Source organism: Haliotis rubra, unplaced genomic scaffold (assembly GCF_003918875.1).
Source record: "Haliotis rubra isolate DU_JTF1 unplaced genomic scaffold, ASM391887v1 Scf734, whole genome shotgun sequence".
Classification (NCBI taxonomy): domain Eukaryota; kingdom Metazoa; phylum Mollusca; class Gastropoda; order Lepetellida; family Haliotidae; genus Haliotis; species Haliotis rubra.
The window spans coordinates 105,279-225,739 of record NW_025767451.1 but is presented as its reverse complement, the minus strand read 5'-3'; the positions used below and the strand labels follow the sequence as shown (position 1 = coordinate 225,739).

Sequence of the window (120,461 nt, the reverse complement as noted above, 5' to 3'; positions counted from 1 at the left end):
ACTGTAAATATTGGTGCAAATAAAAATGGTATTGTCATTTTCACTGAGTAGAATATCACTTTTGCCTGGAACTACGAAAAGCGAACTACGAAATCGATGTCTCGATCATTTATAAACAATGATCAAAATATAATAAATAGAATATTTTGTTAATTTTGTCAATGGTTACCAAACTCGTGAACATATCAACTTTTTCAGACCACTCGATGACATATACATGTTATTTGACAACATTAACAAAATATTCTCCATGTCTTCTTTTTGGAGGTTACGGAAAGGGTCGAGTGGTGACGAATGACATTAAACATGATCGCCATCTTGGTTCGCTTGGCGAGGCAGCTGTGAGAATGGTTCGCGGGCGCTCGAGCAGGCACAGGCGTTCAGGATCGAGCGCTCGCTAGCGTTCGCGGGCACTCGTGGTTCTGAACACGCCTCTGGTTCTTAACCAGCGTTAGAATCACCAGGCTACCACATGGAACCACTTCATGCTATTTTATTTCTACTCTTGACTGTTATTGTTGTGTTGGGTTAAATGCGCCTTTGCTAAGTATTTCAGTTTTACAAGGGTATGTCTGTTTAAACATAGGAACCCATGTGGTGGTTGCTGGGCATGTTGGTGAAACCCACGTGCAGACCAACGATCAGACCAAGGATCGCAATCAGTACAAGTCTGGACTGTATATCACACTGAGCCACCGCAGAATGACCCCAGCCCCCTTATATATCAGACACATAAACAAACAACACCAAACATCAAGCGATCGTCACATTTTATATGTAGCAGTGAAGGCTTCCCAACAACATTTGAAGTCTCATACATTTTCAAATACACAAATAGTTTACAGTAACAAAAATACATATCACTTACAATAAGGATCAGACTTTAACAGTGAACACAGTTCTCTCTGCTCAAATGCAATACTTTATATGAACAGGTTGTACTAAAACCTTACAGTGTGTAAAAGCACCTGTTGCACTTAAGTAATACATGCAGCATACAGCTGGTGATTGTACAGGCAAATAAAACAATGCATGGCGTTAAAGCATGGCCCCATATACACAGTATTGATCACAGGAAGACATTGGGCTGATTTAGTGATAAATATCATAACACCTGGCACCTCAATACAACTTACAACCTATGGGCTGGGCAATTCACTGACTAAAATACACAAATGTGACACATGGATGGAATAATGCCATGGTTTCTATATGACAGCACCATCAACAGGACATGGAAGGAAATATGAACAGAGCATGATCAACAGTACAGCATCAACAAGTGGGTGCTTGATTCAAACTAACTGTCGATATACTCTCACTCACACACTTTCTCAGCTGATCACAAATGAGATACACATTACCATGACAAATTTCCTGCCATAGGATTAACCCATATTGCACTTAATGTACACAACCAAGTAAATCATGGTGGACATATGTATAATTAAGAAGCATTATGTAGACGATATACCTTGTACATAAACATATAACGGTGAAAGGAGATACAATTTCCTTATCTCATTTAGACATACACAATACAAACGTACCTAGATACATGTAGGTGGCGGTGTGTGTCTATATAATTAATGCAGTATTGCTGTGGCTTTCATTTTTCATTCAGTTCGTATTCAAACTCATATGTCCAGACCGATATCAGCCCCTGGAGATATTTATAGGGTTTATAGCCCACCATAATAAAGCCTAGTCTCGAGTATAGATTCCTCGCTGGCTGATGCACCTCCGTCGTAATCAGTTCTATCTTGTCGTAGTGACGTTGTTTACAAAAGGAGATCACCGTGGAAACCAACTTCTTGGCAATTCCTAAACGTCTGAAATTCCGTTTCACCGCCATTCGTCTCAGCCATGCTACTTTACGTTCTGTGTCACCAGCTGTTTTCTTCACAATCCCGACTGTTCCTGCAATCTCGCCGTTAACCTCGGCAATCCAAAAATTGTCGTCTTCGTCGCGGAAATAATTTTGTCGTGCATTTTTCATGTCACAATGAGTAGGGCCATACAAGTAGTACAATGTGCCAAAGAAGCTGAACCCATACACAGCGCACACATAGAAAACAAGGGATACTGTAACCGCTAGAAATGACTGTAAAACAATTCCTGCAGCAAGGGCAACGACAGAAGCGAGTTTGATTGACGCGGGTCTAGAAATAGCGATCTTAAAAGAAGGGTACAGATTACTGAAGCTTGCCTCTTTTAACACCTCCCAAGTGCCTGAAGCGTCTTTTTCTGTCCATTGACGAATGTGCACACCTGATGACATTGGTTAGGATAATACAGAATAAATAACAACACGGGTGTTATTCATGTCCTTCCTATTGAGAAATCTAAACAGATGTGTCGGGCATTCAGTTCACATCCAGCAAGCACATGCCGGAAGTATACCTTAGTTACCCAAGAATCGTACTGCGCATGTATGACACTGTAGACTGGTTTCCATGTTATCTGTCGCGGCTGGTCGTTTGGGGCTCGAAGAGAAGGTTGAATATGAGTAAATCTCTAATGAGTCATTAGGCGTTATACGTGGACACTTACACTAACATACACTATACATATGGACCAAAATTTGTAGGTAAGGTCTCTGAACAAATTTGTACGGTATTTCTTTCATAGATTTTGTGTTTCATTGGATGAAGAGGCAATCACAACCCTGTAGAAAAAATTCTATCATATTAGCAACACTTGGATCCTGTCTACTGATTTCTGTAAGAGCGCATAGATGACAGTGCGTAGAAAGGCATAACTGGTCAAACCAATTACATGACGAAATTCAATGCTGATTGGCTATATTTCTATCCGTGACCGGCGTCTCTGACTGAAGAGCTATTTCCGTGTCAAGGAACCAGCCCAGTCACATTTTTTCACAACTTCACCGGTCGGCGACGAACATTCGAGTGTGCATTTTGAATAACTTGACTTACAACCCTATTACCGTATAATACGATGGATGACCAGAGAATAAAGCAAATCAAGATCAGGACTGGAGTTGTGAAAAGGCGAGTTTTAACGTTCTTTTTATGCATGCAGTATAATGCAAATGTGGAATGTCGTGCGTTGATTCAACATGACATCAGCTTGTGTAAACAAGAGGTCAGTTACCACGGGTGTTTGGTCGTATATATTTGTGATTTCTGCTTTCATAGCGTCAGTTGTCTTACCGATGTGTCCTGAGCTCGTTGGCAGACAATATCTACGACAGTATTAGCACGGTATAGCAATCGTTAAAATAATTGATATTATCAAAAGTCGTTTTTGACAGTTTGATAGAGCTCTTCCCTTTCTTAGAGTTAGAGTGTTATGACAACCATTTTCTTGCAATTTACAGCCAGCGTATGCTCTTTTTGTCACTCAATTTCAGTATCTCTACAATAAGATGCTGAAAGAAGGGTTGACATGGTGACTTGTCTCTCGATAAAACCTGTGACTCATCCATCTAGAATCAAAATGATGCACGTCTAAATATAAATAAGGTTCATACTGTTTATCTTTGACTTTCTTTTCCAACTTTTTTTTTTCTTTTTTTTTTCTTATTTTATTTAGTCAAATATTACAGAAAACGCATTTCACGAGTATATACAGTATACATTTTCCGGATTCAAACATTTTTTTAAATTTATGGTGGAAGCCTGTATTCTGCTGTTTTCTTTTCCTTTTTTTACCTCGCGTTACATACACAAAATATGTAAAAAATTTTTATAAAGATGGGAAAGAAAGAAAGGAGAGATAAGGAAAGAGAGATAAGAAAAGATGAAAGAGTGCGGCCTAGAAAACCTCACTATGTCAATTTGTTAGTTTAATCATTTTGAAAGAGACATAAACATTTTCTTTTGAAATCTGAGTGATCTTCACCAAAGATATATTTTTCCAAATGGTAGTGATGTTTTATAAAATAAAAAAGTTGATCGAAATTTAATTCCGCTGAGGTATATCTTGTTTTATTGATATATTGCTTGATAATGATAAAAATGTGATTCACTAATACACTTGCCTCAGGGTCCCCCAGTAAAAACTTTGTGCTATCAATATTGAGGCGAGTACCAGTCTTCAATTTGTACCAGTTTGCTTAGTTTTCTCACATAAAAAGAATAAGTGCTCGAGTGTTTCTATTTCTCTGCCACATAAAGTACAAATGTCACCCTGATTATACCTATTTTACAAAGAAATGACTTCGTTGAGACTATTCTGTGCATTATTTTAAATTGAAAGTTCCTAGCCTTATTTTCTATGGTAACAACGTTAATCATTGTAAAACAGTCAGCAAGATAAGTATCGGATAAAACAGTATCAAGCTTAGATTCCCACTTGAGTTGAAGATTATCCAATGATATTGTGTGATTATCACATAAATGTGAGTAGACAAATTTACAGTCAGCTGAGTTACATACTTGTTTAAGAATAGTAGAGTCAGTATCGGCTAATTCATCATAATGAGGCGTTGCCTTAGCAAGATTAAGGTATTGTTTATTGTTTCTCAAAAATCTGAAATATATGAGATATGTTTCATGAAGATTAAATTCTTCTTTTAGTATTAGAAAAGGTTTCACTTCACCAGCGTCTGTTATAATATCTCGCATATTGTTCATTCCTTTTTTATACCATGAAACGAACAGACCTATATCAGTATATGGTACAAAATTCAAAATTGGTAGACATATAAAGTCACTAATGCATTCAGTATGTGTTTTATTGATACAACTGTAGCATACTACAACATCTTTCCAAAACAGATTGTTAATATTTTTGGAGTAGGATAAAAAAAATTCTCCTTGAAAGTTAAAGAGATCAATGTCCCCAAAAGGCGATAGTGTTTGAAATACTAAGTGCTGCCATAATCCCTTTGCTTTGAATAATCTGCTGATCCATTTAATCTTCATATAGTTGCAAAAAGATATGATATCTATCATTTTCAAACCCCCCTTTTCATAGTCATTTATCAACATATTTCTTTTAATTTTATCACGTTTGTCGCCCCAGATAAACCTGAAAAGGATAGTATTCAAACGTTTAAAGAAGCTCTTAGATGGGTTAGGAAGCGCCATGAAAAGATGTGTAAAAGGGGATAATCTGCGATTTGATAATCATAATTCTGCCTCTCAAAGTTAAAGATCTGTTTGACCATGAAAATAGTATTTTTCTAATTTTTGAAAATTGTTGTTCAAAGTTTAGTGAAATCATTTCATGTAAGTTAGTTGAAAAAATAATACCCAGAATTTTGAATGGTTCTTTCGACCAACGAAGAGGTATATGCGGACAGAGTTGCTCATTAGAATTTCGCTTGGAACCAAACCATATTGCTATGGTTTTATCACAGTTGAGGTTTAAACCAGACACGGCAGCAAATATTTTAATATCATAGCTAAGTTCAGATAATCCCTTTTCAGATCCTTCAAGTGTAAAATTGGTATCATCTGCGTACTGAAAAATGAGGTTTTCCATACCCTGGCCTTTATTTTAATTCCTTTTATGTTCTTATTTGTTCTAATTTCAATAGCTAGTAATTCGACACAAGCAGCGAAGATGTACGGGGCAACCGGGTCGCCTTGACGACAACCACGCCCTAAAGTGAAAAAGTCTGATAATGTACCAGAATTGACAATAGAGCTACAGCTATTCCTTTGAAAAAGTTTAACCCAATTTTTAAGTACAGGGCCAAAGTTAAAGGCTTCCAACGTTTTGTCAATGAAGTCCCACTCAACTGTATCGAATGCTTTCTCAAAATCAATTGCAACCAAAAGACCTGGTACTTCATGTTATTCACAATAATGCATTAAATCATACAGTATTCTAGTATTTTCCCCAATAAATCTATTTTTTTTAAACCCTGTTTGCGTTCCACTTATTATATCAGGAAGGACTTCTTTAAATAAATCGTGAAGCAGTTGCAGCGGATGCAACTTTATAGTCTACGTTTAAAAGACTAATTGGTCACCAATGTTTCAAATAGCGTCTGTCACGAAAGTCTTTTGGTATACATGTAATTATACCTTGTCTTTGGAAATCCGACAAAATTCCCGTTTTGTATGAATATGTGATAGATTGCCAGAGAATTACGCCTATGTCATTCCAGAAAAATTTATAAAATTCTGCACTGAAAACCGTCCAAACCAGGACTTTTTCTGTTCTTCATATTTTTAATGTTCGTGCACATTCATCAAGCGTGAGTTCAGTTTCACAAAATCCGCGTTTATCATTTGAAAGTTTAACATCGATATTCTTGAAAAAATCTATGTCATTTTGGCAGTCACTTGCATGTTTACTTCTGTACAAATTATTATAAAAGTTGGAAGATTCTCTTAATATGTCTTGTCAGAACTGTGCTTGGTGTTATAAGTTCACCCATATTTTTATTGATATAATTTCTCTTTTCTAAATTCATAAAGTATTCGGTTTTTTTTCTCCCTCTTCGTACCATCTAGCCTTACTCCGAAATATAAGCCCTTTTACTTTAGCAATTCTAATATTTCAAGTTTTTCCTTTTTGAAGCATAAATCTATATTTTCATCACTACTTAATGTTGAAAATCTGGCTTCCATTTCATATATTTCACGTTCCAGCGTTTTCTCTTCTTTTTCATTTTGTTTTTTTCGCTTAATTGAATACCCTACAGTTTTAGTTCTTATATTCATTTTAAGTATATCAAAAAATAATTGATCGTTCGCTGATAATTCAATACTTTTTAAGTTATCCAAATCTCCAGAGACATAGTATTCAGAGACAGTGTCACGTATGGTTTCTTTAACAAGATTGACATAGTCACGGTCATAGAGTAGGGACGAATTGAATTTCCAGTAACCCGGTCCACGCTAACATGGGACCCAGCGCAAGCTCAAGTGAAATGATAGAATGATCGGACCTGTAACTCACATCTATGGACGCGCGCTTGACAAGGGACATAACTTCTTCAGAGACAAGGAAATAGTCCAGTCTGCTTTGTTTAATGTCGGTGCCTTGTCGCCATGTATATTGTTGTTTATCTGGGTTAAAAATTCTCCACGGATCAACCAACCATAGCTTAGTTTTCTCAAATGCCCCAGTATTATTTCTGTGCTTTATATTATAGGTATCTAAGTAATAATCTTGAGCTACGTTCCAATCCCCACCCCAAATAATAGCCCCGGGTAATTGTTCTAATTCCGAGAAGAGATCTTGGAAGAAATCTGGCGAATCTTTATCTGGTCCGTATATATTTGTTACCGAAAATCAAATATTTTCTATTGTAATGTCAAGTATAACAAAGCGACCATTGTCATCTGAAATTGTTTCATGAACTTCATATTCAAAATTATCTTTAATCAAAATTAATATTCCCCCACTATTACTTGTTCCATGTGAGAAAAAACATCTATAGCCCCATTCAGCTGCCCATTGCTGTTCATTTTCTAAAGTACTATGTGTCTCTTGAAGAAATATAATAGACGATTTTCTCTTTCTTAGGAAACTGAAAATATCCCTTCGCTTTACCGAATCAGACTGGAGGCCCCTAGCATTCATAGATAAAATACACAAATTACTCATTGTTTATAGATTGTATGTATGCAAACGTGAGTGTGCAAGAGAGAGAGAGAGAGGGTAAAAATAAAATATGAATGATTGATATGCCTTGGATAGTGGCCCTTTCCACAAAATAAAAAGTAATAGTGGAGTATCTTCCATTTAGAAGAAATAAAAACAACAGTTTTTAGTATTCTGAAGTTTTGCAAAGTTTAATGATTTCCTTGGTTACCAAGTATTCAGACATTAAACACCACTTCTGAAAGAGAGACAAATAAAATAAGTATAACTATTTTATGTCATAAGAGTGTTGGGTTGGTACGCTATCCAACCATATCAGTCAAACCCCACTTCTCCCCAATTGAACCAAAATTTCAGACTTAGGCAAAGGCATTTGACAGGTATAACACCAGTAACATTCTCTAGAAACAATGAACAAACCACAACATTGTTCATTAAAGTGCTATCAACAGAATGGCTTAGAAAGGCATACTTAATAAAGATATATAGTCTGTCATATTGTTTCAATCCAGCAAGCCCAAGTTTACTGGTAAAGCCGGGGCTTCTTTCTAATTCTAAAGTAAATGCAGTTCTTTATTTCCATCACAATCGTATATTTTCAGAGACTAAGTGTTTGCCTAATACATACAGAACATGGCAAACACATCGTCCTGCTAGAAACAGCAACAGCCAACAAAAACATTGTCACGAATGCAAATGTCACACTGTGTTGTGTGAGTTGTTGTATATAACACTTTAATGCTGTGGTTTCTGTGGCAGACTGACAAAAGAGAAGTCGATGTATGAGAAGGAGGTGGAGACGCTGGAGGCACGGGTCAACAAGCTGAAGGATGACGGAGCTGATGAGCATGATATCCGGAAACAGGTGAAGTATCGCAGGGCGGTTGGCTTGCCCCTAACATTTCAAATAGTTAGTTACCTGCCTCACATTAGTGTATTATCCCCTAATTATTTTACGTATGAACAGACAAATATATTTGATGCGTGTGTTCCTTTTTCACTTTGCTTCTTGGTGGATAGCCTACCAATCAGTAATGTTTTTTGGGTTATATTAGACAGAATGCTTGAATAACTTGTTGAAAAAGTGTGGTATAAAAATCTGACCCTCCTCATACTTTACCAGTTTGGAAGAACAGCGTACAGTCTATGTGATAAGGATTGTTTGGCAGTGTTGGCCATGTTTATTAGTCAACAAAAGACATCAGGAGAGTTTCTGGGTATGATAGTGTTCCACAGAAATACATTTACAATTGATGTATCTTTAAGAAATTGAAAACTATGGACACATGGAAGTGATTTTTCTCAGGTTATCTCCCCTGTCTGTAAATTACTTACAGCCCTGATAGAGTTTTTTCTATTACATTGCTCGGCTATGTTGACTTTGCTCTGTCATATTTTTTACGATCCATTGCCCTGTGGGAGTAAAAAATATTGTTTGAACGATGGTGGACCATCATTTGACGTCTGTAAAATTATACGTGAAAAATGTATTAGAGCTAGGATATTGTTAGAAGTATAACGAAAATGAACAAGCAAGATAAATTGAGATACCAGGATTTAGTGATGGATACGCTTGGAAGAGCGGATTCTTTTCTGCAAAGGAGGCGTACAGAAAAAAAACCCGTCGTAGCAGGAAAAACGGCAAAGATTATAGGTTGGAGTAAGTGGGAAGGAGAAAGATCTAGCAGAGTCGTGCTCGAAAACGGAACCGTTGTTTGGGCAAACCAGAAATTTGAGCTTACGTTATAGGAGCCTTAAATCTGTAGGGCAACATGAGTTTCTGCAACCCAAATACAATGGAACCAAAAAAGCCCAACGTTTCGAGATTTTCCATTTAGACATTTGCAACCTATCTGTATTTCCATACACCAGGAATGGGCTTCACACATTGTGCCCATGTGGGGAATCAAACTCAGGTCTTCGATGTGATGAGCCAACGCTTTAACCATTAGGCTACCCCACCGCCCCATGAACAAGCAAGAGAAATTGAGATACCAGGATTTAGAGATGGATTCGCTTGGAAGAGTGGATTAAAGAAGCCTTAAAATCTGTAGGGCACCATGAGTTTCTGCAACCCAAATGCAATGGAACCAAAAAGCCCAACGTTTTGAGATTTTCCATTTAGACATTTGGTGCCCAAGCAGGTATACAGCAACCTATCTGTATTTCCAGAAAAATGGCAGTCGAAGCAACTTATCAAAATATGGGCTTTGCGAGACAAAAAAAGCGGTGGCATACCACTCCTACTGGAAAATATTGTGGGAAGCAATCTTCTACCGGACATTGCCCGTGTAGACTATCTCGATGGCAATCTCGTCAAAACAAATCTCCAGCCACTGGAAGGTCTACCTACATTTGTGGACGATATCTATGTATTTGGCTATCTTCGACGGAAAAGACTGTGTCTATAGAAAAGGAGATGTGTATTGCACCATCGGAGAAAAAGGAAAGGCATCCGTTTTAGTTGCCAACATAGCGAGTGCAGTACGTGAATCTTTCGAGCTAGAGGAGGGCTACGTGCAAACGAAAATCTTGCATACACTACAATATGCCATAGATGCCCCCTCTGCAATACGGTACACTGTACGAAGAATCGAGAAAGAAACCAATTCTGCGGCTAAGACACAATGGGAATCTCTACCTGGATGACCTGATATTCGGAATAGTCGTGGCAAAAGTGGATGTCTCGGAAATACCCATGGAGCAAATACAAGCCAGTGTTTTCAAATTCGAACGATTCCTATTGGCACATGGCCATGGACTGTATTCTATCGACTATACGAGGGATTTCTCCAGCACCCTAGATAGAAAGAGTCTCATGGAATACCTCCAAAAGAGACACAACCTTCGAAAACAAAGAGATCTTGCAACAGCCATGGACTGCGAGGGCCTACCATTCTAGACAATACGGGTAGTGTAGGCAACCAAGTATGTACTTGGGTTTGGAACCTGGAATGGCTATACCATGCCAACAAAAATCTACATCAAAGTAGTTTCTAAATTCGAAGCCGGAAAACTACGAGAACACATCGGTGGCCATTTAGCCGACTATGCGGACTGTTCCAACGAACATCTCAGAAACCCTTTCTCCATCCAGATGTCCAGAGTAGAGGTTGTACTCGCATAGAGGTTTCTTTGTACACGCACAGGACCAACACAGCACTGGCCGACAATTTGCTAGACGAAGCACTAGAGCTATTCTTGGGAGAAAACCTATTCGTCGTACAACCACCGGCAAAGAGGTGGGAGAATCTATCGAAATGTCTAGACCGTTGCATGGTGCTTGCGGACAGACCCCAGGGGACTATCTTTGTGTGTTGGTATGCGCACATGCAGCACATGTGCACGGGAAGAGTATCCGGAATCCAAGTACAACCCACCAAAGCCAATGTAGAAGACGATGCTCGATGGAACTGTGCCGTAGAATGGGCTACAGCCGATTTTGGATTCCGGGCATGTCCTCTATTTCGAGTTGACATTTTAGCCGCTACACCTACAGGAGTAGAAATAGGACCACTACGATGCTACACAAAAGCTCCCCATACGAGAACTATACTATCTCAAAGTCGTAGGCTGATGCAGCTACATTCCCAAGGTCCAAATCCAGATACGATGCTACCCCCGAACAAACGAGTTGCTTTCAAATGGCGAGAAAGAAAGGCCATAAACGCCATCGGCATAGAAAAATCATTTTTCTAGCAAACGTCTGACAATTCTGGCAAACGTCTGGCAAATCTAGGAAACGTCTGGCAAGTCTAGCAAATTCCCAGTTCTGTGCGGTATTTTCCTGGGTTTGTAGGGAGGATGGGAGAGGATTGGGATTCCCAAATAGACATGTAGGGTGGATGGGATTTCCATATAGACATATAGAAAAGTATGGGATATATATACCCAGGGAAAAAACACCATGCCACCAAAAAGAGATTTGTCCTTCGACAAGATCAACGAAATTCGCGCCCTTTGCGGTGTGCTCCCAGCAGCCAAGGTGAAAAAGAGCTTCGGTATCGGGTCCAAAAGGCTCTACGAGCTATGACAAAAGCCCCCTTGAAAGATTCGCGTACTGCACTCGCTATGTTGGAAACTACAATACAAGGATACAATACACATCTCCTTTTCTATAGACACAGTCTTTTCGTCGAAGATAGCCAAATACATAGATATCGTCCACAAATGAAGGTAGACCTTCCAGTGGTTGGAGATTTGTTTTGACGAGATTGCCATCGAGATAGTCTACACGGGCAATGTCGGGTAGAAGATTGCTTCCCACAATATTTTCCAGTAGGAGTGGTATGCCACCCCTTTTTTTGTCTCGCAATGCCCATATTTATGTTGCTTCGACTGCCATTTTTCTGGAAATACAGATAGGTTGCTGTATACCTGCTTGGGCACCAAATGTCTAAATGGAAAATCTCAAAACGTTGGGCTTTTTGGTTCCATTGCATTTGGGTTGCAGAAACTCATGGTGCCCTACAGATTTTAAGGCTTCTTTATTCCACTCTTCCAAGCGAATCCATCTCTAAATCCTGGTATCTCAATTTCTCTTGCTTGTTCATGGGGCAGTGGGGCAGCCTAATGGTTAAAGCGTTGGCTCGTCACATCGAAGACCTGAGTTTGATTCCCCACATGGGCACAATGTGTGAAGCCCATTCCTGGTGTACCCCGCCGTGATATATTGCTGGAACATTGCTAAAAGCGGCGTGAAACCATATTCACTCACTTCTTGGTGCACAATCATTCAAACAATATGTTTTACTCCCACAGGGGCAATGGATCGTAAAAATTATGACTTATAGGGACCTGGTCCGAAACTATCATTCCCTATACTACTCCTGTATTACTGCTCTTGTTGTCTCTGTCACTGAACCATGCAGTACTGTGAGAATTCAGTTACAGGACATGATTTTGGATTCACACAGTGCAGGGTCATACATAACACATGAATTTCCAGCGTATTTGACTCAACAATTTTGTGAAATGCTAGCCTTTTCATACGGGGTCTTAGTTGATGCAATATTTTTCAAGTAAGTGAATCCAAATAACTCCACTAATTAAAATAACATTGCACCCAATCAGATTACTTAGAACAGTACAGTATATCAAAATGCGCTTTCACAGCCCCTGAATTGTTCATTTCAGTCTTCCTGAAGTTGCACAATTCTGTTTTTGCCTGATTCCTGCTTATTGTATAAAGCAACCAAATGGTCCGACTCGAATGGTCATTGTACCCAGTGTGTGTATCATCGTACTGAGTATCAGTCTCTGTGTAGCCTGGTCCAGACATGATCATGCTCAGGCTGCTGTCCTGTCGGGGGGTTATTGATAAGTGTGAGGGTGAGGAATAGTAATAGCCCATACCTTCTCTAACTTGACACATGTGACTGTTGGACGTATGTGACTTGGATTGTTACCATGGTTACAGACTGAGGTTCTGCAGGAGTCCCGTATGATGATCCCGGACACGAAGAAGAGGCTGAAGACAGCGTACGAAGAGCTGGAGCAGATACTTGTGAGTTCATCCATAACACAGTCATTAAAATTAACATAGAGCTTCTTTATCATGATTATGACTGAGATAGTTATGACATAAGTGGCCCAGTAGCACTAAAATGATGGACCTGGTGTTGAAAATATTTAGCCACAGATTATATATTGATATTATAAACTACAGCATCATGGATCGTACATTGTTGACAAATATAGGGTCATGGCACAGTATTAGTCAGCTACATAGCATTATGGAGCCTTATATAGTTCAGAAATAGCTCCAAGTATTTATTGATGAGAAATATAGTATGATGGAACAGTATTGGTCAGACACAAAGTGTTATGAAGTTCATATTTCGTCAGATGTATACAGTTGCTGTGAGGTTTATTGCAGTAGGTTTATTGCTCATATTGGTCGGATATATTGCATTATGAAGCTCATTTTGTTCAGAAATATAGGGTCATGGACCGCTGTTACTTAGGCCATGGATACATTTTATCCAGAAAGGGAGGGACATGTGTGTTTGAAGGGGTCAATGACCCTGCCCAGATGTATGTAATGCCATTGGCCTCTGCTAACTTTTACCCTCTGGCCACAGTTCTAATGCCAGGTGTTTCCCTGATAGTGATAATTGGTGTAGCAATTAATCATGTGAATTACAGTGTTGCTCACACCTTCAACAACTTGTTTGCCAGATTTAACTATGTGAGTGACTTTAGTTTTAGACCTCTTTTAACAATATCATGGCAGGGGACACCAGAATTGGGGAATCGAACCCTGCTCTTTGCCGTGATGAGCAAACATTTTAACACATGGCTACTTCAGTGATTCAACTATGTTCATTCCATGGGGCAACATTGAAAGATTGAAAATTGGGTTATAATGAGATTCCACGTGAAAAGAATTGCAAAATGAGATTTTGTTTTGTCCAGCTTAGATCTAACTCCAACTTTTCAGATTCTTGATTATCATGTTTAACAAGGAGACTTTTTGTTTTTCTTTGCAGCAAAAAGAGAGTGATTTATCAGAAAGAGAGGAATTTGGACAAGCCAAGGAGATTTTGGAAGCAGCAAAGACAGCTCTTGCATAGTGTTGTCCTTCAAATGTCTCTTATTCAGAAGTTTCACTCTATGAATGCATGCTGTTATTTGTATGAACAGATGATAAAACCTGTTACAAATTGGCATTGTTACTGTCTTACACATCTAATGTCTCAATATTGTTAAGGGTCAAGGACATTGTATTTACATATGACATTTGGTGTGTATCAAAACTCATTATCAGGTTCTGAAGAGCAAGTAATTATATAATTATCCATGGGAGAGAACTCTTCAGAGGCTTGACTTTAATACTGTTTCCGTTCAGTGATGGAATGATTGAAACACTGTGGTCCCTCTACCAGAGAGAAATTATTATTTAACCAAGGGATTTTTCAGATTGAGGCAGATTAAGGACTGAAAAAGAAATCACAAATTTCAAATCAACAAAATTAGAAAAGTTTTAAAATATGTTTTGCAGATTGTTTTCCTGCCAGACAATCATTACAACACAGAGGAAAACTCAAAGATAAAACTGTAACAGAACCTGTTTTGAGTAATTCTGTTGGCCTAAGAACTAATCTTTCAAGATATATGTGGCTAAAAAATCGATTGTTTTCATTTGTTTTGTCATAATTCCAGCTGTTTCAGTATATTCTGAAACTGCTATGAATGCCAACCTGATGGGTTATATGTTTGACACTGAGGGCTAAACCACATTCATGGAGGATAATAACTGTATCCTCTGTATGCTTGTGTACTTGTTCTTATGGAAAATGGGGGTCTGAAAGTATCAAATCAAAATCTCTGCCCAAGTGATACAGCACTTAATCCCCCTGCTGCCTTTAATCTACCCTGTGATGCTATAACAAGAACACATGTTGTGTCAGATAACATGTTTACATCATCTCATGTTGGAGTCTCAAACAGAACAGATTTCCTCTATACATGGCATTTACACTGGGTTGCTGGGAGGTTATTCACACGTCAGAGTTGACACCACAACTTAAATTCTTAAAACAAGACAAGAATAAAGAGGTTCTTTGTAAGAAAAGTTATTTTAAGGTTATTTTCATCTGTTAGAGAAATTGTTACTTGAGTCAGTTGAACATGTGAAAGGTTATATTGGTTGGGAGGTGGTGTTTAAATCCACCATGCTCAAGTGTGTTCTGAATGATTCTGTTCCTCATACTTGAAGCACCCACTGCCCTGTGGTGGATCATTACTACTGACTCCTGGTTTGCCTGGTCAAAACTTGTATTGCTGCATAATGCCAGCTGACTTTGGGCATTATAACAGGAACAGTCACGAGGCAGTAGTACCATACTCAGTCTTAGAGAGATAGGAGTCAGGAGTAGAGAGGGAGTAATCCATCTGCCTGATTAAGAACGACAGGTACCTTTTATTTGTCTGATGTTGGGACCCCAGAACCAACTAGATTCCTAGAACCCCCATTCCCAGTTGTGACCTTAAATGATTTAGCTGTGGTACAGAGGTACAGGACCTAAATGAGCTGTTATACTGTCTTTGGTTTCGACAGTAACAAGTTAGAGTAATAAATAATTTGTGTATGCTCTCTGAAAATAAAGTCCACAGAATGTTTTTTGTCATTAATCTTACCCTTTCAGACTTGTGTCCCTCAATCATTGTGTGCAATTTGACTTATTTCTGTCTATGTCATTTTGAACCTGCTTCATGGCCTTATTATTGAGAATGTCTTAATTTCCAATCTGTAGGTGTTCTCTCGTAATGGCAATATTTAGCATGTGGGTGATGCAGGAGAAGAAGTTTCATATCGCCAACATTTAAGCTATTACTCATTGAACTTTGGGGGACAGACAATTAGGCAAGTCAGATATTGATCATCATCATTGTTTGGCCTCTAGGTAGCCACATTGTGTGGAAGTTCTCTCAACTCAGTGAGATGTGTCTGCTAAAGTGCCCTTGATGCTGATTCCGAGTCCCTATGATAACAACCCACCTTCCGGTGAGCATCATGATGTCAATGTCAACCCAGGTATGATCATGTCAGTATGTGTTCCTTTTTGCTTAAAATGTATGACAAATTTCATGAATAAACTTTTATTTAAGTGAATGTGTTTTGTGCTCACATTTTACACATCACAGCCTCTGAATTGACTGTATGTAGACAGTGTGAAACGTTTTACATGTCACACCTCTGATTTTACTGTATGTACCGTAGACAGTGTGAAACATTTTACACATCACAGCCTCTGGTTTTACTGTATGTAGACAGTGTGAAACGTTTTACATGTCACACCTCTGATTTTACTGTATGTACCGTAGACAGTGTGAAACATTTTACACATCACAGCCTCTGGTTTTACTGTATGTAGACAGTGTGAACCATTTTGCATATCACAGCCTCTGGTTTTACTGTATGTAGACAGTGTGAACCATTTTACATATCACAGCCTCTGGTTTTACTGTATGTAGACAGTGTGAACCATTTTGCATATCACAGCCTCTGGTTTTACTGTATGTAGACAGTGTGAACCATTTTGCATATCACAGCCTCTGGGTTTACTGTATGTAGACAGTGTGAAATTTTGCATATCATTTGGGTTTACTGTATGTAGATGTGAAACATTTTACATATGAGCCTCTGATTTTACTGTATGTAGACAGTGTGAAATGTTTGTCTGAAAAGCATTTTGTTTTTCACAATATGTCATGACATATGATTTGCTTGCAAATGTGTCCAACTATGGTGAATCCTTTGTCAGTCTCTTTTTCTTGAATCTCTGGTCCGTGGCTACACTCTGATGGGGACATTCATGCTCCTGAGTTAGACTCCTTAAAGTTTGACTAGGATTATCATAATATGTGCTGTGTATATTTGAATATATTTGACTCATCTGAACATCCGTGTGGAAAGTTCAGTAGTATATTCTAATCCAGATGGTTTCGTTAGGTATTGTTTGTATTAACAGGAGTTTGCTGCTTCATTAAGATTGATAGATACCTGAAATGATGTCACTATAACTGTTAAAACGGAACACTCCTGAAAGAACTGAATTGATGAACCTCCAGCTTTAAGGATTTCCATCTGTATGACCCAGGTGTTTGTATTACAATCAGCGTTTTGGGCTCTTCTCATGGGTAGTCGGGGCGGTGGGATAGCCTAGGGGTTAAAGCGTTGGCTCGTCATGCCGAAGACCCTAGTTCGAATCCGCACATGGGTACAATGTGTGAAGCCCATTTCTGGTGTCCCCCGCCGTGATGTTGCTGGAATATTGCTAAAAGCGGCGTAAAACCAAACTCAGTCAGTCAGCAATGGGTAGTCTTGTGAAGTTTTGTTTTGGCCTCTTTGCCAAAGCAAAAGTTTTCCCCATTAAGTTGCAAGCTCGATAGAGCTGAGTTTTGTGCTACTTTCTTGATGATATCATACTTTTTTGTCCAGACTCTTCTTGTTTTGGAAAAGAGATGCTATTTTAAACCTTCCTACCCAGATCGTATCCAGTCAAACTATACAATAGCTGGAAACAGTCATAAGTAATCGCCAACATTACACAGTACGGCAGACCAGGGCTCTGTTTTCTCAGATCGTATGAATCTGTGTCAATTAGAGGCCCATGTATATTGGATGCATCCCTTCCAGTGGAGGAGTAGGGTAGGTATAGCCAGACTTCCAGGAACTATCAAACTTCTCCGACAATCAGACTGAAATATGTAAATGAGACACTCTTCCTGTTAACACTACAGCCCACGATATTTTACGAGCGTTTCAGTTATACTGCTACCACTTGCAATCAATTTCTATGACAGATAACAATATTTATATCTGACGACCTAAACCATTAGACTATCATCAGTTTGGCCTTATGGTTGAACTTTTGACATCCTAACATATGGACAGTCCCAAACGTTACACCAGGCAGTATTCGGTGAATATCTTTTTCCAGCGATTCGTCGTCCGAGTTTTAAAGATGACGTAATACCGATTATATCTCATGTGGCACCCAGAGAATCTGCTTTTCCAAGTGTTTATGGAAAAACCTGTGGTTTAGTTAGTCGGGATATGAGGACCTACATAATCTGAAATCGATCATGTGTGATATATATGCAAAGTCTCACAAGCAATGGTTAAAACCTTTTTGCACAGTTCAACAATCATTTGATTGTATTTCGGAACTGTTGCCATGGAAAAGCAAAAATTGGTTTGTTTTAACTATTTCTGTAAAACAACGGTCATCAGTTGTTTTCATGCATAGTATTGCATAATTTCGAACGGTTTAAGTATTTTGCCGTTGAACCCAACATTCAGTTCCACATGAATCGGCTTCCTTTCGTCCCTGTCTTTTCTGTCTGGTATCTTGGAAGAGACATGGAGACAGCAAAGTGTAGAAAGGTGTATGTAACAGAAACACAGTAAAAGTAGATCAAATGGATAGAAGAAATGGGTGAACGTATGTGGCTTCTATATCGTCGTTTGTCCATCAGAACGGTTCGATCGCCTGAACCGGCATGGCATAGAACCAGACGACCAAACACATCGTTGTCCACAAAGCAGTGGAGCAAGTACCGTTTGACGTGGGTTCCTTGATGGTGTAGCAGTGCCTCCCACATGCCTGTAAACCTGGCCTTGTGACGATCAGACAAAATCTAAATGGACAACGGTACATCACTGACATCCTAGAAACGGTTGTTGTGCCACATTTCGATGGCATGCCCTGATCACAAGGCCAGTCTTCATGGGCGACAATAGTTGTCTGCAGCAAGTACGCACCGTTGATGATCTCTTACGTCAAGAGGCGGTAGCAACTCCACTTAAGCCCACCGTCAGCCCAGATCTTAACCCCATAGAGCTATGGCATGCTTCGGACATTATGTGTCGCATAATACGCCAGAGAGAGCCTTCAGCACAAAATCTTGATGTATCGGAAGAAGCCCTGCAAAATAACGCAATACCTCAACGTCTGATACAGCCAATGAGGAGGGTCAGGGATGTTATTGCAGTTGTTGAAGTTTACAATTGATATTGACATTGCGCGCGCTTATTGATACCAGGGAGACTATATATTATCCCTGTTGATACTTATGTGATTTCTTAAGCACTGGTTTATAAACCTAAATGTTTTAAATGACCACTTGTTAACTTCATACGACCACGTGTATCAACACAACAAAATGAGATTTACATGTTTACATTTTTTGCGTTTAGATTCTCCCCAAGGGTCGGTTTATCCAGATAGTAAGTTAAATTGAGGTTTTGATACGTTCTTTTACAGTGCTTAATAGTAATAAATTTATCCTATGGAAAAACATTATGGGGTGTAGCGATACATTTTTTCATGTATATAGATTATGGACTGAATATTCAATTAATCGGATTATATTATTCCGGACATTTCGGTCATTGTTATTCCAAGACAAGACTATAGTTTATCTGTGTATCTGGCTGTCTACTGCATTCATTGACAAACAAAATAAATTCTAACCAAACTGAATTATTCAAAATATGTCATGGACTATGTTTTTGGAAATACATTTCTAGTTATAAAGTGCCAGCTTATTCAGTTCCAAAACCGAAAGCGCCGGATCTCCCTGTCCTTTGTTTTAATGACCACAAAAGGTCACATAGGAAACTCATCATACAATCTAAATGCCGCTGTGTCAAGTACCGTAGTTCCATGTCCTTCCTTAAATTTAATCTACACAAGGAAACTGTTTGTGAGATGGCGGTTTCCTTGTCAATATATTTTCGTAACCTTACGATGTCATTTTCATGCATTAAAACACAACGGGTCGGACATTTTAGGGTGAATCTCAGCTGAAGTGAACCTTATTAAACCGAATGAGCCACGCAATCGCCTGAGTACTTCCTTTTTAACAGCTAGCCATTTTTAATAAAACGAGAAAATATGTGTTCATGATAAAATAAAGAATTTGAAGAGATAAAGTTACAATTTGGTGGGTCTAGCCATTTTTAATAAAACGAGAAAATATGTGTTCATGATAAAATAAAGAATTTGAAGAGATGAAGTTACAATTTGGTGGGTCGTTGTAGAAGGTGAATCAAATGAAAATACATTATGTAACATTTAGTCATTGTAAAGTCTCTGGTCACGCACGACACTGAGACAAATATATCATTGAATTGACACGTCTCATTGATTCACTCATTCATGTTCCGTTAACAGTTACAAGTACCACTTGAATTTATCAGTTGTATAAGGAAATAACTTTGGCACAGAGAAACGTTTCCTTATTCAGCACTGTTGTCAACCCAGAGGGCCTCGATGCTGTCTCTGTTGGTCGGTACTGTCAGCGGCCTTGTGTAAGACAGACCAGTAACTGTTGTTAACCCAGAGGGCCACGATGCTGTCTCTGCTGGTCGGACCTGTCAGCGTCCTTGCTGTCCTTGTCTCCAGAACCGACGCAAGCAAGGGTACGTTGATATCGATATTGGATTGTATTTACTTTCCTGGAGCTGTGAGGGATATGGCATTGAATGCCGTCGTGTTCTGTTTTGTCTAGAGACAGAAATACGCTGGCATCATATGTAGATATAATACGTTATAATTATGCCCGTGTAGACATTCGTATTATATATTGAGTATTACAGATAAAATTAATCAGTCTATCAACCACTACAACCTTCATGTTGGAACATAGAAGGTCTTAAAGGAAAACTACAGTTACCCTCATTTAAATAGTTTGTGTCTAAGTATGGTATTTTAGGATTTGTAGAAACATGGGCATGTGAAAGTGATGTGTTTTCAGGATATATACTAATTTGAATCCAGAATAAGAACTCTATTAGAAATTCGGGTGGCTTGCTGTTTCTGCTCAAGACGATATTTCAAATATGTTTAGTTCGCTTTATTCTGACTCTGAAAATAGTTTGTGGCTGAAAACAAACAATCCCGAAATTGACAATAATGTGTTGATAATTGGTCTGGTATACTTCTCTCCACCACATTTTAGTATCCACTCATCAGAAGCACTGTTTGACATTCTAGAAAACGAGATAATAAACTTCAAATCTGATTATCCTGATTGCCATATCATCATTATGGGTGATCTCAATGCTCGTACAAACTCTTCTCCTGACTACATAGTCAACGATGACGTCAAACACCTGCCTATCGACGACGACATGGACTACACTCAAGATGACGCTGTGTTACCCTCTCCTCCAGAGACCCTGTCATTAACAAAAGAAGTAATGAATTACTGGACTTTTGTAACCTGTCAGGCCTCAGGATCTGTAACGGAAGAATCGGAGCAGACGCTGGAATTGGTAAAATTACTTGCCTTGCAAATGACGGACAAAGCGTCGTAGACCATGTGTTAGCTTCACAACATACATTCTTTCTATTCAAGGAATTTGCCATTGCCGACCAAATAGAATCTACTCACTTGCCAATATCATTTTCGTTATCAATACCATGCCATAACTCCTCAGAAGAAACTGCTACATTATTACCTAAATGCAGACTGTACTGGAAAGATGAAATCAAGGAAGATTTACAAGCAGAGATGGTACGTTGAATCACAAGAAAACAGGCAAGAGTTCGATGATATTCTATCATCTCGAAATGTAAACACTGATGTCTCTGTGTTAACAAACATCATGAAAACATGTGCGCTTGGCTGTGGCAAGTCTCCTCCTGTCGCTGCTAACAGTCGGGATAAGAAGGGAGGTAACTGGTACGACGCTGAATGTGAGAGAGCACGTGCAACAGCGCGAGGGAGGCTGCGCGTGTTTCACGCCTCGAACAGTAGTGCTGACAGACAGGTGTACATTGCAGCCTGGAGACACTATAAACTGTTATGTAAACGGAAAGCCCAAGCTTTCTCAAACTCTTTCATGGAAACACTCTGTGAATCGTTAAAGCAACATGACAGTAGAACATTCTGGTCTCTTGTATCAAGAAAATCAATGACTTTTTCCAAAAATATAAGCTTAAATGACTGGATTAACCACTTTAAAGGTGTGTTTCATGAAAGCAAAAACTGTGTAAACTTTATTGAATTTTATAAATTCGTCGATGGCTTTGTTGATTCAATTGACGAGGATTTTATCAACATGACAGCTGATGGCGATGATGAACTTGATAGGACTATCACTTTAGATGAAGTGTTGTCTGCCATTGACTCAATGAAGTCTTGTAAAGCACCAGGATTTAATGGTATTCCCATAGAATGTTTTAAACATGCCCCATTAGAATGTACTGTCATGTTACTAAAGTTATATAATGTAATATTATCCACCGGTATTTACCCTGAACAATGGACTTCTGGGGTTATTCTTCCTGTTTACTAGAAGGGCAGTGTAAATGAAGCTAGTAACTACAGGCCTATTACTCTTTTTTGATGTGGCGGGTAAAATTTTCGCATAAATAATATGCAATAGGCTCTTAGTGTGGTCTACGGAGGAGAATGTTATTGTCAAAGAACAGGCAGGTTTCCGTAAAGGCTTTCAAACAACTGATAATATGTTCATTATTGATACTCTCATTCAGAAATATTTGTCGCAGAAGCGTGGTAGATTTTATTGTGCCTTTATTGATTTATGAGCTGCCTTTGATTCAGTCTATCGTAAAGGTTTATTATTTAAGCTCTGGAATTGTGGTGTTAAAGGAAAGGTATTTAGAATTATTAGAAATATTGATCAAAGTGTCCAGTCATGTATATCTCTTCCTTGTGGTTACTCCAGCTTTTTCCAGTGTAGTAGGGAGTAAGACAGGGCTGTCAGATGTCCCCGATGCTGTTTCCTCTTTTCATCAATGATCTTGTCGAGCATATGTCTTATGAGGGACAACATGGTGTAACTTTGGCATTCTGGGAAATATTTATTCTTCTGTTTGCTGACGAGATTGCAGTTATGGATATAAGTGTTGTTGGTTTGCAGAAAAGATTAAATTTACTATCAGAATATTGTGATAAATGGAAACTAGCAATCAATACTGCTAAAAGTAAAGTTATGGTCTTCCGTAACGGCGGTAGATTACGCTCATGTGAAAAGTTTTGGTTGAGTGGCTCCAAAATGGAAGTGGTTGGATGTTATAAATATTTAGGTGTCCAGTTGTCATCGTCAGGGTCTTGGTTTTTAACCCAGAAAACTCTGGCCCAACAGGCTTGGAAGGTATTGCAGTTGCTAATGTCAAAATTAGGTAAATTCTCTTTCTTCCGCATGACGTTGCTGAGCATATTTTCGATACTAAAGTTCTTCCTAGTCTTACTTATGGTTCCGAAGTTTGGGGATTTCACTCATCGCCTGATATTGAAGGTATTCATGATAAATTAATGTTATCGTTAAATAGAGGTACTCCAATGTTGTAAGCTCGTGGTATTTTAGGTAGACCTAATGTTAAAGGTTTTCACTATGTCAAAATAATCAAATTTTGGTATCTCGTTATTGTCGCAAGCCGACAATGTGATTTTGAAGCACTCCTATAATTTTCAGTATCGAAAAGCTGAAAACGGCAAGTCTTGTTGGGCATTAAACGTTAAATCATTATTATTCAGTTATGGTTTTGGTGAAGTTTGGCTACAACAAGGTGTAGGAAATAGTGTTTTATTTATCTCTCAGTTTAAGGAAAGGTGTATTGATATAGCAGAAATGGTTTCGCGAAGTTCGATTTCTACAGAACTCTTAATAATCAGTTTAGCTACTCAAATATACTCGAAACTGTAACAGTTAAAGTTTACATTGCAAATTTCATCAGATTTATTTGTTCAAATCATGAGTTCGAGGTGGAATATTCCCAGATCAGAAAGATTATGTCCATTCTGTATTGTCCCAAACATTGAATCCGAGTACCATTTTTGTTTAAAGTGCCCCTTTTATCATAATCTAAGATATACACTTCTTCCAAAATACTATTGGGAATATCCAACTTCGGATAAGATGCCAGCAGTATTTCTCTCAAAAGGTGTGATCTTGAGAAATCTCTGTAAATTTCTTTTTTCAGCAGCCAAGAAAAGACGAATGTTCTTTGAAGATGTCCCTCTTAGATAAACAATTTCAATGCATTTATTTTGTAAAAGCTGTTACTCATGTATAAATACATCTATTATAATTGCGAGCCATCATTTCAAGCTCTCTGTATACAACAAATATATGTACCACAATATCTGTATCATGGGCCTAAATAAACACACACTGGCACTGACTACAAGCATAGGGTACTGGGATGACAAACATAAGGGCTAGAGAAGACAAGCAAAAGGTACTGGGGAAAGACATGGGGTACTAGGGACCACAAGTATGGGGAACTGGAGACGACAAGCAAGCACGGGGTACTGTTCATCATTTCCGGAATAAGGAAATAAAGAAAAGAGTGAAGTTTATCTGAATTCCCATGCGTTTGTCAATGCTGAGTACAGGTAATGAAAGCAGGTAAATCAGGTAAAATACGAACCTCACTTAGTTGTTGATGTCTGTTAAGATAAAACAAGTTGGCTTCCACGTCGTATGTTGGATTACACAATGTGATGTGGAATATGATCATTATGATAAGTTCGTCGGTGTAGGCAACCTGTTGGGGTCGTTACTGGAATCTTACCAGAGGGAAGTCAGTCCGCGGCCTGGGAACAACCAGAGTGTGGAGGTGACTCTGGATCTGGCGATCAGGCAAGTTGTTGATCTGGTAAGAAGATGTCTTCAGAAAACTTCATGACAAAAACACTTTGAAACTTATGTAAGTCGTAGCATTCGTTAGGAAAACGGAACCTCAAGTACCCAAAGAAATTGAAACAATACTGTGTATAGTGTCGTCGCCTGAAGATAGGTTGGTACGATAATGAGATACTAGGGTGGCAGGGTAACGAGACACTAGGGTGGCGGGGTAATGAGACGCTAGGGTGGCGGGATAACGGGATACTAGGGTGGCAGGATAACAGGATACTATGGTGGCAGGATAACGAGATACTAGGGTGGCGGGATAACGAGATACTAGGGCGGCGGGATAACGAGATACTAGGGTGGCAGGATAACGAGATACTAGGGTGGCAGGATAACGAGATACTAGGGTGGCAGGATAACGAGATACTAGGGTGGCATAACGAGACTATAATAACGAGATACTAGGGTGGCAGGATATAACGAGGATACTAGGGTTGCAGGAGGATAACGAGATACTAGGGTGGCAGGGATAACGAGATACTAGGGTGGCAGTATAACGAGATACTAGGGTGGCGGGATAACGAGATACTAGGGTGGCAGGGATAACGAGATACTAGGGTGGCAGTATAACGAGATACTAGGGTGGCAGGATAACGAGATACTAGGGTGGCAGGATAACGAGATATAACGAGATACTAGGGTTGCAGGATAACGAGATACTAGGGTGGCAGGGTATAACGAGATACTAGGGTGGCAGTATAACGAGATACTAGGGTGGCAGGATAACGGGATACTAGGGCGGCAGGATAACGAGATACTAGGGTGGCAGTATAACGAGATACTAGGGTGGCAGTATAACGAGATACTAGGGTGGCAGTATAACGAGATACTAGGGTGGCAGTATAACGAGATAACGAGATACTAGGGTGGCAGTATAACGAGATACTAGGGTGGCAGTATAACGAGATACTAGGGTGGCAGGATAACGAGATACTAGGGTGGCAGTATAACGAGATACTAGGGTGGCAGTATAACGAGATACTAGGGTGGCAGTATAACGAGATACTAGGGTGGCAGGATAACGAGATACTAGGGTGGCGAGGATAACGAGATACTAGGGTGGCGGGATAACGAGATACTAGGGTGGCAGTATAACGAGATACTAGGGTGGCAGTATAACGAGATACTAGGGTGGCAGGGTAACGAGATACTAGGGTGGCAGTATAACGAGATACTAGGGTGGCGGGGTAACGAGATACTAGGGTGGCAGTATAACGAGATACTAGGGTGGCAGTATAACGAGATACTAGGGTGGCAGGATAACGAGATACTAGGGTGGCAGGATAACGAGATACTAGGGTGGCAGGATAACGAGATACTAGGGTGGCAGTATAACGAGATACTAGGGTGGCAGGATAACGAGATACTAGGGTGGCGGGGTAACGAGATACTAGGGTGGCAGTATAACGAGATACTAGGGTTGCGGGGTAACGAGATACTAGGGTGGCAGGGATAACGAGATCCTAGGGTAGCAGGATAACGAGATACTAGGGTGGCGGGATAACGAGATACTAGGGTGGAGGGAGATACAGGATAACGAGATACTAGGGTGGCGGGATAACGAGATCCTAGAGTAGCAGGATAACGAGATACTAGGGTGGCGGGATAACGAGATACTAGGGTGGCGGGGTAACGAGATACTAGGGTGGCGGGATAACGACATACTAGGGTGGCAAGGCTATGAGGTGGTAGGGTGTCTAGCAGTGTAGTGAGGTGGTGTGATATTGAGGTGTGGGGGACGTGTCTTGATTGGCCGGGTTGTCGGGACAGCGAAGTGAAATGGTGGGTCTCATGGATGGTGGTGTGAAGCAGGACGATGGGTTTGCTTGGTGGCAGAGCGTTGATGTTGTCCTGTACCGATCTTTTCTATACAAATTCTGTATTTCTAGGCCCAGACAAAGCAGATTCTGAGAACCAACCTGTGGATACGCCTGGTAAGATATTTGTTTTCTGCACGAATATACTGATATTGAGTTGCACTGCGCTTCACCCGAAAACGATAATCGTTCAAAGTACATGTTAGATATCCAGGGGGAATGAGGGCTGTGTGTCCGATCACATTCCATGATTTCTCCAAAAGCGGATTTCTTAAGATTCTAGTAGCAATATGATATGTTTTGCAGAACTGGACTGATCATAGACTTCAGTGGAACCCATCGCGTTTCGATGGAACTGACGCCATCTATGTCCCTCAGGACACTATCTGGACTCCCGACCTCACCCTTTACGATGAGTAAGTGAATTAAATGACTGGTAGTAGTTATTGCATACTTACAAAATGACGTGATCTCAGTATTTCGTAGTACTCTTCGCTAGAACCCCATGCTTCCCATCCCTAGTATCATATGTATCAGTATCCATGCTTGTGCCACCTGTACCCTCATGCTTGTCGTCTCCAGTACCCATGCTTGTCGTCTCCAGTACCCATGCTTGTCATCTCCAGTACCCATGCTTGTCGTCTCCAGTACCCATGCTTGTCGTCTCCAGTACCCATGCTTGTCGTCTCCAGTACCTATGCTTGTCGTCTCCAGTACCCATGCTTGTCGTCTCCAGTACCTATGCTTGTCGTCTCCAGTACCCATGCTTGTCATCTCCAGTACCCATGCTTGTCGTCTCCAGTACCCATGCTTGTCATCTCCAGTACCCATGCTTGTCGTCTCCAGTACCCATGCTTGTCGTCTCCAGTACCCATGCTTGTCATCTCCAGTACCCATGCTTGTCATCTCCAGTACCCATGCTTGTCGTCTCCAGTACCCATGCTTGTCGTCTCCATGCTTGTCGTCTCCAGTACCCATGCTTGTCGTCTCCAGTACCCATGCTTGTCGTCTCCAGTACCCATGCTTGTCGTCTCCAGTACCCATGCTTGTCATCTCCAGTACCCATGCTTGTCGTCTCCAGTACCCATGCTTGTCGTCTCCAGTACCCATGCTTGTCATCTCCAGTACCCATGCTTGTCATCTCCAGTACCCATGCTTGTCGTCTCCAGTACCCATGCTTGTCCTCCAGTATGCTTGTCTCCAGTACCCATGCTTGTCGTCTCCAGTACCCATGCTTGTCGTCTCCAGTACCCATGCTTGTCGTCTCCAGTCCCATGCTTGTCGTCTCCAGTACCCATCTCCAGCCCATGCTTGTCATCTCCAGTACCCATGCTTGTCGTCTCCAGTACCCATGCTTGTCGTCTCCATTACCCATGCTTGTCATCTCCAGTACCCATGCTTGTCGTCTCCAGTACCCATGCTTGTCATCTCCAGTACCCATGCTTGTCGTCTCCATGTATCCAGTACCCCATGCTTGTCATCTCCAGTACCCATGCTTGTCGTCTCCAGTACCTGATGCTTGTCGTCTCCAGTACCCATGCTTGTCATCTCCAGTACCCATGCTTGTCATCTCCAGTACCCATGCTTGTCGTCTCCAGTACCTATGCTTGTCATCTCCAGTACCCATGGTTGTCGTCTCCAGTACCCATGCTTGTCGTCTCCAGTACCCATGCTTGTCATATCCAGTACCCATGCTTGTCGTCTCCAGTACCCTTGCATCTCCAGTACCTCCATGCTTGTCGTCTCCAGTACCCATGCTTGTCGTCTCCAGTACCCATGCTTGTCGTCTCCAGTACCCATGCTTGTCGTCTCCAGTACCCATGCTTGTCGTCTCCAGTACCCATGCTTGTCATCTCCAGTACCCATGCTTGTCGTCTCCAGTACCCATGCTTGTCATCTCCAGTACCCATGCTTGTCGTCTCCATGCTTGTCGTCTCCAGTACCCATGCTTGTCGTCTCCAGTACCCATGCTTGTCATATCCAGTACCCATGCTTGTCGTCTCCAGTACCCATGCTTGTCATCTCCAGTACCCATGCTTGTCATCTCCAGTACCCATGCTTGTCATCCTCCAGTACCCATGCTTGTCATCTCCAGTACCCATCTCCATGCTTGTCATCTCCATTACCCATGCTTGTCATCCCTCCATACCCATGCTTCTGTCCATCCATTCCCTTCCTTGTCCTCTCCAGTACCCATGCTTGTCCTTATCTCCATGTACTCCATGTCCTCCATGTCGTCTCCAGTTCCCATTCCTTCCTTCCATGTCCATCTCCATTATCTCCATGCTTGTCCCTCCATCCTCCAGTACCCATCCATTGTTGTCATCTCCATTCCTCCATCCATTCCACTGTTTGTCATCTCCAGTCCATGCTTGTCCTCCATCTCCATGCCCCATCTCCATGCTTGTCATCCTCCATTCCCCATGGTTGTCATCCTCCATTACCCATGCTTGTCATCCCATTACCTATGTCTGTCTCCATTCCAGTACCCATGCTTCATGTCCATACTGTCCTTCCATGCTTGTCATGTCCAGTCGTCCATTCCTGTCATGTCCATCTCCATGCTTTCCTTCGTCTCCAGTACACCATGCTTGTCGTCTCCAGTACCCATGCTTTCTGTCATCTCCAGTCCCTTATGCCATGTCATCTCCATGTCCCTTGCTTGTCTCCCATGCTCCATGTACCCATCTCCATTCACATCCATTCACCCATTCCATGCCATTCCTTCCATTATCCATGCTTGTTGTCTCCAGTACCCATGCTTGTCATCTCCAGTACCCATGCTTTTATCATCTCCATGTTCCTTGCATGTCCTCCATTTCTTGTCATCCTCCATTACCTATGCTCCATCTCCATCTCCATGCCTGTCCATCTCCAGTACCCATGCCTTCCATTCCATGCCTTCTCCATGCCTTCGTCTCCACCGTCTCCATCTCCATTCGTCTCCAGTACCCATTTTCTTGTCGTCTCCATGCTACCCATTCCATTCCATTGTCCATCTCCATGCTCCATGTCATCCATTATTCTTGTCATCTCCAGTACCCATGCTTCATCTCCAGTACCCATGTTCATCTCCAGTACCCATGCTTCCGTCCATGCCTTGCTTGTCGTCTCCATTACCCATGCTTGTCATCTCCATTACCCATTCTTGTCATCTCCAGTCCTGTCATCCTCCAGTCCCATGTCCATCCAGTACCTCCATGCTTGTCATCCTCCAGTACCTTGCTTGTCCCATCTCCATTACCTATGCTTGTCATCTCCAGTACCCATGCTTGTCATCTCCATTTCCTATATGCATTGTCATATCCATTAGCCATGCCTTCCTTGTCCATCTCCATGCCTGTCATCCTTGTCATCTCCATTACCACATGCCTGTCTCCATCCTGCTTGTCAAGTCTCCATACCTGTCCTTCATTTCCATCCCATGCTTGTCCTCCGTCTCCATGCTTGTCATCTCCAGTACCCATGCTTGTCCTATCCATTACCTGATGCTTGTCGTCTCCAGTACCCATCCATTCTTGTCGTGTCCTCCAGTATTTTCCATGCCATGCTCCATGTAACCTATGCTTGTCATCTCCATTACCCATGCTTGTCATCCGGCACCCATGCTTGTCGTCTCCAGTACCCATGCTTGTCATCCTCCTCTTACCCATGCTTGGTATCTCCAGTACCCATGCCATTCATCTCCATCTCCTCATGCATGTTCATGTCCAGTACCCATGGTTGTCGTCTCCAGTACCCATGCTTGTCATCTCTTGTCTTCCAGTCTCCATTCCGACCCATGCTTGTCTCCCGGTGCGTTTGTCCTCCAGTACCCATGCTTGTCATCTCCAGTACCTTATGCCATGCATCTCCAGTACCCATGCTTGTCATCTCCAGTACCCATGCTTGTCATCTCCCCAGTACCTCATGCTTGTCTTCTCCAGTACCCATGCTTGTCATCTCCAGAGCACCCATTCTTGTCATCTCCAGTACCCATGCTTTGTACCCATTATGCTTGTGTCCAGAGCACTCCATGCTTGTCTCCATGCCCATTACGATGCTTGTCAACATGCCTATGTCTCCAGTCTCCAGTACCTCATGCTGTGTCAGTAATTTGCTTAAGCCATCCTCCATTACATGCTTGTCATCTCCAGTATTCATGCTTGTACCCATGCTTGTCATCTCCAGTACCCATGCGTCTGTCATCTCCAGTACCCATGTTTGTCATCTCCGGTACCCATGCTTGTCGTCTCCAGTACCCATGCTTGTCATCTCCAGTACCCATGCTTGTCATCTCCGGTACCCATGCTTGTCATCTCCAGTACCCATGCTACCATGCTTGTCATCTCCAGTACCCATGCTTGTCGTCTCCAGTACCCATGCTTGTCATCTCCAGTTGTCGCCCCCAGTACCTGCTTGTCGTCTCCAGTCTCCATGTACCTATTTGTCGTCTCCAGTGCCATGCTTCGTACCTGATGTCCAGTACCTCCATGCTTGTCGTCTCCATGTACCCATTCTTGTCATCTCCCAGTACCATGCTTGTCGTCTCCATTACCCATGCTTGTCATCTCCAGTACCCATGCTTGTCGTCTCCAGTACCCATGCTTGTCTTCTCCAGTACCCATGCTTGTCATCTCCAGTACCCCATGCTTGTGTCCAGTACCTATGCAAGTCATCCTGTGCTCATGCTTGTCATCCAGTACCCATGCTTGTCATCTCCAGTACCATGCTTGTCGTCTCCAGTACCCATGCTTGTCATCTCCCCATGCTTGTACCCATACCTTGCTTGTCATCTCCAGTACCATGCTTGTCTCCCAGTACCCATGCTTGTCGTCTCCAGTGTCATGCTTGTCGTCTCCAGTACCCATGCTTGTCGTCTCCAGTACCCATGCTTGTCATCTCCAGTACCCATGCTTGTCATCTCCAGTACCCATGCTTGTCATCTCCAGTACCCATGCTTGTCATCTCCAGTACCCATGCTTGTCGTCTCCAGTACCCATGCTTGTCATCTCCAGTACCTATGCTTGTCGTCTCCAGTACCTATGCTTGTCGTCTCCAGTACCCATGCTTGTCGTCTCCAGTACCCATGCTTGTACCATGCTTGTCTCTCAGTACCCATGCTTGTCGTCTCCAGTACCTATGCTTGTCGTCTCCAGTACCCATGCTTGTCATCTCCAGTACCCATGCTTGTCATATCCAGTACCTATGCTTGTTGTCTCCAGTACCCATGCTTGTCGTCTCCAGTACCCATGCTTGTCGTCTCCAGTACCCATGCTTGTCGTCTCCAGTACCCATGCTTGTCGTCTCCAGTACCCATGCTTGTCATCTCCAGTACCCATGCTTGTCATCTCCATTTCCCATGCTTGTCATATCCAGTACCCATGGTTGTCGTCTCCAGTACCCATGCTTGTCGTCTCCAGTACCCATGCTTGTCATCTCCAGTACCCATGCTTGTCATATCCAGTACCCATGCTTGTCGTCCCAAGTACCTGATGCTTGTCGTCTCCAGTACCCATGCTTGTCGTCTCCAGTACCCATGCTTGTCATATCCAGTACCCATGCTTGTCGTCTCCAGTACCCATGCTTGTCATATCCAGTACCCATGGTTGTCGTCTCCAGTACCCATGCTTGTCGTCTCCAGTACCCATCCTTGTCATATCCAGTACCCATGCTTGTCGTCTCCAGTACCCATGCTTGTCGTCCCAAGTACCTGATGCTTGTCGTCTCCAGTACCCATGCTTGTCGTCTCCAGTACCCATTCTTGTCATCTCCAGTATGTATGCTTGTCGTCTCCAGTACCTATGCTTGTCGTCTCCAGTACCCATGCTCGGTGTATCCAGTACCCATGCTTGCCGTCTCCAGTACCCATGCTTGTCGTCCCAAGTACCTGATGCTTGTCGTCTCCAGTACCCATGCTTGTCATCTCCATTACCCATGCTTGTCGTATCTCCTCCAGTACCCATGCTTGTCGCCTCCAGTACCCATGCTTGTCATCTCCAGTACCCATGCTTGTCGCCTCCAGTACCCATGCTTGTCGTCTCCAGTACCCATGCTTGTCAGGTCTCCAGTACCCATGCTTGTCATCTCCAGTACCCATGCTTGTCTCCAGGTACCCATGCTTGTCGTCTCCAGTACCCCCTGCTTGTCGCCTCCAGTACCCATGCTTGTCGCCTCCAGTACCCATGCTTGTGTCGTCTCCAGTACCCATGCTTGTCGTCTCCAGTACCCATGCTTGTCATCTCCAGTACCCATGCTTGTCGTCTCCAGTACCCATGCTTGTCGTCTCCAGTACCCATGCTTGTCATCTCCAGTACCCATGCTTGTCATCTCCAGTACCCATGCTTGTTGTCATCTCCATGCTTGTCGTCTCCAGTACCCATGCTTGTCGTCTCCAGTACCTATGCTTGTCGTCAATACTTTATGTTTTTTATCCTCGTTACACTATGTTTATCGCCCCTAATGTTCCCATTTGGTTTTGACAATGGATACAGTTGCCAAATGAAGACATTCATTCAGTAATGAACAGAATATACAAGTCTGTACTCTATTTGTAGTGCTGCGTTTGGAAGTAACATCGCTCTGTCGGAGCGGAAGTTCCACCAGTTGAAAGTAACCAATGACGGCAGAGTAACTCAGAGATTTCCCACTGTGGTCAGCAGTCTCTGTGGGGTAGACACCACCTATTTCCCGTTTGACAAACAGCGGTGTCCACTCCAGTTCGGCCTGTGGCTCCACGATGATGACCTGGTGACCTTGATAACCGACCAGACAGGGGACACCACATCGTATCTCGAGAATGCTGAATGGTATCTCAACGGAGTGGATGCAGAGAAGAAGCCATATTTGTACAATGGTTTAGTCTACAGCACCATCACATACACTGTGACCATACAAAGACGACCAGCATTCTTCATGCTCACCCTGTTCTTCCCTTGTTTTCTGCTCAGTGTTATGTCGATCCTTGGGTTCTTCCTCCCCCCTGCTTCGGGAGAGAAGGTCGGGCTGGAGGTCACCCTGCTACTGTCCCTGACGGTGTTCCTGTTTCTAACCATTGATACTCTGCCTCCAAATTCTGAACCATTGCCACTTTTGTGTAAGTATAGATAATAGGAAATGTGCATGTCATTGGCAATTACTCGGCCAGGGTTCCGGTAAAAAACAGACCCAAGTACCCGTTGTTTGTCGTAATAGCGATTTGTTTACAGGGCCTGGGGTGAGTGAGTGAGTATGGTTTTATGCCACTTTTAGCAATATTCCAGCTATATCATGGCGGGGGACACCAGAAATGGGCTTCACACATTGTACCCATGTGGGGAATCACACTCGGGTCGTCAGCGTGACGAGCGGACGCTTTAACCAGTAGGCTACCCCACCGCCCCTCACGGGGCCTGGGAGATTTGTGTACACATCAATGTGAAACTACGGGGCCGATGCTTTTATCTGGACAAACCTATCTGTCGCATCGTTGACTGGAGTAAAACAACACTCATTTCATAATTCATTCCTATTTCAGGGTGTAATCTGGTACTTTATACCCACGTGTGACAGCTATGTCAATGCAGTTACCATGTGTTCTATATTGTAGGCGTGTACTTCGTGCTGGTGATCATACTGGCGACCACGTCTTGTGTCCTGGCTGTTCTTGTTCAGAGACTTCATCTAAAAAACAGACAGGGCTGGAAGGTTCCTCCTCTGGTTCGGACTGTCATCATCCACTGGCTTGGTCGTCTGTTGCTTATGAAGAGTCCACACGTCCTCAGGAAACAAACGGATGTATGCGACTTTAACCACATTACGACATTTTTACAAAAAAGTGATCATAGTTAAGTAACAAAACTATGCATAAGTTCAGTTAGGCTTTAAATGTTTAGTTCCTTTCACCTAGATGTGTTTGATGTTTTAATCATTCCATGTTCTCTAGTTTGGCTTTTGTCTATACAGGAGGACCTTAAAACAGAAAGAGTGGAGGAAAATCAAGCAGCATCAAATCCTGCAGCATCCCCTGAGGAGAATGGGGTTGTCCGGGAGATACTGAAGGGCATGGAACAGCTTCTGGAACTCCATAAAGGGGACAAGGCTCCAGAATACTCTTCAGAATGTCAGGATTGGCTTATCATAGCATCTATCCTCGACAGATTCTTCCTCATCCTTTATGCAATCATTTCGGTTGTCATATCAACTGCCTTCCTCATTCAGTTTTCTGTTAAAACACATTCTTGACACTGAAACGGTGTTTGCTCGTGTACTTTTCACCAAACATGCTTGTCTCCCTTTCATCTATTTCCTATCAATAACATGAAAATCTCATCTTTTTGCTTAATGTATTTTATGAAATTTATCATACATTCAGTTAACTGTAACCAAATATTCTCTATCAAAATTAAATCGAAATTACAAAATCTTTTAAAAGCTTGGTAAAATATACTTTACAATCAAGTTTTTGGATGCATTTATTTATTTACATTAGATTCTACCTACAAACTGGCCTAATGCAAACCGTCAATGACCCTCTGCATTCAAAATGATGTTGGCCTCTTTCATCAAGGAGTTCATATATTCTAAAAGGTTGATGTTTCGGTGTTCCTTTCTGTAATCGTCTGCTCTGGTATATTGACTCCCCATCACGGCAGGGATTATCACTGATTTTGTTGTTGTTGTTGTTGAAGGCATACTTAGTTCTGCCTAACTCACCTCACGGCCAGAAGGAAGAAAAACCCAAAGTGATGTCAGTTATGCACGTTCACCACTCTGGTGAAACCAAAGGATATGGCTCCTACGACCCAAGAAACAATTAGGTGCATGACCATCGGTTTTGGGTACACCCAAGGCACAAAACTGTACAGGATGAACTTCGGCTACTTAGATCACTTTTTTCTTCCTTTTTCTACTGGCCAAGACAATATAAACATTAGCAAAATTAACTGGTCTTATCTGATACATCCGTAACAGAAAAAGAAACTGAAGCTTTTAATACTATAAGCTTTTATTAATCTGTGATTGAACGATGTAGATAGTGATCCCAGTATTTCCGACTGAGACATAATATATATGCTTACATGTACATGTGAAGTACAGGCATATTTCTGTACAGCTATCACACTTAGCTCAACAAACAGAGAGTCAGACTGGTACAGTTGAAAGACATACCTGTGTAAATAATATATTCAATAATAACAAGCAATAAATAAACATATTCTCCAATGATCATCAATGACAACTACATCAACAAAGTCAAAGCATATACAGTCGAGCACCGTTGTCTCGATATTCATGGGACCAAGAAAACATATAGAGTTATCCGAACTTCGAGACATCCGACCAGTGCATATCATCGTACATATCTCTATGAAAGAAAACAAAACGCTTCTCAGTATGTTTTGATTCGAAACTATAATCCGTTATCAGCAGTGTTTAGTCGTAACAGTGAGTACGTCCTAATGAATTCCTTCTTAATTAATCCTAATCAAATAACAAGTGACATCTTCAACTCAATTAGCCCTAATTAGTTTACACTACCGCTTCCCTTTGACGGGACCGTGTGTAAACGTGTGGAAGCAGCCTCAGTTCAGAGGGATACTTGCCCATGAAAGGTAGGTGAATATTGAGTTATTTGCAAATATCGAGTTAAAAGGGTAATTTTTCTTGTTGAAACCATGAAATTATATCGAGATAGCCGAGAAATCGAGACATCCATATCGAGACATCCGTATCGAATTAAAAGAGCTTGAATAATGATAAATTATGATATATTTTGCCGGGACCGAGATGTTATATCGAGACAACCAAGTTATCGAGTTATCAAAGTTCGACACAACGGTGCTCTACTGTACAGTGGAAGCTGTCTAGACCGGCACTCGTTGGGACTAAAGAAATAATCCGGTTTAGACAGTGTGCCGGATTGTACAGATGACACGGTTATTTCCGACTAGAAGTGAACAAGTTTTGTCACTCTCATATACATTTGATTCACAATAAAACATGTCAACTCACCAGTTACATGTACAAGTATACCCATGCTGAACTAAGATTAAATTGTCTTTGTCGGCAACCATGTAGTTTCAACCCGGAATTGACAGCTGCCGGATTGCAGAGCTTTTAAATGAAGACAATTGCACTAGCCACGGACGGGACTGAGATTTTATGCCGGTGTTGACAACTTGCCGGATTGGACAACTGCTGGTTTTGACAGCTTCCACTGTATACTGTTTTGATATTTCTTTGAAACATATGTTTCTTTATATAAATCATTTACTTGTTGATTGCTCCTAAGTATGGCCACAAACCAGCTGTTACTATCATGATTCTAAGGGAAAGCATCTTGTCCTTAATTTCTTCCTGATTTATTTTGAATGTTATTGTTGCTAAATATTAATACTTGAAAATATAGTTACAATATCAACAACTGATTGTTTATAGATTTCATTGTAAGGAAGGCACATTGAATGAACACAGATATTACACACATGGTCATTTCATTATCTCAGTAAAGGCAAGCAGATGCATGTGTGAATTGTCCTTAAAACGGTTGACCAGTGTGTTAGGTTAATATATGAAATGTCCAGTGACACTGACACTGACAGACCAAGGAAGGTAATCAGGGCAAGTCTGGGTGGCGTTAGCAGTACGTGTTTCGTAGTATCACCTGCCAACGTGGTCTACTTGAACACAAAGGACAAACACAAACATTGATACAAAGTCAGAGGTCCTGAAACAATACTAACAAGCTTGACCATTGCTTTTTAGGATGCAAATAGTTTATGAATTTGACCTGATGCCTTAATCACTATTGAATGTTCATGCCCTGATTAGAAACAAGCTGAACTCAATAGCCGACACGACTTACATTTAAAGTCCCCTTAGTTGCAATGACCTAAAGAAAACAGCCAAGTCATTATGTTGAAAAAACAAAAAACAAATGTAATAACATAAAACATGTATAAACAGTACGCATATTATTTCAGAAAACTCACAGGTCAAAATACATGTTACTAACTGGGTATTCTTGGACGGATATTGGATCAATCAATGATATACTCATGGAAACAAATAAAGGAACACACGAAAGTGCAAGTGTTCCTCTACTCTTTTCTGGGTTTCTCGTCATGCTTTATATTGCACTGTGAGTGAAAATATGGAAAAATGTAAAAGGAACACTTGTACTTTCATTTTTTCCCTTATTTGTTTCCATGAGTATATGTCGATGTTGGAACTATTTACAAATACAATAAATAGACTTTGCATTTCTAACATAACAATTCAAGACATACCCATTATCACAGTGAAGTATGGATTATGCTCTAAATACTGAGCGCAAACCTTGACACAGAAACTGTCACACTGATTACACAAACTAGTCACATAAATGAGACAGAACAAGCATGAGTCATCATCTCTCAAAAACAAGCATGGAAGCTGTGTACGTATGTCTGACTTGCAGTACATTCACCAGCACTTTGTCATCTTGAACTGACAACAAACCCTATTTGGTAAATTCTCTGCAAGACTGAGAAACAGTTGGTGGAATATTCAAGGCTATGAAAATAACACCAATAAGATTCAAGAGTCAAAATTTGAAAGGTGTCATATGCAAAAACTACATATAATTTTAGTTAAATCATATGTTGAGGGTCATACAGCAGTGCAGAGGGGGTTGCATCTCCGACATAAGCATCAATGATATGCCCTCTGCTATGCGATACATGTACAGGGGCCAGTAGAAATGAAGGAACCAAAGGTTACTAGTGGCAACTGCAGGTTCTGTCAACACATGCTTCAAGGTGACAAAGTTCAGCAGCATGTCTGACTTGTCCCAATTATTCAATATCAATAGAAAAGTGAGATTGCACTCTATAAGGCACTCTGTGGCACTCTGTGACACTCTGAGTTTACATTATCAGCTGGACACTGACATAACCACACAACAGGACGGACATCTCTACAAAACATATCCCAGACCAAGTTTTCACCACTGAACATATCTCAGGCCTCTTGTGTACAGTTAAAAATCTGTAATGTAAGGGTTACATTTTCACTGAAGTCTTGCCACAAATTTAAAGTATAAATGATATTATGAACTGATGCGTTCTGCAAAACAAGAGAATATTTCAGCCAATTTTTGATAATACATCATCAGATATAAAGAATTAAGAACCTTGTGACACAAGTGTACATTTTGTGTTGTGCCTACAGTGAGCAGATATACTGAATGCCACACTACATTACTTGCATGTGTAACCTGTAATATATTCACAAATTCACTACTAACATTTCACATAATACCTGTGCAAAACCTTTACTAACAGAACTCTCTAACAGACAAACACCATTATTGCTAATAAGTTTTATTGGTTCTATACAACTGAAATAAATTACATATTTCATAAACATACTTTTATTTTTGTGACAATTTCCATAACTGCCTCACCTATAGCTGTATAATATTGCATGAAAACTGTTACCTGAAAACATTTAACTTCTATGGCCTTTATTTAATTTAAAAGTATTCTGTGAAAACTTTCTCCATTAAACAAGCCATCCCCAAATGCCCATTCACCATTTGCTAACATGACCACAGATAATAGCTACCTCGTAAGTTAATATAGTCAATGTATATATACAAAACACATTGTGCTTACTGAGACGGTGAACAATGGAACTACCATGGGTGGTAAACCATCTGGACACAAGAATGCAATATTATCTTACGAGATCTAAACAGGTCCTGGTATTCAAAGTCTCACTGTATGTCATATGATGTTTTAAAATAACTTCCAGTTCCTTTCTGTTTTGTGTATATAAATTACTTCAAAAAGTGTAATACTTTGGGATTATTCTATTTTGACTCACAATTTCTCAAATTTTCTCTGTTGGAATGTAAGGTTAGACAAAGACACTCGTCCATTAGTCTGAGACAAGTGAAAATCGAATGTTACGATATGGTTTTGTATTTATGGAGTCATAAGCATAAAGAATTGCATGCACATTATACTCTGCTGATTTACACATTATCCACAACTGCTAAACACTTTATGCCTTATAAAATCAAACATATTGCAGTACTTCCTTGATTAAAACAATTCAAAACTATAACCAAAATTTAAAAATGCAAACAGTAACTATCTATATAGTAAAGTAACTACAAAATACACTGTATATAAGTCATCTCTCACAAAGAGTATAGGACAAGTGAGAGTGCTCGATCCACACTGGCTATAACACCAGGTGTTGAACACTGTACAGTAACTACCACAGATAAAGTCAACTAATATTTCCAGCAACACGTCCACACACAGCCATATTGTATCACAGGTGTCAGAAGTATGTGTCGTGGACAAATATACATTATATGTGACATCATCTTCATATAACTATATATAACTATATCAATATAGCACTCATTATAACATAGATCAGATCATATTGTGTGGAGCTATATATAATATATAATACCACCTCACTTCCGGAATATCATACACAAATTCTTCATAACATATAATTTTTGGAGAGAGAGAGAGAGTGTGTGTGTGTGTGTGTGTGTGTGTGTGATATATATGATGATTTAAAGGTGGGGTCATGGTCACCCGTTTTGTTCTGAGGATTTTCTACATGACATGCAGGGGGTTCACTTATTTTGTACATACATTTAAAGGGATGGGTGATCCATTCACACTGTACATGCTTATCCATAAAAAATCACCATCATTCCCCAATTTCCATACATTATGAACGGTCCCTAAGTTAGATAATAAATCAGCAATCATGACAGTTGTGTATATCTACTATAAACTCAGATATTATCACTCATCACTGCACTGAAGACTGAGACCAAATGGTAAAAGTGGTTTTGACCCGGCTGTTGTATCTACCATCTTTGTCATACAACACTTTCTGGGAAATCAATGTTGCCAGATTCCTCTGTACACTCATGAGGTATCACAGGAGCTGATGCAGCTCGGTAATGAAACGTTAAACACACACAGAGATTCTAGCCTTGTTTGGCAGGTTTGGGGCGACAGCTCCGTTGATGAACAAAAAGTCTGTCCGGGTTGAATGTCCGCCCACAGTTGTCACAGGGAACAAGCGCAGCCTGCGCACTCTCCCATGCTGCCTGGTTCATGGCTTCAATGTCATAGGCGCCCTTTCCTGTAAATACAAACAGGAACTATCACCCAATCCAACACAATACCCGTCGGCACAAGCTAACATTCTGACTGTGTTTTGCAAAATGTCATCAAGAGAACTTCACTGAGACATCCTGTTAGCTGTGACACAATGCTTGAACTTGAAGAACTTCAGAACTAACAGTACATGCGTCCCTTTCTTCACAAGGCAAGCCTAATATATTACCTGTGTAACCAACTTAAATAGACAATGACAAATGACTAAGGTAAGTTTCTGTGAGCACATTAATAATAATAATAATAATAATTAGTCCATTTATATTGGTTCTACTGCATGAAGTGTCATGTAATTTTTGTAATTTATATTTATTCACTCTATCATCTCTCACAGAATTCAAGAAGAACCAGTATGTCTTAGCCACTTGAGCCCTGGTCAGTGAACATGAGTGAATGTGTGAAGTAATTTACACAGCTTTTTGCAATATTCCAGCAACAGCAAGGGACACCAGAAATGGGCTTCACACATGTACCCATGTGGGGAATCGAACACGGGTTTTCGGCATGTCTGACGAGCAAACACTTTAACCACTAGGCTAGCCAACCGCCCGAGCCCAACATGAACTCACAACATTACAAGATAATAATGACATATCTTAGATCTTGGCCGATCATGTCCGCAGATGGTCAATAGTTATTAGAATGTGTGAAACTCACCTCCAATACTTCTAACTTCAGGTTTCTTTGGTTTAGGGCGTCTCATGTTCGGTGGCAGTTTGTCATTCTCAATGTGCCATTTCTTCATGCACTGTGGTTCATGGATGGATATTGATTTGGTTCCGAATTCACGGCCACATATGTAACACACAACTGTGCGAGGTTTCTGTATCACAGCCGGCTTGGAGATGGGAGGAGGCTGGGAGGAAATGATTGAGAGTAAAACTTTGAAGCAAGTAAAACACATCATCAAAGGTTTAGTTTTTTCTCAAGGATATGGATCTCACTATACAGTTAGTATTCCTATTTGTATTAAAGGATGGACAGTGCAACATAGTTAACATAGATATCAACAATGTTTGGTCATTTTTATATAAGGCCAGACCAATTTTATTTCTTGTTTCACGGATCCGCCAGTTGTATTTTTTCAAGAATAAGAAAAGAAAAATTATTATTTTTTCCCCGCTCAAAAAATAAAATCCTAATGTTTTTATGGGGCAAAAATGTAAAAGGTTTTTTTTAATTGTTTTTTGCCCCATATACACTTCATAAATTGCAAAAAGTAAAATACTTTTAATATTTAGAAGGAATATTACTTTGACTGGTGATTTTATTTTCATTTTATTTCCCTACTGCCTTTAGGTTTTCTGGGGACAAAATTCTGTAAAACAAGAAACAAAATTGGTCTGAAGAAAACAAAAACTTGTGCACTAGCACTGAATCAGAATATTACCTCATTAGCAGCATTGGACTTGTTCATGCCAGGCCCGCCCCCCTTCCTGATGGTAGCAGTCTTTGGTCGGCATGCCCGCTGGTGGACAGCCAGTCGGTCTGGAGCAAACGTTCGGCCACAGTTTGGACACGGAACCAGCTGAGCTTTTGAAGCTTCCCATGCAGCCTCATTCATCTGATCCCTTGAATATCATTGTAACCATGGTTACTTGCAAATTAGTTATCAATATTGGTAAATATGGTTAATTTCTGACAAACGCCACATAAACATAGTGAGCTATGACATAGTGGGCTAAAGAGCACTGGTAATGAAAAGGTCATTCATGTAATAGAAAATACTGCTTGGTTACCACATTGAATCATTTCAAAGTATTTTAAAATGTAATCACAACTTGTGGTTATTGAAGATCTCAACCCAGATTATAGACTTTGGGTGACCAACATCAAGTTCTTATACCACTTAATGTGGAGGGGTCTGAAATGGTTTCTTTTCTTTTTCAAATTCACACATTGACAGCTATTATGATGTACATTAGAAAAAATCATGTGAATTATTGGAACAAATTCCATTCTGATTCTATATGAAGAAATATAAGGAAATACTATACATTGTACCCTTATCAACTTTTTCAATAAATGGAAGTACAGACATCTGTGATGTTTTCACAGTTAGAACATCTGGTTATATGATTATTATCTGCTCACCTGGTGAGTCTACCACCCCCAACTGCTTGTGGTTTCTTTGGGATTGGTCGCCGCAATTCTTTGGGCAGTTTTTGGTTTTCAATTTTCCATTTTTCAAGGCACTGAGGTTCATGTATGGGTAGAGACTTGGTTCCGAACTCCCTTCCACAGATATAGCAGACAACTGTGCGGGGACCCTTTTGAGCTGGAGGCTGACCACTGAATCCACTTTTACTGGCTGGAGGCCCTCCTTCACTTGGCCCATTCAGTGTCTGGGATGACATGTTTGGAGTGCCATTCTTAGGTTTGCAGGCTCTGAGATGAACTTGAAGTCTATCTGGATTGAATGTCCTTCCACAGTTTGGGCAGGGAACCAGATTAGCCTGGGCACTCTTCCATGCAGCCTCATTCATTGCCTCAGCATCTATTTTACCTCCTGCTTTTAGTACTTCTGGTTTCTTCGGCTCCGGTCGACGTTTGCTCTCTCGGAAGTTTGTCATTTTCAATTTTCCACTTTTCCAAACATTTTGGTTCATGAATTCCCACTGAGGCTTTTCCAAACTGACGACCACATATATAACATAAAACAAACCTTGGTCCTTTGGAAGCAGGAGGGTTTGCTGCCTGTGGTTTCTTCTTGTCAGAAGTAAAAGTGGATTGTCGGTTTCCAACATGTGGTCTAGAGCCCACCTGCGATCTGCTTGATAACCTGGAGGATGGGGTTTTCGGCGCTGGCTGCTCTCAAGATCAACGGAGCTGTTCATATTGATGACATTTGGACTTGACAGGGTAGCGGTTCCTGGTCTTGACCCTCCATCATTTGCTCCTGTTCCTTCTCCTCCCTTTTTCTTCAGAGGCATCATTGGTTTACCAGGTTTACAACTTCGCTGGTGGACAGGCAGTCTGTCAGGGTTAAATGTCCTACCACAATTTTCACACTCAGCTAGATTTGACTGAGCACTCTGCCATGCCATTTCATTGAAACGCTCTGCATCATATTTTCCACTGCCACCTATTGTAGGAAGGATTTCTGGCTTCTGAGGAGCTTTCCTTCTCATCTGTTTTGGTAAATTGTTATTTTCAGCGTGCCACTTCTTTAAGCACTGTGGTTCATGAATAGAAATAGATTTAGACCCAAACTCTCGGCCACAGATATAGCACACAACTGTGGTAGGTTTCCTTGCCATCATCAACTCTTGTCTCTACAGCTATCTGAAAAGAATTAGAAAGCAAATGTCATAACAACAAATTAATGACATTGACAACCATTACACCTAATACGAGTGTAAAGCTATTTTTCTGTAACTGGTAATGATCCTATTGTTCCAATATACATGACATGGGCAAGCCCCAACTGTTGTTGCATTAATCCCTTGTTAAGCCATCTTTAATTAGCTTGGTAGCCATGTCGTTCTTTGTGGAGGGTCTTTAATCATAGTACTTAATCCTAGAGATTACTTTCAGGCCATATATTTAACAGGAGGTTTCTTGGTACAAAATACTGTCGGCAAAATAGGTGTAGTCTGAAGCCCACATTAAACCTCAAGTCACCATCGTACTTAAATGCAATCACAGAGGTAGAGGGAGTCATGGATCCTGACCAAACCTCCATCCTTGATACTTGATAGTCCTCCAAATGCCAATATCACCTGTACCATATTGTCATTCCATACACTGCCCTATATATCTTAGACAAACAGTTTGAATAGATTTGAAGTCACATCCAACCAGTCATTGTGAATTGACTTTTTTTGTATTATTTGAAAAGGCATTTTGATTGACATAGAAACCTGAGGTATATGCATATCTAGCTATCTTGGAGGGGCAGACATAAACAATCGAGTGGCAAAAACGTCATCTCGTGATTTAAAATTCCAACACATTAACAGTTCTATTTTGAAAATAACATGTTACCCAACATTATTTAATCAAATAATACAAAATGCTAAGAGTAACGTTACCTGTCCATACATGGACTGGTTAAATCCCTCCATGCAGCCACAAAACCATAATCCCGATAATTTCATCCACACCGAGCGCCCATCATGAATCACTCAAGTCCTGGCAACGCCAAATGACTTGTGATCAGTTTGAACTCAGTATGACATGGGATCATGGGCTACCAGTATCTGGTATCCTGTGAAATATGTATCACGCAAGCCGTTAACGCCTCTCACCTATGTAGAAAATCGATCTCACAGATTATGTTATGCTCACATATTGCTAACGGTATCTATTGACAGTAAAACCGTCAAAATATTTGTATCCTATGTAAACATCTTCCCTGGTTACGTCGCCCGCCATGTTGTATTCATGAGATCACGTGACAACACGGTCCCAATGGTACTATTTATAAACCTACAGATATATTTAAGATAGACAGTATGACTATTCGCCGACTATCCTTATTCCGTTTAGACAACGCACCAAACACAAACTAACTCTTGACCATCTTGATATTTATGAATAGGTAAACCAAACTGTCTGAAACGAAACTTGTTTCCATCTAAAGCGCTACGCTTATGAACTAAACCACCAGTTCAATTAGCTCTTTAGTTTCCGGAGGTAAGAAAATGCAACACGGAAATGGCTAAATCTTCGTCTGCTAGCACCGCAGTTCCTAACTTAAAAGATTATGTTTTCACGGAGAAACTTGGCAGTGGAACCTATGCCACGGTGTACAAAGCCTATAGAAAGGTATCGATCGTAGTCCCGTCAATGTTTTGTTGTTTTCAAGTATCTATTTAAACTAATCTATCCGTGCAACGCTAAGTTTTGAAAGCTCTGGACAGCGCTTTTCTTGAAAGTTTGTTATCAATATATATGGTTATGATCATCAAGGACAATGCATGGAGTGTAGTTGGTCATCATCACATGCATTTCGTTATGCAGTGTCACTTTGCAGTGTTATGTTTTCAGCTATATACAAGGAAACTTCATCTAATATAAAATTGTAGTTTGTTTGCCGTAACTATGAGAGTTATCATTAACAGGTTTTAACACTATTTTGAAGTATTTTCATTAAAAAGACGAATTGTATACGTCTTTGATTGAAATCATAAAACATCGTATTACTGTGTATCCCAGTGCTGTACCCTATGAACAATTTCGATATTGACTTGTCACTTCACAGACAGGGGTGGAATTAACTTTAAAATTGCTAGTGTACTCCGGTACAATGGCACGTGTAAAATCACTTGCCCTGGTAATTTTTCCACTATACCGGCCTATTTTCTTCTTGATTTTTAAATAAACAACATAATTAACATTGGAAAGTCAACTGGACACCAGTACAGCATGATATACAAATTTGCTTGCCCGACAGAAAAAACACTAGACTGGGACGTCGGGCAATGGGTTATTTCCACCCCTGCACAGTGAGAGCTGTGAGCTGTGCCATTAATAGATCCCCGATCCAAATCTGCAACACTCTTTTCATGCTTCAGCAAAGTGAATGTATCATGATCTAAAGTCATATGCCGTGCAGTTCACTTCCCAAGACTTCGCATTCAAACAGGTGTTATCATGGGACCCTCTGTTATCGCGGTAGTTAATGTTTTCGCCATCGGGATTATGAACGGCTACTAACATTTGGCATTTTATATATATTTTCAGTTGACTGAAGTTTAATCTTCATTTCTGTCACAAACAATGTGGCACATAGTTGCAACTCTATATGATCGCAGCAATCGTGGAAATTGAAGCAACTTTATTATCGCGGTATTGCTATTTTCTTCCTATGGCACGTGGTACAAGCAAATGACACTGTGAAACGCTTACTAAGGGACCGTTCATAAATTATGGCTGTGGGGTGATGATGATTTTAAGGGGGGGTCACCCATTTTGTTCTTGTAAGATAGGGGGGATCATCAATTTTGTACACACATTCTAGGGGGAGTCAGCTATTTTGTACATGAAAATATTTTTAAAATTATGCTTAAAAATTATGGGGGATGGTGGGTCATTGATTTTGTACATGACATGTCGGGGGTGGGGGTGGGAGGTCACTTACTTTGTACATAAATCTTAGGGGGGTTCATTCACATTGTACATGCTTCTCCATAAAAAACCATCATCATCACACTCCACCCACCATAAATTATGAACAGTCCCTAAGACAAGTAACAAATCTAAATAGTTTGATTATTTAAAACTATTTAGGAATTTCATTCACATTAGTAATATCATCATGTTTTTAACCAAAACATCTGAAACGTCAATTCATTTGGATACAAGAAAACAATAATGTAACAAAATAATGTTTTGCCGCCTTAAAACATACAATACAATTTGCTGCCGTGTGCAGGGTGACGTTGCATAATACGTCACTTCCTGTTATATTTTTAGGACAGAAAATATGCAAATGCCCTTATAGTTGTCGCAGGATTACTCTTGACTAAGTCAATTTTGATTAATGCTAGATGTAATGGCAGCAGGGGTCATACTAGTTTCAAAATGTTCCAAAACTTACTGAAAAGATGAATACATTAATATTTCTGTGATTAGACATGAGATTCCAATGAAATAAATGACTTTTTCAAGAGCAATGGATTTATTTTACGTAATTTGCATATGTACACAGGCAATGCGGGGCATGGTGTTTCTGCTTTCCCGATGTTTTCACGTACCGCGATAACAGAGAGTTCCAGTGTACAATAATTTAGATTATGCAACAATTTAGTTACTTATGGAGTTGGAAACAACCTTGAACAAAATTCAAAAGCCTCTAGCACCTCACTCCAGCTCCATCTATTGTTGTAGACAGTCATAAGAAGCCTATGCACAATTTTTTTGCCCTGGCTGACCACGTGACGGTCTCTTAAGTCATTCTCTTTTTTGTCACTGTTGAGTAAAGGTGACCTGCCAAAGATAGAAAAAATTTCCATCAGATAATTCCAGGTATCTGTAGATGTTTTGTAGTTAGATATCATGTTTATCTAAGAAGTTTTCTATAAAGAACAAGCAGAAAGGGGAAGGAAAAGGCATTTCTGTGCTACATGTAAACAGATGTTTTCAGCATATGACCATCACATTGCATGCAGTGACTGCAAGGTATTTCAGTTGGACCTGATACTCTATGATAAAGATTCCCCTATCCAAGATGAGTTCGCCAAATCCTACGCCTCCAGATGATAGCTTGGTGGATGATTCCTTGTGTCCCTTTCTCGGGAGGCCAATATCACTTTCTGGGTACACCATGTCCTTCTTGGATACCTGCTGCTACGTTAACATCAGGAGTGGTCATTGTGACAGGATTGGCAAATCCTACTGGTTCATCCATCCCTGCTCAGGGTTCATTGTTCCCTACAGACGATTCGCTGATAGCTTCAGTTGGTTTGTCGAACAATCCACCAAGTTCGTCAGTCCATCTGATCAGTTCATTGATCCAGTCTACTTCGATGACCCTCACTCACGCTGCTACTTGGAAAAGGCCCACATATGAGATGCTATTGTCCTTATTCATGGAGGCATGATCGGCCAGATTCCCTACATTTTGGGATATATGACTGCTGACAGGTGACATGGCCCCCAACATCACAGCAGGTGGGATGAGTATTTCAAGCTAGAACTCGTTCGTCAGCCCTGGTTAACAAAATATCTTTTTAATGATGCCATCTGATCCATCCTGGTCAAGGTCCACAAGGAAACTCATTTTGAAGTGTCCGTAGAATTGCTTACACTGAAGTCCTTACACTGGAGGCATCTGGTTTTGAGGGACTAACTCTACAGAGGCAGAGGAGGAACAAAATAACATTTCTCAAGCAGCATGCATCACCAGGACAGTCCAGTCACAACACATTATTATATGGGTCATTGTCAAAATTGGTAGGATTTTCAAATCATTATTACAGTAAAATCAAACTCCTGAAAATTGATTTAGTTTTTATTCAAATGAAATCTCAAATACTTAATTATTCAATAATACAAACATGAAAATCTTTTAAAGATGGCATTACACAGCTTTTTTTAATCAAACTTGAAGGTAAAAACTATTATCATGAATCTTGAAAGTGTTATTTTGTATCTTTCATTTATTTACCACAAAATAATTGCATTTTTCTAAAACATAATTATGCATATAGCTTTCAACAGGTAAAATTGTCTAAAATAAACATCAGCTACTAAGCCCAGGACATCTTTTGATGACACCAGCATAAAGAGGAGTGTTTCATGTATTATCATGAATTAATTAGAGCAGTCAATTAACACCAGTAACGGTTAGGACAATAGTGGTAACGGTTTGGACAGGAATGGTAACGGGCTGGACATAAAGCTTAAACAATTTAATTCAACATAGAAACAGGTAACATGAAAGGAAAAAAATGATATCATTTACTTCAATTGCTAACCCTATTTTGGACAGACAGTGAAATGTGTATTAGAAATTGTAACTTGTAACAAATGTGACATGTTTTCTTCCATGCTGTGGTAACGGTTTGGACATTTGTTATATCAATATGAAACTTGTGAATGAATTTAGGCTTTTGAATAAAAACAAACTGTAGCTTCTAAAGAATAGAAAAACACACCTGTCTAGGTTGAAAATCACTTATAATCTAAAGAAGAGTGCAATTGGGGAACGAAAATTGAATGAATAGTAACGGTTGTGACATTATTGGTAACGGTCAGGACATCAGTGTAACAAACAAATGTTATCCCTCTAAAAAGTTGCAAAAGATTAAATTCTGAAAGGTACTGCAACAACTATGATACTGTACACATGGTCATGCTACACAGGCCACTGCATAGATATCATTTTGCTGTTGATATTATGGTGCAATATTAGTCTCCACGAAATATACTTCTTTCATTCACTCGGATACCTTTAGTTTTTGTTAATCGTGAGATGGTAACACATATTTATCAAATACAAAGGTTTGGCCAACATATTAGCACCTAGCAAATATTCAAAGTAAATGGTAGCCTTACATATCTCACAGTTAAAGTTAAAACAGTTTACACCCAAAAAAAATTTAAAGGTTGGAATACTGAAAGTTGTTTACCGTTACTACATTTTGTCCAAACTGTTACCATAGATGTCCTAACCGTTACCTTTAATTCATAAAAACTATAGATCTTATAGAAAATAGAAACTTAACGTGGTTTTTATTATTTAAAGCAGATAGATAAGTAAATAGAAAACACACCATGGAACATATTCTTTAAAATTGAAATTTATTAAAGATATGTCCAGACTGTTACTATTATTTGTCCAACCGTTACTAGAGACTGTGTTTTTTATGCTACTACATCAAAACTCCTTTGAACAGTAAAAGTCAATGCTTAAACTTATCTTAACCCTTAAAGTAATTATAAATTTGTTTTATTTCAAATATTAATGAACAACGTTTTGAAATACAAATCATTTTGTCCAGACCGTTACAAGGACTGTCCAAACCGTTACTTTGCAGAATGGTAACGGTTTGGACAGTAACGGTCAAGACAATTTGTAAGTAAATCTAAAATAAAAAAAATGAATGATCCCTAAAAGATTTCAAAGGACATGCCTTCCACCTCTTCCATTTCTGGGCAACATATCCGTTGAAATTTTAAAAAACAAAATGTGTTGAATTTCATTATTTCATCTGCTGTCACATGCACAGGGGCTAGCTCAAGCAGACACAGGAAGTTGAATTACAATCCAGCTCCAGGGGGAAATTATTGCAGGAAGTTCATACACTGGTAACGGTCAGGACACAAAATCACAGGACAAGCATGTTACAATTTGTAGAAAAAAACTTTTTTAAGTTAAAAAAAAATTAAATGCAGTTTGAGTATGCCTGTTCAATCCTAATTGGCATAATATGAATTAGTTTGTTTATTTGCATTTAAATTTACATTATTTGTGAACATTGATATTAGGACCGTCACCTCCGGACAGAGCAAATCTGCCAATTTTGACCCTAAAATGTGGCTAAATATAAATTTCAAAATGACAAGACTAATGATATACCACATTTACTGACTAGTAAACATCTAAATATGTTTTCTAGCACAAAAAATCCTTTTAAGTTAACAGAGGTTTTTTTTATTTGGAACGGACAGAAAATCCTACCAATTTTGAAAATGACCCATATAGTCAGGAAATCAGGAGTATTTTCTCAGACTGTCAAAATTAGCCATTTCAAAACTTGTTGCTGACATTTGTTCCAACCTCATATAACCCAGTGTTTCTGCTGTCATTTTTTACAGCTGTACATTGTGACCCGGCTAGCATTTCGAATACCAGTCGTTTGTAAATTTCACTGGACAAGTGATCATGCTTTTCATTATGCGCATGACCTTGCACCCAAACAACCAATCAGAAATGTAGAGGGTATCGCAATGCGTCAATGCCGCTATTTTTAGCCTGGGATTTTCCAAAACTGCTATTTTTTATTTGACACCTCGGTGTCATTGTGAAAACATAATCTTTTTTAGGAGAAATAAAATTGACAGAGGTAATTAGAACATTGATTTTAAAATTTGCTAGACACGATGACCAACAGCTTTTGAAATTACCGGACATTCTAACTTTGTACCAGTCAAAGTCCAGTAAATACTGGATAAGGGAAACACTGATAATCTGGAGACTGAAGAACATTACGTCAAGATTGATACTCTGCAGATATATCTGGGTGTCAATAGCAACAGCCGATGAAGTAGTTAAGCATTGATTATTCACTGTTATGGGAATATACAAATACAGAATTAATGAAGATTTCTCATGGGATCTGTTTTCATATGAACAGTATCTTCAGTATAATCAGGGATTTACTTTGGTCTATCCCAGGAGACTCTCAGTAAGATTTGGGCCCCAGGCAGGTTGCCTGTATACTGCTCCTCTTGATTTCACAGATTTCTACTGATGTCGTATTTAAGAAATACACTTCGCTCTACCACCATGTATAGTGTAATAAAACACACTTTTGCCCTGAACTATTATAGTTAAAGCACGAGGACGCTTTGGCGTCCGAAAGTGCTTTAACGCTATAATAGTTCAGGGCTTAAAGTGTGTTTTATTACACTATACATGGTGGTAGGGCTAAGTGTTTCTTTCTAAGATGCCAAATTTAATACTTTCTAAAGATAATTACGATTAATTTAAGGCAGAAAACAAACGACGGTGTCGGGTGACCTAAATTAAGAATCCTCGCGACAGGGCTAACTGGTGCTATGTTCTATTGATGTGTCTGCCCCCCTACGCTAAGACGAACGCTACCAGAAAAACAAATGATAACAGTTTGATGACGGTTTACGCTCAGATTAAATATCTTCTCTGAATTATTTTAATTACATCTGTCATTAACGTGAAACCATATGGGGCAATATGAACGCTGCATTTCTACTACCAGCGTAAGTTTAGATCAGTACATCCAGAGGAAGTTGAGTAGTCAAGTTTACATTCCACAATTGCATTGTGGAATGTAAACATTACTTAACGCTACCGCGTCGCTGAAAACTTGTGAGTCGAAATGACACATTTTAACCGTCCGTGAAAACATAAACGTAATGTTTCCACCAGTGATGTTAGCTGCGTGAAGCAACAGCAAACCAAGAAACTGGATGCAACGGTGTAGTTTACTGTAGGATGTCGTACGAGGCGATGACAACTGACATGCATCTTGACGTCGCTGACATTGTGACGTAATGTAAAATGGTTCGATTACGAGGGGGCACACTAGAATGGCGCAGTGACGGGATAACGTCATTCAATTGTTACGTCATCAAAAAACTATACCTTTATTGTGTGATAATGTATTTTTTTTCGATTGTTCTAACCGCTAGGCATCTTAGAACTCTGCATAGATTTCAGTGTAAGAGTGAATAAAAGCAAACACTGACATGCTGAACCTGGATTGTATTTCTTACCAAAATAACATGCTAGTTATGTAAGTTGAAATGTACAATTTTGATCAAAATTAATTATTTAAACAGCCATACCTTCTTAGATCTGACAGGACTTGCTGTGTTGGTAAATTCATCCATTTCCAATCAGTAGGAGTAAAGAATGCAACATTTTGTGTCCCATGAAACTTGTAACATTTTATATGCAATAACTACAGTTATAACACACTCAAAGGGACCACTAATTTTAGTTTGTTGTAACCATTGTAAGTTACATGCATTTCGGGGGGCGGTGGGGTAGTCTAGTGGTTAAAGCGTTAGCTCGTCACGCCGAAGACCCGGGTTCGAATCCCCACATGGGTACAATGAGTGAAGCCCATTTCTGGTGTCCCCCACCGTGATATTGCTGGAATATTGCTAAAAGCGGCTTAAAACCAAACTCAGTCAGTCAGTACATGCATTTTGACTAAAATGTACAAAAAGTTGTTAGGACTCAATAAACATTTTGTTATGCTGTACTTGAAAGTCAGCAATCATTGGTTAACTCATTTCAACCAAAAGTGTTTGGTTTCATATCTCTTCCTCCTATTTAGAGTTACATCCATTGGGGACACCAGAATCCTATGATCATGGGTAGTTCACCCTAGTTATGCTGGTTTTATCCTAGTGGTGATAATCTCAGACCTGCATGTCCTTCCTTCCACTCTTTGTAATAAAAACTGCATAACTGTTGAATTTGGCAAGTGAGTGAGTGGTATGGTTTCACATGGCTTTTAGCAACATTCCAGCAATATCCAACTGGGACATCAGAAATGGGCTTCAAACATTGTACCCATGTAGGGAATTGAGCCCAGGTGAACAGCATGACGAGTGAACACTTTGACCACTAGGCTACCCCACCACACTGGACAGACACTCTCAAGTGTTGTGCTTTCAGGCTTTTATTCAAGAATTGTTTTGTGAATGTCACTTTACTATCCAGATGTGTTTCATATCACAGTGAGTCCTTATATCCATATGTGCTATTTGCTTGTGATTTTATTCACAGTGATTGCTGTTTCAGATAGGTATTCGAGAAGTTGTGGCAATAAAATGTGTATTGAAGTCCAGTTTAAATAAGGCCTCAACAGAGAATCTCCTCACTGAGATTGAGCTGCTGAAGAAGCTGAAGCATCCAAATATTGTAGAGTTGAGAGACTTCCAGGTGGGTTATAGACAAGACATCCTAGTGTTATCAGTACAGGTATATATTGTAGAGTTGAGAGACTTCCAGGTGGGTTATAGACAAGACATCCTAGTGTTATCAGTACAGGTATATATTGTAGAGTTGAGAGACTTCCAGGTGGGTTATAGACAAGACATCCTAGTGTTATCAGTACAGGTATATATTGTAGAGTTGAGAGACTTCCAGGTGGGTTATAGACAAGACATCCTAGTGTTATCAGTACAGGTATATATTGTAGAGTTGAGAGACTTCCAGGTGGGTTATAGACAAGACATCCTAGTGTTATCAGTACAGGTATATATTGTAGAGTTGAGAGACTTCCAGGTGGGTTATAGACAAGACATCCTAGTGTTATCAGTACAGGTATATATTGTAGAGTTGAGAGACTTCCAGGTGGGTTATAGACAAGACATCCTAGTGTTATCAGTACAGGTATATATTGTAGAGTTGAGAGACTTCCAGGTGGGTTATAGACAAGACATCCTAGTGTTATCAGTACAGGTATATATTGTAGAGTTGAGAGACTTCCAGGTGGGTTATAGACAAGACATCCTTGTGTTATCAGTACAGGTATATATTGTAGAGTTGAGAGACTTCCAGGTGGGTTATAGACAAGACATCCTAGTGTTATCAGTACAGGTATATATTGTAGAGTTGAGAGACTTCCAGGTGGGTTATAGACAAGACATCCTAGTGTGTTATCAGTACAGGTATATATTGTAGAGTTGAGAGACTTCCAGGTGGGTTATAGACAAGACATCCTAGTGTTATCAGTACAGGTATATATTGTAGAGTTGAGAGACTTCCAGGTGGGTTATAGACAAGACATCCTAGTGTTATCAGTACAGGTATATATTGTAGAGTTGAGAGACTTCCAGGTGGGTTATAGACAAGACATCCTAGTGTTATCAGTACAGGTATATATTGTAGAGTTGAGAGACTTCCAGGTGGGTTATAGACAAGACATCCTAGTGTTATCAGTACAGGTATATATTGTAGAGTTGAGAGACTTCCAGGTGGGTTATAGACAAGACATCCTAGTGTTATCAGTACAGGTATATATTGTAGAGTTGAGAGACTTCCAGGTGGGTTATAGACAAGACATCCTAGTGTTATCAGTACAGGTATATATTGTAGAGTTGAGAGACTTCCAGGTGGGTTATAGACAAGACATCCTAGTGTTATCAGTACAGGTATATATTGTAGAGTTGAGAGACTTCCAGGTGGGTTATAGACAAGACATCCTAGTGTTATCAGTACAGGTATATATTGTAGAGTTGAGAGACTTCCAGGTGGGTTATAGACAAGACATCCTAGTGTTATCAGTACAGGTATATATTGAAGATCTCATCGAGATTGCTTCATACAGGTATATATTGTACAATCATCTCCAGGTGGGTTATAGACAAGACATCCTAGTGTTATCAGTACAGGTATATATTGTAGAGTTGAGAGACTTCCAGGTGGGTTATTGACAGACATCCTAGTGTTATAACATGATGCAACTATATTGTAGAGTTGAGAGACTAATATATCATATAGACAAGACATCCTAGTGTCTTCAGTACAGGCATATCATTGTAGAGTTTTTCAGTTAGTGAAGTGAGTTATAGACAAGACATCCTAGTGTTTTCAGTACAGGTATATTGTAGAGTTGAGAGACTTCCAGGTGGGTTATAGACAAGACATCCTAGTGTTATCAGTACAGGTATATATTGTAGAGTTGAGAGACTTCCAGGTGGGTTATAGACAAGACATCCTTGTGTTATCAGTACAGGTATATATTGTAGAGTTGAGAGACTCCAGGTGGGTTATAGACAAGACATCCTAGTGTTATCAGTACAGGTATATATTGTAGAGTTGAGAGACTTCCAGGTGGGTTATAGACAAGACATCCTAGTGTTATCAGTACAGGTATATATTGTAGAGTTGAGAGACTTCCAGGTGGGTTATAGACAAGACATCCTAGTGTTATCAGTACAGGTATATATTGTAGAGTTGAGAGACTTCCAGGTGGGTTATAGACAAGACATCCTAGTGTTATCAGTACAGGTATATATTGTAGAGTTGAGAGACTTCCAGGTGGGTTATAGACAAGACATCCTAGTGTTATCAGTACAGGTATATATTGTAGAGTTGAGAGACTTCCAGGTGGGTTATAGACAAGACATCCTAGTGTTATCAGTACAGGTATATATTGTAGAGTTGAGAGACTTCCAGGTGGGTTATAGACAAGACATCCTAGTGTTATCAGTACAGGTATATATTGTAGAGTTGAGAGACTTCCAGGTGGGTTATAGACAAGACATCCTAGTGTTATCAGTACAGGTATATATTGTAGAGTTGAGAGACTTCCAGGTGGGTTATAGACAAGACATCCTAGTGTTATCAGTACAGGTATATATTGTAGAGTTGAGAGACTTCCAGGTGGGTTATAGACAAGACATCCTAGTGTTATCAGTACAGGTATATATTGTAGAGTTGAGAGACTTCCAGGTGGGTTATAGACAAGACATCCTCCTAGTGTTATCAGTACAGGTATATATTGTAGAGTTGAGAGACTTCCAGGTGGGTTATAGACAAGACATCCTAGTGTTATCAGTACAGGTATATATTGTAGAGTTGAGAGACTTCCAGGTGGGTTATAGACAAGACATCCTAGTGTTATCAGTACAGGTATATATTGTAGAGTTGAGAGACTTCCAGGTGGGTTATAGACAAGACATCCTAGTGTTATCAGTACAGGTATATATTGTAGAGTTGAGAGACTTCCAGGTGGGTTATAGACAAGACATCCTAGTGTTATCAGTACAGGTATATATTGTAGAGTTGAGAGACTTCCAGGTGGGTTATAGACAAGACATCCTAGTGTTATCAGTACAGGTATATATTGTAGAGTTGAGAGACTTCCAGGTGGGTTATAGACAAGACATCCTAGTGTTATCAGTACAGGTATATATTGTAGAGTTGAGAGACTTCCAGGTGGGTTATAGACAAGACATCCTAGTGTTATCAGTTATACAGGTATATATTGTAGAGTTGAGAGACTTCCAGGTGGGTTATAGACAAGACATCCTAGTGTTATCAGTACAGGTATATATTGTAGAGTTGAGAGACTTCCAGGTGGGTTATAGACAAGACATCCTAGTGTTATCAGTACAGGTATATATTGTAGAGTTGAGAGACTTCCAGGTGGGTTATAGACAAGACATCCTAGTGTTATCAGTACAGGTATATATTGTAGAGTTGAGAGACTTCCAGGTGGGTTATAGACAAGACATCCTAGTGTTATCAGTACAGGTATATATTGTAGAGTTGAGAGACTTCCAGGTGGGTTATAGACAAGACATCCTAGTGTTATCAGTACAGGTATATATTGTAGAGTTGAGAGACTTCCAGGTGGGTTATAGACAAGACATCCTAGTGTTATCAGTACAGGTATATATTGTAGAGTTGAGAGACTTCCAGGTGGGTTATAGACAAGACATCCTAGTGTTATCAGTACAGGTATATATTGTAGAGTTGAGAGACTTCCAGGTGGGTTATAGACAAGACATCCTAGTGTTATCAGTACAGGTATATATTGTAGAGTTGAGAGACTTCCAGGTGGGTTATAGACAAGACATCCTAGTGTTATCAGTACAGGTATATATTGTAGAGTTGAGAGACTTCCAGGTGGGTTATAGACAAGACATCCTAGTGTTATCAGTACAGGTATATATTGTAGAGTTGAGAGACTTCCAGGTGGGTTATAGACAAGACATCCTAGTGTTATCAGTACAGGTATATATTGTAGAGTTGAGAGACTTCCAGGTGGGTTATAGACAAGACATCCTAGTGTTATCAGTACAGGTATATATTGTAGAGTTGAGAGACTTCCAGGTGGGTTATAGACAAGACATCCTAGTGTTATCAGTACAGGTATATATTGTAGAGTTGAGAGACTTCCAGGTGGGTTATAGACAAGACATCCTAGTGTTATCAGTACAGGTATATATTGTAGAGTTGAGAGACTTCCAGGTGGGTTATAGACAAGACATCCTAGTGTTATTATCAGTACAGGTATATATTGTAGAGTTGAGAGACTTCCAGGTGGGTTATAGACAAGACATCCTAGTGTTATCAGTACAGGTATATATTGTAGAGTTGAGAGACTTCCAGGTGGGTTATAGACAAGACATCCTTGTTATATATGTTATATGTCATACTTTACACAGAAATTTACTTCGTTCTGATGTAGGGTAGGTTATTTTGAAGTATTGTGTATAAGGGAATAATAATGGGTGAATATACCAGTCTATTATGACATGTAACTTAATGATGAAATATAGTATTTATCTGGAAACATGAAATAATTAGAGAAAGCTGTTATTTGAATCAAGTGAAGTAACACTTACTCTGAAGTACTGTCAGTCTCCCTCGGTAGTTCACTGTGGTGAGAATCAGTAGATATCAGCATGTCCATGTAACACTGCCCTGTCCTCCTCCTCAGTGGGATGATTCCTACATCTACCTGATCATGGAACACTGCAGCGGTGGGGACTTCTCACACTTCATACGCAAACGCCGTCGTCTACCTGAACATCTGGTGAAAAGGTTTCTGCAGCAACTAGGTATGTTATATTTTTACAGCCCATTTTCAATCTAATTATCAGTGTTTGTTTGTCAGCTAGTGGGTTTTGCTAAAGTGGTAAACAATTAAGGACTTTTATTTCCATAGTAAGCTCATAAGCCTTGATGTGTTTGTCTGTTGTTTAATGTTTGATTCAGCAATATTCCAGCTATATGGCAGCGGTCTGTAAATCTAACCCAGAACTACACAGGTCATGATAGGATTGAAACAGTGTCCTTCACTCACTCCACTTCACCCAACCAGACCAACCCTCCCGCCTATTCATTCACTTACTCTGTGATGTTACTGAAATACTTTCCTAACAGGCACCATGCCCAGCTCACTCTTTCAATCACTCATTCATTCAGGAAGGAAGGAAGGAAGGCTCACTCAGGAAGCCCCACTCAGAAAACCTAGATCCAACTCTGATGTTACTAAGCAGTGTTTTGTCTACAGAACATGTGTCACATTGTCAACTTTCAAATTAACTTTGGACAAAATTATCCATCTTTCTATCCATATATCCATGTATTTATCCATCTCCTCCAGTCAGGTCATGGCTTGCTCAAACTATAGTTTGGCATGAAATGCATGTGGACCCGTTTTTTTGTAAATATCTCTTCATCCAATGACCCAATCGATCTCAAACTGTGCAAGTGGATGTTTTGTCAGACAACCTAATCACATTGTAAATCACCGATTTTATGCATTTGTATTAAAGAATCTGTCTATGTAACTGTCAACAAAATAAACAGCAGAACGCAGATGGCTTGCAGAGGGAGGGAGCCAATGACCTGTAACAGCGGCAGTGTTGGGTCATAAAGGTCAACGTTCGTCAATGTAGGTCAGCTATGCACCTGACAGGTATGAAGAGGTGTCACAGGTCGTGAATAGGGTAAAGTGGGTGCCAGCTGTTAACCATCATACGGAGTTTGTTTCTCTGAGTTGTTCAACATTAACCACAAAACCCATTAGTGAGAATTATTCTGTAGGTTAAAATCTTTAAATTTTGCAAATAGCCGGCGAATGACATCTCTGATGACCCTGATGTTAAAAGAATCTAACTTTGGATGCCTACCTTTTTGTACAAGGTTTTGTTTATTGGTTGTTGGTTTATTTTTCACAATTTTTAGCACAATGTTCTTTTTCATGCCAAGAGCAAAAGTTGTACATTTCATGTAATCTGACACCTTATAAATCGGTTTGCTACGTTTGCCCTCTTTTTAAAAAACATTCAACACATTTCTAATTAAACGTTTAGCATCATCTGAATAAGCTTTCATGATGACAGCTAGAAGTAGTCAATGTGAATGATCCAAACGGTCTATCACTGTGCAGTGCGTAGGTAACTATCATGAACTGCACGTGCATTTGCCTTTATGACCCAACACTGCCGCTGTTACAGGTCATTGGCTCCCTCCCTCTGCAAGCCGTCTGCGTTCTGCTGTTTATTTTGTTGACAGTTACATAGACAGATTCTTTAATACAAATGCATAAAATCGGTGATTTACAATGTGATTAGGTTGTCTGATAAAACATCCACTTGCACAGTTTGAGATCGATTGGGTCATTGGATGAAGAGATACATGTATTTACAAAAGAACAGGTCCACATGCATTTCATGCCAAACTATAGTAAGGGTGTAGTAAATCAAATATTAAGTAGTTACAGAATGAATGTGTGTATTTCACTATTTGTCAGTGTTACAATGTCTTTATCTCACTGTATGTGTAACTATGTTGAAGTTCAGTATTGTGTTACGACCTGTTTCCATCACCTTCCACTTTAATCAGAGATCATTAACTACATGCGCTTTATGGACATTGACATGTGACTTTCATTTGCACGTTGGTTGCACATTGAACACATCAGAATGATTGTGTCTGTTGTTAGCGACATCAGTCATCAGTAATGCATGTTTACCTTTGATCTGGGGTATTGATTTATTTGGTCATTGTGTTTGCTCAATGAAAGACTTAGAGTACAGATGACATGTAGAGTGCTGTTTGAACAGCTTCACCTGTCTCTATTCTTGTCATATACTGATGTAGGTGTGTGCTGGATATATTGGAGAATCTATATCTAAATATACATTGTATTGCTACATTGTGGCCTTTAAGGTTTAATGATTGTGAAATAACTAAAGTACTGTCAGAAATGCTAGAAAAATGCTTTTTGACTTATATTTAAAATTCAGAGGTATTACAGTTACTTAAATAACAAATATCACTTTAAGAGACATCTTCCTAATGTAGACCGAGGAAATAAATTTTGAGACATGCCCTAAAATGTGTTTTTACAGATGAAAATACCAAACACTTAGAAAAATAAGGGGTAGTGGGACGTTATTAGATACAAACATTAACTGCCTGTGTTACGTCATCAGCATGTACGGTATTGACAGGTGAAATTGACACCTGAGCGCACGCTCAGGAGAAGGGTCATCTCAGTAGATGTTTTCTTCAAAATGTTGAATATGTGTACGTATAGTATACGTATTGGTTATGTAAGGGATCATGTGATATCCACATCCTAAATATATATATATATACATATATATGTGTGTGTGTGTGTGTGTGTGTGTGTGCGTGCGTGTGTGTTTGTTTTGAAATAAACATACGAATTACTGTACATTGGAAAGAATCCTATCACTTGTGTTATCTTATCGATTGATTGTAGAAATGTGAAACGTTATAATAAATGTTTTGCATGTCAACAGTATATTTCATTGCAAAAATATGGATGTAATTCGGTCAGTTTAATCTTGTTGTGAACATTGGCCAAAGATTTAACGAAGTCACTGGTGTAGCTTCTTTAGAATATATATATTCTTCTTCTCATAAAGTTTGTAGACCGCCCGTCTAAGTACTCCCTTGTCAAAGTTGTCAAGGATGGTTTACATCCCGGTTTTGCTTTTGAGACGGTCCCTGTCTTGTCTGATTTGTTTACAATATTGTAAACTTGTTGGTAAGACATACCAACAGCTCTGTAATAAACCCTTTCTAAACTAATGAAAGGTTTACCTCTGTCTTTTTCAAGCACAAAAAACTTATAAACCTTTGTAACAATCGACTGCAAATAGTTGGCCATAGTGGACGCTGTGATAAAGATGTGCATGCATGACTGGAAACTTATTTATCAAAGAAAGTTAATTAAAGATCGAAATGAGTAGTTTTAATGATGGGGTTTCATTTATAACAATGCCAATTAGTGATTTATGTATTTGTACCCCCCTAGATTTATATTAATATTTCTTCAATAAAGAAACGATAATTAAGTAAAGTAACACAAACATTCAACATTTATTTGTTTAAGAAAAATGTTAATTCATATTTTTACACCACCTGTATTATTTAGCATAAATGTAAAGACCATTTCAGATTTCTGTTGTTGAACTCTGAAAAAATCTTGAGTTGTTGTTTTGGTACCAAATTCTCTCCTGTAAACTGCCCTTTAAATGCATGGGAATGTTAAATCGATTGAAATAAAAATTAGGTACACTATAGGCGAGTTGATATATTGACAACATAGTACATTTATCACTTTTATAAAGATATTAAGGCTAAAAAGCATTTTCTAGCATTTCAGACAGTACTTTAGATTCTAGTTATACCAGGCCACTACACTGGATATGCTTGTATTATTTATACATCAGTGTAATCACCCAGAACACTGAGATAACAGACTGTGTTTGTGGTACTGTTATGATGGTGGCACATTGATTACTTCTGATGGTTGCCCTTACAATGACTGAGATAGTGATACAGAACACTGAGTGAGCAGCTAAGCGTTTAGGAAGCAGAGGAGAAATGCATAGAAAAATCTTTTTACTATTTCCAGGTGATATTACAAGAGAGTTGTACATAGTGTTGTTGATTATGGTGTGTATTATAGCATGAAATGATATTTGTGAATAACCTGTCAAGTGACCTTTTATCCCTTGTATTTTAGTTACTTTGACAATGAACCAAATTCATTATCTTCCTGTTGGTCTCTGACAAGTTAAACTTGAAGTATAATGTGTATGATTTAAAGGTAGACGAGGGGCCATAATTAGTGTCTATCTTGCTTTTAGAAAAAGAAATTATCATTTAGGAGATAAACATCATGTGTTGGTGAATTTCCCGGGTGTTATTGAGTATTTGAAGCACGGGAATTCATTTGGAACCGATGGCGTCAGCCGGAGGTTTCAAATGAAATATTCCCTTGCTTCAAATACTCAATAACACCCGGAAATTCGCCAACACATGATGTTTATCGAGATTGTAAACACAAAAGTAAACCGAAAGGTCCACACACGTTTTTTGTGTCTGCTCTCATTGACATCGAGTACGGGTACAGCAGTGAAATGTCATCAGCCGGCCGTTTCGGCCGTCTCCCATGGTAGCATCTGGACTTTACGTCACAATATGATTTTAATGACGTCATCACAGCTGACGACGTAACAATACAATGGTGTGAGCGATGTTTGTAGGTATTAATATGCAGAGAATTTCTGGGAATCTAATACCATTTGATCACGTTTTTCAACCAATCAGATTAAAGAACACAGTGACTTTTGTTTTACAATAGTATTTGACATGTGTTTTCTTTGTTTGGGTTTTAGTTGTTCTTTAGATCTGTAGGTTGCTTGTGTGTAAGCAAGGACTGAAACCTGTGATCTAGTGGTAGGTGACTAACTCAGTCCAAACACCATGGAATCTAAAATAGCTTAATCTGTTGATAGCTACCTGGAAATATACCAGCATTACACTGCTGTAGGTGATTTTTACACACCCAAGGAAATGATGACTAGCAGGTCAATTTTAACAGGGTATTCAATATGATAAAATATCTTACGTATAATATAAGTTGTTCACTGGTCACGAGGGAGATATGGGTAGATGTACCCTCTATGTTTGTTTATGTTCCCTGAGCCCGAAAATAAAACAAATGTTAAAGAAATAGGAATTTTATTGATCTTGTAATTAGGAGATAATAGAATGAAAATAATATGCAGCTGTGAATTAATCATCTAGCTCGGATTCTAGTTCACTTCAAAGAATTATGAGTAATACTCATTGTTTCAAAACAATAGGGTGCTTTAAAACAATTTATTTTTGGTAACTTTGGCAGTAATAAATGTCTAAAATATAATGGGTGAAATATTGCCCTCATGCTTTGCAGTCATGGTATGTGCAGGTATTGTTACATAGTGTATGTGTACCCTCATCCCTCCTGCTCTCAGCTGGTGCCATGATGTACCTGTGGAGCAAGAATGTGGCCCACATGGATCTGAAACCCCAGAACATCCTCCTCACATCGGTCACACACCCCACCATCAAGATAGCAGGTATGTGTGCTGTCACAAGCTTCTACAATCAAGATAGCAGGTATGTGTGCTGTCACAAGCTTCTACCATCAAGATAGCAGGTATATGTGCTGTCACACACCCCACCATCAAGATAGCAGGTGTGTGTGCTGTCACACACCCCACCATCAAGATAGCAGGTATGTGTGCTGTCACAAGCTTCTACAATCAAGATAGCAGGTATGTGTGCTGTCACAAGCTTCTACCATCAAGATAGCAGGTATGTGTGCTGTCACACACCCCACCATCAAGATAGCAGGTATGTGTGCTGTCACAAGCTTCTACCATCAAGATAGCAGGTATGTGTGCTGTCACAAGCTTCTACCATCAAGATAGCAGGTATGTGTGCTGTCACACACCCCACCATCAAGATAGCAGGTATGTGTGCTGTCACACACCCCACCATCAAGATAGCAGGTATGTGTGCTGTCACACACCCCACCATCAAGATAGCAGGTATGTGTGCTGTCACAAGCTTCTACCATCAAGATAGCAGGTATGTGTGCTGTCACAAGCTTCTACCATCAAGATAGCAGGTATGTGTGCTGTCACACTACCCACCATCAAGATAGCAGGTATGTGTGCTGTCACAAGCTTCTACCATCTAGATAGCAGGTATGTGTGCTGTCACAAGCTTCTACCATCAAGATAGCAGGTATGTGTGCTGTCACAAGCTTCTACCATCAAGATGAATACTTTCTGGGGAGTTACCTGAATACTGATACATCGAGATTCATGAACCTTGCTCAAGGATTGGGATGGAGAACTTTGACAACGGCCCATTTTCAGGATTACTAGCCATTTTCTGGGCCACTGCCCTTGTATCAATAGTAAACTTCAAAATTTTAAAGGGCCATTTTTTATTCTAATGTGCAAAATGGCCCATGGCCCCTGCCTTTCCCAATCCCTGCTTGCTAACAGATACAACTCATGTTGTATTCAAACAAACTGCTGGTCAAATTTCACCGAGAATATATACACCTGGAACTTAATTAAGCACCCCCCCTATATTCTGGATGATGAGAAACAAAACTTGCTGTAACTCTTTCACTATTCCAAAGATAGTGGAACCTTAGCTATTATGAAACATACGATCTATTGGCAAATGAACATCAAGACAATGATTCCAATTCGTGTTGTTTTAATACTGTAATCAATGTGATTTGGTCACTATTGATTTTTGATGAAAATAGTCACTGAACAAGTATGGTCGTAGCATTGTCAATGGCTGACTATTACAAGAAATGATGCACAAGGAATGTCACATGTTAACATCTGATGGGTCTGGCATCAGTATCGGGTGTATCCCCCACGTTTGGATGACAGCTTGAATCCTCCTCCTCATGCTACTGGTAAACCTTCTGATACGATCAAGGGCAATTGCCGCCATTCTTCATGCAAAGCAGCTTCCAGCTGTGCAAGCTTCTGGAGAGGGGGTTCTCTCAACCTCACACGGGCGCCCAAGAAAGTCCCAGATGTGCTCCAAAGGATTCAAATCGGGCTCATTGCTGGCCAAGGTAATGTCATGATAGCCTCATTCTGGAGATGTGCGGTCACAGCATGAGCGAACGATGCGCCTGGCGCTGTCGCCCATGAATATCGGGCGAAGTAGCCAACGGGTGGTTGTCAAAGTGAGGCACGCGACAACTGGATGGAGAATATCCCGGATGTACTGCTGACCATTAAGATTTCCTCGGACAGTCACCATTTGAAGTTTACAGTCATGTGAAAGACAACCCCAGATCATAACCGATCCTCCACCATAAGGAACAGTAGGGTGGATATTCCAGGGCACATAAGCAGTGTTTTTATGTTTTTATGCCTCCACACTCTCATTCGACCGTCTGTAACGTGGAGGAGGAACCTGCTCTCATCTGACCAGTGGACCCTCCTCCATGTCCTCAGGTTCCACTGCCGACGGGCCATACACCACTCCAGACGTTGTCTCTTATGGAGATCAGACAGAGCAGGACGTTTGATGACTCTTCTGGACCTCATACCAAGTGCCCTAAGGCGGTTTCTGACGGTTCCGGTGGATAATTGTCTGTAGGGTAACCACAGCTTCAAAACCCAACTTGTGGCAAAGGGTTCTCGCTTACCAGACGCGCCAGGCTGGCGATCATCACGGGTCCGTTGTCTTCCTGGGTTGTCCAGGCCTTGGACGATCTCTCACATCTCCAGGCATCTGATGTTTTCGACAAGTCGGCTGATGACCGAAAGTAACTGTAGCCCAGTTGTCGTCCAATAGCTTTTTCCAGGTGTATATATACTAGTATGTTGTTTACTCTTGAACATTGGCAGATAAGGACAAGTTGGATAGTATATGTCTTTACAAGCATAAAAGTGGTTCCAAATAGTTCATTGATAAACTTTTCACAAAACTAGACAGATGGACTGAAAGCTGAAGTACAGGAGTAGCAGGCCTGTATAATGTGTTCTCACTACAAACCTTCTTCTTTCAGACTTTGGATTTGCAAAGCACTTGTTTGAGGGTGATGCTTTAAATGTGATGAGAGGGTCCCCTCTGTACATGGCGCCAGAGATCATCTGTAAAGGAGAATATGATGCCAGGGTGGATCTGTGGTCTATAGGTGTTATACTGTATGGTAGGTGGATCTGTGGTCTATAGGTGTTATACTGTATGGTAGGTGGATCTGTGGTCTATAGGTGTTATACTGTATGGTAGGTGGATCTGTGGTCTATAGGTGTAATACTGTATGATAGGTGATCTGTGGTCTATAGGTGTTATACTGTATGGTAGGTGGATCTGTGGTCTATAGATGTTATACTGTATGGTAGGTGGATCTGTGGTCTATATGTGTTATACTGTATGGTAGGTGGATCTGTGGTCTATAGGTGTTATACTGTATGGTAGGTGGATCTGTGGTCTATAGGTGTTATACTGTATTGTAGGTGGATCTGTGTGGTCTATAGGTGTTGTGGTACTGCATGGTAGGTGGATCTGTGGTCTATAGGTGTTATACTGTATGGTAGGTGGATCTGTGGTCTATTGGTGTTATACTGTATGGTAGGTGGATCTGTGGTCTATATATGTTATACTGTATGGTAGGTGGATCTGTGGTCTATATGTGTTATACTGTATGGTAGGTGGATCTGTGGTCTATATGTGTTATACCTGTATGGTAGGTGGATCTGTGGTCTGTGGTCTGTATAGGTGGATCTGTGGTCTATATGTGTTATACTGTATGGTAGGTGGATCTGGTGGTCTATATGTGTTATACTGTATGGTAGGTGGATCTGTGGTCTATAGGTGTTATACTGTATGGTAGGTGGATCTGTGGTCTATAGGTGTTATACTGTATGGTAGGTGGATCTGTGGTCTGTAGGTGTTATACTGTATGGTAGGTGGATCTGTGGTCTATAGGTGTTATACTGTATGGTAGGTGGATCTGTTGTCTATAGGTGTTATACTGTATTGTAGGTGGATCTGTGGTCTATAGGTGTTATGCTGTATGGTAGATGGATCTGTGGTCTATAGCTGTTATACTGTATGGTAGGTGGATCTGTGGTCCACAGGTGTTATACTGTATTGTAGATGGATCTGTCGTCTATATATGTTATGCTGTTCTGTAGGTGGATCTGTGGTCTATAGCTGTTATACTGTATGGTAGGTGGATATGTGGTCTATAGGTGTTATGCTGTATAGTAGGTGGATCTGTGGTCTATAGGTGTTATACTGTATGGTAGTTAGGTGTTATACTGTATTGTAGTTGGATCTGTGGTCTATAGGTGTTATGCTGTATGGGAGTTAGGTGTTATACTGTATGGTAGGTGGATCTGTGGTCTATAGTGTTATACTGTATGGTAGGTGGATCTGTGGTCTATAGGTGTTATGCTGTACGGTAGGTGGATCTGTGATCTATAGCTGTTATACTGTATGGTAGGTGGATCTGTGGTCTATATGTGTTATATTGTATGATAGGTGGATGTGTGGTCTATATGTGTTATACTGTATGGTAGATGGATCTGTGGTCTATATATGTTATACTGTATGGTAGGTGGATCTGTGGTCTATAGCTGTTATACTTTATTGTAGATTGATCTGTGGTCGATATGTGTTATGCTGTAGGGTAGATGGATCTGTGGTCTATAGGTGTTATACTGTATGGTAGTTAGGTGTTATACTGTATGATAGGTGATCTGTGGTCTATAGGTGTTATACTGTATTGTAGGTGGATCTGTGGTCTATAGGTGTTATACTGTATGGTAGTTAGGTGTTATACTGTATGGTAGGTGGATCTGTGGTCTATAGGTGTTATACTGTATGGTAGGTGGATCTGTGGTCTATATGTGTTATACTGTATGGTAGGTGGATCTGTGGTCTATATGTGTTATACTGTATGGTAGGTGGATCTGTGGTCTATATGTGTTATACTGTATGGTAGGTGGATCTGTGGTCTATAGGTGTTATACTGTATGGTAGGTGGATCTGTGGTCTATAGGTGTTATATTGTATGGTAGGTGGATCTGTGGTCTATATATGTGTTATACTGTATGGTAGGTGGATCTGTGGTCTATATGTGTTATACTGTATGGTAGGTGGATCTGTGGTCTATATGTGTTATACTGTATGGTAGGTGGATCTGTGGTCTATATGTGTTATACTGTATGGTAGGTGGATCTGTGGTCTATAGGTGTTATACCGTATGGTAGGTGGAAGCATAATCCAAGAATTGTACTGTGGGTTATGTCAGTCTGCTGTCTACAGGTTATGGCATCAGCAACCATTTTCAGGAGAATAACTTGAGTTCTTCAGAAGTGATGAACATGAGTGATATGTATGTCCATATCCACTATATATCATTCACCTGAAGAAATGGTAAGAATTTACCCAGAAACATTTTGTTTAACAAATATAGAAGTTGATATCCAAAATAATCTTTCAGAATTACTTGAGAAAATCCTCCCTCTGGTCCAAGCTGGATTTCAGCTTACACTTCTACAACTACTGCAACTATGAGTATGCTATTCAACATACAACTACTGATGTTTTATTAGACAGCATTTGTTTTTTACATGTAGATTAGCGCTGTCATCAATCTCTCACAGGCAGAATGTATATCTACTTTATTTTGTTGATTATTCTACTTGTATCAGCTAACTGTTATTTGATGTTTCTTTGCCCTCATGTACCTCCTATGCTTTGTTTCAGAATGTCTGTTTGGGAGAGCCCCCTTTGCCTCACAGAGCTTCAAGGAGTTGGGGAGTAAGATATGGGATGCCAAACCAGTAGAGGTGGGTCAGAGCTTAAGTAAGCACAGAATGGCTGTCTGATTGTAAACAGGTAGGGTCTATGGTATGGGTTGTAATAAACGAACAGAGGTTTTGTCAAACCAAATGTAACTACAAAAAGAACCTTTCTTCTGAAGCAAGATATACGTTTAAAACAACCCATCTACATCCAAAGTTTAGTGTCTCTGATATATGAGTTCGACACATCCTATCAGATGATAGTTATGTGCTGGAGACATGGTATGGAAAGGTACTGGTACCGACAAGCAACATGGAAGCTGTGCTAGAAATGTGGTTGGGGTAATGAAGCATATATGACATTTTAGATAACAGTTTCTTGTGTGTTGCATAGAGTGACATTTTGATGTAGATTCGTACACCATTATCAAGCTTACAGTGAGTAGAATCAGTTAGGAGAAGTGTGATAGCGGCAAACAGCAGAGTAACAATAACAGCAGGTACTTGATAACGAGGAGCACATAATTGAATGAGGCCAGGTGAAGAGTAAGAACAACGAATGACACAAGTCATGCAGCCATTAAAAAGGAAAGATTAAATTGTACAAGCTGATTGGATGCTAACTTAACAGTTGATTGATAGAGTCAGTTGCTTGATTAATTCCTATTAGTAAATTTGATCTCTGTAGCTCAAGGGTGTGTGGTGGGTGATCTCCATCAAACAATAGAGAAGTTGTTATCCATAAAGTCATAAGCTTCGTTGTTTACCCACCAACTTCCAGAATGCTGATCAAACTTGTGATCAAGGGTATTTTTCTGATCATGGTGGATGACCAGTCTTTGAGATGTAATATTGTCAGTTTTGTACCAGCTGTGACATACGACTGCACTCACACACATACATTGGCTAGAATGGGTCACCAGAAAACTTTGCTATGAGGCGACTTATGGTTAAAGCGTTGGCTCGTCTGCGTGACCCAGGTTCGATTAGGTGGTTAAGCTTTCTGGTGACTTGGCTTGATGTCTGGAATATTGCTAATGCGGTGTAAAACCCTCATTCAGTCAGTGGATTAGGTGGTTAGGCTTGTTGACTTGGCTGGTAACAGTGAATCCCTATTGCATTGTTGTGAATTGCCCAGATTGTTTACATGTCATGAAGATCAAACAGTCCTGAGTACAGCATTAAACATGAAAGCAATCACGGTGAAGACTGACTGAGTCCCTGTTTCAGCTGCCCTATGGAGTGGACATCACAGAGGAGGCCAGGGACCTTCTAATTCAACTGTTGAAAAGGAGCCCTGAAGAGAGAATTACATTTGAAAAATTCTTTGCTCATCCATTTGTGGATATGACCCATATGCCATCAGATGATAGCATGAATCAAGGCGGTGAGTGTTATACTCAAATTGTACAACAGAGTGAGTTTTTATACACAGGTTGTACTGTGTGGTGAGTCTTATACAGAAGTTGTACTTCAGTGTGAGATTTATACACAAGTCATGCCATGGATGGAGTGTTATAGAAATATATCCTAGCACTGTGTCATTTTAATTACAGGTTTTGCTCTATAAATGTAAAATATATAATCAACACTAAGGTTATACGGACCCTCATGAACATGGTAAGCAGAAGTTGTACTTGCATGGAATGAGGTGAAATAAGCATGCCATTTAAATTCACACATTTTTACCGATGTTACTGTAAACTAGCAGTCCATGGAAAACGAGGCAGTAATCAGTTCGTGATTGTTGATAATATGATGTGAAATTGGCTATCGCGGTTGGAGCGAAAAACCTACCCTCACGAACGTGGTAAGCGGAAGTTGTACGCACATGGAATGGGGTAAAGGTTTGGGAGTCGGCTTATCTATGGGGTCGGCTTATCTACGGTAATATACAGTACATGGAAAGGATCCAGATACATTCTTGTTTCATTGACATCACCATTGCTGATTCAGACTTACATTATGATGGATGCTTTGTGTGTAGATTGAGCTGGTCACACAGGCTGTGAAGAAAGACAATGAACGGAACTACAAGGCTGCTATCAGGTTATACACTGAAGCTCTAGACTTCTTCGTGGCAGCTGTACATTGTGAGTAACAGTAGTACAACATCTACAGAAACTGCTTGAAAAGTAGCAACAAGTTTTACAACTGTAATATTACTCATATGGGTAGAGATTCTTAATGAATACTGTTGAAAGTATATGTACCCCAGTTTGCATGTTATGACATCATACACTGAAACTGACACCATTATGCCAGCAGGACCAACAAATGTTCTTCCTCTTTCCCAGCTGCAAGGGTCTTCACTTACAGATGGCATTCACCCGTTTCTATTTCCTTGTAGCTTTTTGAAAACGCGAGGATAAAATATATCTGGGATGCAAACTGTCATGAAAATGTTTTTGACCTGTTCCGCTGTGGTAGGTCTGATGTCTTGTTATGTTGTGGACTATTTGTATTGTTCTGATGTTGGAGATGGATCTCAGATTTCAGTTAAATAACTATACATTTAACCTGTTTACTGATTTGTGGTCATACAGTCAACTTGGAACTTAAACCGTCCTTTTATTGCTGATAATATAATTGTTGACTATGTCAGAACCAAATGTCCTTCCTGTTTGGTAATTGAAGTTAACATTGATCTGATGACAAGACAATGTATATCCAGTGCAGTAAGCATTGACAATCCGTTCATCCACGTTTGCCTATTCAGACGTGCAGATGAAGCAAGTGAGCCTAGGATGTTTGATGAACCGAATATATTGATTTTCACTATTTCAGTTTTATCAAACATGTTTCTCAGTTGTTGACCCAGTTGTACAAGGTGATGCAGAGTTGTGTCCCCTGATGTTGCCAGGAACCTAAGACTGTTGGTTTGAATCTTACTTCACCCAGTCCATGTTTCTAGGTTTGTCAGCACCTGGGTTTCACTACAGAGGTAAACTTCTCAGATGTACATCAACTTTGGCCTTTCCTCCCCAGCTGACAAGTTAAAGCTAGAAAGCTTCACATTGGCATCAAACCCCACTGACTCTCTCTCTCTGTTGTAGATGAAAGGAACCCCAACAAGAAAGAAGTCCTGAGGAAGAAGGTACATATCAGAGAAGATGCAGCAAGTCTTCACTGCATGTAGTTTACAGGGTTGTTCAGAATATGTAACTCAGATGAACCCTTCAGTTGGTGCTAATGTCAGTATGGAGCGTGGGGAAGCCCATTGGTTAAAGCATTCATTCGTCACGCCACATGGGCACATTGGGTGAAGCCCGTTTCTGGTGTCCCCAGCCGTGATGTTGCTGCAATGTTGCCAAAAGAGGCATAAAACCCAACTCACTCACTCACTAATGTCAGTACTGTCAAGACACTTTGACACTCTGTACATTCACGAGTCTATGTAGACCCACAAAGTATACCCAATTGTGATTTTACTACACTAGCTGTCAGTTTCTGAAAAATGTCCCCCCATTGAAAAGACACTCTGTAACAACTGTGCAGGAGATTGTATTTTAAAACTTGTGTTAAAGGAAATATTGAAACTTTAAAAAACCTTCACCTTATATTTGTCACATTTTTTAAAAGCAAGCAGTGCCTCATGTCTACAGTCCATTACTCTCTGTACCTACTTGAACACTGTTTAGTGACTATCTGCGGTATACCAAACATACTGGAACAGACTCAGACAGTGTATTACCTCAGACTAGGCTCTGTCCAAGGGTCAGTCCTCACATACTGTATTCAGGTCATTCAGGCATGAGAACCACTCTGTTTATCTACCAAGTGTTTTCCATACAAATCTAGCAGTTGCCTATTCCACTAATTGCATATAACAATGTCTCAATTGTACATGAGACCTCGCCTTGATATGGGCACTCAACTGTGAAGCACCCTTTAATGTATTGATCTATCCCAATTTCATAAAACGATGCTCTTGTCACTGGCCCAGACTCGATTACAGTGAAACCTGTCTAAACCGGCACCCCATGGGAACCGAAATAAAATGCCGGTTTAGGCAGGGTGCTGGATTAGACAGTGATGATCATTTTCCAACATGGCTGCCATTTACACTCGTCAATCTCTTTATCTCTATAATGCCTTTGACCTTTTGTAAGTGTGGAACAAATTAAAACAATGTTGATAACAGATAATTATTCTTTCTTCAGCACTAAACATTGTTCAAAACATCACACTTTTTCAAAATGTCCGAAACCCATCATGGCACATAAGTGACTGACGAGTCAATAAAACCAATGCCTATTTATTTACTCTCTGACACATGTCACTCACATGAAAACAGTTACTACTGCAATCCCCCAGTGTTTATAAAGCAAAACCACGATAATCCTACTAGGGCTGGGACGGGTCCAAATTTCCTACCCGGGTACCTGTCCCCCTATTACCCGACCCGACCTGACCCGGGTACTCGTTGCGAGTTATTCCCCTTCAATAAAATGAGTTATGGATGGGATTAGGAGTGGTGTCTAGAAATATTTTGAATACTCGCATCAGGCACAAAGACAAAATGCACTTTGTGCACAGTGCAGCTAAGTCAGAAAGGAGGGAGTAGGTAATCCATGTGGCAACATCTGAACAACAAACATCCCTCCGTAACAAACCAGGAGCTACAAACAAATGCCGTTCCAATCTATCTATAGGCAAAATATAATTGAAGGTCTAAATAAAAAGTGTATACCATTAAACTAACAAGTAAACAATGTAATGTAAACATAAAGTTTTCAAAGTAAATACCTCTCTCCCTCTCCCGTGGACTTAAAATCCAATCACAGTAATCAGACAGACAGACAGATTGCTTATTTACGCCTCACCATATGTACATTAAAATAAATAATAATACATATAAAAATCTACAGTAAATATTATAAATGGAGTTATGAGAAACGGTTGATAATTAAATATCACAGAGCAATATATTGGAAGCATATGAGTAGATAAAATGACAACTGAACTTAAAAAAATATATACAAAAATATTAACATGAAATGTTAAACTTTTTTCTATAAAATTTGGCGGCGTCTTAAAAAAGTCTTAAAGCAGTTTTTGGCTCATACGTTTATAAGATCTTGAGAGCTTAAAAGGAGTTGTCACTTCTCAGGTTCGGATAAGAGGGTAAAACGTGGCATGAAAAACTTTGCTGATGTTAACAGGTCTTCTCTTAAATCGTTGTAAAGTGGACATTTCAATAAAATGCTGTTCAGATTCAACTCGATTTGGGCAGTGAAAACATCGTCTATCTGTAAGTTCGATTCCTTCATTACGTCCGGTTTCTATACGCGGAGGTGCTGTACCCATCCTGAACAAAGCAAGGGCATGTCTGTGACACTTTGAGGTGTTAAAACATAGGCCTCTGTTATATTGAATATTGATTTATGGATTCTGTAGCACAGGCCCTCGTGTCTATTCGAGGATTAAAGATTTTATAAATATATAAAAATCTGAGATGACCCCCGACGCGAAATGCTTCACAAATACAATACATCATGTATTGTACTGTAATGTAAAGTAATGCATCGTACAGTTTGGTAAATGTTTTGAAACCGAGTTACCTAATCAGTAACAATAGGTCTACCTTCGCGGTTTGTTGAGACTCTATTTGAGGCAGATGTCTGCGTTCTTGAGTCATTTAAATGTAAACAATTAACTACTTGGCGTACTTGCAACCTATGTTACATGTGACATGCTTGGTTGTCGACAGTTGATACCTTGTGCTAGTTTAGTCCACAATCTCAAACATAAGATAACATTGATCTCGTTGTAAATATATATAAGAAGTATTAACGCATTTAATTAAGTCTTCATTTATGAGTTACGTGATCAAAGCGGGTCCGGGTAATGTGACGGGTACCCGGGTCCAACTCATTACCCACCCGCCCCAGGTACCCGGGTTACCCGTCCCAGCCCTAAATCCTACTGATTGGACTGCTCATACCCATGCCGGCTTAGAGCATTTGATTCACCGCGCAATCACTACTTCCTGATTATCTAGTGTGCCAAGAGGATTACAGTGTAGTTAGTGTATTGGATTATGTGTCTTTTTTTTGATTGGACTGCCCATACCCATGCCGGTTTAGACAGTGTTAATTACAGTTAAAATTGCTTGTTGGGACCGGAATACGGATTAGACAATGTTTTAATGATCATAATATCGTTGTAAAATGGCAGGACCAAAATTTTATGCCGGTTTTGACAGTGTGCCGGATTAGGCAGGTGCCGGTGTTGTCAGGTTTCACTGTACTTACCAGCTGCCATCATGTAGCTGGAATATTGCTGATTGTAGTCTTAAACAACAAACAAACTTCTATTTATAACCACTGGTGTTCTTCAGGTCAAAGAGTACATGGACAGAGCTGAAGTGTTGAAGACCTTACTCAAGCCACAGAAGCCTGAAGACTCACTCAGCAGATCCCTGTCTCTCAACGAATATGAAGAACTCCGTAAGTACAATATGTCAGTGTTCGAAATACCTGCCTGCCTGACTGCCCGGGACAGATTATTTTCAACACGGACTGCCAGATTCTCAAATTCACCTGCCCGACGGTCAGGTTAAAATTTAAACATGTATATATGAAGATATTTTGTGGGCAGGTAAGTTTTGGTCAGGGATGGCAAGTTTTGCACCTAACCAGCCCTGTGGTCTAGCTGAAATGTTTGGGAGTTTCATACCTTGAATATGTACCTTCCATTATAAGGCCTTGAAATATTTTACATTCATAAGTAAATGTATTTTGTCAAGCATATATTGCACATTAAAACATCTAGGTAAGATGATTCCTGGGGCACCACGAAAACCAGCATCCATTAGAACTTCAGTAAATCTGACCACCATCACAAATTACAGAATGTATGTTATGTTTTTTCAGCTTAGAATTATTCAAAAAGTGATAAGAAAGTAGACACATTTTATGGATAACAACTCCTATTATATACTATAAGCGACATTTTCATAAATATCCTTATATTGTTGTCAAATATATATAAAGTTGTTATCCATCACTGTGTCGACTTTCTTTTGTGCCTCGTGACGTGAAGGTTGTGTGAATCTCTTTCAGATGACCTTTGTGTGGGGAAGCCGGAGTTGCAGGCCGCTCTACGACTGATCAAAGCTGCAGAATCTGAGGTAGGCTTGTGGTGGGGATGTTGACAGTAACAAATACAGGGCAGGTTCAGTGAATACCTGTATATATCCATAGTGTCATGCCATGTTTAATTTATGATTTTGAAAATATATGTATTATTGTAATTTCAGCTATTATTAAAAGATCATGCTGTTGTTGCAGGCAGTCCTGAGCCAATATTTTTGGCCATTGTGTATATGAATCTTGTGCAAGTCATTATATCATTATACAAATTATTGAGAAATTATATACCCACCATGACATGGGACAAGTCAGAGAAGTCACTCAAATTTATTGCTTCCTGCAGGGTACACTACCACACAGAGGGTACATCAGGCTGCATACCCCTCATTTTGCAGTTACAACTTCTATAGTTGTCTAGTAGACTTCATTGATATAATAAAGGATCCTGCTGTCATATAGTGTACAAATAATTCTACCTAATTTGTTTTTTATAGGTGATAATCAGTTTTTATCTTTGTTATTGATGTGTAAAGTTCACAGGTCCCTTTTGAACATATGGTAATTTTGCCCTTTCCAGATCAGTAACAAAATCACATTCTTAGTTCTGCTTGATATTTAACATGCTACAGACTGTGCCTGATTTGACCAGGTTGTGGTGTTTTGTTGTGAACAAACCTAAAGAGTTGTCTCCCTTGTCAAATATATTCGCATAGTATATTTCAGATGTATGATTGACTTGGAATATATAATTCTGTGAATGAAAGAATGTTTCTTTCATCTTTGCAGACAGACAAAGAAAAGTTTGAGCAGGCCTTACATCATTATGAGCTGGCCCTTGCACCTCTAGTCAAGTTTCTCCCTGGTACGTGCCACTGGAAACAGTAATCACTTCAACACCTGGATACATGTATGTAGTTGGTTTAACAATATTGTATTGACAAAACAGAAGAGGGTAAGACAATAGTGATCATGTATCAAGATCCTCTCCTTGTTTTATATAAAGACACTGACATCCATAACATTTAACAAACTCCAATGTTAAATGTGTGCAGCTGTGTACAATGCACAGTGCAGGTAACATTATCAATTTGTTAGCTGTAGCAGTGATAAATTACGGAAGGGCAATACCATCTTAGGGCCCACATTTTTGGTTACTTTCTTTGCAGATCACCAACTGTAAATTTGGCAAATTTGCTCTTTTTTCAACAAAGATGATAATTAGCATTTTACACCTGAAAGATATTTTATAAACCAAAACCTACTATAAATAATTCTGCATCAATGTTAAAAACACAAACATGATATATGTGCAAGGAATTAGTAAAACATGTGAGTGCTAGGTTTACATTTTTGGCCCACCTACTGGTACAAAACCATAATGCATGTTCAGAGAATGTGTGGATTTATAAATACTAACCGACTTATCAAAACATACTTGTTGTTAATGATGATAGAAACTGTACCATATGAGTTCAACTGTATAATTACAATCTCGTTATTGGATTCATTTCTTTGCAATGATTCATTATCAAACAGACTTAAAAGTTGAAATGTTGGTGTTTCAATTATCTTAAGACACAAATATACATAAAAACCCTATTAAGCTTAAACAAAAACAGCAATGAACAGCTCAGGTTGAAATGTTCACTGTGAGAGCAATTTTAGTCAATGTTTATGTGCCTATAACTGATGAAGTTACAAACATAACTACACGACCATGTGCTCTTCATGTTGTTCTCCTCCGTTGACAGAGGAACCCAAGGGAAGGAGGAAAGACTTGCTGAAAAAAGAGGTAAGTAAGTGATAATTGGAAAAAATGTATACAGCTACGGTGTCATTGGGCTTGAAGCTTTTAGTTCTTCCCTGTGTAAAAAACTCTTGATGTATTTTTGTCCACATCGCTGGTGTGTTCCAAATGCAGAAAAACCTCAAGAAACATTTTACATATAATTACCGTCAATATGGTTCAGCTTGTAGGGGCTTCATGTTTGCTTGTTTAAGTTATTGGAGTCGTGCTGTTTCATAGCATTATACTGAATGTGCCAGTGCCGTGCGTCATGTGTGCTTTTACAGAGAATCTCACCCAAGTGTCTTCTGATAACAATCAACACGAGTTGATAAAGTTACAAATATCTGAGGCTTTACTTTTATCAACGAGTGTTGATATATTTGATATCAGAAGATGCGAGGGTGAGATTCTATTTATCATCAAAAATCACTCTTCATTAGTTTTCAATGAAAAATGTCCATCTGTACGCGGTACTGCCATTAGACTTGCAGTGCAGTGATGTCATAGCATTGTGACATCAGCAAGTTCATGACATCCTAGCATTGTCAGGGCATTGTACAAAGTCTACTGTCGAAATGATTTCTCTCCTGTAGAACACAGTTTTGGATGATAAATCCACCTCTTGCTGCCGTTGTGCTTATCAGTCTTCTTGCTTTCATCAATAGTATTGTATCACCAATCAGTCAGTTTCCAAGATTTAGCTGAACCATGAAAATCCAGGTTGGACTTGGCGTTCAGCAACGTGTACTTGTCATTACAGGAGACTAGGTGGATGGGCTTGACTTGCTTGGTTGCTGGAAATCAGATCCCTATTGCATATCAATGTTCATGATGTCAATCATTGGATTGTCTGGTGCAAACTATTTACAGACTGACATCAGCAGCTGGAATAATCCTGACTTTGGCATTGAACAAACTTTGTAATAGCTTGGTTTGGGATGATAAGGCTGAGTTTAGATATTAATGCTCTGTGTCAACATACACAAGTAAGTACCATTACTGCGGGGTGATTTTACATGAGTGATAGGCAGAAAGATTGCTATTAATGGAAATTGTGTCTTTACCCTGTTATTAGTCATTGTAACTGATTGATCATGATTTGCCTTTTGTTATTTTAACCAATATCTAGCGCTGGCTGAATATTTTGCCTTGATCTCAGTTGTCATTAACTCGTTATGACATGGATGGAGCCTAGAAACACTTGGATGACATAAATATTTGTCATACCCAGGTAACTGTGACATAGCCAACATTTACTGTTGAAGTTCGTGGGGAGTCATATGTGTCTTCTGATATTAAATTCAGGTCACATTTCAGGTAAATTTACACGGCTTGCCTGAGCCGATATCTACTTTTATTGATGAGTCATTAAATTTTCATATGAAAAATGAGATTTCAACCCATTATTGTTATCAATCATTTCTTAATGAACTTAAAGCCCATGATGATATTTAGACTATCTTAGACACATCAACTCTCAAGAAAATGTCATCATCCACATTTAGCAGCTGAAACTTTTGTGGCCTAAATATTTTATGTAATGGCATGCTACAACTCATGATATGTTGACATTATCTACACCAATTCATTATTTACACCAATTCAGAATGCAAAAATAAATAAATAATGTCTTGTGCACATGGTAACTATGTTATGAGTTTATTCTGTTGAGAATGACCTCCAGCGTCATGCTCGTGGGCGTCAAAGTAAGTCTATGAAACCTGCATCGTTTCTGGCTCTGCTTCCACAATAATCTGACATGGCGTGATGTCACTGGAATACTGTCAAAAGTGGCATTAAACCCAACTCACTCACTCACTCACTCAGTCACAATAGGCATATTTCCAGAGTGGGTCTTAGTACTCAGTGGTCATATGATAGTCAGTAGCAATTGCACTGTTGTGGGTAGTAAGGTGTTGAACCGGTGTAACAGGCCAACCTTCCCCCCTGGCCAAACTTCCCTGGGGAAAGTTTGGCCTACGACAAATTTAATCCTAGGCTTAATGTTGTCCCGGGGAAAGTTTGTGTAAGGCTAAACTTTACCCACCCTTGAATCAACTTTAAAGGCTACTTGTTTCAAACCCTTGTTCTTATATCAAAAGAGGGAAATTCTGGCCAAGCTAGGCTATTTCTTCCCAAACCTTGTTTTCATGTTAATGTTCGTCTAGAAGAAGTCAGAACCAAAAACAAGACATAGCTATTCATGTGAACACATTGATAAGATATTCATGTGGATGTTAAGTTCCATGATGTTACTTACTCCAAATTGGCTTATCTCAAAATCATTACTAAATTCGAAACTTTAACTAAATAACCAGTTTTTACTTGGATGTCCAAATGTCCATATCCATTCAAAATGTTATTCCCTCACTCATGGCTTTAAACATGGCATCCACGTCGGTGACATCAACTTAACAGTTGGAAGCAGATGTAAACATCAACACAACAACCCAACACAATATCTATATCAAATGCTGTATCATCTATCATTCCACTATCATGCCTTATTCTATTCGACCCGATGAAGGTCCAAGTTAGAATACTGATCTTCAGTAACCCATGCTTGTCTCTACCCGTGAAGGTCCAGGTTAGAATACTGATCTTCAGTAACCCATGCTTGTTTCTACCCGTGAAGGTCCAGGTTAGAATACTGATCTTCAGTAACCCATGCTTGTCTCTACCCGTGAAGGTCCAGGTTAGAATACTGATCTTCAGTAACCCATGCTTGTCTCTACCCGTGAAGGTCCAGGTTAGAATACTGATCTTCAGTAACCCATGCTTGTCTCTACCCGTGAAGGTCCAGGTTAGAATACTGATCTTCAGTAACCCATGCTTGTCTCTACCCGTGAAGGTCCAGGTTAGAACATTGATCTTCAGTAACCCATGCTTGTCTCTACCCATGAAGGTCCAGGTTAGAATACTGATCTTCAGTAACCCATGCTTGTCTCTACCCGTGAAGGTCCAGGTTAGAATACTGATCTTCAGTAACCCATGCTTGTCTCTACCCGTGAAGGTCCAGGTTAGAATACTGATCTTCAGTAACCCATGCTTGTCTCTACCCGTGAAGGTCCAGGTTAGAATACTGATCTTCAGTAACCCATGCTTGTCTCTACCCGTGAAGGTCCAGGTTAGAATACTGATCTTCAGTAACCCATGCTTGTCTCTACCCGTGAAGGTCCAGGTTAGAACATTGATCTTCAGTAACCCATGCTTTTCTCTACCCGTGAAGGTCCAGGTTAGAATACTGATCTTCAGTAACCCATGCTTGTCCTTACCCGTGAAGGTCCAGGTTAGAATACTGATCTTCAGTAACCCATGCTTGTCTCTACCCGTGAAGGTCCAGGATGCTTGTCTCTACCCATGAAGGTCCAGGTTAGAATACTGATCTTCAGTAACCCATGCTTGTCTCTACCCGTGAAGGTCCAGGTTAGAACATTGATCTTCAGTAACCCATGCTTGTCTCTACCCGTGAAGGTCCAGGTTAGAATACTGATCTTCAGTAACCCATGCTTGTCTCTACCCGTGAAGGTCCAGGTTAGAAACATTGATCTTCAGCAACCCATGCTTGTCTCTACCCGTGAAGGTCCAGGTTAGAATACTGATCTTCCGTAACCCATGCTTGTCTCGACCCATGAAGGTCCAGGTTAGAATACTGATCTTCAGTAACCCATGCTTGTCTCTACCCATGAAGGTACAGGTTAGAATACTGATTTTCAGTAACCCATGCTTGTCTCTACCCATGAAGGTCCAGGTTAGAACATTGATCTTCAGTAACCCATGCTTGTCTTTACCCGTGAAGGTCCAGGTTAGAATACTGATCTTCAGTAACCCATGCTTGTCTCTACCCGTGAAGGTCCAGGTTAGAACATTGATCTTCAGTAACCCATGCTTGTCTCTACCTGTGAGGGTCCAGGTTAGAATACTGATCTTCAGTAACCCATGCTTGTCTCTACCCGTGAAGGTCCAGGTTAGAACATTGGATCTTCAGTAACCCATGCTTGTCTCTACCCGGCGAAGGTCCGGGTTAGAACATTGATCTTCAGTAACCCATGCTTGTCTCTACCCATGAAGGTCCAGGTTAGAATACTGGTCTTCAGTAACCCATGCTTGTCTCTACCCATGAAGGTCCAGGTTAGAATACTGATCTTCAGTAACCCATGCTTGTCTCTACCCATGAAGGTCCAGGTTAGAACATTGATCTTCAGTAACCCATGCTTGTCTCTACCCATGAAGGTCCAGGTTAGAATACTGATCTTCAGTAACCCATGCTTGTCTCTACCCGTGAAGGTCCAGGTTAGAACATTGATCTTCAGTAACCCATGCTTGTCTCTACCCGTGAAGGTCCAGGTTAGAATACTGATCTTCAGTAACCCATGCTTGTCTCTACCCGTGAAGGTCCAGGTTAGAACATTGATCTTCAGTAACCCATGCTTGTCTCTACCCGTGAAGGTCCAGGTTAGAACATTGATCTTCAGTAACCCATGCTTGTCCTTACCCGTGAAGGTCCAGGTTAGAATACTGATCTTCAGTAACCCATGCTTGTCATAAGAGGCGACTAACGGGATGGGGTGGTCAGGCTCGCTGACTTGGTTGACACATGTCATCGGTTCCCAATTGCGCTAGATCGATGCTCATGCTGTTCACTGGATTGTCTGGTCCAGACTCGATTATTTACAGACTGCCGCCATATAGCTGGAATATTGTTGAATGTGGTGTAAACTCAACTCACTCACTATTCTATATTCAAAAGACAAGGTTTGATAAGGAGTATACTTGGCCCATGGATATCTGAATCACATTTCATTCACCAAAAGTGATTATGGGTTAGTAAACAAGCTTATGTAAATAATGTTCTATTAGATTTACACATAAATACAACAAATATTAGATAATAAACAGCATGATAAGAGAGCAAGCAACCTGTATATATTACATCTTATTTACCCATCAAATGTGCGATTGAATGTTTACATCTTATGGTGACATGATTTGGACAGGTGAAGAACTAATGCATTGTGTCTTCATAAAAATGGTTCTTGATATAAGAGCAAGGGTGGGGAGGAAGTAGCCTAGGTAGGCCAGAACCATCCCCCTTTTGATATAAGAACAAGGGTGGGGTAGAAGTAGCCTAGGTAGTCCAGAATCTCCCCCTTTTGATATAAGAACAAGGGTGGGGAAGAAGTAGCCTAGCTAGGCCAGAACCATCCCCCTTTTGATATAAGAACAAGGGTGGGGAAGAAGTAGCCTAGGTAGGCCAGAATCATCCCCTTTTGATATAAGAACAAGGGTGGGGAAGAAGTGGCCTAGATAAGCCAGAATCTCCCCCTTTTGATATAAGAACAAGGGTGGGGAAGAAGTAGCCTAGGTAGGCCAGAATCATCCCCTTTTGATATAAGAACAAGGGTGGGGAAGAAGTGGCCTAGATAAGCCAGAATCTCCCCCTTTTGATATAAGAACAAGGGTGGGGAAGAAGTAGCCTAGATAAGCCAGAATCTCCCCCTTTTGATATAAGAACAAGGGTGGGGAAGAAGTAGCCTAGGTAGGCCAGAATCATCCCCTTTTGATATAAGAACAAGGGTGGGGAAGAAGTGTCCTAGATAAGCCAGAATCTCCCCCTTTTGATATAAGAACAAGGGTGGGGAAGAAGTGGCCTAGATAAGCCAGAATCTCCCCCTTTTGATATAAGAACAAGGGTGGGGAAGAAGTGGCCTAGATATAAGAACAAGGATGGGGAAGAAGTGGCCAGAATCTCCCCTTTTGATATAAGAACAAGGGTGGGGAAGAAGTGGCCTAGATAGGCCAGAATCTCCCCTTTTGATATAAGAACAAGGGTGGGGAAGAAGTAGCCTCAGGAACAAGGATGGGGAAGAAGTGGCCAGAATCTCCCCTTTTGATATAAGAACAAGGGTGGGGAAGAAGTAGCCTAGATAAGCCAGAATCTCCCCCTTTTGATATAAGAACAAGGGTGGGGAAGAAGTGGCCTAGATAGGCCAGAATCATCCCCTTTTGATATAAGAACAAGGGATGGGAAGAAGTAGCCTAGATAAGCCAGAATCTCCCCCTTTTGATATAAGAACAAGGGTGGGGAAGAAGTGGCCTAGATAAGCCAGAATCTCCCCCTTTTGATATAAGAACAAGGGTGGGGAAGAAGTAGCCTGGGTAGGCCAGAATCTCCCCTTTTGATATAAGAACAAGGGTGGGGAAGAAGTGGCCTAGATAAGCCAGAATCTCCCCCTTTTGATATAAGAACAAGGGTGGGGAAGAAGTGGCCCAGCTAGGCCAGAACCATCCCCCTTTTGATATAAGAACAAGGGTGGGGAAGAAGTGGCCTAGCTAGGCCAGAACCATCCCCCTTTTGATATGAAAACAAGGGTGGGGAAGAAGTGGCCTAGCTAGGCCAGAACCATCCCTTTTTGATATAAGAACAAGGGTGGGGAAAGAGCCCAGTGGCCTAAGCTAGGCCAGAATCATCCTTTTGATATAAGAACAAGGGTGGGGAAGAGGTGGCCTAGATAAGCCAGAATCTCCCCTTTTGATATAAAAACAAGGGGTGGGGAAAAGTAGCCTAGGTAGGCCAGAATCTTCCCCTTTTGATATAAGAACAAGGGTGGGAAGTGGCCACTAGAAGTGGCCTAGATAAGCCAGAATCTCCCCCATTTGATATAAGAACAAGGGTGGGGAAGAAGTAGCCTAGATAAGCCAGAATCTCCCTCTTTTGATATAAGAACAAGGGTGGGGAAGAAATGGCCTAGCTAGGCCAGAATTTTCTCCATTTGATATGAAAACAAGGGTGGGGAAGAAGAATCTCCCCACTTTTCATAGAAAACAGAACCAAATATCCTAGTTTAAAAAGGGGGGAAAGTTTGTGGGGTTTTTTTGGGGGGGGACTTTAGCCTAGCCCAAACTTTCCCCGGGGTAAGAATATCCTAGGACAAAACCTCCCCGAGGAAAGTTTAGACCGGGGACAAAATAGCCTGCTACACCGGATCTAACTATCTTTCTAGTCCAGCTAACACAAGGACTTTTTCACTGCAGCTGGAGAAGTGGATGGGCAAAGCGGAGGAGATCAAGTCATATCTGTCGGTGAAGTCCCTGTCGACGGAGCCAGTCACGAAGCAGGATGAGGAGGAGAATGATCAGTATCTAGGTATAGATGTAGGCTAGTCAATATGTCATGTCTTATCAACTTGAGGTACAATGGGGTACCCTAGTGGTTAAAACGTTCACTTGTCAAACCGAAGACCAGGGTTCGATTCCCCACATTGGTACAATGTGTGAAGCCTATTTCTGGTGTCCCCTGCCATGATATTGCTGGAATATTGCTAAAAGTGGCGTAAAACCCAACGTACTCACTCACTTGTCAACTTGTTGGAATCACCATAGAGCCTGTCAGTTGTTTTGTGTCCCAGGAACTGGGAGCTGCACCTGCTTGAGGTCTCCTGTACAGGTGACATGAGTTCACTATCTCTCCACATGTACCAGCATATGGTGAGGATGCAGGGTGTGGGGAAACTGTGTGTGGGTGTGGGGAAACTGTGTGTGGGTGGTGGGGAAACTGTGTGTGGGTGGTGGGGAGACAGTGTGTGGGTGTGGGGAAACTGTGTGTGGGGTGGGAGAGAGTGTGTGGGGTGGTGGGGAAGACTGTGTGTGGGTGGTGGGAAGGCTGTGTGGGGTAGTGGGAGGCAGTGTGTGGGTGGTGGGAGGCTGTGTGTGGGTGGTGGGAAGGCTGTGTGTGGGTGGTGGGAGGGAGGCTGTGTGTGGGTGGTGGGAAAACTGTGTGTGTGGAGTGGTGGGAAGGCTGTGTGTGGGTGGTGGGGAAGGCAGTGTGTGTGGGTGGTGGTGGGGAAGACTGTGTGTGGGTGGTGGGAAGGCTGTGTGGGTGGTGGGAAGGCTGTGGGTGGGGTGGTGGGAAGGCTGTGTGTGGGGTGGTGGAAACTGTGTGTGGTGGTGGGAAGGAAGACTGTGTGTGGTGGGGGAAAGGCTGTGTGGGCGTGGGTGGTGGGAAACTGTGTGTGGGTGGTGGGTGGGAAACTGTGGGGTGGTGGGAAGGCTGTGTGTGGGTGGTGGGAAACTGTGTGTGGAGTGGGCTGTGTGTGGGTGGTGGGGAAACTGTGGGGTGGTGAGGGTGTGTGTGGGTGGTTGTGTTTGTGGGTGGTGGGAAGGCTGTGTGTGTGCAAGGTGTGATGTGGGTGGTAGGGAGACAGTGTGTGTGTGTGGTGGTGGGAGAACTGTGGTGGGAAGGGAAGGCTGTGTGTGGGTGGTGGGAAGGCTGTGTGTGGGTGGTGGGGGAAGGCTGTGTGTGGTGTGATGGGAAGGCTGTGTGTGGGGTGAGGAAGGTGGTGTGGAGACTGTGTGGAGAGTAATAGGAAGGCTGTGTGTGGTGAGTTGGGGAGACTGTGTGGGTGGTGGAAAGGCTGTGTGTGGAGTGAGTGGGAAAGGCTGGTGTGTGGGTGGGAGATGTTTGTTGAGTTGTGGGGAGACTGTGTGGAGTAGTTAGGAGACTTTGGTGGTGTGGGAGAATACTGTGTGTGGTTGGGAGAGCTGTGTGTGGGTGGTGGGTATGTGTGGATGGGAGGCTGTTTGTGGAGTTGGGGAGACTATGTGTGATTGGGTGGTAGGGAGATAGTGTGTGGGTGGTGGGAAGACTGTGTGGTTGGGAGGCTGTTTGTGGAGTTGGGGAGACTATAGTATGTGGTGGTAGTGGGTGAGACAGTGGAAGGCTGTGGGTGGAACTATAGGAAGGAGACTGTGTGGGTGGTGGGAGACTGTTTGTGGATGGGAGGCTGTTTGTGGAGTTATGGAGATAAGACTGGGGCATGAATGCATGTTCTTTCATAAGTACATCTGAATCCATTGTTTGATAACCAAAGCTGGTTGAGGGGGAGTGTTTGTTGTTTGTTTGTTTGTTGTTGTTTGTTGTTTTTTGGGGTTTTGTTAGGTTTTTTGTTTTTCATTCCTTTTTTAATCTTTAACTTACAGTTGAAATGAAGAGTCGTCCTGTCATGTAAATGAATGTTTACTTCGTTTTCTTTGGATGCTTTTTATTGCTGTGAATCCTAGATTTGGCTTCCTTGGTTTGGGAGAACTTTACCCCTGCTTGGTGATACATTGTATCACCAGTGTGATAAATGTCAGTGAAATATGACACCCCATCTGCTGAAATGCTATGACAGAGGTGACATAACATCAACATGTCGATGTTGAAGGAGCAAGAAGCTGCCCTGAAATATGGCAATAAGAAGGGATTCAGATGTTGACATCCATGTCCAGAGAAAGTAGGCCCAGACTGACCAGACTCAATGAATTACCGGCAGCCCACATATGGCTGGAAAATTGGCGACTGTGAGTCTGTGACATAACCCAACATAAACACACACTATCAGTTTCTGATGCCTCCACTCTTGAATGTACTGTGGCACTGTGGGCAAGCTCAGATCTCCGACTTGAAGTGTACATATCATGGTATCTAAATTATTGATAGGCTCAGTACCTTTATCACAGTAGCTGGCCGTAGAGTGGAGACAAGATCTGTGACAGAGGAGGTCCCCTCTACCACTTATTTGTATGAACACACCTGTATGAGATTCCATCTCATTTAATTGGATCTTAGGCTTTTCAGCACAGCAGTTACGATGTCTACAAACTGATTGTCCCTGCCTAGCTTTAATGGACTAACATGTGAAATGGAAGAAATGCTGCATCACAGTGGTAGACAGGTGTTAGACAATCCAGAATTTTCCTACCATAGACAGGACTTTGAACTAATCTTTGAATTCACAAAAATTATGATTTATCCTCTATGCAGACTAAAACTTGTTTATTTTCCCTACAACAAATTTCAGTGTTGTTTTCTGATCAGAATATGATAAAAGTGATGCATCGGGTCTGTCATTATTGAGGGTGCAAAATCCGATTTACAAGTTGTACTCTTTTTTACTTGAATTTTATCTGTCATAACAAATCTCAAACTATGGCATTTATTACTCTGCACCCTACAGACATTCCTGCATGGAAGGAATGAGAGCACCAGTCCAAGAACGCTGTCACTTATAAATAGGTTCAGCAGCAGGGCTTGACTCGTCTGACGTCTCTCACTTCATAAACCTGACATGTTGTAAAAAGTTCATAATGCAGTCTGTGTAAAAAAAGTTACTCTGTGGCGCCATACATGTTCTTTGTGGTCTTACTAGGAAATGAGATATTTAAAAACTGTGGAGAGAATTGTACACAAACTCACTGATATCTTGATCAGGTCAATGGTGGTTGTAAAAAAATGTATTGAAAGTTTACAGCAGACAAAAATTTATGTTTGTTTAGTCTTTCCTAGAAATTGCAAAATGTAATTGATAGTAGGAAACAATGTAACCTTAACGTGTTTCCTCTTGGAGTACAATGGTTATATTGCTAGAATAGAACTGACATCTCACAAGGCCGCATGGATGTATTGATGAAGAAGTATTGTGTGCAGTGAAGAGTTATTCCCCTTGTAACAGTACACCAGGTTTTCCCATCCCGGCCCATATAATGCCTACTTAATGATGTTAACAGCTTCTGAGTAAATAAACTGACAATTTTCTGGCAGTAAATTTATAAACAATAAATATACAAAAATGCTGGCAATTTGATTGGGGAACTGAGAGAGACCACATTGCTTTTGCGTTAACAGCAGTTGCATAAACAGATCTGGTTTATAGACGCATGCCGGTATTGTGCGAGTTTGATAGTGGCAACATCATGCAAGAGGGTCTTCACAGGGGTACTCTGTCTGCCACACTTTGGCATTTGGTCAAATCAGTGCTGAATGTTTTATGTCAGATTGACACTTTTATGGTGGTCCAGGCCTCTTCATTTGACCATGTGGATATAGGATTAAATCTAGCCTCACTGTCATAACATGTACATGATACATACAGTTTATGCACAGTTAAAATCTATTCAATTTCGGTAGGAGCGTGCACATGGTGTTGTCTACTTGTTGAGAAACATATTCAACAAAATTCTGTAAGGGATATTTAGCAGACTTGGTTTCTTGTTTTTAGCAATTGCTAAAAAGAACTTAATGTTTTTCCTTTAAATGACCTTTTTTTGTATTTGTGATTTAGAAACTTGCCATTACATTTCTTTCCATTGGATAGTGAGGTGCAAAGTTATCAACAGAAATACGAGAATGGATTCAGTCCATCAATGTCCTGTCCATACACTCTCTTTCAGGGTGACACAAAAACTAGTGGAATTAGTGTTGTTATTGTATGAGTGTCATACAGTATCATTAGATAAAGAATGCACCTCAATTTTGAAATTTATGATTATTGGATCATAATTATTAACATTATGTCCCTTGGTAAGCCTTCCTTACACCTTATCCCATGAATTTAGCAGGGCAAACAACAAAACCCTGACTACATCTCTGTCAAGAAACCTTTACGGCAGTCTTAATTAATGCACTTTTTAATAAAAATTGGCATCCATCAGTGGGATGCTTGATGACCAAGTTTTCTGAGGATGCCTGATGTAATGCCATGTTCATCCTTATGATGTTGGTTAGTTTGTCATTGCCATACCGAGACTTTAATTTTTCACCAAGACAGTATATATCTAAGATGTACCTATCCTACTTATTGCACACTCCATCTACACCCTCTTATAAAGCTGTGGTTTGTACCTATCCTACTTATTGCACACTCCATCTACACCCTCTTATAAAGCTGTGGTTTGTACCTATCCTACTTGTTGCACACTCCATCTACACCCTCTTATAAAGCTGTGGTTTGTACTTGTTGCACCTATTTGTACCTATCCTACTTGTTGCACACTCCATCTACACCCTCTTATAAAGCTGTGGTTTGTACCTATCCTATCCTATCTACACCCTCTTATAAAGCTGTGGTTTGTACCTATCCTACTTTGTTGCACACTCCATCTACACCCTCTTATAAAGCTGTGGTTTGTACCTATCCTACTTATTGCACACTCCATCTACACCCTCTTATAAAGCTGTGGTTTGCCTATCCTACTCCATCTACACCCCTCTTATAAAGCTGTGGTTTGTACCTATCCTACTTATTGCACACTCCATCTAAACCCTCTTTTTAAGCAGTCCTATATGTTGCACATTCCAGTAAAACTTTCTTACAAAGCTGTAGTGTCTATCCATACTACATTTTTCACAGCCAATGCAACCCATTAAGCTGTGATTTCTATCAATACTTCACATTCCACAACTGTTCTAAACAGTATTTTTAAACTTTTTTTTTTTTTTAAACTTTTTTTTTTCTCTGTCCTTCATGTTGCACACCCCATTTAAACCCTCTTATAAAGCTGGGCCTAGATTTTCGAAGCTCTCTTTAGTGCTAAGATAGTCGTAAGTTAAAGTTAATGTATGGTATTTTATCTGCCCTTCAGGTTCCAACCCCCAATTAAACCTTCTTATAACATAAAGCTGTATTTTATTTGTCCTTTTCTACATGTTGCACACTCCATGTAAACCCTTTACAGCAATGGTGTCTATCTGTCCTAAATGTGGAACAACACGATTAAACCATCTTATAAAACTGTGGTGTCTATATCTTGTAGCTACATTTGTTCCTGTATTGTGATACATGTCATATCATCACTTGTGTTTTGCCCTAATCTACTCACTCCTCACCACCCTCTTTGTATAGTTCATGCCCTCTACATCCTCCTTGAAAACCTTTGACAGTTTGTTAGAACTTAGTGGTCATGTATACTCCTTCCTCTAGAGCCCTTCACATTACTGTTCGGAATGAAACCTGCAGTGTGGTTTACCCCCTCTTTACCCTCTTCAGTGTTTGTATCACATGGGCCGTAACACTCTGTGTCCTTGAACCTCAGTCAGTCCATACTGGTGATTGGATGTTGTTTTAAGTTGCTGTTGGTGATACGATAGCTATATCACCACTGCATGAAAACAACGGAGTATATGGTTAAGAGCATGGGCAATCATCCGTGCCATTAGGGTACAATGACACAGCCAGCTAAGGCACACATGGAGCCCACCTGAACTCTGGATTCTATGATTACAATGGGGCTTCCAAGATGTCTTCTGCCACAGAGACTACCCCTGCTGTAGCGAGTGAGTGTTAACCCCGCAATAGACTGTAGTTCGCTATGTTGCGATGGTATCCCGTGTTTATCACTTCAGTGAAATCACTGACAGGCTAATACAGCTAGAACCTCCTAGAAAGCTGTGGACTTAAACTGGGCTTCTGATAGGCACATCCAACAAGAACCTCCTAGAAAGTCTTGAACTCAAACTGGCCCACAGATGGGCACATTCAACAAGAACCTCCTAGAAAGCCTTGACTCAAACTGGCCTACAGATAGGCACATTCAACAAGAACCTCCTAGAAAGCCTTGGACTCAAACTGGCCTACAGATAGGCACATTCAACAAGAACCTCCTAGAAAGCCTTGAAATCAAAGTGGCCTACAGATAGGCACATTCAACAAGAACCTCCTAGAAAGCCTTGAAATCAAACTGGCCTACAGATAGGCACATTCAACAAGAACCTCCTAGAAAGCCTTGAAATCTTCCTGGCCTTCGGGTTACTAAGGCACATCCAACAAGAACCTCCTGAATATTTGTTTACTCTGACTGGCCTATGGACAGGCTCATCCAATCAGAACCTGACAGAAAGTTGTTGATTCTAACTGACCTATGTATCCAGAGCCTCCCAGAAAACAGTGGGCTCTGAACTAGAGTAAGGCATACCCATCCAGAGCCTCCTTGAAAGCTGCAGTCTGTATCAAGCCCACAGTCTGGTATATTCTGCATGTAGCTGTCTTGGCGTCTGTCAACACCTGATTCTGCTGTTTGCGATGAGCCATAGCTCACACTTCATTTGTTGTGTATTCGCAAGTATCTCTTCAAGCCCTGGGGAGTTAGTAAAGCCTTAAGCAGATCTTCTTCCTTTGTAGTGCCAGCAGAACAAGGCGATAATTGATAGCAGGGTGTTGTACTAATCAGGAGAAGATTACCCCACCATACCTGAAGCAATTGTTCTGCGGCACTGTTTAAAGCAGGTCATTTCTGGCTCACAGCTCACTCAGATGAGCATTATTATTGCTGACTATAATAGCTACTAGTAATTAGCCCTGAAACTCAATAGGTTAGGGATCTCTCTGTAGAAATAAGGAATCCCAGGTAGGGAACTTAGCAATCTGGTTCAGAAAATCCTGCTTTTGGAACTTTGGGAACTATGTTTTTTAATTAGGGATCTGGATTAGTGTCTCACCTGAGGAATTTGGAGACCTAATTTAGGGACTCAGCTGTGGAGCTTAGGGAGCAGGTTTAGGGTGAGTGAGTGAGTTTAGTTTTATGCCGCACTCAGCAATATTCCAGCTATATGGCGGCAGTCTGTAAATAATCGAGTCTGGACCACACAATCCAGTAATCAACAGCATGAGCATCGATCTGTGCAATAGGGAACCGATGACGTGTCAACCAAGTGAGCAGAGCCTGACCTCCCGATCCCGTTAGTCGCCTCATACGACAAGCATGGGTTACTGAAGGTTCATTCTAACCTGGACCTTCACGGGTAGACCAGGTTTAGGACTTATGTAGGGAACTTAGGGGTTTGACCTATGAATTCACCATTGGAGCTCACAGACATATGGGAATTTATGCATATTAGGGGCCTAGCTTATGGATTCACCTAGGAAATTTAGGTAGTTGGCTTAGGGACTCATTTAGGGAACTTGGGGTCCTGGCTTTGGACAAACCAAGAGAACTTATAGACCATCACCAGGGCTAATATTATCGCAAGTGCCATACTTCAACATACAGTTGGGTTAGCCTTATCAGATCGCTTTGTGGAACTCTTAGCCTTGCTCCAAGGCTGCCCTGAATGCTGTGCCCATGGATGTACAGTAATTCAATCCTCTAGAGAGGCAAGTCTAGATAAGAGGATGACAGTCTGTTGGAGGAATATTTATATTTTTTAGAAATTATCATTTAAACTATTAATTATTGCCTTAGAGACTTGTGCAACTCTATGGAACACTGTCCCGGGGAGATGAGAGATCAAATAAAGAGAGTTACTTAAGTATCTTAGGGAATTGGGTTACTTAAATGTCAGGTTACTTCCTGGCTGTAGTGCCTTTAACTATAATAAACGTGGCCAAAGACAAAATATGGTTACTTGTGGACCATGCACTGAAAATGTCTGTCATTTTGCCCAGTATATCACCACCCTAACTCTAGTAGCTGTACACCATCCAACACTGCCCTAATCCGGAATTGTCAGAAGCAGATGAGGAGCCGCGCATTTTGAAATATTGTAAGCAGATGTTGAGTAATACTGCAAGATACCAACAAATAAAAGTAATTTTATGGCCAACTTATAAAAACTACTTAGATATACATGGGGCTCCATGTTTCCAATGTAATCGCCAAAACTGCATGTAGTTAGGGAAACATTATCTGTAGCTGGTAACAAAACTGTCACATATTGGGTGCAACTAATCATATGATGGTATTTAATATACCTGGAAAGTGAGATTTATGGCACACAAATTACAGTATTACATGCTCCACTGATAAATCTGTCCATTAACACTAATGACTTCCATTTAGCTTGGTGTATTTTCTACAAAAAGCTGTTCTTCTGGGTCAGATGCCTATTTGAGTACAGTCCTTAATTAGTTGTGAGGCTACTACTATCAACATGTCAAGGTAGTTCTGATGTACAGTGAAACATGTGCCCCACTAGATACATGTCATAATAGACGCATGCAATAACTACTGCTTGCCGCAGCTTTCTTCAGCAGTGTGTTTTGTTTGTTCAATATCCTTAATGATCACTTGAGTCACAGAAGTGTGCTCCATGATATTTAAGAGTATGGAACATTCATGACTTCCTTATTTACAGGAAGCCATTACAGAGGAATATGGACTGAGGCATATAGCACCAAACATCACACATAGTAACATATATGGTTGATGTTGAAGTAAACCCACAGGGCTTCCTGGCTCAAGGTCCCTGGTATCCATGTACAGCTAAAGTGGCTTGGTCATGTGTCACGGTGCCCAGTGGTGTGAAGCTGATCTCTCCTACTGATCCATACTTGCTTGAGTATTTGGCAGTTGTAGTGATGTAACTGGTACTTTCAGATGCTGACTGTGAGTTTGGGGCAATTGGAGCTGTCAGATGCTATGGTGTCTAAGTTTGGGGAGGTTAACGCTACATGCTGGGTATATCTCTGGGTGTAGTTCAGGTGCCATGACATGGATAGATTCAGGATCAATTAGAATCTTTCATGAAATCTGGGATCAATTAGAATCAATCATGAAATCTGGGAACAGTTAGAATCTTTCATGAAATCTGGGCTCAATTAGAATCAAATCATTTCCATTCATTTTTTATTCTAAAGTGTTCATTGAGTGTGCTTTGCTTCCTCCTGTGTGTAGCTGTGACAGTGTAGTCAACTCTCTATAGCAATTTACATTCTAACTGATCGGGTGTCTTAAACTCAAGTGTGCACTATACCCCAAAAATACGACATTCAGCAATAGAAAGAAACATTTTTAGTTCACTCCCAAATAATTAGAAACACACATATTAATGGCGCTTTTCCACCAGTCCATATTACAGCTGAAGTATTGGGCAATTTTGGAACAATATATGACTGGTGCTGTCACTGGTATTTCATATTGTTGGCATGAAGGATACAGAGAGAATGTTTTAACTTCATGATTTGTCTATTCACATTGATAATGAATCATTCATTGATCCCCGGTTTGCATGTATAAACCTTTTGATCAATCATTAACCCAAATCCAACAAGAGTATACACAGTACAAGTAGATCTGTTTGTTCAGTAATACAGATAGGCAAGGTTCGACTGTATAAACATGGACCTGTTTCTGGTTCCTTCTCCAGCCACAGGGGCGTATACATACACAAGGTGCAATCTCGGTCCCAGTCATTAGTTTTCTGCTATGGGGTCTGTTCATGAAGCCCTAGAGAGCCCCCAAAGAACATATTTAACTACAGGACATAATTTAGGTTTCGGTGAGAGTAATTATGTGAACGATACCCTGAGTTACACTTGGTAAATTGTGTTGAACTATACCTGACGCTCCCAGGCTGCCTATCTTTGCTTGCGCATGCAGTAAGTGGCGTGCTGTGATGTGCCTCATGTATAGGGTGATGCTGAAAAAAATAACTAATCTTGTTCGAGATTATTTTGAGAGGAAGGTAATTATATAAATGAACATATGAGAAATGCAGTCTTTTCATGTACCATTATATATAATGTAATAAACACTAGAAAGAGTAACGTTAGAAATCTGACTCCTTAGAGCTATGGTGCCAGTAAGGGTAAGAAAAGGCAGTCTGTTTATGTGCACTACCTATAAAGCTGATATCCTTTTAGCCGAGGGCAGACTGGTTGCCAAACATACTCTGTTAAATATGTTAATATGTTTTAAGTTGAAGACTTTGGCTGACATGGGATGGAAATAGAAGCCTATCTCCTCTCGATGAGAATCACATGTCTATTAATTAATGATGTCCCACAAAGCACTTGACAAGTACATTATGGCTGAAACTGCAGTGCCAGGGGCCAGCTGGGAGATGATTGATGGTGCCCATCAGGGGGCTGTGGGGGCTGCAGGGGGTGGGGCTGGCTGGAGGAGGGAGGCTGAAATGTGTAAGCATGGAACATCAACCATAAACATGGATATGACATGCAGGAGATCTCAGGAATTCAGGGAAAACATAAGTAATGAAGGCCTGACTGAATTAATTGTCTTGTTTAACGGATCAATTTATCATGGACAGAGTTAACTGTCATGTATTACGTACTAATTTATCTTTCAACATTACTAGGGTGCATTTTAACCTTTCGGGGGGTTTTTCTTGAAGTTTTAATCATTTTTTATTTTTTATATTTTTCATATTGTTTGGTTGATGTCATTTTGTGTTTTTGTATTTTGCATCTAATATTTTTTCATGTATTTTCTAATATTTATTGTTCTATTGTTTGAGGTTGTTTGCTGTAGGTGTTAGATATATGGTGAAAAGTCAAATTGTATGACTATCACATATACGTATTGTCTGAGGAATTGTGAGATTTCTTGGCATTTAATGTTCCTTCCATGGTCCCTTCATGGGCAACCTGAAGTTAGCAGTGGGTTTGTTTTTCATTTTTCGTTTTTCGAATAACGAATAACGTTCTACCAGCAGGTTCATTATTCACTATATGTCCATCAGAACTGTCTAATATAAGATAGTCTATCCCAGCACCAGTTATTCAGCACCTCTGAACAACGAAAACTGACCAGCACCAGGTTCATTATTCAGACTCAGACTAATGTTGAATAACGAATAAACTGCTAGCAGCGGGATCGTTATTCAAATGCTCTACATGGAATATCTACAGTATTGTCATCATTGAAACGCATGTAACAAAAGACAGCAGGTTTCCTTTACAGGTGTACTTATGTGAAAGAGATGTTTAGTTGTTCAGAAGTTCTGAATAGAATAAATAACCAGCGCCAGGTTCGTTATTGAATCGCTCTACGTGGAATACCTATAGTAGTATGGTCATATACACTGCACGTTTCTTTTACAGGTGTACCACTGTGCTAGAGCTGTTTAGTTATTCAGCACTTCTGAATAGCGAAAAATTAACCAGCGCAGGCCGGGGTTCGTTATTCAGTGTATGCCCATTAATTCTATCAAATATAAAATATATATAACACCGTATTTCCAGAGGGGTCGTGTTTTCATTATTCGTCTTTCGAATAACGAATAACGTGCTAGCAGCGGTTTCGTTATTCAGTTTTGAATAGCGAAACACGACCTGCTGGAAATACGGTATGTTGTATTTGTTATCATATGATAGAATTGATGGGCATAAACTGAATAACGAAACCAGTGCTGGTTAGCTTTTCGTTATTCGTAAAGTACTGAATAACTAAACAGCCTTTGCACAGTGGTTCATCTGTAAAATGAACCTGCTGTATTTCATTACATGGGTATCAGTGTATATGACCACACCACTGTAGATGTTTCCATGTATAGCCTTTTGAATAATGAACCCGCTAGCATCGCTATTCATTATTCGAAAATGAATAACTCCTCCCGCTGCCCCCTCAGGCTGCTCCTCCTTCATGCTCCTTCCATTGACACCTCATGCTCCCTCATATGTCTTCTACCATTGCCCCTTCATGCTCCTTCCATTGCCCTTTTATCCTCCTTCCATGGCCCCTTTTATGCTCCTTCCATGGCCCCCCTTTCATCCTCCTTCCATTGCCCCTTTATGTTCTTCCATTGCCCTTCATGCTCCTTCCATTGCCCCTTCCATGTTCCTTCCATTGCCCCTTCATGTCTCTTCCATTGCCCCTTCATGCTCTTCCATTGGCCTTCATATGTCCTTCCATGGTCTCTTTCATGCTCCTTCCATAACCCCTTTCATGCTCCTTCCATTGCCCTTCATGCTCCTTCCATTGCCCCCTTTTATGTTCTTCCATGACCCTCTTGTATGCTCTCCTTCCATTGCCCCCTTCATGCTCCTTCCATTGTCCCTTTTATGCTCCTTCCATGACCCTTCCATGCTCCTCCCTTCCCATGGCCCCTTCATGCTGCTCTCCTCCATGGCCCCTTTTATGTTCTCCTTCCATGGTCCCTTCATACTCCTTCCATTTTATACCCCTTCCATGTCATGCTCCTCCATTGCCCTTTTTTATGCTCCTCCCATTGCCCCCTCATATTCTCCTTCCATGGCCCCCTTTATGTTCCTTCCATGGCCCCCTTCATGCTCCCTTCCATTGCCCCTTTTATGTTCTCCTTCCATGGCCCCCTTTATGCTCCTCCTCTTCCATGGCCCCTTTTATGCTCCTTCCATGACCCCTTTTATGCTCCTTCCATGGCCCCTTTGTATGCTCCTTCCATTGCCCTTTGTATGCCCTCCGATTGCCCCTTTATGCTCCTTTGTTCCCTTCATGTTCCTTCCATTGCCCCTTCATGCTCCTCCCTATTGCCCCCTTTATGCTCCTTCCATGGTTCTTGTATGCTCCTTCCATTGCCCCTTTATGTTCCTTCCATGGCCCCTTTTATGCTCTCCTCTTCCATGCCCCTTTTGTATGTTCCTTCCATGACCCTTTTTATGTTCTTTCCATGACCCCTTTGTATGCTCCTTCCATTGCCCCCTTTATGCTCCTTCCATTGCCCTTCCATTGCCCCTTCATGCTCTCTCCATGACCCCTTTTATGCTCCCTTCCATTGCCTCCTTTATGCTCCTCTTCCATGACCCCTTTTATGCTCCTTCCATTGCCCCTCATTGTATGCTCCTTCCCTTGTCCCTTTATGCTCCCCTTCCATTGCCCCTTTTATGCTCCTTCCATTGCCCATTATGCAGCCTCTCCTTTTCATGACCCCTTTTATGTTCCTTCCATTGCCCCCTTTTATGCTCCTTCCATTGCCCCTTTACATGCTCCTTCCATTGCCCCTTCATGCTTCCTTCCATTGCCCCTTTATGCTCCTTCCATGCCCCTTTTATGCTCCTTCCTTCCATTGTCCTTTAATGCTCCCCTCCATGACCCCTTCATGCTCCCTTCCATTGTCCCTTCTGTGCCTCCTTCCATTGCCCCCTTTTTGTCCTTCCATGGCCCTTCATGCTCCTTCCCATTTCGTCCCTTCCATGCTCCTTCCATTGTCCCTTTGTATGCTCCTTCCATGGCCCCTTTGTATGTTCCTTCCATTGCCCTTTGTATGTTCCTTCCATGGCCCCTTTGTATGCTCCTTCCATGGCCCCCATGCTATTATGTTCCTTCCATTGCCCCTTCATGCTCCTGCCATTGCCCCTTCTTCCATGCTCTCCTCTTCCATTGCCCTTTGTATGCTCCTTCCATTGCCCCTTGTATGCTCCTTCATTGCCCCTATGCCCTTCTGAGACCCCTGTATGCTCCTTCCATTGCCCTTCTCTTACCTTCTGTTGTCACAATCTCACTTCTGCCTCTCTTTCCATCATCATCATCATCATCATCATCATCATCATCATCATCATCATCATCATCATCATCACCGTCATCATCATCATCATCATCATCATCATCTCTGTTCCCTCTCTTGCCCTTCCCTTTCCTCTTAATCCCTTAAGCTCACTTCCCACTCTCATCCCTGAGCTCTCTTCCCTCTTTGACACCTGCCCAACAACTTTTCTCCTCCCTTCCCACTTTGACCCTTGCCACACCATTTCATCTTCCCACAAGGTCCTTTGTACTACCATTTAAACTTCCCACTTTGCCCGTGTCCACCTTTCACACTCCCTTCAGCCTTCTCTCTAGACTAACGCTTAGTCTCTGAATAGATATAAATTTTGATTGAAAAGGAGCCCCAGGGATGAACCTGGGGAAATCTAGACTTGCTTCATTTAGGGCTTTAGCATTGCAGGGAGGGCTAGGCTGTAGGGAAAATAATATGGTTCAGGGACTGTGAGAGAGACTACCTTCTCCCCTCTAGTTGCCTTTCTATCTCTCTCTCTCTTTTCCCCTCCTGATTTGTCCCTCCCTTACCACTTTACCCTGGTGCTCACTATCCCCACTTGACCCTCCTCCTTGCTCCCTCCCATCACTGGAACAATGTACTTCACCATCGCCTTTCGTCTGCCGCCACTAGGAAATCTAGACATGCTCACTTTTTACCATCTTCGCTGCATTCTTGCTTTTCAAAAACACGGATCAACATCTCAAAACTGACATTGAAAAGCAGAACAAATTTCAGATGCATTTTTTCCTGTTTCCCTTGCCCTTTTTGTCAGCTGCCCTGGCATGTGCTGGATGCATCCATCCATCATTTCTTCAGTGAGGGCAGAGCTGACAAAAAGGCATTGTTTTCCATCGATAGAAATAATTTGGAAATATCTTGTCCTATCACAGTGACGTGTTCAACATCATTGAATGTTTAGCTGTGCCACACACTGAGTCGGAACACAATGTGAGGTAAACACCTAACGCACAGTCAGATGCCCTTGTTCAGACACAGTACAGTTCATGTAAAGGGTGTTTTCTGGAAGACCTTTTACGCTGCTCTCTGATGTGTCTATGTAAAATTGTTGTCAAATGAAACAGTCATTATTGTTATTTCTCACATGAAAGTTCTCAAAAAGAAGAAGAAACTTGTCCAAATGTTATATATCCTTGATTTGCATAATGTGTAATTCCTGGTAATGTGACCCATACTGAGTTAGAGTGAGAGAGAGGCTCATACAACTGTATATCAATGGGGAAAGGCTCATACAACTCTATATCAATAGGGAAAGGCTCATACAACTGTATATCAATGGGGAGAGGCTCATACACCTGGATATCAATGGGGAAAGGCTCATACAACTGTATATCAATGGGGAAAGGCTCATACAACTGGATATCAATGGGGAAAGGCTCATACAACTGTATATCAATGGGGAAAGGCTCATACAACTGGATATCAATGGGGAAAGGCTCATACAACTGTATATCAATGGGGAAAGGCTCATACAACTGTATATCAATGGGGAAAGGCTCATACAACTGGATATCAATCAATGGGGAAAGGCTCATACAACTGGATATCAATAGGGGAAAGGCTCATACAACTGTATATCAATGTATATCAATGGGGGCCTATAAACTGGGGGAAAAGGCTCATACACCTGGATATCAATGGGGAAAGGCTCATACACCTGGATATCAATGGGGAAAGGCTCATACAACCTGTATATCAATGGGGAAAGGCTCATACATATATCAACTCTGTATATCAATGGGAAAGGCTCATACACCTGTATATCAATGGGGAAAGGCTCATACAACTGTATATCAATGGGGAAAGGCTCATACACCTGGATATCAATAGCGAAAGGCTCATACACCTGGATATCAATAGAGAAAGGCTCATACACCTGGATATCAATAGGGAAAGGCTCATACAACTGTATATCAATGGGGAAAGGCTCATACAACTGTATATCAATGGGGAAAGGCTCATACAACTGTATATCAATGGGGAAAGGCTCATACAACTGTATATCAATGGGGAAAGGCTCATACACCTGTATATCAATAGGGAAAGGCTCATACAACTGTATATCAATGGGGAAAGGCTCATACAACTGTATATCAATGGGGAAAGGCTCATACAACTGTATATCAATAGGGAAAGGCTCATACAACTGTATATCAATGGGAAAGGCTCATACAACTGTATATCAATAGGGAAAGGCTCATACACCTGGATATCAATGGGGAAAGGCTCATACAACTGTATATCAATAGGGAAAGGCTCATACAACTGTATATCAATAGGGAAAGGCTCATACAACTGTATATCAATAGGGAAAGGCTCATACAACTGTATATCAATAGGGAAAGGCTCATACAACTGTATATCAATAGGGAAAGGCTCATACACCTGGATATCAATAGGGAAAGGCTCATACACCTGGATATCAATGGGGAGGGCTCAAAACTGGGGAAGGCTCATACAACTGTATATCAATAGAGGCTCAACACCTGGATATCAATGGCTCATACAATCTGTATATCAATAGGGAAAGGCTCATACAACTGTATATCAATAGGGAAAGGCTCATACACCTGGATATCAATAGGGAAAGGCTCATACAACTGTATATCAATAGGGAAAGGCTCATACAACTGTATATCAATAGGGAAAGGTTCATACAACTGTATATCAATAGGGAAAGGCTCATACAACCTGTATATCAATAGGGAAAGGTTCATACAACTGTATATCAATAGGGAAAGGCTCATACACCTGGATATCAATAGGGATATCAATAGGGAAAGGCTCATACACCTGGATATCAATAGAGAAAGGCTCATACACCTGGATATCAATAGGGAAAGGCTCATACAACTGTATATCAATAGGGAAAGGCTCATACACCTGGATATCAATAGCGAAAGGCTCATACACCTGGATATCAATAATAGGGGAAAATAGGTTCATACAACGGTATATCAATAGGAGAAAAATACACCTGGATATCAATACTCATACACCTGGTATATCAATAGGGAAAGGCTCATACTAGGGTGCTGCCTTCATACACTGGATATCAATAGGAAAGGTTCATACAACGGTATATCAATAGGGAAAGGTTCATACAACTGTATATCAATAGGGAAAGGTTCATACAACGGTATATCAATATATCAATAGGGAAAGGCTCATGCCACTTTATCAACGGGTAAACTCATGAGATTGTATCGACAGGGGATGGCAGGAAATGGTATCCATGTAAGCTCATTAGTTGGAGGAGACCCTAGCGCATAAGTAGTAATTATATCTACAAAGATGTATTCCAAACTGTACCCATCAAGTCCTTTTATTTTGAGCTGAGGCTAGGGGTCAAGTAGTCATGTTGCAGTGTAATGAAGGCTACATCGCAGAAGATATGTTTGTAAAGAGAATGCACTGCAGACTCCATGCCAATGAGTTTCCATGGCTTTTCTTGGCTCTTATGACTTTTGAGAATATCTTTGATCATATGTGTGCCTGACGACCTGAAGGGCTTTTGCCCACAGTGTAATGAATTTATCACTTTCCTTGTGCTTGTGATGGCTTGATATAGGAGATGATGTTTGAAAGTAAATGAGTATTTTAAATTGAAATGGTAATTTGTAAGTAATTTCTATAAGTCAGTATCATCATACAAAACCTCTTTTACATTAAGGATTCATATACATCTGCTTTCATCTGTGAAAGGCATATTATTATCAAAGAATGTTTCTCAGATAAGTTCTGGTTGATGTTAAGATAATGCATATTAGTTTACGTCATTTTCATGACTATTTTTTTATAATTTCATGCTGCTAACCTTTATGTGTTACATTTTGTTACAAGATGGGCTACCAAAAATGTAGAATTGGTACACATGGTACATGTTGTACAAAGTTGTGTATAGAGGATGACAATGGTAGATGTTGTACAAAATTGTGTGTAGAAGACATCAGTAAATGTTGTACAAAGTTGTATAGAATATGACAATGGTAAATGTTGTACAAAGTTGTGTATAGAATATGACAATGGTAAATGTTGTACACAAAGTTATGTATAGAATATGACAATGGTAAATGTTGTACAAAGTTGTGAGTAGAGGACATAATGATACATGTTGTACAAAGTTGTGTACAGAGGATGACAATGGTAGATGTTGTACAAAATTGTGTGTAGAAGACATCAGTGGTACATGTTGTACAAAGTTGTGTATAGAAGACATCGATGATACATGTTGTACAAAGTTGTGTACAGAGGATGACAATGGTAGATGTTGTACAAAAGGATGAAGACATCAGTGGTACATGTTGTACAAAGTTATGTGTAGAGGATGTCATTGGTACATGTTGTACAAAGTTGTGTATAGAAGACATCGGTGGTACTTGTTGTACAAAATTGTACATGTTGTACAAAGTTGTGTACAGAAATGGTAGATGTTGTACAGAATTGTGTGTGTAGAAGAAGACATTGTTATGATACATGTTGTACAAAGTTGTGTATAGAAGATGACGATGATGGTATTGTACAAAGTTGTGTACAGAGGATGACAATGGTAGATGTTGTACAAAATTATGTGTAAAGACATCAGTGGTACATGTTGTACAAAGTTGTGTGTAGAGGATGACAATCATTGTAGATGTTGTACAAAGTTGTGTATAGAAGACATCGATGATACATGTTGTACAAAGTTGTGTACAGAGGATGACAATGGTAGATGTTGTACAAAATTGTGTGTAGAAGACATCAGTGGTACATGTTGTACAAAGTTATGTGTAGAGGATGTCATTGGTACATGTTGTACAAAGTTGTGTATAGAAGACATCAATGATACATGTTGTACAAAGTTGTGTACAGAGGATGACAATGGTAGATGTTGTACAAAATTGTGTGTAGAAGACATCAGTGGTACATGTTGTACAAAGTTATGTGTAGAGGATGTCATTGGTACATGTTGTGCAAAGTTGTGTATAGAAGACATCGGTGGTACTTGTTGTACAAAATTGCGTGTAGAAGGCATCAGTGGTACATGTTGTACAAAGTTGTGTATAGAAGACATCGATGATACATGTTGTACAAAGTTGTGTACAGAGGATGACAATGGGAGATGTTGTACAAAGTTATGTGTAGAAGACATCAGTGGTACATGTTGTACGAAGTTGTGTGTAGAGGACATTGGTGGTACATGTTGTACAAAGTTGTGTATAGAAGACATCGGTGGTACATGTTGTACAAAATTGTGTATAGAGGATGACAATGGTAGATGTACAAAGTTGCGTGTAGAAAACATCGGTGGTATATGTTATACAAAGTTGTGTATAAGACTTTGGTGGTACATGTTGTACAAAGTTGTGTTTTGAGGACATCAGTGGTAGATGTTGTACAAAATTGTGTGTTGAGGACATCGTGGTAGATGTTGTACAAAGTTGTGTTGAGGACATCGTAGTAGATGTTGTTCAAAGTTGTGTGTTGAGGACATCGTAGTAGATGTTGTACACAGTTGTGTGTTGAGGACATTGTAGGAGATGTTGTACACAGTTGTGTGTTGAGGACATCAGTGGTACAAGTTGTATATGGAGGATGATTGGTCAAAGCTTGTAAATCTCACATTCTTTATAAATTTGCAAGAATTTTTACTTTCATCGACTACTTGACTTGGAAATGTAAGAATGTAAGAAATGTAAGAATTTTGAAGCAATGGCTTCTCAAAAGAAAGCATCAGTTGTAAATGTCTCCTTAACAAGCATCAACCAACCAGAGGGCTTTCCTCAACCACACCCCCATTTTGTGCGGATATATCCTCATCCATTTGTGTCAAGATGTTAAGAGTCGAAATCGGGTTTCAATCGACTTGCAGAAATAACAACAGAGAACTGATAGGTGTCATGAGTGGTGATTGATAGGCCAATCATCTAGGATTATGTTTACATTAAGTTTTAATCATTTACATGAGATTATAGCTTAGCGATCGGCAAAGCAGGCGGGTCGGGTACACCGAACTATCAGGCCTTGTCATGATGTATTGTACTGTGAAGCATTTCAAGTCGAGGGTCATCTCAAATTTTTTCAATGTTTTTAAATATTTAATCCTCGCAAAGACACAGGGGCTGTGGACCACAGTGGTGCCATGTTCATGGAGTGGCTGTATTGCTGACATACAGCCAGTACATGAGGAAGCAGTGGTGTGTGCACCATTCCTGCCACAGTGTGTCCTACATCCATCAGATTGGTATAATGTGAGCTCACACCCTTCCAGCATTACTCATGTCCCAGGTTGAACTAGGCATGGGTATATGTCAAGGTTTTAATAATTACACACACATGAAGAATTAACAGAGCTTGATCATATGGGCCGTATGTGAAAAACATCTACAGAGTTGATAAAGTGCAAGTGTTAATTTGAAAATAGCATAACTTCTTTGGGGTTATTGGTTGTTAGATGCATATTGACTGAGTGGGATCATAGAGCAGAGTGACTTAGTTCGAAGAGCGTAGTGACATAGATGCTACAGCATATTTACTTAGATGACAGAGCATACTGGATTAGATCACAGAGCATATAGTGACATACCGGTAGTTAACAGAGCATAGTGACTTCTTGAAGGAATAGTTTAGGCCCCCATGCATTGAATAAAAGGATCACTTAGGGACCGTTCATAATTTATGGCTAGGGGGAGTGATGATGATTTTTATTGAGAAGCATGTACAATGTGAATGACCCCCCCCAAAAAAAAATTTTATGTACAAAATAAGTGACCCCCCTGCATGTCATGTACAAAATCAATGACCCCTCCCCTTCCCATAATTTCTAAGCATAATTTGAAACATATTTTTATGTACAGAATTGCTGATCCCCTCCCCCCCCCCAGCTCCACAGAACAAAATGGGTGACCCCACCCTTAAAAATCATCATCACCCCCACCCACCCCCAGCTATAAATTATGAATGGTCCCTTATAGGAAACCTTGTCCATCATTCATCTGATGATGGATCAATAGTACTGATTTGATATCAGCAAAGTATTTGCGAAAGAATAGTAGATGACATTTTTTAAATGGTTGTTAATATTTACCACTTTATGTTTCCTTTCCAGCATCCTGTTGTGTCCAGTAGAAGCTGACCACACATCAAACATCACAGGGCAAGCTTCCGCCATGTCAGGGCACAGTTCTGTGTATCATGTATACATCATCACCAGGCTCGATTATGTTAGATCATGTATATACCCACTGAACTTTTGTAAGTTATCACAACTGAATGTTGCATAAATGAGATAATATTGTTTATCTTACCTAGCACATAAATGTCGCTTTCTGATTGGCTTGAGCGCTCTTCTATTATTTTCAATGTACCCCGCTTACAAGCAAGTAACATTTCAATGTACCCCGCTGTCAATGGCAACTCATTTGGTACTTCGTGGTAGTAATTCTTTATCTCGAATAACATTGAATCACGTACGATGTACGGAAATTACCAATGTTTTGCGAATGCAAATCGATGGAAGGGAGATAACTCTAAATCTGTTTTTCTTGTCCGCAAAATCTAGCGATGGCTACAAAAAGATTTGTACCCTTGCTTCAAACAATAGAAAATTAACATTAAGGTGTTCGGTAAGATAAATATGTTGTTCACTGGTCCCTCGGGGCCCATGGGTTGATGTACCCTCGATGTTTGTTTATGTTCCCTTGCTCTTATAATGCCTCGGGCTCAGAGTCCAAGATTGTAGTCTTTTTCTTTAACTTCTGTTTTGCTACCAGTGTTAGAAATTAGGGTATGTGTGTCTCTGGCCCTGCAGTACTTGAACCTATGGACCCAAGGTTGTAAGCAGTAACCCTCTTCCTGTCATACGTTGATACCAGTGTTGTTCTTATGTCCAACTACCCGTCAAGGTTCGGGTTAGAATATTGACCTTCAGTAACCCATACTTGTCGTAAGAGACGACTAATGGGATCGGGTGGTCATGTTCGCTGACTTGGTTGACACATGTCATCGGTTCCCAATTACAGATCGATGCTCATGCTGTTGATCACTGAGTTGTCTGGTCCAAACTCGATTATTTACAGACCACCGCCATATAGCTGGAATATTGCTGAATGCGCGGTAAAACTAAACTCAATCACTCACTCACCCACTCTTATGTCCAACCACATTATGCATTTAGCGTTTGTCATGTGACATGGTTTCTCTTGCCTACCCTTGCTGTGTTGCCCAAGTCAGTGTGTTCCAAATAATGGAAAATCATTGTTCAAGTAGAGCATTTAGGATCAGTCAAGCAAACAAAACCAGTACAATTATACTCTGTGAGTGGAAAGGATGAATACTGTTCAAAGATGAATTATGTTTTGGTGGTGCTGAAAACACTATACTTTATACGCCCTGATGTCACACTTTATGGTATATTGAAACAGCTGGCGTAGTGTATTGACATATTTGTATTATTATAATTCTGTAATTGCAGGATTTGATGTCCATGTTGTACATTCATGTCACAGAGCAGTGATTTATTGCATGTTTCATGCGTTTTGAAGCTAAGCCTTTTATTGTGACTTCCGACATACAGTTAAACATTGCCAGTGTGCTGCTGTAGTGTCTGGCACTGTTAATATCTGGGGTATTCTCGCAGAAAGAGTTAATACCCGGGGTATTCTCACAGAAAGACTGTTAAAATCTGGGGTATTCTCACAGAAAGAGTTAATACCCGGGGTATTCTCACAGAAAGACTGTTAAAATCTGGGGTATTCTCACAGAAAGTAACGAACTAACCAAAGCCTAGATGAATGCTGATAGCATGGGCTATTATTACAAGGTTGTACTGGGAATAGTTTGCAAGCATTACAGAAGTAGATAAAGCAAGGTTTGGATATTTTGCAGTGTTTAAACCATTCTGTGATAATGACTTGTAAGTCAAATATATGAAGGAAGATGTTTACAGAATATGTCAGTTATTTTTATATAGTCATCTATCCATTCAACTGTGATGCAATGTCGTGCAGCAACCAAGCCAGCAACCTTGACCACCTGATCACTTTAGTCGCTTCTTATGACAAACATGGGTTGCTGAACATCTTCAGGTTACTGTGCTGAAACATTTTATGTGTTTTCAGAGTGCATTATCCACAGCAGATCAGCCAATTATATTTTCAAAGTGTTTTTGCATTCTATGGAAACCCCTTCTATGACAATTGCTTCATTCCAGCGAGGGTCATACATGTTTGTACTGATACCCTGTACACTACACGCACTTATAATACAGAAATAAGTTTTGTTTAAAGTAAGTTTAGGTTCAATTTTCACTCTCATGCAGCATTTTGTGTCCCTTGACCATGCCAGTATGTGATCAGTTTTGATTCCCAGCATCATACATGGGCTTAATCAACTTCCTTCCTTCCTTCCTGGGTGGTGGGGTAGCCTATTGGTTAAAGCGTTGGCTCGTCACACCGAAGACCCGGGTTCAAATCCCCACATTGGGGCGGTGGGGTAGCCTAGTGGTTAAAGCGTTGGCTCGTCACACCGAAGACCCGGGTTCAAATCCCCACATGGGTATAATGTGTGAAGCCCATTTCTGGTGTCCCCTGCCGTGATGTTGCTGGAATATTGCTAAAAGCAGCGTAAAACCAAACTCAGTCAGTCCTTCCTTCCTTGTGTTATACCAGGTTCCATTCTGTCACAGTTATGTAGGAAGCAAACTATAAATATTATTTGTTTGTCTCATTCAGCTGATGTTGGAAATTACATACACTTGACAGCCTATTGTCCAATATCCATTGTACATCTTCTGTCATAAAATGCCTGTTTAGTGTCAACATGATATAGGTTTGTCAAGACCCTAACTGTCAGGCTTCAGTGAGCCAAACAGCCAATCATGGCACATTCAATGACATTTGTGTGATCCAGATTTGTTGTTGTGTTGATTTATGACAGCTAAATATATATCTTGTTGAAAGATTAGTGCTTCCCAACAATAATGTGTAAATAAAGATTTTTATAAGATGATGTTTCTCTTGTGATTTGAACAAAATAGATGTTGTCAGACATAGAACCAAACATAAATAATCTAGAATTTCCTTAGAATGCGTATAATCATATATACATACGTTTGTGTTGCCTTAAAACATAAAATACATCACAATTTTGATAGGGTGAAACATGTTTCTTATGACTCTTTTAATGCCACTGATGGGTAAGGTTCTTGAAGTTTTACCATTGCTACTGAACTAAAGCTTAGAAGCCACTGTTCATTTAACCCATGGACAATAACCTTTGAATATTTTAAAATTAGAACCATACTTATTGCAACTACCTTTTAATCTTAGATTATGGATTACAAAATTAAGAACAACTAATCACAGACTTCCAACTGAAGCTGGACACTGGGTAAATCACAGGCAAAGTGTGCGCAAATAGGGTTCCGCAACACAGAGAATATTACCAGTCTTCCTCTATGAGCGAAGCCAGCTCACTTTGCCTGTGGGTAAATGTAAATGTAAATAGAATCTGTTCATTATGTAATTTAGATGTCTGTGATGAATTCCACTTTCTACTTGTCTGTCCATCACTCTCTTTCTCAACATCAAACCTGTCTACCTAAATACTACTTCTCAAATCCAACTGTTGCCAAATTTGTCTATCTTATGAATTGTGATTATAATCAAATTATACTAAAATTAGCAACAATTTGTAAAAGAATATATACATGTATGTGTCTTTTTTAAATTTCACTGTATGTTCTGTATATCAGGTTGTGTGGTTTCTATGAGAATAAGCTTCTGTTCTGTTCTGAATACTAGTACACTTTTGTGTTCCCCAGATGGTGGTATTGCTGTCACCTGTACTGTTCTGTCTGAATTTATAGAGCAAAACTATAGTGATCATTATACAAGGAAACAATTAATATTATTAATGAATTCAAAAAGGTGATAATTAACATATTTATTAACATCCAAAAAAAAAAGGAAATTCAACAATATAGGAAAACAATTGTATTTCTGAAATCAACAATGTGATAATTACTATGTTTCTTAGTATTGGAAAAAGGCTAGCAAGTTGTTGCAGAGACGGTACATCCTGTCACAGATTTTACCACAAATAAAGGGGCGGGGGGAGATCCCTACAGGACAGATGGAGAGGCGCCATGTGTCCACACTGTAGCAGAATACATCTGTTACTGACATCACGGTCTGTAAATCCCGACAGCGAGCTTGCTATACAGCTCGATTGATCACCGAGGCCACGACACAGCTGGTCGAGTAGGCGAGGAAGCTGATGTGTAAATCATTAAAGTGAATAACCTACCGAGAAAGAACTAGCATAAGACATCGATATGAATAATCACTGTGAACATGTATGTACAAAATATGGAAAAGGAATGCATCGTGTTTCTGTTTACGGAATATGATATCGTTTCCCACGTTCCGTTTACAGTTTACAGAACACACTTACCTGTCCTAATAACATAACATTTGCTCGGTAAATATTACTGAAGTGAACTCGTACGCCTTGTGGCTTTAAACGTTTTTATTTTACAAACTAAATCATGATTGGTAAACAAGCAAACCGTTGTGTAAATACCACTCCAGGAAAAATATTTCAGTTGGTGAATTATTATAAATATGTTAACTTTAAATATAATTGTACAATTTACACAAAAAGTTAATTTGTAACCGTAAGCTACAACCAGTAGTGACCCAGCTAAAGGAATGCGCTATCACAATTTCAATACTTTATCCAAAATATTTTTTATTATTCTACCAACTATTCGAATATCTTGCCTTGGACAAAAATATCGTGAATATAAAAATATATTTGCAATTCATTTAGTCATTTCATGAAAAGTATAAAACTGTCTCATGCAATTTCCACGGAAGACATAATTAACTAAGCTTAAGGAAACAGTTTACTTCTTACGACTATTTGTTGCATGGTGTTCTATTCATTAACTTGATGAACACATTCTATCGATTTTTAGAGAATTTCCAAAAGAGCTTCTATCTGATACATATAAGACCTATATTTCTTTTGGTGGAAACAGATTGAAAGAAAGGGTACGCAGATGGTCGGTGACTGGTCCCCTGCCTGGCACCCTGTGATGTCCTCACAGCTCGTCATGTCCTCCATAGGGGTTGGCGCCAATGTTCTCCAATAGTTCCGGATCTACACTAAGATGTCTTTCAAACTCCTTCACGAAGGCTACGACGTCGACCTTGAGAAGTTCATTCCAGCTCAGGACGCCGTCTTTGTCAACGTCGATGTAGTTTAGAATTTCGCCCCTAGTCACTTCATCTACATCTTCTGTTACATATTCGTGGAGGAATATGTTTGTGGTGACCTCCGGATAATCAAATAAAGGTCTTAAAAAGGTAGTACTTGCCCGCTTGAATTCCGACATGAATCCGAATCTTTGGAAGGGCACCGTCTGTTCGGGCGTGGCCACGTTGTCACAGTCCGTGTAGTTGAACCAAGGGATGTGGACAAACCATATGTTCACAGCGAGATTACGGTTTCCAAAGGAATTTACTTGATGGTACCACATGTATGGAATGTAAAGACAGTCACCAGGTTCCATGGACACTTTGAAAGTCTGAACCTTATTTACCATGGGGTATTTCTCCATATCGACCTTATCCACGTCCATCTCGCTATACACGCCGTTAGCCATCCAACCGCGGTCTTCTATCTCCGCTTTGAATTTACGGTCTACCATCACAAGGTCCTTAGTTCCGTCTAGTAGACAGTTGAAATTCTCCATTTCGTCCAAATGTAAAACTGACTTGGTTCCTCCACTGCTAAACCACAGGACCACCGTTTCCATGACGTTCTGGAAGCCGCCACATTGAATGCTACGAGGTATGGACATGTCGTCACGCATGACATCGAGCAGATCCTGAACCATATAGATGTCCTTCTCCTTGTAGACGCTGAGAAACTTGCGGAGAGACATCGTGTTCGTTCCGGCATCTCTCACCTCTTTTTTATACTTCTCCACCATAACCGTCTCTTCTCCGAACTTCTCGTTCAAATAATCGTCCGTCCATCTTTTGAACGGCTTGAAGTCCACGTTTTTCAGAACGGATTTGAAATGAACAGGTTTGCCTCCTCCTCTCTGATACTTTTCATAGAAGTCTTTAGGTTCTGGGAATTCGGTTACTACCTCAACTTCCGCCGGAGTGGTATGTGACCCAAATGGTTTAAGATGTCCAGGAAGATCAGACGCTGAGGCCACGAAGAAGACAAAAGTGAGGTAAAAAATCGACTCCATTCAAATGAATATAAAACCTGTCTTCTGCATAAAACGTCTCCAGGGGTCAGTATGGCTGCACACATTAACTGAACCACAATCCTGGATCCTGTCTCGTAGCAAGATCTACTTAAATGAAAGGTGGTTGGGACAATACTTCATACGACTAAGTTTGAAGAAAAGCTGATACACCAGCTGGCGCGACCTCGCATTCTTATGCACACTTACTCATTAACAATATTGATATTCAGATTCCCAGCGTTACAATGTAATCAGAATATGCGTGGTTGCATGGGATATTATCAATACTGGTGACTAATATCTTAAACACCCGTCGGATTACAGTTGCCGGATGTTAATACATTTTGAATTAAAACTGCAAAAATCTTATTGATTTAAACAGTAATGGTACATTCCTGGTTTAATTTGCAGATTTGCTACACAGATATTGACAGTTGTATTGTTTTCACTTCAAACTTCAAAGAATCAAAGTATTGAAATTAATATCGTTTATTGGTTATGTTTGTTAATGTCATGGACAGCTAGTTGAGTTACAGTAAGTAGATAGACCACATGCAAACTTCAGCTACAGTTTAACGATAAATCTGCAATGTAAGTGTTTATCAGAGCGTAACGCTATTACCACATCAGTGGGTTGGTCACTTGTCACCAATAGGGGGATTCAAACAGGGCTTGGTACTTCGTATTCCCATCTTGATTGCAGCACTCCGCAATTCCAGTTTTATGACTAGATTGTCAAGTCAGGACAGACAATCCGGTGACTTATGTTTTGAGAAAAGATGCACGCAGTCTCAGTCAGCTGACTCTTCCAAGACACCGAGCCTGACCCCGACCCGATCTATCCTGTTGCTATCTACACAGCAGGGACCTATTCTAATCCAGGCTATATTGCCAAAGATGGTATCAATAACCGGTGTTACATATATTCACAGCGTCAGCGGCAGAGACTGGTCAGCCTCTAATATTTACTGGAACATATTCCTTACAGTGTAAAGGCCAACCAAAATGAACACTAGCGACAACTATTTGAATGGAAACACGAAGACAGTGCTCTGTGCTCACGAAAGGTGTCGTATTGTACCGGTGGCACCAGCCACACATAATGTTCATTTCATGGAGTTAGGATCCGGAGATGTGACAACTACACGTAGAACATGGGGTAGAGTAACTTCTAGTCTTTGAAATGTAAATAGTTTACAGAAGAAATTAGTTGATAGTTGATAAGGTTTCTCAGAAACATTACAATAAGAATACTCAGTTAACTTTCATATTTTACTGAATCTGCAGTAATCTACACTTGTCAAGTATCACAGACTTTCATAGAGTGTTTTGGTTACAAATGTTTCAGGGTCTGCAGGGCGGTTACCATAGCGCATCATGAGTGAGTGAGTTTAGTTTTACGCCGTACTCAGCAATATCCCAGCAATATGACGGCGGTCTGTAAATAATCGAGTCTGGACCAGACAATCTGGTGATCAACACCATGAGCATCGATCTACGTAGTTGGGATACAATGACATGTGTCAACCAACGCGGCGATCAACGAACCTGACCACCCGCTCCCGTTAGTCGTCTCTTACGACAAGCATGGGTTGCTGAAGACAACATTCTAACCCGGGTCAAGCGCATCATGATGACAAATGACGTCACATTCATTTATTTAATCAACAGACATCATAACATGTATGTCTTGTGACCCATAAATCAATATGGTGTACAGCCTGATTGGTGTTAAGTTCACATTTTGTGTTGAATTTTACCAGACTCATTGTGTGCAACTGAAACCTGGCTTTTAAGTATCGAACTTAAAGTCTCAGCTGTAAATAGACAAATAAATTATAAAACAGTGTCTGTCTCGCGCCTGTGAAATTGAAATAAAATGTACACTGCTCTCACCGGAGAAGTACCACTCAGCATCTGGTAAATTGAGCTGATTTCGTTTTTCATACAACTTTATAAGGTCGGTACATAAAAGGTATCAGGCAAAGTTGTGTTTTAAATTTAATCTGTAATACGTAAAGACCCATTGTGGCGAAACCTCTTTCTCAGCTTTAAAATGTTGTCTGTGACAGCCAGGGTATTGAGCTGATTGTATACTGAGGCTGCCTTCCTTTTGTTGCACAGCCAGGTATAGAGGCTGCCTTCCTTTTGATTTTCTTAGCACAGATCCCGATAGGAGACTGCAGATTTCTCAAGTGTTTCATTTGATTCTGACCTCTGATGGATAGGTGAAGTGAAGATACTTAATGGTCTCTGCATTGTTCACTGTGGTGAGGGATTTTATATATCTTAACCTTTTGGGGGGAAACCCGCATTTATGTTGGTCCCCGCCGTGATATTGCTAAAAGCGGCGTGAAACCCAACTCACTCACTCATAACCATTTGGCGGTGTATCTTCACTTCAACCGTAAAATATCAGATTCATAAGTTTATTTAATGCTGACATGGATATAGCATCTGACTCCTCATTACATTTAGCATGTATTGCCAGAGGTTAAAGTTAGCGTTGTCTTAGATACCAGCACAGGGGTTAAATGGTTTCAACCTGGTTCCCGGGGTCTGCTGCGCTGTTGAAAAGGAATGGACTTTGTGGCCATTATTAAACGATAATTAATCATAGATATGAAAAACTAATCTTATTGACAAAATTTCCCAGTTTTGTTTTTGCTAACACAAGACATATCAGCAAGTATAGGGGATCACAGTGTTTGTCGCATTAAGGGTTATATGTGTTGTGTTCTTCATATATTACCATTTAGCGCATGATACGCTACAGATAATGATAGACAGAGAGAGTTAGAGAGGGAAGGAGGTAGAGAGAGAGAGGGAAGGAGTGAGATATCAGTACCTGTGGTAAATATATAATAGAAAATCTTGACACACTGAGTAATTCATCTCTGTAAATATGTTTTATTTTCCAATATTTAACAGTATAAAGATGCTATTATGTAGAATTATTTCAGAATTACTAAAGAAATCTCTTCACAATACAGACATTCTGAATATGAAGAGTAATGAAGATCTTATGTGTGTAAACCTCATTCCTTGCTCTATATTTTACGACGTGCACATGACAAAATTTGTATCTCTTCACAACTTTACTTTTACACATTAGCGTAAGTATAAGTAAGATAACAACTAGATATTCTGGAGCGCGCACAAATAGATGTATATTGTAATGTTTTTTAAACTTTGCCTTAACGTCATGTCCGCTTTAACTGTACACCATTACAGCTCATCGTGGCCAAATGACGCCTGCTCTAGGTCATCGAAGAACGATGGCGGTGCTGTCAAGGCGCTACTGTAACGCTTGATAATGTCTCTGACGTCAATCTGAAACAGTTCGTCCCATGACAGACTTGAATCGCCATCTCTGTCAACAAAATCAAAGATGGCGTCCTTGTCATCTGCTTCTGGTTTCACAAGTAACTCCATGAACCTTTCCCTGGAAACATGCGGCATTTCAAGAAGATCGTTGAGGAAAAAGACATTCTCCCTCCTAAACCTTATTCACAAATCCATACTTGCTAAAGGGAACTGTTTGTTCGTTCACATCGACATTTTGACAATCAGAATCATTGAAGAAAGGCAGATGGGTAAGCCAGATATTTATAGCGAGGTTCCTGCTACCGAAAGAATTAACCTGATGAAACCAGTGATATGGTATATATAAACAGTCACCTGGTTCCATTGTTGCGTTGAATGTCGGAATATCCTTAATTCTTGGGTATTTGTACATATCAACACTATCCACATCAGCGTGACTGTACGACCCGTCTGCTTTATAGCCGTCTGCCTCAATCAAGTCCTTGTACTTGCTGTCGAACATTCAGTGGCGTGTAACTCAGGTACCCGGATACGGACCTACATGTGATGATCACCTATGTATATCGATTGTTGAAACAGATGTCTCGTACGTGCAGTTGTCACCGTGTCATATTTAAGGGTCTTCATATAACGTTACCCGTTATTGTTTTGATTTCAGTTTAGATTAACCTACTGTTTTCCTTTCCAATGTATCAGTGAACAAGTTTGTAATTTATTTAATATTTAGCTTTTTATTGTGAACTGTCAGACAGGAAGGTCACGTCCGTCCCTTATGATTGTAGTAGCAGTAGCAGTAGTCGTAGCAGTAGTGGTGATAGCCCCCTTGAAAATTTCACTGTTCAGAAAAGAGAATGGACAAAGTGCCTCCGCGCTGCCATATATTCAATCAGTCCCCGTGTTCGCACCTGAGTGTGCTGTATACACACGGCCTTCTGCTGTCCACTGGTTGATACTGCCGGCCAGATGGTGCGTGTGTTTGGTAACGAGCGATGCGGGAGATAAATATGTGAATAAAGTGGTATTTATTTATAGATGCGGAATAAATAAATGAAGTAAATCGAAAACATCGTGCGATATGTTATTGTGTTGCCCAGGTTAGATCCTGACTGCAAACACAGACATTATTAACTGTACATGTTTAATATCCGGGTTTCAGCGAACAACGTACCTATTCACTCACCCTACCCCACTCTCGCTAACTCACTCAACCACCCACCCAAAGCGCACTCACGACACCACTCATGAAACCATCTACTCACTCGCTTAAACCACTCAACCATTCAACCACTCAGCACTCACTCAACCACTCGCTCAACCACTCACTCAACCACTCGCTCAACCACTCACTCACTCAACCACTCACTCAACAACTCAACCACTCAGCACTCATCATGTCTCTCCATATCGTCCGTGTAAGCGTTTCTGTGCTTTATACTGACGACGTGCAAGGTCCTATTATGAAGACTTTAAGGAGTATATATGTAAAAAAACACTGTCATCCCATGCTATTACCTGGATCAGTAAGCGACGAAATAACGTTAATATAGTTTACTAGCCACATAAAGAAACTGTGCATTGTCAAAATATCCCAGTTGATAAGTACGATAACAATGTCAAAGGTACATATAAACTTTAATGGAGGGATCATGAGACCATAACAAATCGGGAGAATTTCAATTGAAAAGTCAATCACAATGACGTCACGAGTCCACAAGCGGGACAGGGGTCAAACGACCATGTCACAAGCTCAATAACGGGTATGTCCACCATCTGCATTGAGAACAGCAGTGCATCGACGACGCATAGAGCCTATATCAAACGTGCAAATAAGGCCTGTGGGATGGCACGCCAGATTCTCTCAAGTTCTGTTGCAAGATCAAGGACGTTATCTGGCGGATGAGGAAGACGGCGTAGACGTCTGTCCATCTCGTCCCAAACATGCTCTATCGGGGAGAGATCCGGTGAATTTGCAGGCCAAGGCAGTAAGTCAACGTTGTGGTGTTGCAAGAAATCCATAGCAACCCTTGCCGTATGAGGGCGGGCATTGTCCTGTTGGAACGTTAACCCAGGGCCATGACGTTGCAGAAAAGGAATTGCCACAGGTCGAAGAATCTGATCCCTGTAGCCCACACCAGTTAAGTTGCCCTGAACAATCACCAAAGGAGTTCTTTGGCGTGCTGTTATTCCACCCCAAATCATCACGGAACCACCACCAAAGCGATTCCTGCATAACGTTCTCCCACGCGTCTATAGGCACGTTGACGTCCATCACTATGGGAAATGTTAAACCTGGACTCATCTGTGAAAACAACATTTCTCCACCAAAACAAGGGTCTGCGGACATGATTTCGGCACCACATTCGGCGAGCTTGTCGATGACGTTGGGTCTGATCCCGTGATGACGTAAACGTTGTCGAACTGTGCGAAGATGGGTCACCCTTATCCATCTGTCCTGTGTGGCGTTGTTACACGTGGACGTCCAGAACGTGGCCGATCGATGACGTCATTTGTGTTCTGGTAGCGTCTCACCAGTGCAGAAATGGTGTTCCGGTGGCAGTGGAAATGTGCAGCCACGTGTCGTTGAGACATTCCCCCACGGGCCATCCCAATGGCCTCATGACGTTGTGCAGACGTGAGCCTTGGGATGCTATGCGTTTCAATAGCCGTTTAATTTTTTGAACGATCGCAAGGGCAGGGGTTGAGCTTACCAAAGTGACAGTATTGTGTGGCATTCATTTGCTCTGTTTCTCTTTCCCGGAATGCACGTGCAACAACGTATTGCACGTTTCGAGGACGAACCCACTGACGTCACGGAACGTGGCACCTGCATGCATGTTGGATTCATGTCACTAATCTCTGAGTTTAAATCCGTATGTGTCTACACAGATTTGATAAATTTAGATTTTAAATTTTTGTATGCACAGTTTCTTTATGTGCCTAGTATATTTTCGTTAGAGCATCATCGTTAGGCGACTAGTGGCTGTTCTCCGTTTGCCAGTGATGTCATTTGAATATCACCAGAACAATAGTTAGTCGAACACAACACAGCATGTTCATATAGGGCGAAGTACAACATCTGTTTAAAATCGCTTCAGAAAACAAAATTACAGGCGGCATTTCAATTTTCAATTCAATATTTATTTCATGAATCCCACAGGTAAACAACACATTTTATTAGGTACAGTCAAGGTAACAATCATTTCATCATGTTATCCATAAATTATTATTGTTGGTGTTGATATACCAGCATTCAAAAACAAGCAAGAAGATGAACCTTTCCAAGCGTATAGAACGCTTCACTGGCCAATACCTCAGACTCTTACAGTAAATTCGGTTATATTTATTTATCTGTTATAAATAACGCCAAGTTTTGGGATGGCAGAATGGACTGGTAATATAACGTAACATCATTTATAACATTAATGAATTCACTTTTGAAATACATGTACCATTACTTTCTAGCGCCCATTCGACCACCTCTACGAAATAAAACAATATTTTAGATTAACTCTCATACGCGTTTCCATTCATCTGAATATTTCAAAGTATGTTAAGATGCTTCCGTAGACCAATTGTAGTAACATACATAAACAATTAACACAGCATCTGCAGAGGCAATTTCCTACTCTCGTCACATTAGGCCAACAGTGGCAATTGTTATTCACGTCAAAGTAGGACAGCAGTGGCAATTGTTATTCACGTCACAGTAGGACAGCAATGGCAATTGTTATTCACGTCACAGTAGGACAGCAGTGGCAATTGTTATTCACGTCACAGTAGGACAGCAGTGACAATTGTTATTCACGTCACAGTAGGACAGCAGTGACAATTGTTATTCACGTCACAGTAGGACAGCAGTGGCAATTGTTATTCACGTCACAGTAGGACAGCAGTGGCAATTGTTATTCACGTCACAGTAGGACAGCAGTGACAATTGTTATTCACGTCACAGTAGGACAGCAGTGACAATTGTTATTCACGTCACAGTAGGACAGCAGTGGCAATTGTTATTCACGTCACAGTAGGACAGCAGTGGCAATTGTTATTCACGTCACAGTAGGACAGCAGTGGCAATTTCGTACTCACGTCACAGTAGGACAGCAGTGGCAATTGTTATTCACGTCACAGTAGGACAGCAGTGGCAATTGTTATTCACGTCACAGTAGGAAAACAGAAGCAATTTCGTACTCACGTCACAGTAGGACAGCAGTGGCAATTGTTATTCACGTCACAGTAAGACAGCAGTGGCAATTGTTATTCACGTCACAGTAGGACAGCAGTGGCAATTGTTATTCACGTCACAGTAGGACAGCAGTGGCAGTTATTCACGTCACAGTAGGACAGCAAATTGTTATTCACGTCACAGTAGGACAGCAGTGACAATTGTTATTCACGTCACAGTAGGACAGCAGTGACAATTTTATTCACGTCACGTCACACAGTAGGACAGCAGTGGCAATTGTTATTCACGTCACAGTAGGACAGCAGTGACAATTGTTATTCACGTCACAGTAGGACAGCAGTGGCAATTGTTATTCACGTCACAGTAGGACAGCAGTGGCAATTGTTATTCACGTCACAGTAGGACAGCAGTGGCAATTGTTATTCACGTCACAGTAGGCCAGTAGTGACAATTTCGTACTCACGTCACAGTAGGACAGCAGTGGCAATTGTTATTCACGTCACAGTAGGACAGCAGTGACAATTGTTATTCACGTCACAGTAGGCCAGTAGTGACAATTTCGTACTCACGTCACAGTAGGACAGCAGTGGCAATTGTTATTCACGTCACAGTAGGACAGCAGTGGCAATTGTTATTCACGTCACAGTAGGACAGCAGTGACAATTTCGTACTCACGTCACAGTAGGCCAGTAGTGACAATTTCGTACTCACGTCACAGTAGGACAGCAGTGACAATTGTTATTCACGTCACAGTAGGACAGCAGTGGCAATTGTTATTCACGTCACAGTAGGACAGCAGTG

At 40.5% G+C, this 120,461-nt stretch overlaps 5 protein-coding genes across 5 annotated transcripts; 3 read left to right on the top strand and 2 right to left on the bottom strand.

The window, feature by feature from the left end:
* The first annotated feature begins 2,823 nt into the window (after window positions 1-2,823).
* LOC124259718 (tubulin-specific chaperone A-like) lies at window positions 2,824-16,147 on the top strand. The gene is made up of 4 exons (XM_046693904.1): window positions 2,824-3,014; window positions 8,290-8,395; window positions 12,950-13,036; window positions 14,022-16,147. The coding sequence occupies exons 1-4, from the start codon at window positions 2,962-2,964 to the stop codon at window positions 14,103-14,105; spliced, it is 330 nt and encodes a 109-aa protein (XP_046549860.1). The 5' UTR covers window positions 2,824-2,961; the 3' UTR covers window positions 14,106-16,147.
* Window positions 16,148-20,273: 4,126 nt separating this feature from the next.
* LOC124259735 (neuronal acetylcholine receptor subunit beta-3-like) lies at window positions 20,274-35,429 on the top strand. Its single transcript, XM_046693925.1, has 7 exons — window positions 20,274-20,464; window positions 24,559-24,674; window positions 26,599-26,643; window positions 26,833-26,942; window positions 33,063-33,601; window positions 34,094-34,281; window positions 34,450-35,429. Exons 1-7 carry the CDS (start codon window positions 20,395-20,397, stop codon window positions 34,726-34,728), a joined length of 1,347 nt encoding a protein of 448 aa, XP_046549881.1. The 5' UTR covers window positions 20,274-20,394; the 3' UTR covers window positions 34,729-35,429.
* Window positions 35,430-40,155: 4,726 nt separating this feature from the next.
* Window positions 40,156-45,251, bottom strand: LOC124259733 (zinc finger protein 474-like). The gene is made up of 5 exons (XM_046693923.1): window positions 44,720-45,251; window positions 42,780-43,970; window positions 42,076-42,256; window positions 41,343-41,541; window positions 40,156-40,650 (listed from the first exon to the last, which is right to left on the bottom strand). Exons 2-5 carry the CDS (start codon window positions 43,946-43,948, stop codon window positions 40,493-40,495), a joined length of 1,707 nt encoding a protein of 568 aa, XP_046549879.1. The 5' UTR covers window positions 43,949-43,970; window positions 44,720-45,251; the 3' UTR covers window positions 40,156-40,492.
* Window positions 45,252-45,324: 73 nt separating this feature from the next.
* Window positions 45,325-106,267, top strand: LOC124259731 (serine/threonine-protein kinase ULK3-like). The gene is made up of 16 exons (XM_046693921.1): window positions 45,325-45,455; window positions 53,650-53,790; window positions 58,304-58,424; window positions 63,651-63,755; window positions 66,236-66,379; window positions 68,947-69,029; window positions 70,215-70,368; window positions 70,693-70,694; window positions 70,972-71,077; window positions 72,041-72,081; window positions 75,328-75,436; window positions 76,052-76,119; window positions 76,868-76,943; window positions 77,833-77,873; window positions 84,906-85,017; window positions 105,989-106,267. Exons 1-16 carry the CDS (start codon window positions 45,345-45,347, stop codon window positions 106,006-106,008), a joined length of 1,434 nt encoding a protein of 477 aa, XP_046549877.1. The 5' UTR covers window positions 45,325-45,344; the 3' UTR covers window positions 106,009-106,267.
* Window positions 106,268-109,809: 3,542 nt separating this feature from the next.
* Window positions 109,810-113,578, bottom strand: LOC124259734 (bifunctional peptidase and arginyl-hydroxylase JMJD5-like). Its single transcript, XM_046693924.1, has one exon. It carries the CDS (start codon window positions 112,148-112,150, stop codon window positions 110,987-110,989), a length of 1,164 nt encoding a protein of 387 aa, XP_046549880.1. The 5' UTR covers window positions 112,151-113,578; the 3' UTR covers window positions 109,810-110,986.
* Between the last annotated feature and the right edge of the window lie 6,883 nt (window positions 113,579-120,461).

Bases quoted from the DNA above. Each gene is read 5' to 3' on its own strand.
- LOC124259718 (XM_046693904.1), top strand. From the start codon at position 2,962: ATGGATGACCAGAGAATAAAGCAAATCAAGATCAGGACTGGAGTTGTG. The intron at 3,015-8,289 runs GCGAGTTTTAAC...TTTCTGTGGCAG, and splicing joins AGGACTGGAGTTGTGAAAAG to ACTGACAAAAGAGAAGTCGA. The intron at 13,037-14,021 runs GTGAGTTCATCC...TTTTCTTTGCAG, and splicing joins AAGAGCTGGAGCAGATACTT to CAAAAAGAGAGTGATTTATC.
- LOC124259735 (XM_046693925.1), top strand. From the start codon at position 20,395: ATGCTGTCTCTGCTGGTCGGACCTGTCAGCGTCCTTGCTGTCCTTGTC. The intron at 26,644-26,832 runs GTAAGATATTTG...TATGTTTTGCAG, and splicing joins CCAACCTGTGGATACGCCTG to AACTGGACTGATCATAGACT. The intron at 33,602-34,093 runs GTAAGTATAGAT...TCTATATTGTAG, and splicing joins TGAACCATTGCCACTTTTGT to GCGTGTACTTCGTGCTGGTG.
- LOC124259733 (XM_046693923.1), bottom strand. From the start codon at position 43,948: ATGATGGCAAGGAAACCTACCACAGTTGTGTGCTATATCTGTGGCCGA. The intron at 42,257-42,779 runs GTGAGCAGATAA...ATGATATTCAAG, and splicing joins GGGGGTGGTAGACTCACCAG to GGATCAGATGAATGAGGCTG. The intron at 41,542-42,075 runs GTAATATTCTGA...ATTTCCTCCCAG, and splicing joins AGTCCAATGCTGCTAATGAG to CCTCCTCCCATCTCCAAGCC.
- LOC124259731 (XM_046693921.1), top strand. From the start codon at position 45,345: ATGGCTAAATCTTCGTCTGCTAGCACCGCAGTTCCTAACTTAAAAGAT. The intron at 45,456-53,649 runs GTATCGATCGTA...TTGCTGTTTCAG, and splicing joins TGTACAAAGCCTATAGAAAG to ATAGGTATTCGAGAAGTTGT. The intron at 58,425-63,650 runs GTATGTTATATT...TCCTGCTCTCAG, and splicing joins AAGGTTTCTGCAGCAACTAG to CTGGTGCCATGATGTACCTG.
- LOC124259734 (XM_046693924.1), bottom strand. From the start codon at position 112,150: ATGGAGTCGATTTTTTACCTCACTTTTGTCTTCTTCGTGGCCTCAGCG.